The sequence below is a fragment of the Salmo trutta genome, chromosome 12 (assembly GCF_901001165.1).
Source record: "Salmo trutta chromosome 12, fSalTru1.1, whole genome shotgun sequence".
Taxonomy (NCBI): domain Eukaryota; kingdom Metazoa; phylum Chordata; class Actinopteri; order Salmoniformes; family Salmonidae; genus Salmo; species Salmo trutta.
In genome coordinates, this window is record NC_042968.1 from 61832439 (window position 1) to 61962066 (window position 129628).

Consider the following 129628-nt stretch of genomic DNA (forward strand, 5'->3'; position numbering starts at 1 on the left):
ATGCTCATCTTCTTATTTATTAAAGAAACAAAACAAAACACTAGAACAAAACAACGACGAAAAACCAGTCCCGTAAGGACAAATGGCTATACGGAGAAACAACTACCCACAAATCCCAATGAACAAACACCCCTATTAAATAGGACCTTCAATTAGAGGCAACGAGGAACAGCTGCCTCCAATTGAAGGCCAACCCAATAAACTAAGTATAGAAATATAGTAACTAGACACAGACATAGAAATAGACTAACATAGAACATTGCCCAACAAACCCCGAAACACACTAAACAAACACCCCCTGCCACACACGTAGGGCTGGGCGATATGGCCAAAATATCATATCAAATTTTTGACAGTATGACGGTATTTGACGGTATTTCATGTTTTTGATTAATAAAAGTTCTAAATTTGCTTTATGAGTAGTGCGTGACCCTAGGGTGGCAACACATATATTCTAAATTATTTCAATGCGTCTTTCTCCATTCTGATTGTTTTATACTGTTCAATTCAACATCAACGTACATTTTTTTCCTGCATTTCCATCAATTTCTGCATTTCCTGCACTCATTTCAGATCATTTCCACACTGCCACGATATGGACAAAAATACTAGGCCTTATTTTTAACCAAATGTTGCAATTGCGGTTTAGATCAAAACACTTGAGTGAACCTTTGGAATCATGGAAATAGAATATTTATTATAATTCTATAATTAGAATATAAATAATAGTGGGCACTTTGAATACAGTGTTTGACATGACAACATATGAAAATGCCACGGACGAGTTATTGTGACAGGGTAGAAACCAAAGTGATGTTCAGTGTTTCCTAGGGGACCCATTAATCTTTGGCTCCATTAAATCTTTATTCATATAGCTATAAGAATATTTTGAAGATAAATACACAACGCAGAGGATGAGAGGACGAGAGTACTAAACTAAATAAAGTACTAATGGTCAATAGGGAATTGTCAATGTAAATAGGAGTTGGTTTTCAGTTCAACAGCTGTTTAGAATCTGTGGAATGTCAGTCCTGAACTCAGAGCTACGTGTGCTACGTTCTGTACAATGAGTCTGGAGCAGGATACTTGTTATTTGGCCAAGGACTTCTGATTGGTCAACCCCAGGCTAGGGTGGGGGGTTATAAATGACATCCTGTTGCTTTGTTCTGTGGAGAAAAGCTGAGGACAGGGGAAACTGAACATCTACCTCCCAGCATAACATCTATGATTTGTCCTTTTCAAATAAATATATTTTTCTCCACCTGATTTGCTTTGGGGTTTGGGTTATTGAAGAATAACATCAACTGCTAGCATAGCCAACATATTCATGCTTCGCCTATTCCTCTTTGATTTAGAAGATACTGTTGCACAAACAACATGCTGATTTAAGCTTCCACCAGTACTGGTATCAGGTTGTATTAGCTAACTACGTTTGCTTTGACTCAGTACTTTTATTAGCTAGTTAGCAATTAGCATTAGTGGCTAACACGATTTTGCTTAACTTGCTAAGAAAATAGAAACTAGCTGTTTGCAGATGTAAGAAACACAAACTAATAGTGTAATTATAGAACGCTTGTGGATTTATACACTGCTCAAAAAAATTAAGGGAACACGAAAATAACACATCCTAGATCTGAATGAATGAAATAATCTTATTAAATACTTTTTTCTTTACATAGTTGAATGTGCTGACAACAAAATCACACAAAAATAATCAATGGAAATCCAATTTATCAACCCATGGAGGTCTGGATTTGGAGTCACACTCAAAATTAAAGTGGAAAACCACACTACAGGCTGATCCAACTTAGATGTAATGTCCTTAAAACAAGTCAAAATGAGGCTCAGTAGTGTGTGTGGCCTCCACGTGCCTGTATGACCTCCCTACAATGCCTGGGAATGCTCCTGATGAGGTGATGGATGGTCTCCTGAGGGATCTCCTCCCAAACCTGGACTAAAGCATCCGCCAACTCCTGGACAGTCTGTGGTGCAACGTGGCGTTGGTGGATGGAGCGAGACATGATGTCCCAGATGTGCTCAATTGGATTCAGGTCTGGAGAACGGGCGGGCCAGTCCATAGCATCAATGCCTTCCTCTTGCAGGAACTGCTGACACACTCCAGCCACATGAGGTCTAGCATTGTCTTGCATTAGGAGGAACCCAGGGCCAACCGCACCAGCATATGGTCTCACAAGGGGTCTGAGGATCTCATCTCGGTACCTAATGGCAGTCAGGCTACCTCTGGCGAGCACATGGAGGGCTGTGCGGCCCCCCAAAGAAATGCCACCCCACACCATGACTGACCCACCGCCAAACCGGTCATGCTGGAGGATGTTGCAGGCAGCAGAACGTTCTCCACGGCATCTCCAGACTGTCACGTCTGTCACATGTGCTCAGTGTGAACCTGCTTTCATCTGTGAAGAGCACAGGGCGCCAGTGGCGAATTTGCCAATCTTGGTGTTCTCTGGCAAATGCCAAACGTCCTGCACGGTGTTGGGCTGTAAGCACAACCCCCACCTGTGGACGTCGGGCCCTCATACCACCCTCATGGAGTCTGTTTCTGACCATTTGAGCAGACACATGCACATTTGTGGCCTGCTGGAGGTCATTTTGCAGGGCTCTGGCAGTGCTCCTCCTGCTCCTCCTTGCACAAAGGCGGAGGTAGCGGTCCTGCTGCTGGGTTGTTGCCCTCCTACGGCCTCCTCCACGTCTCCTGATGTACTGGCCTGTCTCCTGGTAGCGCCTCCATGCTCTGGACACTACGCTGACAGACACAGCAAACCTTCTTGCCACAGCTCGCATTGATGTGCCATCCTGGATGAGCTGCACTACCTGAGCCACTTGTGTGAGTTGTAGACTCCGTCTCATGCTACCACTAGAGTGAAAGCACCGCCAGCATTCAAAAGTGACCAAAACATCAGCCAGGAAGCATAGGAACTGAGACATGGTCTGTGGTCACAACCTGCAGAACCACTCCTTTATTGGGGGTGTCTTGCTAATTGCCTATAATTTCCACCTGTTGTCTATTCCAATTGCACAACAGCATGTGAAATTTATTGTCAATCAGTGTTGCTTCCTAAGTGGACAGTTTGATTTCACAGAAGTGTGATTGACTTGGAGTTACATTGTGTTGTTTAAGTGTTCCCTTTATTTTTTTGAGCAGTATATTAAGATCAAAGTGTCATTGTCATCAACATTGTTGCATATGCTGCATTGACCATGCAGACTGAACGAAAGTGTCTCGTGGTCAAGCAACAACAAATGCGCTCCTTGAGTGACGGGGTGGGACTAGGTCTGTGTGGAAAGCAGCATGGAGAGAGAGCGGAGAGGGATGACTCAAGTAGCGGAGTAAACTATAAAAATGGATGTTACACACGGCGTATCACATTTAACAAACCAAACATTCAAATACCGTTATAGAAGGTAAAGTAAAAACCCAAACCGGTCCGTGCATAAATAACGTTATATAGTAAAATACGGTATACCGCCCAGCCCTACAGACACGTCGCCGAGACCGATGTCTTGCTTCCGGACAGGCTAAAAACTTTCTTTCACACGCTTCGAGGATAACATAGTGCCACCAACATGGCCCTCTAACACGCCAGTAAAACATTAACACTTGATAACCCTGGCAAGGCTGCCGGCCCAGATGGTGTCCCTACTGTAGCCGCGACCTCAGAGCATACGCAGACCAGCTGGCTGGTGTGTTTACGGGCATATTCATTCTCTTCCTATCCCAGTCTGCTGTCCCCACATGCTTCAAGATGGCCACCATTGTTCCTGTACACAAGAAGGCAAAGGTAACTGAACTTAATGACTATCACCCCGTAGCACTCACCTCTGTCATCATGAAGTGCTTTGAGAGAATAGTCAAGGATCATATCACCTCTACCTTACCTGTCACCCTAGATCCACTTCAATTTGCTTACCGCCCCAATAGATCCACAGACGATGCAATCGCCATCACTCTGCACACTGCCCTATCCCATCTGGACAAGAAGAATACCTATGTAAGAATGCTGTTTATTGACTATAGCTCAGCCTTCAACACCATAGTACCCTCCAAGCTCAGGGTCTGAACCCCGCTCTGTGCAACTGGGTCCTGGACTTCCTGACGGGCCGCCCCCAAGTGGTGAAGGTATGAAACATCACCTCCACTCCGGTGATCCTCAACACTGGGGCCCCACAAGGGTGCGTGCTCAGCCCCCTCCTGTACTCCCTGTTCACCCATGACTACATGGCCAAGCACGCCTCCAACTCAATCATCAAGTTTGTAGAAGACACAACAGTAGGAGGCTTGATTACCAACGATGACGAGACAGCCTACAGGGAGGAGGTGAGGACTCTGGGATTGTGGTGCCTGGAAAACAACCTCTCACTCAACGTCACCAAAACAAAGGAGATGATCGTGGAGATGATTGAAACAGCAGAGGGTGCACCCCCCCTATCTACATCGACGGGACCTCAGTGGAGAAGGTGGAAAGCTTCAAGTTCCTTGGCGTACACATCATTGACAAACTGAAATGGTCCACCCACACAGACAGTGTGGTGAAGAAGGCGCAGCAGAGCATCTTCAATCTCAGGAGGCTAAAGAAATTTGGCTTGTCACCTATAACCCTCACAAACTTTTACAGATGCACAATTGAAAGCATCCTGTTGGGCTGTATCACCGCCTGGTACGGCAACTGCACCGCCTGCAAACGCAAGGCTCTCCAGAGGGTAGTGTGGACTGCCCAATGCATTACCGGGGACAAACTACCTGCCCTCCAGGACACCTACAGCACCCGATGTCACAGGAAGGCCAAAAAGATCATCAAGGACATCAACCACCCGAGCCACTGCCTGTTCACCCCATGGTCATTCAGAAGGCGAGGTCAGTACAGGTGCATCAAAGCTGGGACCGAGAGACTGAAAAACAGCTTCTATCTCAAGGCCATCAGACTGTTAAACAGCCATCACTAGCACGTTAGAGGCTGCTGCCTATAGGCATAGACTAGAAATCACTGGCCACTTTAAGGAATGGAACACTAGTCACTTTAATAATGTTTACATATCTGGCATTACTCATCTCATATGTATATACTGTATTATATACTATTCTACTGTATCTTAGTCCGTTTCGCTCTGACATCGCTCGTCCATGTGTATATAGTCTTAATTCATTCCTACTTAGATTTGTGTCTATTGGGTATATGTTGTGTAATTTGTTAGATATTACGGCACTGTCGGAGCTAGAAGCACAAGCATTTGATTTGATTTGAGTCAGTGTTGTACAGGAGTCAGTGTAGTTCAGGAGTCAGTGTAGTTCAGGTTAGTCAGTGTAGTTCAGGTGAGTCAGTGCAGTACAGGAGTCAGTGTAGTTCAGGTTAGTCAGTGTAGTTCAGGTGAGTCAGTGCAGTACAGGAGTCAGTGTAGTTCAGGTTAGTCAGTGTAGTTCAGGTGAGTCAGTGTAGTTCAGGTGAGTCAGTGCAGTACAGGAGTCAGTGTAGTTCAGGTGAGTCAGTGCAGTACAGGTGAGTCAGTGCAGTACCGGAGTCAGTGTAGTTCAGGTTAGTCAGTGTAGTTCAGGTGAGTCAGTGCAGTACAGGTTAGTCAGTGTAGTTCAGGTGAGTCAGTGTAGTTCAGGTGAGTCAGTGTAGTTCAGGTGAGTCAGTGTAGTTCAGGTGAGTCAGTGCAGTACAGGTGAGTCAGTGCAGTACAGGTGAGTCAGTGCAGTACCGGAGTCAGTGTAGTTCAGGTGAGTCAGTGCAGTACAGGTTAGTCAGTGTAGTTCAGGTGAGTCAGTGTAGTTCAGGTGAGTCAATGCAGTACAGGAGTCAGTGTAGTTCAGGTGAGTCAGTGCAGTACAGGTGAGTCAGTGCAGTACCGGAGTCAGTGTAGTTCAGGTTAGTCAGTGTAGTTCAGGTGAGTCAGTGCAGTACAGGTTAGTCAGTGTAGTTCAGGTGAGTCAGTGTAGTTCAGGTGAGTCAGTGTAGTTCAGGTGAGTCAATGCAGTACAGGAGTCAGTGTAGTTCAGGTGAGTCAGTGCAGTACAGGTGAGTCAGTGCAGTACAGGTGAGTCAGTGCAGTACCGGAGTCAGTGTAGTTCAGGTGAGTCAGTGCAGTACAGGTTAGTCAGTGTAGTTCAGGTGAGTCAGTGTAGTTCAGGTGAGTCAGTGTAGTTCAGGTGAGTCAATGCAGTACAGGAGTCAGTGTAGTTCAGGTGAGTCAGTGCCGTACAGGTGAGTCAGTGCAGTACAGGAGTCAGTGCAGTTCAGGTTAGTCAGTGTAGTTCAGATGAGTCAGTGTAGTTCAGGTGAGTCAGAGCAGTACAGGAGTCAGTGTATATCAGTGGAGTGGTGTGATCAGAGGGGGTCTTGGTGAGACAGATTACAGCAGTGACGTCGCTAGGCTTCTACTAATGCTACACAGCTGTTTCCTGGCTTTGAAGGGGATTGAAACGCTCCTCTGAGCCAGGGCTGTAGATTCTCTCACTCTCGCTCTCTTTCTCTTGCTCTCTTTATTTCTCTCTGCCGCTCTTTCTCATTCTTTTCATCCATCACCTCACCACAGCTCAGAGTCCGTCATTGTGACGCCTCCTTCTTGAAGCGCTCTCATCAGTCAACACACACACACACACACACACACACACACACACACACACACACACACACACACACACACACACACACACACACACACACACACACACACACACACACACACACACACACACACACACACACACACACACACACACACATTCAAACAATCAGCCAAATCACATTTCCTGAGTTGGCTTTTCTTTTTGCAATTCCACTATAATTTAGGGGAGAGTGGGGTAAGTTGAGCCATTGTTTACATTCAGCATCACTCCGTCAAGGGAAATATAGTATTCTTTCTAACAAAGATATCTACATATATTTCAGGATTGTTGTATCCCTGGAAGTAATCAGAATTCATGTAAACATTACAGTTTTGAAAACATATCTTGTCCCCTCAAAAAGTGGTCTCTTGGCACAATTTACCCTGGTTATGGGGTAGTTGAGCCACAGGACAGGTACGTTAAGCTGCCTACAAATTTCTGTACTGAATTAAATATTACCTTTTTAAAACCATGTCTGTCTTTATTTCCCAAACAGAATTCAACACAATCACAATAACTTTTTTTGTCTTTTAATAATTTTACACATCTTTTAAGACAGGCTAGACACCTAACAAACACATTTAACATAGGCCAGGCCCCGTTGTTACCTCATATCCCAGCGATAATGTCTTGCATTGTGCCAGGGAAGAAAGCACTTCAATTTGCTCAACTTACCATTGGCTCAACTTACCCCAAGGCAAACATTTAGACTTTATTAGCACAGACAGCTACAAGGATGCATTTTCATGCTAGATCTAGGACCTTATTGAAGTTTATAGAGACCCCAACTGATGTATGGAACAATCTTAAAATGATCTACTTTGGTTTAGATACAAGAACCATGAAACGTCTAACACAATAAGTTCATTTCACTTGGTGAACATCCGTCTTTTGGACCTAACTTGCTTACCACTTTTTTTCATGTGGGCTCTCCCTTCACAGACTCCATAAAATGATGACCTCTTCCTAGAAACAAGGGTGGCTCAATTTACCCCACTCCTTTTGCCTTTTTCATTATCTGTATTACGATAAATGCCGTGCAGGTATGATGTCCATAATGTCATGAAACAGGTGTTAACGTTTTAAAGAGGGGTGGATTGTGTTCTTTTGTTGTTGGTTTCTAGAGGATCATCCTTTCACTGTCTGAGGTAAATGGATGTGTAATGCCTGTTTGATCAGTCTAGTGAATGTGTGATGGGACTGATATTTCTTATACATGTTTGTTGGTTCAGTGATTTTACAACTGAAATGATGCGCATTCAGTTGTCCTTGAAGCAGTTATCAAGACTGCTTCAAGGACAGCTTTTTTCCATCTACGTAACATTGCAAAAATCAGAAACTTTCTGTCCAAAAATGACGCAGAAAAATTAATCCATGCTTTTGTTACTTCTAGGCTCGACTACTGCAATGCTCTACTTTCCGGCTACCCGGATAAAGCACTAAACAAACTTCAGTTAGTGCTAAATACGGCTGCTAGAATCCTGACTAGAACCAAAAAATTTGATCATATTACTCCAGTGCTAGCTTCCCTACACTGGCTTCCTGTTAAGGCAAGGGCTGATTTCAAGGTTTTACTGCTAACCTACAAAGCATTACATGGGCTTGCTCCTACCTATCTTTCCGATTTGGTCCTGCCGTACATACCTACACGTACGCTACGGTCACAAGACGCAGGCCTCCTAATTGTCCCTAGAATTTCTAAGCAAACGGCTGGAGGTAGGGCTTTCTCCTATAGAGCTCCATTTTTATGGAATGGTCTGCCTACCCATGTGAGAGACGCAGACTCAGTCTCAACCTTTAAGTCTTTACTGAAGACTTATCTCTTCAGTAGGTCCTATGATTAAGTATAGTCTGGCCCAGGAGTGTGAAGGTGAACGGAAAGGCTGGAGCAACGAACCGCCCTTGCTGTCTCTGCCTTGTCGGTTCCCCTCTTCCCACTGGGATTCTCTGCCTCTAACCCTTTTACAGGGGCTGAGTCACTGACTTACTGGTGTTCTTCCATGCCGTCCATGGGAGGGGTGCGTCACTTGAGTAGGTTGAGCCACTGACGTGGTCTTCCTGTCTGGGTTGGCGCCCCCCCCTTGGGTTGTGCCGTGGCAGACATCTTTGTGGGCTATACTCGGCCTTGTCTTCGGACGGTAAGTTGGTGGTTGTAGATATCCCTCTAGTGGTGTGGGGGCTGTGCTTTGGCAAAGTGGGTGGGGTTATATCCTGCCTGTTTGGCCCTGTCCGGGGGTATCATCGGATGGGGCCACAGTGTCTTCTGATCCCTCCTGTCTCAGCCTCCAGTATTTATGCTGCAGTAGTTTATGTGTCGGGGGGCTAGGGTCAGTCTGTTACATCTGGAGTATTCTCCTGTCTTATCCAGTGTCCTGTGTGAATGTAAATATGCTCTCTCTAATTCTCTCTTTCTTTCTCTCTTTCTCTCGGAGGACCTGAGCCCTAGGACTACCTGGCATGATGACTCCTTGCTGTCCCCAGTCCACCTGGCCATGCTGCTGCTCCAGTTTCAACTGTTCTGCCTGCGGCTACGGAACCCTGACCTGTTCACCGGACGTGCTTGTTGCACCCTCGACAATTACTATGATTATTATTATTTGACCATGCTGGTCATTTACGAACATTTTAACATCTTGACCATGTTCTGTTATAATATCCACCCGGCACAGCCAGAAGAGGACTGGCCACCCCTCATAGCCTGGTTCCTCTCTAGGTTTCTTCCTAGGTTTTTGGCCTTTCTCAGGAGTTTTTCCTAGGGAGTTTTTCCCAGCCACCGTGCTTCTTTCACATGCATTGCTTGCTGTTTGGGGTTTTAGGCTGGGTTTCTGTACAGCACTTTGAGATTTCAGCTGATGTACGAAGGGCTATATAAATAAATTTGATTTGATTTGATTCCAGGTCTCCAATTTTAATCTGATGTCTTTATTTAATCGGATGTCCTCAAATCCTGCATTGTCTTCAAGTTGGTCACATTTATTTGCCAAATGTCTGTATGCTTATTTTAACAATTTGGCTTGTTTTTTTAAAGCCTCAAATGAATGTCACAAATGAAAGATACAACTGTATTTTTTAAAATACTTTTATTGTTTCTCACATATACATTTTAAAATAAGTGTCGACAATGAACAACAAAATAAGACATCCTCGGACACAGGCCAGAAAACTATATCCACCTAACTCCTTCTAGGATCCAAACAGAATATCTTCCCATTGGGCACAGATGTCATTTCAACATCTAGTTTGTATTTACACTTGATTGCGATGTCAAATATAGTGAACTCAACGTGAAATCCCCCCCCCAAATGTCACCATGTCATTGAATTTAGGTTAAAATTTGTTAAATAAAATACGAATATAATTCCCTTTACGTTGATGACTTTTTGCAAATCCAATCAGTTTTCCACGTTGATTCAACATCATATCTTTTTCAAAATCTATCTGATGACGTAGACGCAAACAGTTTCTACCCGGTGGGTTGATACACAACTAAAGCATCAAACCATCAAGTCCTTCAAAAATACATAAAACATTTCTACAATATTTTACGTTTGCCTTTTCACAGCCAATAACCACAAAAAAATAAAGCTTATATACATTAATGCTTGCAGAATATCTGTTGGTTGTTCCGCTTGGAAACAGCAGAAAACAAAGGGATTGGCACGTTCTCCATACCCACAGTCTCTGACCAAAACTCACTTGACAACAAACAAGAACATAACTCATTGAAAATAGATTAGGCTCAATAGAAAACAGTCCACGGGAGACTAGATAGTGGGTTGTTTAAGTCAGCAGAAGCTAGGTAGTTTACAGTGTCCTATAGCAGTGAAACTAGCGTTGCCTTGACTGAGTTGAGTTAAGGCATTTGTCTTACCGTGTTCTGAAACTAGCACACAGTCATTATCAAATACAAGTTTCTCTCCATAATATTTGGTAGTATTCACCAGTATCAAATGACACCATATTCCCACATAGCACACTTATTTGTCACTACATAGGGAATATGGTGCCATTTGGAACAATAAAATACAGGTTAAAATAGTAAGGTTAAGTACTCTATGACTTAGTCCGGTGTCTTTGTTCAGCTGCTCGCGAACACAAACGAACCACATAGCGCAAACAAACCATTTGAAGCCTGAACTCTGAACCCTGTTTTAGAGGAGAGGGTCAAAGTAAGGCACCTTAAAGAAGATCACTGTGCCTTTGGTTAAATACGTACACCAGTTTTGATTTTGTCGGTTCAATTTACACACATGCACGCACACGCAAACACATACTTTAAACTCAAAGCGTGCCACCCATTCACAACACCTCCGACTAAGCCTGTCTTGTATGGCCGCTGCTGTTGCACAAGGGAACGACCTGAAACTGCATTCCCCACTTACCAACCACTGGAGGGAGACAACTACACGGTAATGTGATTCTAGACGACAAGAGAAAGAAAAGGATGGACATCATGTTTTATGATAGTGACATTTGAAATAATATTTTAATAGCAGTCTAGCCAGAGTTGAAAACCGAGCCAAACCGAACCAGGTAGCAGTAGAGTGTGCTGGGAGCTGAAAGTGCTCTTTTCCCAGAGAGGATCCAAAGACGGGGTCAATCTAAAATAACCCCATATACCCTTGATAGTGCACTACTTTTGATAAGAGTTGTCAAACGTAGTGCACTATATAGGGTATATGGGGTGCATTTAAGATGCAACTGTTTAAGCCCCAAGAGCTAAGTGTGCCAGTCTATCAGCACATAAATATCTGGCCCAAAAGTAGGGCCCTACGTAGGGAATAGGGTGTAATTCGAGCCAGGGCCAGCCGAGTATTTCATGCTGTCTGTCCCATGGTGGTTTCATCAGGCTCTTGTGAGGCGGCCCTCTGCTCAGACCACACTGCCATGCTACTTCACAACGGACCAGCAACACATTACGGGGAGGCAGGAGGGACAAAAAGCAGTTGGAAAATGAAATGCACTCCTACTATTGCACCGCACACCACAGCACAACTGAAATGTTAGAAATCACAGAGTTGTGCTTTGGAATAGTATTTTAGTTAGCCAATGCTAATTAGTTTCCTTCATATTTGGAGATTGCAATTATCTACAGTATGTGTCCACTTCAATGTGCCTTCGATGTTTAAATGAATGTACTGTTTCACTGGAACTTTATGACCCATTTAAAGTAATGAATTAGGGCCAGCTTCAATGCAAGCTGTCATAAAACAGTACACTAGCCTACTGTCGCTCAGATAATTCAGTGCTGTGGCTTCTAAGTTGTAAAGATCAACAGTACTTAATATATACTGCTGTTTTTCCCCCACTTGTTGCTAATAGAGTTAGAATACTGTTCTAATGCTGTTCCGACTAAGCCCCAGTGTTCTCTTTTAAGAGCCATGTCTGGAGCTGAGTTCCAGAGGGGGCAGAGTGAGGGCTGGTTCTAGCCCCAGGGGGGAGCATGGTGGTGGGCGAGCTGCCCGTGAGGCCTGGCTCTCTGAGCAAAGCTCTGGTTTTCCCCCGTAGAGAGAGATATTACAGCAGTCAGTTCAGCTGGGCTCTGCTCTGTAAACCTCCCAGGTATGGAGCGAACACAGACCGCTGACTGCTCTGGGTCTGCTGCCAAATACACACACACACGCACATCGCTGTTTTACTCCGCCTAACTGGGCTTATCAGAGCTCAATATTACCTAATACTTCCATCTGGAGACAGAACAAGGAGAGCTAAGTTCCAGTTTTATAAGTTGGCTGTGTGTGTGTGTGTGTGTGTGATTCAGGGAACAGGTTTCTCTCTTCATTAGTTCTGTGCTCTCTTCTCTTTTATTCCTGGTACAGTAGAAGTAGTTTGTTTGTCAGCAAACCTTTGGTCCCCACATCACCACACACTACCGGTAGGGACTAAGCAAGGACGGACAGAAATCAGAGGTACGACAAACAACAGCAGACACTTGCCTGAGATAAAAGAAACAGATATAGAGCACAGACAACGTCACAGGAAAAAAAGGAAAAGATGTGAGAAAGTGACACGTTTTTTTTGTTGAGCTGCTAAAGTGCGGTTGGTTGGGACAGATTGTCAGGAGGGCTGTAGAGTCACATTAGGGGCCCAAGAGGAACCACAGAGGGGTCTGAAGAGGCTGGAGAGTCTCAGTGGGTAATACTCAAATGTCCACCTATTCGCTATGTAGTGCACTACTTATGACAATCAGTTTGAAGTAACATCCAATAACTATGGATGGGAAAGATGTCTGGACAGAAGGAGAGCACTATAGGGGGAATTGGGGTGTCATTTGTCAGCCAGTATGTCAGTCCCCTGGTCTCTTCTCAGGGCTCCAAGCTGCAGACTCTGAGGTCTACAGACTCTTGAGGTCTACAATGGTCTACAGTCCATTGTGTGTGGAGCTGGGTAGAATCACCGTGGGAGGGGCTAATACCAGCGCCGGGCTACATTCGCTGTCTCCCCCAGCCCAGTGAGAGGGAGGGATGGAGGGATAAAGGGAGAGAGAGGGAGGGATGGAGGGGGTCACGGAGGAGGGGCCGGCCGCAGGCTCTTGCACTTCATGTCGTCCAGACCCTTCCAGTATTTGTAGTTCTCTGACAGGTGCTCCATGAGGCCAGGTAGACTGGCAAAGGCTGGGGGGGAGACAGAGGAGAGTGTGAGGTTAACACACACAAACACATGAGCCAGCAGAAATGACAGCCGGGGCAACTGGGTCTCAGGCAGCGTGTGTGTCTGTTGTTTACTTCCTAGTTTCCGACTCATTTGACCAATCACGTCAGATCTTTTTACAACAGATCTTTTCACAGCTGATCTGATTGGCCAAAGATCCGAATTGGGCTGCCTGTCTAAACGCGGCCTTTGTGCTTCTGCGTGTGCGTGCGATTTTGTGTGTGCTTTTGTATGCACTTTTTGTGTACTTTTGTGTGTGTGTATCTGTGCTAGTGAGCGTGCGTACAGTAGGTCTTGCTTCACTGCGTCTTGACTTAACCCCTCCGGCCCCCGGATACCCCCCCCCGCCTCTCCACCCTGTCCCAGTGGCCTCTAGGAACTTTTCCGTGACATCAGCAGTTTTATTGACTTTAAACATGTGTTCTCTTCTCTGATGGAGGGGGGTAACCTCCAGCAACACCCCAATGTCAGAGGGAACGGTGAAATGGGGAATAAGTGTATACTATCCTCTTTTGACCCAGCCCCTTCTCCCTCCCTCTCTCCTTCCTCTGGGCTACTGTGCTCCACTGTGACGTGAGAAGGAAGACTCTACCTCTTTTACAGGGATGGAGGGAATAGAAGAGAGGAGAAGAGAGGAGGGAAGGCATGGGAAAGTTCTATTCCTTATTTCCTCCCCCCTCCCTGTGGGTCCTCTGTTTGTGTGTGTGTGTGTGTGTGTGTGTGTGTGTGTGTGTTCTTACCATCCCAAGCGTCAAACATGTCTGTGATGAAGTAGTCTATGAAGGAGATCTGAGACTTGGGGATACTGCAGGTGGTCCTATCAAAGACAGGCATGACCACCGGTAGACCCTGTCTCTTCTCCTCATCAGTCTGAAATATAAGGATAGATTCACACACAGGTTAACACACACACATACTGTAGTATACAAGAGATACATGTACACAGTCGTACCACATATGGATGTAATGCCTGACAATGTTCCAGAAATGCATGGCTATGACATCTAGTCTACAGCGTGGCCAATGTGTTCCCCAATTTGGCTTCTTAAATGAATAAACTTTACATATTGATTAATGGAGATTGTTTTTTTTGGGGCCACCAAGCCAAAACTGTGATATAATGAGTGAGTAAAAAATGTCAACAAAGGATTTCACAAAAATGTTACATTCTGTCATAAAGAGCAGATGTTCAACTTCTTAAAAAAAAAAAAAGGTTTCCCATCTCAAAAAAGTAAGTGCCTCTCTTCAGCTTATTTACATAATGAAAAAGATCTAGGTCGGGCACTGAGCTGATTTCATTACTATTGTTATTGTTTAAACAAAAACTATACATCCTACAACGCTCCGCAATATGTCAAAGTGTAGGTCTAGGACTTGTGCTTCTAATGAGTGGTATTATATGGCTCTAGAGTGGATGGTTAGCGGTGTTATGTTGTGTAAATAACCAAGTGAATTTACCACATCTGGGAAAAATCCACTTGAACGGCCCTCCAACTGGTAATTACTAGTTAAATCAGCCATGAATCCCCTTGTGACAGGGAATGGGAGCTTGTTGTGTGCAACAGTGAGGGGAAATTTAATGTAAGATTCACACACATTTTTTCGGTTGGTAAAGCATTCCTAGCTTGTCTATCTATGGGTGACAGGGTTGACGTGTTATGCCCACCTTTCTTTACACAATGATTTGACTGTTAGATGCTCAATGTTTCTTTAGAGATAAATAGAGTTCAGTTCACGTAACAGGGTGCACCTTAAAATGAGGGACAGACATAAATGAATCGCTAATCACATGAACTAAATAATCATCCTCAGAAATAACTTTGTCAAAGCAACAAAATAACTAGGTCTTTACCATGATGGCGAACACTTGGCAGTCTTTTTGGGGATTAGTGGGTTAAAATCTTCCTCGAAGTCACAAAGTCAAGTCTTTTTTCATATTGAAAATGAGAGTTAATGAATTCTCCATGTGGTCTATATTAAAGGGCACTTCATTTCATATAACAGGCTTTTACAATTCTATATTCTGCTCAATTTCTACTTAACACTCATTTTGTGGAAATGGAACACTCTCCTAAAGTTTGTTTGTTGATTTGTCATATGTACAATGAAAGACGTGGAGTCACTACATGACTGATAATGTATCACGTTTGTTGTCATTTCTGTAGTCATTTAAATGCATGTTAGTGTTTTTAATATGCTTTTGGTATGTGTTAAGTACAATAAAAATGCATTTTGACAAAATATATTGTAGCGGCCGCAGCCTGTTAGAACAGGGCTTGATAAACTATAGTTTGGGACCCAAAGTGGGCCCTGAGCATGTGAACAGTAGATCGCGAGTTATGAGTAAACATTTATAATGACACACTATTTCTTCTTAATGTGGGTCATTTGAGGACAGTACATTTCACATTTGGGTCTTGAGCTATTTTCCACACATTTTCATTAAAAAAATATATCTCTTACAAATACATTTAAATGCATGTTGGAATATATTTAACAAAACATTTCCAATTACATTGAAAAATATATCAATAAATACTTTAAATACATTCAATAGATTTTCCAAAGCATTTAACATATATTGTGATATACATTTTATAGATGATTATATATACATTTTAAATACATTCTGTAATACATGTTGAATGTATTTTTAAAAAGATATATAAAATATTTTTTATCGAAAATATATTACAAAAAATATATATATGTATGGGACAACACAAATGCATTTCCCACACAGTGTACCACCAGACAGACAGACAGTGATAGAGGCAGAAAGAGAGAGGGAGAAAAGGTAGGGAACAGATCTATTGGTGCACACAGATAGCTAAGTAGACAGTTGTTCAGGTCAGGATTGCCAGCTGCAGACACTGTCCTATAGCAGGAGAAAAGTCAAAGCTGCTATGACATACTATGACATACTCTCCCGCCTTTCTTAGAGTGTTGAGCCGGGTTAAAACCACTGAACACAGCTGATTTTAGCTGAAGCTTTGGTTAGGAGTACCACAACCTGCCTCCAAAACCATTTTCAATAGAAATCTTTTTATACACACTGCCCTTTATACACACTGCCCCCTCACCTGTGCGAAGTACTCCTCTGAGATGCGTCCAGCCCATTCTATGCAGAGGTCCAGGGGTCTGCAGGGGTTGGCCACGTCAGCACACTTTATCATCATCCTCTTGATCAGCAGACGGTTCTCTGGGCTGTTCCTGATACTGGCTGGGCCCTCGCTGTCACTGCCTTCACTCTGTTACAGAGAAACACACACAGACAAGGTCAGAAACGCACACAGACAAGGTCAGAGACACAAACACACACACAGACACACACATATAGACGCTTAGCTTTCATTTGACACTAAATCTGACATGCTCCTATGAACTTCACATGTTGGTGCTCATGGGTCCATTTACATGGAACTGACCGTGTGTGTGAATATACACTGACGTACAAAACATTAGGAACACCTGCTCTTTCCATGACATAGACTGACCAGGTGAATCCAGGTGAAAGCTATGATCCCCAATCGATGTCACCTGTTAAATCCACATCAATCAGTGTAGATGAAGGGGCGGAGTCAGGTTAAAGAAGGATTTTTAAGCCTTTAGACAGTGAGACATGGATGGTGTATGTGTGCCATTCAGAGGGTAAATGGGCAAGACAAAAGATTGAAGTGCCTTTGAACAGGGTATGGTAGTAGGCGCCAGGCACACTGGTTTGAGTGTGTCAAGAACTGCAAAGCTGCTGGGTTTTTCACGCTCAACAGTTTGCCGTGTGCGTCAAGAATAGTCCACCACCCAAAGGACATCCAGCCAACTTGACATAACTGAGGGAAGCATTGGAGTCAACACAGGCCAGCATCCCCGTGGAACGCTTTCGACACCTGTAGAGTCCATGCCCCAACGAATTGAGGCTGTTCTGAGGATAAAAGGGAGGAGGGGGGTCATCTTAATGTTTTGTACACTTAGCGTATATAGTTATACATAACAATGGCCTGAGCCTTAAAGTTGCTCCACTCACAAATGATTTAGTTGCTTTGTGATATTATCTTAAGTAAGTGGTAGAGCTGAGATAGAATCAGGCTAGACACGCTGCTGCCCACAAGGGCCATGGTTACTCATATCAGATAGGGCTTCAAACTGGACTCACATGCTCTGAATACAACTATCTTCCACTAGAACAGTTCATTGATAAATGTCAAAATACTTAGCCTGTTATTCCCATTCTCTCATTAATGCTTATGATATATACACTACCATTCAAAAGTTTGGGGTCACTTAGAAATGTCCTTGTTTTTGAAAGAAAAGCACGTTTTTTTGTCTAGTAAAATAACATAAAATTGATCAGAAATACAGTGTAGACATTGTTAATGTTGTAAATGACGATTGTAGCTGGAAATGGCATATTTTCTATGGAATATCTACATAGGCCCATTATCAGCAACCATCACTCCTGTGTTCCAATGGCACGTTGTGTTAGCTTATCCAAGTTTATCATTTTAAAAGGCTAATTGATCACTAGAAAACCCTTTTGCAATTATGTTAGCACAGCTGAAAACTGTTGTCCCGATTAAAGAAGCAAAAAACTGGCCTTTAGACTAGTTGAGTATCTGGAGCATCAGCATTTGTGGGTTCGATTACAGGCTCAAACTGGCCAGAAACAAAGAACTTTCTTCTGAAACTTGTCAGTCTATTCTTCTTCTGAGAAATGAAGACTATTCCATGCGAGAAATTGCCAAGAAACTGAAGATCTCGTACAACGCTGTGTACTACTCCCTTCACAGAACAGCACAAACTGGCTCTAATAGAAATAGAAAGAGGAGTGGGAGGCCCCGGTGCACAACTCAGCAAAAGGACAAGTACATTAGAGTGTCTAGTTTGAGAAAAAGGTGCCTCACAAGTCCTCAACTGGCAGCTTCATTAAATAGTACCCGCAAAACACCAGTCTCAACATCAACAGTGAATAGGCGACTCCGGGAAGGCTATCACTCCATTTTGCAACGCCATGCCATACCCTGCGGACGGCGCTTAATTGGAGCCAATTTCCTCCTACAACAGGACAATGACCCAAAGCACAGCTCCAAGCTATGCAATAACTATTTAGGGAAGAAGCAGTCAGCTGGTATTCTGTCTATAATGGAGTGGCCAGCACAGTCACCGTATCTCAACCCTACTGAGCTGTTGTGGGAGCAGCTTGACCGTATGGTACGTAAGAAGTGCCCATCAAGCCAATCCAATTTGTGGGAGGTGCTTCAGGAAGCATGGGGTGAAATCTCTTCAGATTACCAAATAAACAACTAGAATGCCAAAGGTCTGCAAGGCTGTAATTGATGCATATGGAGGATTCTTTGACGAAAGCAAAGTTTGAAGGACACAATTATTATTTCAATTAAAAATCATTATTTATAACCTTGTCAACTTCTTCACTATATTTCTTATTCATTTTGCAACTGTTTTCATGTATGTTTTCATGGAAAACAAGGACATTTATAAGTGACCCCAAACTCCTAATATATATATATATACACATACACACACAATTTCCTAATATATATATATAAACTCAGCAAAAAAAGAAACGCCCCTTTTTCAGTACCTTGTCTTTCATAGATAATTCGTAAAAATCCAAATAACTTCACAGATCTTCATTGTAAGGGTTTAAACACTGTTTACCATGCTTGTTCAATGAACCATAAACAATTAATGAACATGCACCTGTGGAACGGTCGTTAAGACACTAACAGCTTACAGACGGTAGGCAATTAAGGTCACATTTATGGCCTTTCTACTGACTCTGAAAAACACCAAAAGAAAGATGCCCAGGGTCCCTGCTTATCTGCGTGAACGTGCCTTAGGCATGCTGCAAGCAGGCATGAGGACTGCAGATGTGGCCAGGGCAATAAATTGCAATGTCCGTACTGTGAGACGCCTAAGACAGTGCTACAGGGAGACAGGACGGACAGCTGATCATCCTCGCAGTGACAGACCACGTGTAACAACACCTGCACAGGATCGGTACATCCGAACATCACACCTGCGGGACAGGTACAGGATGGTAACAACAACTGCCTGAGTTACACCAGGAACGCACAATCCCTCCATCAGTGCTCAGACTGTTCGCAATAGGCTGAGAGAGGCTGGACTGAGGGCTTGTAGGCCTGTTGTAAGGCAGGTCCTCCCCAGACATCACCGGCAACAAACCCACCATCGCTGGACCAGACAGGACTGGCAAAAAGTGCTCTTTACTGATGAGTCGCGGTTTTGTCTCACCAGGGGTGATGGTCGGATTCGCATTTATCATCGAAGGAATGAGTGTTACACCGAGGCCTGTACTCTGGAGCGGGATCGATTTGGAGGTGGAGGGTCTGTCATGGTCTGGAGTGGTGTGTCACAGCATCATCGGACTGAGCTTGTTGTCATTGCAGGCAATCTCAACGCTGTGCGTTACAGGGAAGACATCCTCCTCCCTCATGTGGTACCCTTCCTGCAGGCTCATCCTGACATTACCCTCCACCAGCCATACTGCTCGTTCTGTGCGTGATTTCCTGCAAGACAGGAATGTCAGTGTTCTGCCATGGCCAGCGAAGATTCCGGATCTCAATGCCATTGAGCACGTCTGGGACCTGTTGGAACGGCGGGTGAGGGCTAGGGCCATTCCCCCCAGAAATGTCCGGGAACTTGCAGTTGCCTTGGTGGAAGAGTGGGGTAACATCTCACAGCAAGAACTGGCAAATCTGGTGCAGTCCATGAGGAGGAGATGCACTGCAGTACTTAATGCAGCTAGTGGCCACACCAGATACTGCCTGTTACTTTTGATTTTAACCCCCCTTTGTTCAGGGACACATTATTCAATTTCTGTTAGTCACATGTCTGTGGAACTTGTTCAGTTTATGTCTCAGTTGTTGAATCTTGTTATTTTCATACAAATATTTACATGTTAAGTTTGCTGAAAATAAATGTAGTTGACAACGAGAGGACGCTTTTTTTGCTGAGTTTTAACGCATATATATTAGTATTTTCCATTCACACACCACAATGAGCAGATGTTAATGAGTTTATTATGTAATAATAAACTGCACACGGACGCTAGCGCGCGCGCACACACACACACACACACACACCACACACACACAGAAGGGTGTGTGTCTTACGTTTGAGCTGGACTCCTCGATAGCGGCCATTGGTTTGTTGATGCTGTTGGCAAACTTGTTGACATGTTCAAAATGGCGGGTCATCTCTGTAGCCAGCACCATGTCAATGATGGCCTGCCTCAATGTCCGGAACTGAGTCCTAATATAAACACACACACAGAGAGGGGGGTTACAGGACCAGGAAAATCAACTGTCCTCAATGTTTTCCAAGAAGTTCTAGGTTCATACAAATCTAGAAGTGAATCACATCACATGATATGTTCCAGGGTAATAACCCAACATGCTCCATATCTGTCGCCAGTGGTCACGTGATCCCTCTTATGGCGTAGAGGAAGAGGCATGTCAATTCATTCTTCTGACAAGGACATGGCCTCTGGTTTGGAATTCTACTGTAGAAACACTTTCAGCTTCAGGTGGGAACCACCTTTTACTTTCCTAATCTCTATGTGACTCTAGCCTGGTCCCAGAATATGTTTGTGCTGTCTTGCCAACCAACTCTTATGGTCATTGTCATGCCGGTGACATTGACCATAGGAGTTGGCAAGACAGCACAAACATATAGAAGACAGCACAAACAGGTACGGGACTAGGCTATCGATGTTCTTGAAGATGTTGCTCTAAGCTCTGTGTGACTGTACCTGTCGATGTTCTTGAAGATGTTGCTCTTGCTGTCCCTGACGGTGAGTTGGAAGGCGAGGGCGGCGTGGTGACTCTCTAACACAGCCGTGTCATTGTACAGGATGGCCAGCTCACTTCCTGCGTTGCACAGGAAGCTGTTGGTCCTCCCCGGGTGGTCCACGTCATGGACCGTCGCAGCGATCAATGCAGCCACCTCGTCCAGTTGGTCTAGACTGCCCTGAGAAAAGGATACAACCAGGAAGTAATGTTACTTAACTACAAGGAATAGAAATTTGACATTTTTAGAAATGTTTTGATAGATTTCTTTTGGAGTACTTGAGTACTTGGAAAACAAGAAGCAATTACAGCCTCAAGTCTTCTTGGGTATGACGCTACAAGCTTGGCACAGTATTTGGGGAGTTTCTCCCATTCTTCTCGGCAGATCCTCTCAAGCTCTGTCAGGTTGGATGGGGAGCGTCGCTGCACAGCTATTTTCAGGTCTCTTCAGAGATGTTCGATCGGGTTCAAATCCGGGCTCTGGCTGGGCCACTCAAGGACATTCAGAGACCACTCCTGCGTTGTCTTGGCTGTGTGCTTAGGGTTGTTGTCCTGTTGGAAGTTGAAACTTCGCCCCAGTCTGAGGTCCTGAGCGCTCTGGAGCAGGTTTTCATCAAGGTTCTCTCTGTACTTTGCTCCGTTTATCTTTCCCCACAGCATGATGCTGCTACCACCATGCTTCACCGTAGGAATGGTGCCAGGTTTCCTCCAGACATGACGCTTGGCATTCATGCCAAAGAGTTCGATCTTGGTTTCATCAGACCAGAGAATCTTGTTTCTCATGGTCTGAGAGTCTTTAGGTGCCTTTTGGCAAACTCCAAGTGGGCTGTCACGTGCCTTTTACTGAGAAGTGGCTTCCTTCTGGCCACTTTACCATAAAGGCCTGATTGGTGGAGAACTGCAGAGATGGTTGTCCTTCTGGAAGATTGTACCATCTTCACAGAGGAACACTGGAGCTCTGTCAGAGTGACCATTGGGTTCTTGGTCACTTCCCTGACCAAGGCCCTTCTCCCCCGATTGCTCAGTTTGGCCGGGCGTCCAACTCTAGGAAGAGTCTTGGTGGTTCCAAACTTTTCCATTTAAGAATGATGGAAACCCCTGGAAACCACAGAAATGTTTTGGTGTCCTTCCCCAGATCTGTGGCTGGACACAATCCTGTCTCGGAGATCTACGGACAATTTCTTTGACCTCATGGCTTGGTTTTTGCTCTGACATGCACTGTCAACTGTGGGACCTTATATAGACAGGTGTGTGCCTTTCCAAATCATGTCCAATCAATTGAATTTACCACATCTCAAGGATCATCTCAAGGATGATCAATGGAAACAGGATGGACCTGAGCTCAATTTCAAGTCTCATAAGCAAAGGTTCTGAATAATTACGTAAATAAGTTATTTCTATTTGCAAACATTTCTAAAAACCTGTAGAATGGGGTATTGTGTGTAGATTGATGAGGAAAATGTTTTATTTAATTAATTTTAGAGTAAGACTGTAATGTAATGTAACAGAATGTGGAAAAAGTCAAGGGGTCTGAATACTTTCTCAAGGCACTGTATATGCCAACAGTGCGCAACAATGCATAATTTATCATAACCATTACAGATAACAAATACTAATTGCAAAATGTCCCCGTATATATTCAGTCAATAAAAAAACAAGTGCCATTTAAGATTAATTTATTGAAACCGGCAGGTAGCCTAGTGGTAAGAGCGTTAGGCCAGTAACCGAAAGGTTGCTAGATCGAATCCCTGAGCTGAACAAGGCCATCATTGAAAATAAGAACTTGTTCTTAACTGACTTGCCTGGTTAAATAAAAAAAGCAACATAAACTGATTATATTGTGGAACACAATCTTCAAAAAGGCAGCAACGCTTGCTTGTAAAAGGCTGTGCAATGGCATAGATTTTTTTTTATAGCCAGGGATGGCAAAAATGACAAAATACAATTACAAAATACCATAAAGATCAATGTATTTAATCAAAATACAGAACTGCAACAACCTTCTCAATAACGGTTATAAAAAAAGTTGTTATCGCTATGACTATGATATGTTGTTTATCTACCTTAGTTGGGTAAGTCACTCTGGATAAAAATGTAAATGTATATGTGAAAATGAACATATCAAAATTAACTGCAAAGCACACTGGGTATTATTGGCCTTGTTTTGGGGTGGAGCTCATTAGAATATACTCAGCATGCTTTGCAATTGTTCATTGTTCATACAAAACAGAAAATACATTGAAGTGTAGTTCAGCCCAGTGAAATTCAAAATACTCAGAACAAATGAAAAATACGTATTTCAAATACATGTAACAGAAATACTGCAATCTCTGTTTATAGCCTAAGCTAACCAATTCGAAATGGCACAAGCAGTTCGCAAAGTAGCCTAAACCGGAAAATAGACGGGAAGCAATTATTCCAAAACGGCAGCGTTCGTTGTTAGAACACATATTTCCCTATTTCAGTCAACCAGTCCATTTTGAATTTGTGATAAAACCGTCATCATTTGGAAAGGAGTGTAGCTTGTGTATCCCATCACTTTTCTAGGCATTTACATCTGTAGGCCTAATGAAAGCTTGTATGCGCACTCAGCACGCGTGTGTAGAGGCAGCGGTCGGAACGCAACTGACTGATTGAGACAGGGAGGGGAAAGGGAATTTAGTGAGAAGAACTGTGTGACGCTTTGGCTTGGTTTCTTTTTGTTGTTGTTGTGCACCGCAAATTCACACGTATAAATGGAACACTAGAGTCAAAGCAAACGAACGTCGTCTTCAATAAAACATTTCGATCGCTGGTTAAAGATCAAGTTTTGACGTCCGTTTTGAGTGCTCGATTACTCATGCCCAATTGTCTGAGATCGTGCATAAACTATAAATACTGTCTAAGTCTCTCTCAGCATAACCTCATACTCAACAAAGGAATAATACCTAAAAAATGCACGCAATGCGAGCACAACTAATAATAATAATCACTAGCAAATGTTCACTTTATGACAAGAAGAGGATATATTTATTGGAGGGGATAAGCGGGGAGAAAAGAAAGGCAATGTATTTGGATCTCAATGCCCTCAAGGCAAAACACGTATTGACTGAGTCCAATATGAAAACAATAAAAACATCCCTACTCCAACTCTCACTGGTCACTGACATACATTCATCTCCTGCCAAGCAAAGCAAACGGATACTCTACACGCTGCTGAAAACACATGGCAGGGAATTACATAGATCAACTTATCCGTCAACACTCTGAGATGTCAGGCGCGATCATGTTGCGGTGATACATTCAAGCTAGCTGGTGTCAGTAGTCATTTCACGTGTGAAAGTAGTTTACGTGTGCACATCCAACCAATCTCTAGGTACAGTGCACTGTCGTATGCATCCATAGCATATTGCAGGTGTGACCGAAAGGTCTTCACCAGGCCTGTGAGGAGAGTCTTTAGCTCTGTGTGTGTTTGGCCTACCTTGACCTTCTCCTTGCGTAGGAAGTAGGCGGTGGCGTGGAGGACGTCGGCGGCGTGGGTGGAGTTGTGGTAGGAGTTGGAGGCGTGGTAATTAGCCTCTATGACCTGGAGCCAGCAGCGTAGCGTAGCCTCACTGCAGCTCAGGAACTCACACACCCCGAACCGGGCAAAGATCTTCAAGCCCAGGTAGGTCAGAGGTCTGCGTGGATGACAGAGGGAGGACAGGGGAGATAGATGAGTGGCTGAGAGACGTGGTCCTTCAACTCCCTTCTGTATTGGTATATAATAACCTCTATCTTCACTTCTCCCTTAACCCTTTTATTCTGTCTGTCTGTCTGTCTGTCTGTCTGTCTGTCTGTCTGTCTGTCTATCTTTCTCTCTTTCTCTATCTATCTATCTATTCCCTCTACCTCCGTACCTCTTACAGGTGGCAGCTTCCAGCTCCAGGATGTTAAACTCCCATTGGTCTTCGTCATCCAGCATCTCAGCGATGGCCGGAGGGATGTCATTCAGCGTTACTGGGATGGCCAGCTGACTTTGGCTCAAATCTGTAGATACACACGCACGCACCCATTCATTCACGCGCACGCACACACACAGATCAATTGATTGCATTTGGGACATTTGAGAGCAATACGCAACAACAACAATTTCCAATGTAGTCCTCAGCCGTGTCCCTAAGTTACTTAGAAACACTGCCTCATGGTAAAGGGTCAAATACAGGTCTACTAAGAAGTCAACTAAGGTCTATTAAGAAATGCAAGGGGCAAAAAGCACATGCTGCTTCCTAAAGATTAGCAGGAGAGGACTTTTCTGGACTTCTCAGCAGTGCCCTTCCATTTCTCAGAAAGAAGACGTACGTAATTATCTCTCCCATCATGACTTAAACAAATAGAAGTGGATTACGAAATGACTGCCAGCGTCTGCCGATGGACCAGACTCCAACTGATGAAATAAATGATCTGAGACAGAGGTCCATACACTAAATGTCCCCCATCATGTGTAGTACTGTGAATGTTTCCAGTGTAATTACATTTCATGATATATATAAAAAAAATACATTATGCAACACAAATATACCACTAAAACTACACCTTATTAGACTCAGTTTGTGTGACTAGAGTAAACTCTAGGGTCCTAGATGTAAGTAGCATTCTGGTAGGATAATGAATAAATCTCATATTTATGTGATGTTTTATGATGAAACAGACGGGTGCTTACTTGGAAAAGTACTTTTGGAGAAGACATACTCGTTGCCAGACAGTCTCCGTAAACCGTCCTGCAGACGGAAAAAGACGACAAATCACTCTCTTTTGGTGCAGTTGAAGTGGGAAGTTTACATACACTTAGGTTGGAGTCATTAAAACTCGTTTTTCAACCACTCCACAAATGTATTGTTAACAAACTATAGTTTTGGCAAGTTGGTTAGGACATTTACTTTGTGCATGACACAAGTAATTTTTCCAACAATTGTTTACAGACAGATTATTTCACTTATAATTCACTGTATCACAATTCCAGTGGGTCAGAAGTTTACATACACTAAGTTGACTGTGCCTTTAAACAGCTTGGAAAATTCCAGAAAATGATGTCATGGCTTTAGAAGCTTCTGATAGGCTAATTGACATAATTTGAGTCAATAGTAGGTGTACCTGTAGATGTATTTCAAGGGCTACCTTCAAACTCAGTGCCTCTTTGCTTGAAATCATGGGAAAATCAAAAGAAATCAGCCAAGACCTCATAAAAAAAGTCTGGTTCATCCTTTGGGGCAATTTCCAAATGCCTGAAGGTACCACGTTCATCTGCACAAACAATGGTACGCAAGTATAAACACCATGGGACCACATAGCCGTCATACCACTCAGGAAGGAGACGTGTTCTGTCTCCTAGAGATAAACGTACTTTTGTGCGAAAAGTGCAAATCAATCCCAGAACAACAGCAAAGGACCTTGTGAAGATGCTGGAGGAAACAGGTACAAAAGTATCTATATCCACAGTAAAACAAGTCCTATATCGACATAACCTGAAAGGCCGCTCAGCAAGGAAGAAGCCACTGCTCCAAAACCGCCATAAAAAAGCCAGACTTCGGTTTGCAACTGCACATGAGGACAAAGATCGTACTTTTTGGAGAAATGTCCTTTGGTCTGGTGAAACAAAAATGGTACTGTTTGACCATAATTACCATCGTTATGTTTGGAGGAAAAAGGGGGAGGCTTGCAAGCCGAAGAACATCATCCCAACCGTGAAGCACGGGGGTGGCAGCATCATGTTGTGGGGTTGCTTTGCTGCAGGAGGGACTGGTGCACTTCACAAAATAGATGGCATCATGAGGATGGAAAATTATGTGGATATATTGAAGCAACATCAAGACATCAATCAGGAAGTTAAAGCTTGGTTGCAAATGGGTCTTCCAAATGGACAATGACCCCAAGCATACTTTCAAAGTTGTGGCAAAATGGCTTAAGGACAACAAAGTCAAGGTATTGGAGTGGCCATCACAAAGCCCTGACCTCAATCCTATAGAAAATGTGTGGGCAGAACTGAAAAGGCGTGTGCGAGCAAGGAGGCCTACAAACCTGACTCAGTTACACCAGCTCTGTCAGTAGGAATGGGCCAAAATTCACCCAACTTATTGTGGGAAGCTTGTGGAAGGCTACCCGAAACGTTTGACCCAAATTAAACAATTTAAAGGCAATGCTACCAAATACTAACTGAGTGTATGCAAACTTCTGACCCACTGGAATTGTGATGAAAGAAATAAAAGCTGAAATAAATATTTTTCTCTACTATTATTCTGACATTCACATTCTTAAAATAAAGTGGTGATCCTAACTAACCTAAGACAGGGATTTTTTACTAGGATTAAATGTCAGGAATTGTGAAAAACTGAGTTTAAATGTATTTGGCTAAGGTGTATGTAAACTTCTGACTTCAACTGTATATCTCAAATCTGGCTAATAACAACATATTTGACATTATACAATGACTTCAGCATTCTAATTCACCCAACGAGACATATCCCCCATAACTCAGGAACTCTTGTGTTTGAGTATTGTGTTTGTGAGAATAGTAGGGGAGGGGAGTTGAGGAGAGTTGAGGTGAGATGAAGAGAGGAGAGTGGAGGAGAGTTGAAGACAGGAGAGGTGAGGAGAAGAGAGGAGAGGGGGAAAGGAGAGGTGAAGAGAGGAGAGTGGGGAAAGGAGAGGTGAAGAGAGGAGAGGTGAAGAGAGGAGAGGTGAAGAGAGGAGAGGTGAGGAGATATGAGGAGAGGAGAGGTGAGGTGAGAATAGGAGGGGAGGGGAGTTGAGGAGAGTTGAGGTGAGGGGAGATGAAGAGAGGAGAGTGGAGGAGAGTTGAAGACAGGAGAGGTGAGGAGAAGAGAGGAGAGGGGGAAAGGAGAGATGAAGAGAGGAGAGTGGGGAAAGGAGAGGTGAAGAGAGGAGAGGTGAAGAGAGGAGAGATGAGGAGAGGAGAGGTGAGGAGAGGTGAGGAGAGATTATGAGGAAAGGTGAGGAGAGATACATTTCCTGTACGACAAACAGTCTATAACTCTCTGTTTCAGGACGTTGATCACTGTGAATGATCCTTAACTTGGTTTAATGGATCTCAGTGTGTGTGTGTGTGTGTGTGTGTGTGTGTGTGTGTGTGTGTGTGTGTGTGTGTGTGTGTGTGTGTGTCATAGTGGGTCTCTGTCTGTCTGCCTGTGTGAGACTGGACGAATGGCTCCCAACCACTACAAATGTTGTGACCAACCTAAAATAATTTACATTTTCTTATAACCCTTTTAAATGATATTGAATTGTGTGAATCCTGTTGTAAATAAAGCTATGTTTGGAGCCATTGTCCAGTCTGAAGCCTTGACCCAGGAGGAATCACATTCCTAACTCCAACTTAACCCGAGCCCTATTCCCGGAGTTGTCCCGGAGTTTCCGGGACAAACCCCTCCCCCCCCCCCCGACCCCCCAAGAATGCACATTTTGATTAATGTGCTCAATAAAAAATAGTGTTTACAAAACAATTTTCACAAAATTAAACATGCTTTTACATGGTGTGGGAATTTTCTATTTTTCATGTATCCTAAAAACTGGTTCCAGACTTCGATTAAATTAGGCCTGTGAAGGAATGTGTGTGTGTACGTGTGTGTGTGTAAGTATGTTTGTGTGTGTGTGTGCATGCGTGTGTGTGTGTGAGAGCGTGTGTGTAGCCCCTAACTCACGCTCATGAGCCCGCCTACAAGGTCGTTGGTGTGTGGGTCGTCCTCCTTGGAGTCCAGCTGAGGAGAGTAGAGCTCTGCGGTCCTCAGAATCTCCAGGACTCGGTCCAGTGCCTCCGCTACAGACACCGGACTGGACTCCTGGGCCGCGTTGATGATGTTGATCACCTGGAGGAGGGAGAGAGGGAGGGAGATGTAGGACGCAGTTACATTTTATTTAACACACACACACAGCCCTAAGAGAAACTTCACTCTTCAGACAGAAAGTGCCTTTCTTTGAGCCTGTTTCAGGGAGCTCTGCATGTGATGCCATAGAAAACATGTCGGGAGTCAAATAGACAAATCAAGCAGCTAGTCAGAGAAGGTAGGAACATCATAAAGCCTAGAGTTAGACTCTGATCTCTGGAGAGGCTTTCAGTCATAGGCTGATCCCAGATCTGTGCAATTAAATAAGGCCTTCACCTATCCCATCAAATCACCATCCATTCCTGTTGAACTCTCATCAGTGAATTCGATTTTTTTTTAAACTCAAGACTGGCACTAGAGTCAGATTAGACTGACAGATATTTCAACTCTGTTGTCACAATCATTAGAATCTTCAGGTCAAACCTGACGTTGTAATCAAGGCTGTTGCTCGCCAAACAGGTTTATTGGACACTGTTCAGTCAGATGGACAGACTTCGAGTTTCACTGGCCACAGAACTGCAAACAGCTTGAAATTGCATAACATTCCAAGAATGTTTGCAAATGTTCAGAGAACACCGTTTGGAGAATTTTCCTTCGGATTCTCAGAGCACTATTCCGGGAACATTCCTGTGACATTCTGAGAACCATCAATTGTCAGTTGGGTCGGCTAGAAGTTATGTCCCAACAATATGGGAACTTCAAACCACACTTGTTGTGTCCCAGATATTCGCCCTGTGATGTGGTCTTTCTGTGGTTGAGAGGACTCTGAGAAGATCTGTGGAGCTTTCTACTGCCTCTGATAGGTCTTCATCCTCACGCGAGCTTCAGAGAGTGTCAGGTATGGTTCTAGGAACATCCTCTATTGGTTTGGAAGGAGCACAGAGTGGGAAAGGAGAGGGGAATGTGTGTGTGTGTGTGTGTGTGTGTGTGTGTGTGTGTGTGTGTGTGTGGGTTGGTTGGTTCTTCTATCCTTGTGGCGACCTAAAATCCCCCAAATTCCCCACAAGGATAGTAAAACAAGGAAAATTCTCCCTCGTGGGGACATTTCCCATGTCCCCATGAGGACAAAGGTTATTTTCAGATTAAGGGTTAGGTTTAGGGTTACAATTAGGGTTAAAATTACTGTTAAGGTAATGGTTTAGTGGTTAGGTTTAGAGTTAGGAGTTAAGTTTAGGGTTTGGATTAGGGTTAAGGTTAGGGTTACGTTAAGGGTAAGGGTTAGGGGCTAGGGAAAATAGGATTTTGAATGGAAATTCATTTTAGGTCTCCACGAGGATAACGTGTGTATGCGAGTGTGTGCGTGTGTGGTGTCTGTGTGCACTGTACCTTGGTGATGGGGGCCTCTATGGTCATAGAGTGGATTCTGGCTACAGATGAGTACCTGCGGTTTTGCAGACTGGGTGCTGGAGACAACAAGACATTAGTTATCAGGACTACAACATGCTCTTCTTCCAGTCAAACATTTCACTCTAGTTGATATTATATGAGCTTGTGAAGTGAATCATGTATGACGGACGTAGCACATCAGACCACTGGGCCTGTGGTGGCAGGCTGCTCTGTACAATGATGTATTATGTACAGTTGGGTCCAAAATTATTGGCACCCTTGATAAATACGAGCAAAAAAGACTGCATAAAATAAATTATACAAATAGTGAGCTATATTGTTCACTTCAAAAAATTGGGAAATTATAGTATTTTACACTAATACAATTGCTCAGAGATAGAGTTTAACAAGTAATTAAAACAATTGAAAAAAAGGATAGGAGTGCCAATAATTTTGAACCTGTTTTCAATACTCTAGCTCATTCCTCTTGCGAGGATAATGACACTGTCTTTTTCTGAAATGTTTTATGAGATTGGAGAACACGTTGGGAGGGATCTTCTACCATACAGAATCTTTCCAGATCCTTGATATCCTTTGTCTGCTGTTATTATGGACTTCCCTCGTCAATTCAGGCGAGAGAGAGAAAGAGAGAGAAAGAGAGAGTAAGAGAGAGAGAGAGAGGTTGGAGGACAAGAGAAGCACCACTTCAGCCCAGCTAATGAAAATAGCAGCAGCCGCGTCATAGTGAGGAGGATGTCATCAGAGGCCAACAGCTCAACTGCCTTCCATAATGCACTGTAATCTGACTCATATTGTTCTCTGATCCTCCCTCTCTCCTCATCCCCCTTTTTCTTTACCTCCTTCCTCTCTCTATCTTCCCCCTCTCTCTGTGTCCTTCTCCTTAGGTCCTGTGTGGCTTAGTTGGTGGCTCGCAACACCCGGGTTGTGGGCTCAATTCGCAGGGGAGGGGGGACCAGTAGAGGGCCTCTGCTAAATGACCCCAAAAAATGTAAATTCTTGTCTCTATATTTGTCTTCCCCTATCTCCATTGGGATCCCTCCCTCAGTGTTATCTTACCATTTCTCACAGACACACGCACACAGTACCCTGGTGTTCATACACACTCACCATCACTGCCACGTGAGCTGATTGACCTGGTATCAACCGACTCTTTCCTCCTGTCTCTGTGACGCAGGGAATGGCTCTCTGGGAAAAGAAAGAAGTCAGGATGACGGGCTATACGACCCAGATTAGGACTGAGCAACTTCTTAAAGATAGACAACTGCCTCACTTCTCGTCGTCTATGAGGCTTCAGTGTTCAACTTTGCAGTTTAGATAAATCGTCAAAAATCCTTACGTGACAGGGGGGGGGGGGGTTCAGGGATTTTGTCTCACGAAACAAGTCCCTGAAAGTTACATCAGTGGCCTTATGATGAATTGAAAGATTAAAGAGAGAGGGAGCGTAGCTCACCTGACTGGGAATGTTCTCCATCTTTGTTGATCTTATGGACCTGAGACAGACAATAACAGGAGAAATGCAGTTTGATATGGACCACATCACAGACAGAGAGAGAAAGGGAGAGAGAGAAAGAGAGCGCATGAGTGCATTAGTAGATCTGGCCGGCGTTTTGTAAGAAAGAGTTCCTCCTGCAGTTTTACTGTGCAATCTTTCGCCCCGACGGTCTGTCAGGCTGCTGTGAGTTTGCCTCTCTTGCAGTGAGCGCATATAACACACTAATAAGACAGACTCAACATGGACTCAACATTACCCAACGACTGCGCCCATAGATCTACACATGACCGCACACAGGAGGGTCAATTTATAGGCCTGATGCAAGTAGGGTTCAGCTGGGTTCATGTTTGGGAAGGTGTCAGTCAATATAGGTTCTTACTGTTTCCACAGCCATTGATTTCTATTGGCCAGCTGGCACAGGATGAGAAGTGAGGTGAGGTGAGGTGAGGACGGTTTGGTTGGGGAGCTGATGGACTATAAGGAGGATGAGGGGAGAGGTGTAAGGGGAGATGAGGTGAGGAGGAGGAGGAGGAAGGGTGAGGGTAGGTGGGGAGGGGTGACGTTTCTTTTTTTGTTGCTTAGTTTATGCGCAAGAAATGGAATTAAACGCTTGTCAAATGAATAGAAAAAGGGCACAACACAACACAAACAATTACGACTGGAAAATATTGTTTCCTTTTGTGAGCTCAAAGTCACTGGAAGGTCATATCAGATAATATGAGGTCGGTCTATCTGATTTGGTCGGGGTCCACTGTTAGCAACGTAGAATTCATGCCCGTGCAGGGCTCCAGTGTTCTGTAAAGGGTCGCACACGTCGCACCGAATGTGGATCTCCTATTTGTCTATCGTTCGTTCAGCAGTTCGTTCAGCACCCTCTGTGGAAAGGTTCTACATTGAACCCAAAAGGGTTCTACCTGGAACCCTTTAAGGTTCTACATAGCACCTTTTTTTCTAAGAGGGTACTCTCGGCAGGCAGATGCTACTGGTGTGTTCGAGCCCTTAGGATTGAGATGACTAGTGACCTCTGATCCATTTAGTGCATCCTCACACGGACTCAGGATGAACTCTGGCCATGACACACAACGTTACTCAGGACTCAAACGGGACCGTACATAGGTAAAGTCAGCACTGCCACTGCCTATGTTACACAGCAGATCTATAGGGGGCTAATGGCAGCAGGGAGTCGGCAGGGTTGGAGTTAATTCTAATTCAATTCCATCTCCCTGTTAATTCCATTTAATTCAATTAAAATTCCAGGTCAGTCTTTGAATTTAGAGATAATTAAATCCCTCCCATGTCCATGTTTGGTCAATTCCAATAATTACATTTCCAATTCAATATCATCCCCAACAATTCCACAAATTCCAATTAGAATTCAATTAAATTCAGGCTTTCAGGCTGATCATGTAGCTGTTCAGACAGCCTAGCTTAACTGGAAAAATACAAGTATAAATTATTTAGGGCTGCAGTCAATGTTTTATATTAAGTGCATTAATTCCATTAACTGGGAAATGTCGAAATATTGAACTCCAATTCAATTCCAAAGAGGACATGTTTTTACAATTTCAAATCAATCCCAATTCAAACAGTCCAAAGAGTCTAATTGCAATTAAAATCCAATTCCATAACTTGAAGACTGGTGAAATTCGAATTGAATTTAACGTACATTCTTTACTTCATGAGTTCATTGAAGAATTGAATTGGAATTTCAAATTCAATTGGAATTGACCCCAACCCTGGTAGCCAGGGCTACTAACAACAGCATGCAGACTGTCTGTTGGCTACAGTCAGTTCTGTTGCGCTGCTAGTGTCATTAGCTGTCAACACAGGTCTGATAATTTGATATGGGCTTGTCTACAGTGGTGTGCTGGATCAGAGCCAGCAGTGGTCTGATACCTGCTTGCCAGCTGGGCGGTGAGACACATTCTAATGTTCCTGCGCTGGTCTTTAAAAAGACAGCAGTAGACTTTTTCTCTCTCTATCTACAACTTAACTTGCTCTAGGTCTAATACAATCTGCTCCTGTCATCAGGCCCAACAGGATGCGTCAGGGCACAAGACAACTGCTTCCAGTTCACTCTCAACAATCTCGCCCTCCTCTCCCCCTCCTTCTCTATCTCTCCGTCTTTCGTTTTCTCCAGCGCGCACCAAGTAGGGGAAATAGGAATAAACACGGCTGATGACAGAGGAGGTTGCCAGATTTAGCTGGCTTGCATCTTAATGGCCTCCTTGGGCTGGAATGCACAAATATATATGAAGTAAAACACAGCACATTACACTGGCTGGGGCTGCATGGGAAACACTCAGGAATATGGATGATTACTGTGAGTGGAGAGAGAGGAAGAGCGGGGAAAGAGAAAGAGAGAGAGATGGAAGAGGGAGAGAGAGAGAAAGACAAAGAACGAGAGAGAGAGAGAGAGAGAGAGAGAGAGAGATGGGAGAGAGAGAAAGACAAAGAACGGAGAGATAGAAAGAGAGAATAACTACCGTGGGATATGCGTCAACAGCAACCTTGGGGAAATCCTCTGCATTATCATTAACAGCAGACTTGTACATTTCCTCAGTGAAAACAATGTACTGAGCAAATGTCAAATTGGCTTTTTACCAAATTAACATACAACAGACCACTTATTCACCCTGCACACACTGATTGACAAACAAACAAACCAAAAGAAAAGCAAAGTCTTCTCATGCTTTGTTGATTTCAAAAAAGCCTTTGACTCAATTTGGCATGAGGGTCTGCTATACAAATTGATGGAAAGTGGTGTTGGGGGAAAAACATACAACATTATAAAATCCATGTACACAAACAACAAGTGTGCGGTTAATATAGGCAAAAAACACACACATTTCTTCCCACAGGGCCATGGGGTGAGAAAGGGATGCAGCTTAAGCCCCACCCTCTTTAACATATATATCAACGAATTGGTGAGGGCACTAGAACAGGCTGCAGCACCCAGACTCACCCAACTAGAATCTGAAGTCAAATGTCTACTGATGATCTGGTGATTCTGTCACCAACCAAGGAGCACCTACAGCAGCACCTAGATCTTCTGCACAGATTCTGTCAGATCTGGGCCCTGACAGTTAATCTCAGTAAGTAACACCAAAATAATGGTGTTGCAAAAAAGGTCCAGTCGCCAGGACCAGAAATACAAATGCCAGACACCGTTCTAGACACCGTTGCCCTAGAGCACACAAAAAACTATACATACCTTGGCCTAAACATCAGCGCCACAGGCAATTTCCACAAAGCTGTGAACAATGTGAGAGACAAGGCAAGAAGGGCATTCTATGCCATCAAAAGGAACATAAAATTCGACATACCAATTAGGATCCGGCAAAAAATACTTGAATCAGTTATAGAACCCATTGCCCTTTATGGTTGTGAGGTCTGGAGTCCGCTCACCAACCAAGAATTCACAAAATGGGACAAACACCAAATTGAGACTGTATGCAGAATTCTGAAAAAATATCCTCCGTGTACAACGTAAAACACCAAATAATGCATGCAGAGCAGAATTAGGCCGATACCCACTAATTAATTAATCAAAATCCAGAAAAGAGAAGTTAAATTCTACAACCACCTAAAAGGAAGCGATCCCCAAACCTTCCATAACAAAGCCATCACCTACAGAGAGATGAACCTGGACAAGAGTCCCCTAAGCAAACTGGTCCTGGGGCTCTGTTCACAAACACAAACAGACCCCACAGAGCCACAGGACAGCAACACAATTAGACCCAACCAAATCATGAGAAAACAAAAAGATAATTACTTGACACATTGGAAAGAATGAACAAAAACGAATTAACACAAACTAAAATGCTATTTGGCCCTAAACAGAGAGTACACAGTGGCAGAATACCTTACCACTGTGACTGACCCAAACGTAAGGAAAGCTTTGACTATGTACAGACTCCGTGAGTCTGTGAAATGTGATGTGAAATGGCTAGCTAGTTAGCGGTGGTGCACGCTAATAGAGTTTCAATCGGTGACGTCACTCGCTCTGAGACCTTGAAGTAGTTGTTCCCCTTGCTCTGCAAGGGCCGCGGCTTTTGTGGAGCGATGGGTAACGATGCTTCGAGGGTGGCTGTTGTCAATGTGTGCAGAGGGTCCCTGGTTCGAGCCCAGGTGGGGCGAGGAGAGGGACGGAAGCTATACTGTTACATGAGCATAGCCTTGCTATTGAGAAAGGCCGCCGTAGGCAGACCTGGCTCTCAAGAGAAGACAGGCTATGTGCACACTGCCCACAGATGAGGTGGAAACTGAGCTGCACTTCCTGACCTCCTGCCAAATGTATGACCATATTAGAGACACATATTTCCCTCAGATTACACAGATCCACAAGAATTAAAAAACAAACCCGATTTTGATAAACTCCCATATCTACTTGGTAAAATACCAGTGTGCCATCACAGCAGCAAGATTTGTCACCTGTTACCACAAGAAAAGGTCAACCAGTGAAGAACAAATACAACCCATATTTATGTTAATTTTCCCTTTTGTACTTTAACCATTTGCACATCTTTACAACACCGTATATATACATAATATGACATGTGTAATGTCTTTAATCTTTTGTAACTTGTGTAACGTTACCTGTTCATTTTTATTGTTTATTTCACTTTTGTATATTATCTACTTAACTTGCTTTGGCAATGTTAACATTGCTTTCCCATGCCAATAAAGCCCCTTGAATTGAATTGAGAGAGGGGGGAGGGGGGGGGGGGCAGTGTATGTGAAGAGAATGAAAGACAGAGAGAGCAGAGGGGGGACAGTTAAATAGAAATAGGTCAGAGTCCTACATGGTGAAGGTCTAGTTACAGACCCTGCTGTCTACTCAACAACTAGACTATAACATGCAAACTAGACTAGGGACACCGGCCAAGTGTCCCGCTGGGAAAGACCAGAAAGAGGAATTATTCTATTTAGTGCTCAAAGCAACTCTGCCTGGCTACCCATCCACATCGCTCTGGCCAAAAGCCACGCCCACTAACAATTCTTCTCCATTCAGGATGAGTCGTCAGTAAATCTATCAGGTCTACGCAGAAACAGACTGCTCCTTTTTCTTTATTTTCCTGGATAATCTCCCGTTGAAGTGTCCTGAGGTAAGGAATGTTTTTGGAAGTACAACACTGCTGTCTTGACAACAGTTGGCCGCAAGAATTCCAAATCAGAAAAGTACTGTAAGGGCTGATAGGGCAATGTCATAAATCACACTGCAATGAAGAGGAGATGGGTGGGCTACTTTCAGTTCTTTCCCAGAGTTGACTTTTCCCTTAGTCAGCAGTTCTCAGCACATCACTTGATTTCTACTTCTATGTATCCTTTACTTATAGAGGAGAGTGGGGTAAGTTGAGCCAAAGGGGTGAATTGAGCCACACGTGTTTCTAGGAAACCATACACAAAATTCATAATTTGACCAAATATTTATAATTTCATGGAGTCTGTGAAGGTAGAAACCACATGGAAAAAGTTAGGTCCAAAAAAAACGGATTTTCACAAAGTCAAATGAAATGATTGTGTTATAGGTTTCATGATGGTTTCAAATATATATAGGTACAGTGGCTTGCGAAAGTATTCACCCCCTTGGCATTTTTCCTATTTTGTTGCCTTACAACCTGCAATTAAAATAGATTTTTTGGGGGTTTGCATCATTCGATTTCCACAACATGCCTACCACTTTGAAGATGCTAAATATTTGTTATTGTGAAACAAACAAGAAATAAGACAAAAAAATAGAACACTTGAGAGGGCATAACTATTCACCCCCCAAAAGTCAATACTTTGCAGAGCCACCTTTTGCAGCAATTACAGCTGCAAGTCTCTTGGGGCATGTCTCTATAAGCTTGGCACATCTGGCCACTGGGATTTTTGCCCATTCATCTAGGCAAAACTGCTCCAGCTCCTTCAAGATGGATGGGTTCCGCTGGTGTACAGCAATCTTTAAGTCATACCACAGATTCTCAATTGGATTGAGGTCTGGGCTTTGACTAGGCCATGACAAGACATTCAAATGTTTCCCCTTAAACCACCCGAGTGTTGCTTTAGCAGTATGCTTAGGGTCATTGTCCTGCTGGAAGGTGAACCTCCATCCCAGTCTCAAATCTCTGGAAGACTGAAACAGGTTTCCCTCAAAAATGTCCCTGTATTTAGCTCCATCCATCATTCCTTCAATTCTGACCAATTTCCCAGTCCCTGCCGATGAAAAACATCCCCACAGCATGATGCTGCCACCACCATGCTTCACTGTAGGAATGGTGTTCTTGGGGTGATGAGAGGTGTTGGGTTTGCGCCAGACATAGCGTTTTCCTTGATGGCCAAAAAGCTCAATTTAGTCTCATCTGACCAGAGTACCTTCCATATGTTTGGGGAGTCTCCCACATGTCTTTTGGCGAACAACAAACGTGTTTGCTTATTTTTTCTTCAAGTAATGGCTTTTTTCTGGCCACTCTTCCGTAAAGTCCAGCTCTGTGGAGTGTATGGCTTAAAGTGGTCCTATGGACAGATACCCCAATCTCCGCTGTGGAGCTTTGCAGCTCCTTCAGGGTTATCTTTGGTCTCTTTGTTGCCTCTCTGATTAATGCCCTCCTTGGCAGGTTTGTTGTGGTGCCATATTCTTTCCAATTTTTAATAATGGATATAATGGTGCTCCGTGGGATGTTCAAAGTTTCTGATATTTTTTATAACCCAAACCCTGACCTGTACTTCTCCACAACTTTGTCCCTGACCTGTTTGGAGAGCTCCTTGGTCTTCATGGTGTCGCTTGTTTGGTGGTGCCCCTTGCTTAGTGGTGCTGCAGACTCTGGGGCTTTTCAGAACAGGTGTATATATACTGAGATCATGTGACAGATCATGTGACACTTAGATTGCACACAGGTGGACTTTATTTAACTAATTATGTGACTTCTGAAGGTCATTGGTTGCACCAGATCTTATTTAGGGGCTTCATAGCAAAGGGGGAGAATACACATGCATGTACCACTTTTCCATTTTTTATTTTGTTGAATTTTTTGAAACATGTTTTTTTTCCATTTCACTTCACCAATTTGGACTATTTTGTGTATGTCCATTACATGAAATCCAAATAAAAATCCATTTAAATTACAGGTTGTAATGCAATAAAATAGGGAACACGCCAAGGGGGATGAATAATTTTGCAAGGCTCTGTATCAAAACCAAAGTAGATAGTACAGGCTAATAAAGTCAAAATGTTTGCCTTGGGGTAAGTTGAGCCAATTGTTGAGCAAATATAAAGTTGAGCCAATTGAAGTGTTTTCTTCCCAGGCGTAATGCAAGCCATTATCGCTGGGATATGAGGTAACAACAGGACCTGGCCTATGTTAAAAGCATTTTAAAAAGTACAAAGTGTTTCTAAGGTGTTAAAAGATTATATATAAAAAAAAGCGAATGTGATGAATTGTGTTTGGGAAAGAGATAGACATGGTTTTAAAAAGGTAGCGGTAATATTTACTTCAGTACAGAAATTTGTAGGCATCTTAACTTACCCTGCGCCGCGTCTAAATTTACCCCATACCCAGGGTAAATTGTGCCAAGAGACCACTTTTTTGGACAAGCTATGTTTTCAAAACGGTAATGTTTACATGAATTCTGATTATTTCCAGCAATATACAACATCCTGAAATATATGTATACTGAAACAAAATATAAACACAACATGTAAAGTGTGATGAGATGAAATAAAAAATCCCAGAAATGTTCCATATGCACAAAAAGCTTATTCCTCTCAAATTTTGTACACAAATTTGTTTACATCCCTGTTAGTGAGCATTTCTCATTTGCCCCGATAATCCATCCACCTGACAGGTGTGGCATATCAAAAAGCTGATTAAACAGCATGATCATTACACAGATGCAAGTTGGGGACAATAAAAGGTCACTCTAAAATGTGTAGTTTTGACACACAACACAATGCCACAAACAGTGCATTCGGGAAAGTATTCAGACCCCTTGACTTTTTCCACATTTTGTTACATTACATCTTGATTATAATAAATGGATTAAATAAAATTTGAAGTTTTAGCAAATTTATTACAAACAAAAACCAGAAATGATTACCTTATTTACGTAAGTATTCAGACCCATTGCTATGAGACTCAAAATTGAGCTCAGTCACATCCTGTTTCCGTTGATCATCCTTGAGACGTTTCTACAAGTTGATTGGAATCCACTTGTGGTAAATTCAATTGATTGGACATGATTTGGAAAGGCACACACCTGTCGGGGAAGAAGAGCCTTGGTCAGGGAGGTGAACAAGAACCCAATGGTCACTCTGACAGAGCTCCAGAGTTCCGTTGTGGAGATGGGAGAACCTTCCAGAAGGACAACCATCTCTGCAGCACTCCACTAACCAGGCCTTTATAGTAGAGTGGCCAGACGGAAGCCACTCCTCAGTAAAAGGCACTTGACAGCCCATTTGGAGTTTGCCAAATGGCACCTAAAGGACACTCAGACCATGAAAAACAAGATTCTCTGGTCTGATGAAATCAAGATTGAACTCATTGGCCTGAATGCCAAGCGTCACGTGTAGAAGAAACCGGGCAGCATCCCTATGGTGAAGCACGGTGGTGGCAACATCATGCTGTGGGAATGTTTTTCAGCGGCAGGGACTGGGAGACTAGTCAGGATCGAGGGAAAGATGAACGGAGTGGTCCTTGATGAAAACCTGCTCCAGAGCGCTCAGGACCTCAGACTGAAACGAAGGTTCACCTTCCAACAGGACAACGACCCTAAGCACACAGCCAGGATAACGCAGGAGTGGCTTCGGGACAAGTCTCTGAATGTCCTTGAGTGGCCCAGCCAGAGCCCGGACTTGAACCCAATCGAACATCTCTGGAGAGACCTGAAAATAGCTGTGCAGCGACGCTCCGCATCCAACCTGACAGAGCTTGAGAGGATCTGCAGAGAAGAATGGGAGAGACTCCCCAAATAAAGGTGTGCCAAGCTTGTAGTGTCATACCCAAGAAGACTCTAGGCTGTAATTGCTGCCAAAGGTGTTTCAACAAAGTACTGAGAAAAGGTCTGAATACTTATGCAAATGTGATATCAGTTTTTTTTATATACATTTGCAATAATGTCTAAAATCAGTTTTTGCTTTGGCATTATGAGGTATTGTGTATAGATTGATGACGTAATTAATAAAAATCTATTTTAGAATAAGGCTGTAACGTAACAAAATGTGGAAAAATCAAGGGGTCTGAATACTTTCCGAATGCACTGTATGTCTCAAGTTTTGAGGGTGCAATTAGCATGCTGACTGCAGGAATGTCCACCAGAGCTGTTGCCAGATAATTGAATGTTAATTTCTCTACGTCATTTTACAGAATTTGGCATTAAGTCCAACCTGCCTCAAAAACCGCAGACCACGTGTAACCACACCAGCCCAGGACATCCACATCCGGCTTCTTCACCTGCAGGATCATCTGAGACCAGCCCCCCGGACAGCTGATGAAACTGAGGGTTTGCACAACCAAAGAATTCCTGCACAAACTGTCAAAAACCGTCTCAGGGATGCTCATCTGCATGCTCGTCATCCTCACCAAAGTCTTAACCTGACTGCAATTTGGCGTCGTAACCGACTTCAGTGGGCAAATGCTCACATTCGATGGCTACTGGAGAAGTGTGCTCTTCACGGATGAATCCCCGGGCAGTATGGTGTCGTGTGGGTGAAAGGTTTGCTGATGTCAACATTGTGAACAGAGTGTCCCATGGTGGTGGTGGGTTTATGGTAAGGGCAGGAATAATGAATGAACACAATTGCATTTTATCGATGGCAATTTGAATGCACAGAGATACCGTGACGAGATCCCGAGGTCCATTGTCGTGCCATCCTCTGCCATCACCTCAAGTTTCAGCATGATAATGCATGGCCCATGTTGCAAGGATCTGTACACAATTCCTGGAAGCTGAAAATGTCCCAGATCTTCCATGGCCTGCATACTCTCCAGACATGTCACTCATTGAGCTTGTTTGGGATGCTCTGGATCGACGTGTACGACAGTGTGTTCTAGTTCCCGCCAACATCCAGCAACTTCACACAGCCATTGAAGAGGAGTCGGACAACATTCCACAAGCCACAATCAGCAGCCTGATCAACTCTATGTGAAGGAGATGCATGAGGCAAATCATGGTCACACCAGACACTGACTGGTTTTCTGACCCACGCCCCTATCTTTAAGGTATCTGTGACCAACAGATGCATATCTGTATTCCCAGTGATGTGAAAACCATGAATTTATTTCCTTATATGAACTGTATCTCAGTAAAATCTTTAAAATCGTTGCATATTGCGTTCATATTTATTTTCAGTGTAGATATCTTTGTTAGAAAGAATACTATATTTCCCTTGACAGAGTGATGATGAATGTAAATAATTGCTAAACTTAACCCACTGTCCCCCATTGAGATGCAAAACAAATCTCTTTTAAACGTTATAATGCTAAACAAATAGGATGAGGAGATCTGTCACATGTAGGACCAGAGACAACCTAGTGTTTCCCAAGGATAAGAGTCAGGAGAGAGAAGAGAACAGCGCTCGGCTTTGGCACGCAGATCCAAACATCGGACTCACCGCCAGTCAGAGACAGCAGATGAAAGGCAGCGGCTAGCTAGCCTAGCGTAGCGCAGGTTAGAGAGCAGCTAACTTGGCCTGAAGGTATTAATAGCTCTGGCGGTGTCTGGCTGCTAGCCCTCTCGGGCCTTAGCAGGGGATGCTTATTGTAGCTTAGCGCTAGCTTAGCTTAGCATGAACACTAGCTCTTAGCCTACAACCCTACTGAGCACCACGTGCTCGGGAGCAAGCCAAAACAATACAGGCCACTATAGACTACAGATGCCATAAATGCCATAACAATGCTAGCATGCCAAAGCAACTTACAGTAGGTCCACAGACATTAGACAACATCTCTTACTCACATGGTACTGTACACACACAGTAGAGTGGACAAACAATGACTACCACATAGCATAGTGCTGTCTGTCAGACTGGTACAGAACAGGCCAACATATTCACATGAAATTACATTTGTAACATACAAGTGTAGACTTTACCGTGAAATGCTTACTTACGAGCCCATTCCCAACAATGCAGTTAAAAAGTAAGAAAAGTAACAAACAGATCAAAAGAAACTAGTAACAATAAAATAACAATAACAAGTCTATATACGGGTTATATACAAGGAGCACTGGTACTGAGTCAGTGCAGGAGGTATGAGGTAGTTGGGGTGATTGATTGAGGTAATATGTACATGTCGTTTCGGTGATTGATGGAAGTACTATGCACATTTAGCTAGGGGGTGAAAAGCAGAAAGTCCGGGTGGCCATTTAATGAACTGTTCAGCAGTCTTATGGCTTTGGGGTAGAAGCTGTTCAGGAGCCTTTTAGTCGCAGACTTGTTGCTACGGTACCGCTTGCCGTGCGGTAGCAGAGAGAACAGACTGTGACTTGGGTGGCTGGAGTCTTTCACAATTTTTAGGTGACACCGCCTGGTATAGAGGTCCTGGATGGCAGGGAGCCTTGCGGTCAGATGCAGAGCAGTTGCCATACACATTGTACTGCAATGAAAGGCATCATACAGTAGTAGAAAAATGGTCTTCACATGGCTGCCATAGGGCTGTCCTTGAACCACTTGAGGTTGCATGTGTACCATATAGCTACAATGCTAGCATATAAGGGAAAAGCACAGGAAACACCACCTGCCTTCCATACAGCATAGAGCTGCCATTGATCGACAAGACCTTGAGGCCATATGAGTTACATCACACTGAAGTTATGTGATACTTGACAGAAAAAAAGGGGAGATCAATAAATGTTTTTTTTCTTTTCTTGATGGGGTATATATTTCTCTTATGTACACACAGTTGAAGAATAGATAATGTAGCTAACTATCAATGATTAAGACCACCTTGACTGCTCTGGTTACATGAAACATAAAAATAACTTTCATGCCTGTTTATCTAACTAGTGGCTGCATGGCTCACCTGTTTGTTGTTGTCACTGTGGGGCCTCTTGATGGACACAAAATGGCGGATCTTTCTGTAAAGAGATTGAAAGAAAACCATATTAGATTGGGAACCATATGTAACCAGTTACCAGTTAACAACCTGTCAACCACCAGTTAACCATTTAAACAACCAGTTAACAACCAATTAACTGTAAACGGTCCTCCTAGAAGGAAGACCAGTGGCGTGAATTCATGGATGCCAAGGGAAGCCAGGCTTCCACAAATATTTGACCCCCCCTCCCCCCCAAAAAAGATTTGGTCTCTCTGTGTTTTCATAATTTTCTGTCAATTCGCAAGTGGCTGAATCTCACCGGAGAAATCATCCGAGCGAGGGAAACAGCGCCCCTCTGTCTGTATGTGTAGCCCATGTATCTGATGCTGTCTGGAACAAAAGAGTATGACATGTTGCCGCCGTAGCATTTGATTGATTGATGCCAATAAGCATTTGGCCTCCCTTGAAAAAACAATGAAAAAATAATTAGCCAATCAGCGTTGAGCTCAACTGTGGGTTGTCCTGGCGCAGAAAAACACCCCCCATGGGAGACCAGTTTGGATTTGGCTTCGCACCAATCAAATCACATCAAATCACAAGCAAAATGTCATCATTCTTGTCTGCTTGAGTTGATGTCCTGCAGTAGCTAGCTTGCAAAAGCGGCACGTTCCAAAGTCATGGACGGAGATGTGGATTTGGACTTGTGGTTTTGACTTAATTCTCTTTATACGCCAATGATTAAGACAGCGGTTCTGATCTTATCATAAATGAATATGTTGTGACACTGGCCTGAGACGATTGAAGTTCAATGTGTAGCCTAGATGTAGCAAGTACCATCATGTTAACTAGCTAGCTAACTTAGCTGCTTCATTGTTGCCCAAGAGAGGAAGTTAGGCTCGCAAGCATTTCAGCTAAGTAGCCAATGAAAACAAAACTAAAAGCATACTGTATGACAGAGCCATAGACCGTCTTGCCAACATGAAAGAGAAGAGGATGGCATTGGCATTCAACTAGTCTACAAAAGCCTTTCATTTTTTCAATTGCATGCAAACACACACACAGACAGAAATCAGTACCATGGACAGACACATGATATTTAGAAACATTGATCGGACTAAATTGTTTTTGGTATCTTAAACTTTGTTTCCAGTGTATTAAACTAAGCATATAGAGTGCATTCGGAAAGTATTCAGACCCCTTGACTATTTCCACATTTTGTTACATTACAGCCATATTCTAAAATTGATTAAATAAAAAATAAAAAATACTCATCAATCTACACACAATACCCCATAATTTCGAAAACAGTGTTTTCTAAATTTTTGCAAGTGTATTAAAATTAAAAAACAGAAATACCTTATTTACATAAGAGGCGACTCCGGGATGCTGGCCTTCTAGGCAGAGTTCATCTGTCCAGTGTTTGTGTTCTTTTGCCCATCTTAATCTTTTCTTTTTATTGGCCAGTCTGAGATATGGCTTTTTCTTTGCAACTCTGCCTAGAAGGCCATAATCCAGGAGTCGCCTATTCACTGTTGATGTTGAGACTGGTGTTTTGCGGGTACTATTTAATGAAGCTGCCAGTTGAGGACTTGTGAGGCGTCTGTTTCTCAAATTAGACACTCTAATGTACTTGTCCTCTTGCTCAGTTGTGCACCGGGGCCTCTCACTCCTCTTTCTACTCTGGGTAGAGCCAGTTTGCGCTGTTCTGTGAAGGGAGTAGTACACAGCGTTGTATGAAATCTTCAGTTTCTAGTTAAATCCCGCATGGAATAGCCTTCAATTCTCAGAACAAGAATAGACTGATGAGTTTCAGAAGAAAGTTCTTTGTTTCTGGCCATTTTGAGCCTGTAATCGAACCCACAAATGCTGATGCTCCAAATACTCAACTAGTCCAATGAAGGCCAGTTTTTTGCTTCTTTAATCAGGACAACAGTTTTCAGCTGTGCTAACATAATTGCAAAAGAGTTTTCTAATGATCAATTAGCCTTTTAAAATGATAAACTTGGATTAGCTAACACAATGTGCCATTGGAACACAGGAGTGATGGTTGCTGATAATGGGCCTCTGTACGCCTATGTAGATACTCCATTAACAATCAGCTGTTTCCAGCAACAAAAGTAATTTACAACATTAACAATGTCTACACTGTATTTCTGATCAATTTGATGTTATTTTAATGGACAAAAAATGTGCTTTTCTTTAAAAAACAAGGACATTTCTAAGTGACCCCAAACTTTTGAACGAATGGTAGTGCATCTTTTTTTTTTTATAGATTTGCAAACATTTCTAAAAACCTGTTTTTGCTTTGTCATTATGGGGTATTGTGTGTAGATTGATGAGGGGGAAAAAAAACAATTTAATCAATTTTAGAATAACTCTGTAACGTAACAAAATGTGCAATATTTGCTTTGTGGAATTCACTGGACAGATGTTGCTCTCCGGTTTTGTGATGAAACAAACGTATGTGCAGTTGAATTCATTCCGCCACTGTGTGACTGTTTGCTGTCATGGCCTTATTGTATATCACGGTGGAGTCTGAACGAAAGCATTATAGAGGAAACAATTTGGCTTTTTGGCTTTTTTATTGACTAGGCTTCCCCAGTGATTTTACCCACGCACATCTACTGAGGAAGACCGCGGCTTGCCAGAGTAGATAAACATGTTATTTAAGTGGAAGGGATGAAGGCAGTGACTTACCCTCCCTGGCCAATCACAGGCGTGATCTTGACGTGCTGCTGTATGCTGTCACCCGACTTCCTCCTGGCGTAGTAAATCCCCTGCCACTCCTAGACATAGAGAAAACTATAGTCAGACGACACCATAACACTCCTAGAGAATTACAATCGGACAACTGAATAGAAAACACCGGAGGGGAAAAAAAAATCGAGATTAATAGATGGATGTTCTTCAATGAGGTCCTGAGGTTTTTCATTGTCTGATGCTCTCTCACCTTTCCTTTCTTGATGCAGGTGTTGATGGTGTCTAGAAGATCTGCTCGGTTCTTGTCACTCTTTGGGAGTTCCGTCAGCTCTTTCCCTATCAACTCTCCCTTGTGGTAACCCATCATACACTCAAATGCCGGGTTCACATACTGGGGGAGGAGGGAGAGAGATGGATTGGTTTTTCCATTTTTACTTTATTTCACCATCATTTCACTGAATACCTAAACGACCCAGCAAGGTCAAGACCGACGGCGTTTTGTGCGTGCGTGTGTGTGCGCATCACTGGCGTAGCGTAGTTTCTCGACCTACCGCAAAGTCGGAGTTTGGGCCCTCCCTCCCTACCTTTTGTAATTTTAAACGCTGTCCATGGTTCTGAAATTGCGACGTCTACGCGGCTGCCTATCGATATGCTATCAGATGATGTGGTTGTCATTTTCTCATGTTAAGCCTAATGTTGATGTTTCATGAAGCTATAGGCCTACAGGGTCGCAATGCTGCTATTTAGAATGCTGGCTGGTGGCAACAACGTATTTACTTGTTCAGTCATTCAAGTAGGAAATTCAAACATTGCAGATTGTAAAAGGAATGTTTGATGCAACAGCATACTAATCAGTAACCAATTTATGTATTTTTTCATGTACAACTGTCCTGTAGGCCTATAGCCTACCTTAGTTGTCCTCGCGCTCTCTAGCAGCTTGGATAGGACGTTTGTGCTGCGTATAACCAATCTATTAATGCCAAATAATACAATCAGTCCACCGTCAAAACAATCGCTTGCAAGCGATTGTTTCCTTATGCAGACAATGCAGCCTATCTATAGCTAGTGTTTAGCTGGTAGCCTATTTATATTACACGGACTCCACGCTGTCGGGGCTATCCGTCTTATCACTCGTAGGCTTACCAGTGTTCACAGAAAGGGGGTTGCTCTCATGAGCTGCCGCTGGGTCTCCGACAGTCATCAGCTTAGTTTTCTGGGAGAGGAGGAGGAGGAGATGGAGGGCCGGTAGTCTCACTAGAGGAATTGCCACTGTTCTCAAGGGGAGGACAAAGAGGAGGAGGAAGGCCACTGTCATGGCCGGGACGGGGGACAGTGGTCGGGACTGGTAGGCTGCTAGTGCCAGCTGCTACATAACTCGGCCTACTAGCATCCGCCTGCGATGGTGTTTCGTCGGTTGAGGACGAGGTGATAATTCGGTAATTTGGCACGACCTTGATCAGGTAAAGCTTTCTTGCGTTGTTTTTGTGCACCACTTGGTCTGGCCTTGTCTTTATCCATCTTGAAGAACATACTCACTCTCCATCCATATCAAGAGTCTCACCTGATTCACCTTAACTTTTTTGAACTAGATGCACGATGCATGAAAACTATTGTCTGCCTGGCTCACCTATACCAATGTAGATTGGTCAACACAAACACTTGGCTTGCTACATGTGCAAATTAAAAAGGAGGGTTACTGTCAAAATTATTTATATATTTTTTTTATATACACAGTTGAAGTGGGAAGTTGACATATACTTAGGTTGGAGTCATTAAAACTCGTCTTTCAACCACTCCACAAATTTCTTGTTAACAAACTATAGTTTTGGCAAGTCAGTTAGGACATCTACTTTGTGCATGACACAAGTAATTTTTCCAACAATTGTTTACAGACAGATTAGTTCACTTATAATTCACTGTATCACAATTCCAGTGGGTCAGAAGTTTACATACACTAAATTGATTGTGCTTGGAAAATTCCAGAAAATTATGTCATGGCTTTAGAAGCTTCTGATAGGCTAATTGACATAATTGTAGACCTCCACAAGTCTGGTACATCCTTGGGAGCAATTTCCAAACGCTTGAAGGTACCACGTTCATCTGTACAAACAATAGTACGCAAGTACAAACACCATGGGACCACGCAGCCATCATACCGCTCAGGAAGGAGACGCGTTCTGTCTCCTAGAGGTGAACAAACTTTGGTGCGAAAAGTGCAAATCAAATGTCCTCTGGTCTGATGAAACAAAAATAGAACTGTTTGGCCATAATGACCATCGTTATGTTTGGAGGAAAAAGGGGGAGGCTTGCAAGCCGAAGAACACCATCCCAACCGTGAAGCACGGGGGTGGCAGCATCATGTTGTGGGGGTGCTTTGCTGCAGGAGGGACTGGTGCACTTCACAAACTAGATGGAATCATGAGGGAGGAAAATGATGTGGATATATTGAAGCAACATCTCAAGACACCAGTCAGGAAGTTAAAGCTTGGTCGCAAATGGGTCTTCCAAATGGACAATGACCCCAAGCATACTTCCAAAGTTGTGGCAAAATGGCTTAAGGATGACAAAGTCAGTGTGTTGGAGTGGCCATCACAAAGTCCTGACCTCAATCCTATAGAAACTTTGTGGGCAGAACTGAAAAAGAGTGTGTGAGCAAGGAGGCCTATAAACCTGACTCAGTTACACCAGCTCTGTCAGTAGGAATGGGCCAAAATTCCCCCAACTTATTGTGGGAAGCTTGTGGAAGGCTACCTGAAACGTTTGACCCAAGTTAAACAATTTAAAGGCAATGCTACCAAATACTAATTGAGTGCATGTAAACTTCTGACCCACTGGGAATGTGATGAAAGAAATAAAAGCTGAAATAAATCCTTCTTTCTACTATTATTCTGACATTTCACATTCTTAAAATAAAGTGGTGATCCTAACTGACCTAAGACAGGGAATTTTTACTAGGATTAATTGTCAGGAATTGTGAAAAACTGAGTTTAAATGTATTTGGCTAAGGTGTATGTAAACTTCCGACTTCAACTGTAAATGTGAGATCACCAGTGCATGGGCCCCCAGAGCTTGTGGGCCCCCTCCGTGCGGGGGCTGCAGGGTTTACGCTACGCCAATGGTATATGTGTATACCTGTATCACATGGTCTTCACTGGTGATCTCCACAGCCTCCTGACAGTGGTCCAGAGCAGTGAACACTGAGTTACACGCCCTGACGGAGACAAGAGAGAGCGATCTGTTTAGTCATACATAGTGTGTGTGTGTGTGTGTGTGTGTGTGTGTGTGTGTGTGTGTGTGTGTGTGTGTGTGTGAGGCCCAATGTACCTGAGTTTGAACTGGCAGCGCACCTCTCCATGTTCAATCTGGAGCAACTCATTATAGCAGGCAGAGATACTGCTGTTCTCCACATACCTCTGACAGAGAGAGAGAGAGAGAGAGAGAGAGAGAGAGAGAGAGAGAGAGAGAAGGAGGCATGAAGTGAAATATGACAAACATGGTCAGCTATGAGCTGCGGACCTTTCAGCCTGGAGGTAGGGCATGTGATGAGAGCTGTGACCTGCTGACATGTTAAATAGACTGCTCGCATACAATAAAGTACAGATCAGTACAGTACAGTTGGTAACCACTGTGATGTGTTTATAAGATGAGCTAGCTGACTGGCTGACTGACTGACTCAGCAGATGGATGATAGGATAGCATGAGTGTTTTGAGTTGTCTCGCTCAGTACACTTTACAGAGTCCCAGAGGAGTTGGTGGGGGCAGATGTCATGCCATATAAAGTTATATACCTTCTTCCCCCTACAGTACATAGAGAACATAGGAGAAGAGTACATACTCTGCTGAATCCAGCGCAGAGGAGAGGAAGAACAGACGGCTCCTCCTGACCTGAAGGCCTATAGAGTAGAGAGAGCAGCACAGAGAGCACACACTATGACATCATCAGCTCACATAAGATATACATACAGTGCCTTCGTTAAGTATTCATACCTCTTGACTTATTTCACATTTTGTTGTGTTACAGCCTGAATTCAAAATGGATGAAATATATTTTGTTTCTCACCCATCTACACACAATACCCCATATTTACAAAGCGAAAACATGTTTTTAGAAATTGTTGCAAATGTATTGAAAATTAAATACATAAATATCTAATTTACACAAGTATTCACACCCCTGAGTCAATACTTGTAAAAGCGCCTTTGGAGGCGATTACAGCTGTGAGTGTTTTGGGTTCAGTCTCTAAGAGCTTTGCACACCTGGATTGTACAATATTTGCCCATAATTCTTTTAAAAATCATTGCTAGTGTCACGACTTCCCCCGAAGGCGGCTCCTCTCCCTGTTCGGGCGGTGCTCGGCGGTTGTCGTCGCCGCCCTACTAGCTGCCACCGATCCATTTTTCCTTTTCGTTTATGTCTGTCTGTTTTATTTTAATCCTGTGTCCTATTAGTTAATTTCGGTGGGTTTATTAACCTCCGCTGCCTGCTATTCTTTGTGAGGGATTATTTGCTGTTGATGCTACGTTAGGGGTGCGTGTTTGCGCCACAGGGTTTTTTTCCCCCACGGTCATGTTGTACCATTTGTAGTGTATTTAGGAGTAGAGGTTTCTCCTCCGTGTGTTACGTTTATTTCCCTGTGTGTGGCGACTTCGTTGGGTGTGTTTCCCCACCTGTTGTTGTCGTGTTTGGGACGTTCTAATAAACGTTTGTGCTTCTGGAAATCCTTGCTCTCCTGCTCCTGACTCTTGCACCTACTACCTCTCTTAGGAGGCACGTAACAGAATCCCGCACCACTTCATGGAGTCAGCAGGAGCTGACGCGCTCTCCACTTCCGAGGAGGAGCGCGTGCAACACCACACCACAGTTCTAACAAAGGGGTTGAATACTTATTGACTTAAGATATTTCAGCTGTTCATTTTTTATTTATAAAAAAATATGTTCTATAAACAAAATTCCACTTTGACATTTATATTTCAGTCATTTAGCAGACACGCTTATCCAGAGCGACAAACAGGAGAAATTAGGGTTGAGTGCCTTGCTCAAGGGCATCTCGACAGATTTTTCACCTAGTCAGCTCGGGGATTCAAACCAGCAACCTTTCAGTTACCGGCCCAACGCTCTTAATCACTAGGTTACATTATGTGGTGTTGTGTGTAGATCAGTGACACAAAATCTAAACGTAATCAATTTTAAATACAGGCTGTACAACAACAAAATGTGGAAAAAGTCATGGGGTATGAATACTTTCCGAAGTCACTGTATCATTATAGAATACACATAAATGTACTGCATGTCATTATCACCATCAACGTGAAAACATTTATCATTATATTTGGTGTGTGTGTGTGTGTGTGTGTGTGTGTATGTATGTAACTTGTGTTGTGAGAAAAATAATTATCTTGAATGGTGGCAATAAACGCCATCAATCAATTATGATTTGATAGACGTGTATACTTACGTCTGTGGCACGACGGCCAGAATGACTGTGTGTTCTGAGCGCTTTGTGGCACGAATCAACCTGGATCAACAACACAAGAGATTGATCATCTAAGAGACTGATAAAACAGAAGCGCTCGAAATCCCGCAGATGGCCAAGAAAAATATATATTTTCACAACCACAACATTATCAAATATATGTTTTGGACCACATACGAGGACTTGTAGTGCTTTTGTGCTTTACCTTAAAAAATTCCCTAGCTAACTCACGAGGCAGGTTTGAGAGCAATAAGTGTGATTGAGTTGATCGCTTCATTTGACAGACACACAACATGAGAGGAGGCTTTAGAATGAGTGCCAGTATAAACATGTGGGCAGTGGAGGAGTGATGTCATTGGCATATGAGAGAACATTTCTCTACTTTACACAGGCTCACCATGGACACAATGTACTGGAGGGATGGGAGGGAGGAAGGGAGGGAGAGGGAAGGAGTTTGAGAGATGGAGAGAGAGAGAGAGAGAGAGAGAGAGAAAGAGAGAGAGAAAGAGAGAAAGAAAGAAACTTGTGATAGATCGGTCTTTATTGAGAAGAGAGAAAGCCACTCTCTGCTTCTGGGAAAATATTACCATGCGTGACTAATAACTCTAATCTCTAGATACTGAATAAAGAAGCATATCATGGTCTGACCACATGATAAATACTGGGTGGGATTATTAGGACAGTTTGAGTTTTTAGTGTATCTACACTGAACAAAAATATAAACACAACATGTTTCATGAGCTACAAAACAATTATCCCAGAAATGTTCCATATGCACAAAAATCTTATTTCTCTCATATTTTGTGCACAAATTTGTTTACATCCCTGTTAGTGAGCATTTCTCCTTTGCCAAGATAATCCATCCACCTGACAGGTGTGGCATATCAAGAAGCAGATTAAATAGCATGATCATTAATTACACAGGTGCACCTTGTGCGGGGGACAATAAAAGGCCACTCTAAAATGTACAGTTTTGCCACACAACCCAATGCCACAGACGTCTCAAGTTTTGAGGTAGCGTGCAATTGGCATGCTGACTGCAGGAATGTCTACCAGAACTGTTGCCAGAGACTTGAATGTTAGATAATATTGAACTATTCCAACCGGCCTCACAACCACAGACTACGCATATGGCGTTATGTGGGTGAGTGGTTTGCTGATGATAATGTTGTGAACAGAGTGTCCCATGGTGCGGTGGTAATTGAATGGGCAGGCATAAGCTACGGACAATGAACACAATTGCATTTTATCAATGGCAATTTGAACATACAGAGACATTGTGACGAGATCCTGAGGCCCATTGTCCTACCATTAATCCGCCGCCGTCACCTCACGTTTCAGCATGATAATGTACGGCCCCATGTCGCAAGGATCTGTACACAAGCTGAAAATGTCCCAGTTCTTCCATAGCCTGCACACTCACCAGACATGTCACCCATTAAGCATGTTTGGGATGCTCTGGATCAACGTGTGCGACAGTGTGTTCCAGTTGCCGCCAATATCTAGCAACTTCGCACAGCCATTGAAAAGCAGTGGGACAACATTCCACAGGCCACAATTAACAGCCGGATCAACTCTATGCGAAAGGAGATGTGTGGCGATGCATGAGGCAAATGGTGGTCACACCAGATACTGACTGGTTTTATGATGCACGCCCTTAAATGCTTTTTAAGGTATCTGTAATGCATATCTGTATTCCAAGTCATGTGAAATCCATAGATCAGCTAAACATTTTTAAATTGCTAAATTAGTTTAGAAGCCAGCTATCTAAACTTCTTATCAAGGTGGAATTACCGGCTGTGTGGGGGGGGGGGCATTGATTTGGTTAGTCAGTGTCACCCAGATATCATATTAAAAATTGCAAACATTTCTCTCCAACCTATGGCAAAATGTGTAGAATTACATCAAATGATTTTTAAAACTGTAAAATCTTCTCTCTGCCCCATGGCGAAATGTGTACAATTGCAGCAAACATGCTTTGAAACTGCATAATTCTTTCTACACCCCATGGCAAAATGTTTAGACTTGCACAAAAGTAACTTAAAAAAATATTTTTTTCATCTCCACTGTTAAAATGGGGGCCACTAAAATGATTTGCTCACAATGCAATGTGTGTGTGAGAGGGTATGGATGCGGGTACACAGACCTGTGAGCAAGATTTTTTGTGGCCCCCAGCCCCATCAAAGTTGCCCATCACTGACCGACAGACAGACATACAGACAGACAGACAGACAGACAGACAGACAGACAGACAGTTTGAGTTTACCGACAGACAGCTTCTGCCTCAAAGTATCGTGAGTGGCGTCCATCGATGACTACAATCTCGTGGCTCTTGTCCAGGAAACACTCGATGGCGGACTCAGGCGTTCGGGCGATGTTACACCTGAAACCCGCCCGGTCACACGCCCACCAGAAGGCATCGCTTTGACCATCCTCCTTCGCAAACACCAGCAGGACCTGGGACAGAGAGAGAGAGAGAGAGAGAGAGAGAGAGAGAGAGAGAGAGAGAGAGCGCGCAGATGGTCTGAAGTACCTCTTACCTGACAGAGGCAGCTTGCTGCCAAAACATTGGTTACTTTAATAAATCATTTGTTAATAAATCATTTGTTTGCTTGTCGGAGCAATAGTGTGTGGTTATAATCTTTCTGAAGTTGTTTTATACAAACATGAAGCTAGGACCGGTAGACTAATAAGCTTATCAGTGCTTTTAAGTGCTGATATACAGTACAGTATCCCAAAAAATGATAAATTAAATAGTAAAACATACATCACTTAAAGTTGCAATATGCATAAATCGCTCCACCACTTCCTGGTGGCTAAAATTAGAATAGTTTGCCTAATTTCAGTTTATGTCACAAAACAAGCAATGTAGTACTGTAGATAATCATTGCACCATAAAAACTGCTGTGAAATATCTTTCCTATAATCAAAAATATTGAATTTTCAGCTGTTTGATGCTAGTCTACAAAACCGAAAGTAAAAGATGCAAAAACGAAACAGAAGAACGGGAAGCATAGAAATAGCTCACATAGAACAGATCTATCGCTTCGTAGACTTGATTTTAATGCGAATGACAGATCTGTAAATCACATTTCTATGTGAATTTGGACGAGCCGCCCAAAACGTTACATATTGCAGCATTAACCGTTCAAACACACAACTTCACACCACTTTCATCTCCTATTCCAATGAAAGCCTGCTATTGTTCCTTAATCTATACAGAACAAAAATATAAATACAACATGTAAAATGTTTGTTCCATGTTTCATGAGCTGAAATTAAAGATCCCAGAAATGTTTCATACACACAAAAAGCTTATTTCTCTAAAATGTTGTGCACAAATTTGTTTACATCCCTGTTAGTGAGCATTTTTCTCCTTTGCCAAGGTAATCCATCCACCTGACAGGTGTGGCATATCAAGAAGATGATTAAACAGCATGATCATTACAGAGGTGCACCTTGTGCTGGGGACAATAAAAGGCCACTCTAAAATGTGCCGTTTTGTCACATAACACAATGCCACAGATGTCTCAAGTTATGAGGGAGCGTGCAACTGACATGCTGACTGCAGGAATGTCCACCAGAGCTGTTACCAGAGAATTGAATGTTCATTTCTCTACCATAAGCCGCATCCAACATCATTTTAGAGAATTTGGCAGTATGATTAACTGGCCTCACAACCGCACACCACGTGTAACCACGCCAGCCTAGGACCTCCACATCCGGCTTCTTCACCTGCAGGATAGTCTGAGACTGGCCACCCGGACAACTGATGAAACTGAGGAGTATTTCGGTCTGTAATTAGCCCTTTTGTGGGGAAAAACTAATTCTGATTGGCTGGGCCTGGCTCCCCAGTGGGAGCGTCTAGCTCCCAAGTGGGTGGGCTCACAGTGCATTCGGAAAGTATTCAGACCCCTTGACATCTCACACATTTTGTTACGTTACAAAATGTGGAAAAAAGTCAAGGGGTCTGAATAGTTTACGAATGCACAGTATGCCCTCCCAGGCCCACCCATGGCTGTGCCCCTGCCCATTCATGTGAAATCCATAGATTAGGGCCTAATGAATTGATTTAAATTGCCTGATTTCCTCATATGAACTGTAATAGAAAAAATAGAAAAATCTTTATTTTCTTTTGTATTATTGACTGCACGTTTGTTTATGTGTAACTCCGTGTTGTTGTTTTTGTCGCACTGCTTTGCTTTATCTTGGCCAGGTCGCTGTTGTAAATGAGAACTTGTTCTCAACTGGCCTACCTGGTTAAATAAAGGTGAACTATCATATCTTTTTTTAAATCAGTAAAAGCATTGAAATTGTTGCGTGTTGCGTTCATATTTTTGTTCAGTATAAGAGTAACCAGGAGCTAGGTGGATGATAGTTAATGATGGCTGATGAGAGCTGTATTTCACACCAACAGTTGTCTGGCCTGTACTGTACACCGACAGTTCTTCATACTGTATGGTAACTTTACCAATACTCTTACTGCTCGACTCCTATAGTAGAGCAGTAAGAGACAAGAGGCAAGAATAGAGGGACTTGTGTGTACACACACACACACACACACGCACACACACGCACACGCACACACACACACACACACACACACACACACACACACACACACACACACACACACACACACACACACACACACACACACACACACACACACACACACACACACACCAATGGACAACTAACACAGGGAGAAAGGAAGTAGGGATAGAGATTTATAAAGATTTCTTAATTACGTTTCACTTTTTAGATTTGTGTGTATTGCTTGGTATTACTGCACTGTTGGTGCTAGGAACACAAGCATTTCGCTACGCCCGCAAAAAACATCTGCTAAATATGTGTAGGCCGACCAATAGAATTTGATTTGATTGAAAGAGAAACAGCCCGAGGGAGACCAAGAAGAGAGGAGAAGGGAGACGAGAGAGAGCGAGCCGTCTCGCCAGTCATGCCGGACAGACTGACAGGATCATGAGGGAAAGAAGGGAGCAGAGGATGGATGAGAAGAAGAGGAGAAAAGAGAAGGGGGGGGGGAGCTGGCATTGGTAGGAGGCTGTGAAAGGTCTACACCCTTTGATCCCGAGCTGGGCTGTGTAACCATGGAGCTGCCGTGTGAAATTCCACACACACACACACACACACACACACACACCTCAGGCGACACCGTCCCAAAATCCTACTATCTGCCGACCTGCCCTGCACCCGCACACGGGCCAGACAGGGGGCGCCACACGTACACAGTTCTGTATGTGTTGCCGCTTGAGTCCGTGTACATACACATAATCAAATTAAATCACATTTTATTTGTCACATTACTTACAAGCCCTTAACCAACAACAGCTTCATGGCACGACTCCAACACCGTCATTAAGTTTGCCGATGACGCAACAGCGTTAAGCCTGATCACCGACAACAACGAGACAGCCTACAAGGAGGAGGTCAGAGACCTGGCAGTGTGGTGCCAGGATAAAAAACCTCTCCCTCAACGTGGAAAAGGAGCACGCCTCCATTCTCATCGACGGGGCTGTAGTGGAGCAGGTTGAGAGCTTCAAGTTCCTTGGTGTCCACATCACCAACAAACTAACATGGTCCAAGCACACCAAGACAGTCGTGAAGAGGGCACGACAAATCCTTTCCCCCTCAGGAGACTGAAAAGATTTGGCATGGGTCCTCAGATCCTCAAAAGGTTCTACAGCTGCACCACCGAAAGCATCCTGACGGGTTGCATCACTGCCTGGTATTGCAACTGCTCGGCCTCCGACCGCAAGGCACTACAGAGGGTAGTACATCACTGCGGCCAAGCTTCCTGCCATCCAGGATCTCTATACTAGGCGGTGTCAGAGGAAGGCCCTAAAAATTGTCAGACTCCAGCCACCCAGTCATAGACAGTTCTCTCTGCTGCCGCAGAGCAAGCAGTACCGGAGCCCCAAGTCTAGGTCCAAGAGGCTTCTAAACAGCTTCTACCCCCAAGCCATAAGACTCCTGAACATCTAATCAAATGGCTACCCTGACTATTTGCACTGCCCCCCCCCTTTATGATGCTGCTACTCTCTGTTGTTATCATCTATGCATAGTCACTTTAATAACTCTACCTACATGTACATATTACCTCGACTAACCGGTGCCCCCTCACATTGACTCTGTATATAGCCTCACTATTGTTATTTTAATACTGCTCTTTAATTATTTCTAACTTTTATTCCTTATTTTTTAGGTATTTTTCTTAAAACTGCATTGTTGGTTAAGGGCTTGTAAGTATGCATTTCACTGTAAGGTCTACACGTACTCGGCGCATGTGACAAATAAAATTAGATTTGAACATTAGATTTGATTTGATTTAAGAAGATTTTAGAAAAAAAAGTGTTAAGTAAAAAGTAGATAAGTAAAACATAGAAAATAAAAGAAACAAATAATTAAAGAGCAGCAGTAAAGTAACAATAGTGAGGCTATATACTGGGGGTACCGGTACAGAGTCAATGTGCGGGGCACCGGTTAGTCGAGGTAATTGAGGTAATACGTACATGTAGGTAGAGTTAAAGTGACTGATCATACTGCCTCCAAGTGGATTTCTTTCACGAGTATCTTTATCACCCAAGTGCTAAATAGTTGGAGTGTGTTTGAACACACAATCACTTAATAGTGATTAATTCCAGTGGTTTCCCTAAGTGGTTTACACACTGTGTTGCCCTCAAGGCAGGACTGACATAGAGAAGGGCCTCTACCCCTGACTGCTGTGCCACGCTGACTCAGCCAGTCACAGTTCAGAGGTTAAAGCTAGAATCCTTTAAGCCTCCATCTCTGCACACCCTTGACCAGACAGACAGATAGACAGACAGACAGTTAGAGGGACGAAGGTATGGAACAGACAGACGGACAGATGGACAGACAGACAGTTAGACTGATAGTTAGACAGATATTTTCTCAGAGCGATAGCGAGAGACGTCTAGCTGACTGGCTTTACACAAGTCTTGTCAGTGGGACTCCTCTTGGTGTAGAGGAGTACGGTGAGGAGGAGACATACTAACAGTCATCAATCTGATGGATCCTTCCTAATAAGCGTGGTTTACTCCTCACACTCAGAACAACATGTAATTGCTTTTCCCGTGTTTTGAAGTGGGGGCCACAACGTTTCGCCATATGGTTTCTTAAGTTAAGTGACCATCCTAAGTTCCCTGTCCAAAGTAAGAGCAGAGCACCCTGTATACTGTCTTCTGCAGCCTACAGTCAACAACACTTCACCCTCTGAGCCCTCTGGAAAAGAATCCCTCTGATTGAGGAGGAGTCCTGTGACAGGGTGCAGAAACGAAGGAGCGGAGAGAAGTAGATTTGGAGTTACCGAGTCTTTCCAGGGCTCAGAGGGAATGATAAATGTCAGGAGGAAACTTTCAGCATGCAACGCTCTCCTCCGAAGCATTTTATCTTTTCTTCTCTCTTTTCTCTCTCTCGTTCTCCCTGTTCAAGTGGGAGGGAGGTAAAGAGGGAGTGGGGAGTTAGGTCATGGTACAGTGGAGTTTGCGTGTGCATGACTCTGTGTGCATACGAGACTGTGTGTGTGCGGATGTGTGTGTGCTTCCGCTGTCTGTTTGTGCGTGTGCATGACTCTGTGTGTGTCTACGCAACTGTATGTGTGAGTGTGCGTCTGTTTCCGTGTGTGTGCACCCTTGTGTGTCTGTTTGTGTGTATGACTTTGTGTGCGTGTTTGCGTGACTCTTCGTGTGTGTGTGTGTGTGTGTGTGTGTGCGCGCTCCACATCTTGAGGAGAGTAGTTATTTTAATGGAGCGTGTGTTGAGGGCTGTATGGGGAGGAGGGGTTGTAATAAAGTCTCTAGTCTTTCCACCTGGTTCAGCCAGCCGCTGCCAGACACTACCTCCTGCAGAGGCTTTTACACAGCCTGATAAAGAAGAATGGATGAGTTCTGGATATGAGGTTTGGATGAGGTTTTATTCAGCACAATAAAGATGGGTGGATGAAGGGTAGAGCCTTTCAGTATGTATTTTCTTTCAAACACTTTGAGCATTTGATTAAGCCCGCCAGATGGCGGGGGAGGTTTGCACTTTTGGGACTATTCCATTACTCCATCAAGCGCAATGAGAGAGATGTAAAAAGACAGAGACCTAGATGTCCTAGATGTCTAGATGTCTAGATGCACAAGAAACATAAAACACCTATGATCTTGTGTAACTAACACTCCCTTTCCTAAATTACACAACAGCGTTAAGGCCTGGGAGCTAATCTGGACTTCTCAAAGGCTCACACTGCCTTAATCCCAATCCACAGGACACAACCTCAACCTCAGACTAGCAGCTGTTCACAGCTGGTCACCGGAAACTTAACTACCACCAGCCCACACACCATCGGGTGTAAAGCAGGGATGGAACCAGTTCAGGGAACACAAACCCGAAAACCGAGGAAACAGAAACAGAACTGCGAACGAAAGTGATCTCCGTTATTTTAAAATCTTGAGAACCGGATAATAATGTTTTTTTTTTGTTCCTGCACATATCTGACCAATCAAACATGTTAACATCTAGCTTACCCGTTCCATACCAACATGCTCTATCTGCACTAACTGGTGGAGTAAATTCACAAGCTAAATGTAATTACTATGTTCATTTCACGGGTTAAAATATAAACGAAATGGAACTTTTATGAACCGTACATTTCTTGGGGGGTTTGAACAGATTCAGAACTTTATTATGCTGGTCAGAACAAAAAAAATAGGGGTTCTGTTCAGAACGGAACAATTGGAAAATGATTTTGGTTCCAACCCCTAGTGAAAATAGTTATATAGTGTACATGTATGTACATTTGTCACGACTTCCATCGAAGTCGGTCCTTCTCCTTGTTCGTTCGGCGGTCGACGTCACCGGCCTTCTAGCCACCGCCGATCCACTTTTCATTTTCCATTTGTTCTGTCTTTGTCTTACACACCTGGCTTCACTCAACCAATTACTTGATTATTATTTAACCCTCTGTTCCCCATGTTTTGTTTGTGAGTGATTGTTCATTGTACATCGGTCCGTTTTTTTTGTGGGCCTCGCTATGTGGCCTTGTATTTTTGAGTGAAGTACGTTGATTACTCATATCTGCTGTCCTGCGCCTGACTCTCTACACCAGCTACACACAGGATCCTTTACACTATGCCATGTTGTGTCATGTGGTGTCTCATTGTTACGCCATGTTGAAACCATTCTATCATGCAATGATAGCTCCAGTGTTTCCCCTATATTCATTTAAACCAAAGAATTGGATGCAATTAAAAATATATACAGTACCAGTCAAAAATTTGGACACACCTACTCATTCCAGGGTTTTTCTTTATTCAAACTATTTTCTACATTGTAGAATAATAGTGAAGACATAACAATTATGAAATAAGACATAAGGAATCATGTAGTAACCCCAAAAAAGTGTTAAACGAATCCAAATATATGTTATATTTGAGATTCTTCAAAGTAGCCACCCTTTGTCTTGATGACAGCTTTGCACACTCTTGGCATTCTCTCAACCAGCTTCATGAGGTAGTCAATTAACAGGTGTGCCTAGTTAAACGTACATTTGTGGAATTTCTTTCCTTCTTAATGCGTTTGAGCCAATCAGTTGTGCTGTGACAAGGTAGGGGTGGTATACAGAAGATAGCCAGCCCTATTTGGTAGAAAACCAAGTCCATATTATGACAAGAACAGCTCAAATAAGAAAAGAGAAATGACAGTCCATCATTACTTTTAAGACATGAAGGTCAAGGTCAAGAACTTTGAAATTTCTTCAAGTGCAGTCGCAAAAACCATCAAGCGCTATGATGAAACTGGCTCTCATGAGGACCGCCACAGGAAAGGAAGACCCAGAGTTACCTATTCTGCAAAGGATAAGTTCATTAGAGTTACCAGCCTCAGAAATTGCAGCACAAATAAATGCTTCACAGAGTTCAAGTAACAGACATATCTCAACATCAACTGTTCAGAGGAGACTGTGTGAATCAGGCCTTCATGGTCAAATTGCTGCAAAGAAACCACTACTAAAGGACACCAATAATAAGAAGAGACTTGCTTAGGCCAAGAAACACGAGCAATGGACATTAGACCGGTGGAAATCTGTACTTTGGTCTGATTAGCACAACTTTGAGATATTTGGTTCCAACCGACGTGTCTTTGTGAGACGCAGAGAAGGTGAACAGATGATCTCTGCATGTGTGGTTCCCACCGTGAAGCATGGAGGAAGAGGTGTGATTCAAGCCACACTTAACCTGAATGTCTACCATAGCATTCTGCAGAGATACGCCATCACATCAGGTTTGTGCTAGTGGGACTATTATTTGTTTTTCAACAGGACAATGACCCAACACACCTCCAGGCTGTGTAAGGGATATTTGACCAAGAAGGAGAGTGATGGAGTGCTGCATCAGATGACCTGGCCTCCACAATCACCTGACCTCAACCCAATTGAGATGGTTTGGAATGAGTTGGACCGCAAAGTGAAGGAAAAGCAGCCAACAAGAACTCAGCATATGTGGGAACTCCTCCAAGACTGTTGGAAAAGCATTCCAGGTGAAGCTGGTTGAGAGAATGCCAAGAGTGTGCAAAGCTGTCATCAAGGCAAAGGGTGGGTACTTTGAAGAATCTAAAATCTAAATTATTTTTTTAACACTTTTTTGGTTACTACATGATTCCATATGTGTTATTTCATAGTTTTGTTGTCTTCACTATTATTCTACAATGTAGAACATTTTTAAAATAAAGAAATAACCCTTGAATGAGTATATTTCTGCTGAGACACGCTTTTAAATGGATAGTCGTTGGCTCAATGACTGGAAGTCTATGGGAACATCTAGCAATGCACCCCCCTACCCTTGCCACCACTACTAAGGGAAAAACTGAGATCACATCCCATAGTGAATACAGACACAGTCACAATCTACATATTGTAGATAGACATACAGCGCATTCGGAAAGTATTCAGACCCCTTGACTTTGTCCACATTTTGTTATGTTGCAGCCTTATACTAAAATGTATATAATAGTTTTTTCCCCCCTCATCAGTCTACACACATATTCAGTATTCAGATCCTTTACTGAGTACTTTGTTGAAGCACATTTGGCAGCGATTACAGCCTCGAGTCTTCTTGGCACAGCTGTATTTGGGGAGGTTCTCTGTCAGGTTGGATGGGGAGCGTCACTGCACAGCTATTTTTAGGTCTCTCCAGAGATTGGTTTCAAGTCCGGGCTCTGGCTGGACCACTCAAGGACATTCAGAGACTTGTCCCGAAGCCACTCCTGCGTTGTCTTGGCTGTGTGCTTAGGGTCGTTGTCGTGTTAGAAGGTGAACCTTTGGCCCAGTTTGAGGTCCTAAGTGCTCTGGAGCAGGTTTTCATCAAATATCTCTCTTTACTTTGCGCCGTTCATCTTTCCCTCGATCCTGACTAGTCTCCTAGTCCCTGCCGCTGAAAAACATCCACACAACATGATGCTGCCACCACCATGCTTCAACATAGGGATGGTGCCAGGTTTCCTCCAGACGTGACGCTTGGCGTTCAGGCCAAAGAGTTCAATCTTCGTTTCATCAGACCAGAGAATCTTGTTTCTCATGGTCAGAGTCCTTTTCGTGCCTTTTGGCAAACTCCAAGCTGGCTGTCATGTGCCTTTTACTGAGGAGTGGCTTCCGTCTGGCCACTCTACCATAAAAGGCCTGATTGGTGGAGTGCTGCAGAGATGGTTGTCCTTCTAAAAGGTTTTCCCATCTCCCGCACATTGACTAGTACCGGTACCCCCTGTATGTAGCCTCATTAATGTTATTTTATTGTGTTACTTTTTATTACATTTTTTACTTCAGATTATTTAATAAATATTTTATTAACTTTATTTCTTGAACTGCATTGTTGGTTAAGGGCTTGTAAGTAAGCATTTCACGGTAAGGTCTACACCTGTTGTATTCGGCGCACGTGAGAAGTAAAATTGGATTTGATATGATTTGATTCCGCCGATGTGTTTCTATGCTGTTGTTCAGCCTGCTTATTTGAATGCACTGGTTTTACACAGCTCTGGCTAAATAACTGAAACGCAAACAAAATGTACAGGCCCCAAAAGTAATTTTCGCAAATCTCTCTGATTACGCTTTCTAATCATGTCCTAAAATCCTATTCTGTGCCAATCAAAATGGCCACCACTCCAAAGCCTCTAGTAGCGTGAAGAAGAGACAAACTGCCCATGATGTGCTCTACCACAACATGTAACATCACTGAATTGCATAACAAAATACAGCAGAGTCCTGATAATTGACGGCCGGTGGGCACCAAACTGGAGCATGCTGTTATCAGGAGAAATACAGAAGAATGTAAAGTGCAGTTTTACCTGAATAGGTTCCTGGGTCAGTCTCATAGGTCCTATGCATTCTTCTGTGGCTGATACCTGGAACACAACCAGAGAGGGAGAGAGATGGAATGAGTTCAAGCTCCGACAAAAACAACAAAACAATGAATAGCAAGAGTAAAAACAGACGAGAGAGCAGGAGTAAAAAAATGAAACGTAGAAAAGATGGGAAACAGAGTACTGCTTACCATTTTACCCTCTTCTTCAGGTACCATACATGCCCTGAACCACTCTCTCACTATCACTTTTTCCCCTCTCTCTATCTCTTTCTTTCTCCCTCTCTCTGTCTCAACCAGCTAATACTCCATAAGCAGGTATTCCTCAGTAGAAAAACAGAAGCTCTACACTCCTGAACAAACCTTGGTTAGCTTACTGAACAATGTTACTCAACTATAGCAGGAAGGATTTCTGGCTACTGGACTATCGACTAACGGCTTAGGATGTTCCACGCACACACTCACACTATTAGTGACGCAGCAAGACCAGGTCCGTTACAAGCCTCTTTAAAGAGTATTAAGGGATACAGACAGACAGGTGTATGTGAGTAATGCCTTGTGGACGAGCAGTACCGACACTGTTGATAGACCGTAGCTAACGCAGCTTAAAAAATGACATGCACATGGGTCCTTCCACCAATTCGGTGCCTTTTGAGAATTGTGACTTGGTGAAAAAAAACATGTTTGATTTCAATACAATTTTAACATTCTGTCATAAAGAACACATGTTCCACTTCAACCTCTCTTGAGGTTAAAAAAAAAGCCTATAAAAAGTGCCTATTAAGCGGCAAATAAAGTAACAGGTTTGACCGTAACAGGGTTGACCATTTCACCTTAAATCAGCCATAAATCCTCTTGTGACAGGGGGAATGGAAGATAGTTGTGTGCAACAGAGAGGGGCAATTGAATGCAAGCTTATTTTTTATTTTTTATTTTTTTTTTTTAAACATTCCTAGCCTGTCTGTCTATGGGTAAGAGGGTTGACGTGTTATGCTTCAAAATGGCCGAAAAGAACCAGCTCACCTGCTTCTACACTATGATTTGACTATTTGATGTTCAGTGTTTTTTTTTTAAATAAATATTTTAAAAGGAATAGTTTCATCATATTAAAATGAAAATTCAGTTCACGTAACAGGGTTGACATTAAACATGAGGGACAGACGTGAATGAATCACCATGAAATAAATAATCATCTTCAGAAATTACTTTGTCAAAACAACAAAATAACTAGGGCTTTACAATGCTGGTGAACACTTGGAGAAATGTTGGAGTTGTGGTTTAAAACGTTTCTAGGAGTCACAGAGGGTGCACCGAGGGACATGTTAAAATACTGAATTTTGCCACTTTAGCAAGTCTTTATTCATATTGAAAATCAGATTTATTGAATTCTCCATGTGACCTATATTAAAGGGCACTTCATTTAATATAACAGGCTTTTAAAATTCAATATTGGTGTCCTTAAAATGCCAAAGGGAAGCAAATGGCACTAATTTCGTTGAACGACCCACATTGGTGGGTGGCAATGACATCTCAGACCAATACCCAAGTCTCCACATATGCAGTACTTCACGTTGACCCATATCTGTCTCTGTGCCTCTCTGGACACCTGTCATTATCTGTTTATCACAGCTCATCACGGCTCATTGACTCAGTACTGTGTTAATTGTCCCTCTTGGCCTCCCTTACAGAGTTGAATGAGGCCAGCTCTGCAGTCACATTCAATGGATAAGGGACTGTTTGTGTTTGTTTGTGGGGACATCAGTTAGGATCTGATGTATGGCCAACAATGTATGGCGATTAGTGCCAACAATGAGCTCATCAGATCTCTTGTGCCCTGCCCCTGTGTCTCCTATGGTTCCTGAACCATGCCGGTGTAGGACGACAGAGAGGGGCATAGAGGGATGTATAGAGAGTGTATAGAGAGTGTATAGAGTGTATATAGTGTTTAGAGAGTGTATAGAGAGTGTATAGAGAGTGTATAGAGTGTATATAGTGTTTAGAGAGTGTATAGAGAGTGTATAAAAGGGTGACTAGAGAGTGTATAGAGTGTATAGAGTGTATATAGTGTTTAGAGAGTGTATAGAGTGTATAGAGAGTGTATAGAAGGGTGTATAGAGAGTGTCTAGAGTGTGTATAGAGAGTGTCTAGAGAGTGTATAGAAGGGTGTATAGAGAGTGTCTAGAGTGTGTATAGAGAGTGTCTAGAGAGTGTATAGAAGGGTGTATAGAGAGTGTCTAGAGTGTGTATAGAGAGTGTCTAGAGAGTGTATAGAAGGGTGTATAGAGAGTGTCTAGAGTGTGTATAGAGAGTGTCTAGAGAGTGTATAGAGAGTGTCTAGAGAGTGTATAGAAGGGTGTATAGAGAGTGTCTAGAGTGTGTATAGAGAGTGTCTAGAGAGTGTATAAAAGGGTGACTAGAGAGTGTATAGAGTGTATAGAGTGTATATAGTGTATAGAGAGTGTATAGAGAGTGTATAGAGAGTGTATAGAGAGTGTATAGAGAGTGTCTAGAGAGTGTCTAGAGTGTGCATAGAGAGTGTCTAGAGAGTGTATAGAAGGGTGTATAGAGAGTGTATAAAAGGGTGACTAGAGAGTGTATAGAGTGTATATAGTGTTTAGAGAGTGTATAGAGTGTATAGAGAGTGTATAGAGAGTGTATAGAGAGTGTATAGAGTGTCTAGAGTGTGCATAGAGAGTGTCTAGAGAGTGTATAGAAGGGTGTATAGAGAGTGTCTAGAGTGTGTATAGAGAGTGTCTAGAGAGTGTATAGAAGGGTGTATAGAGAGTGTATAGAGAGTGTATAGAGAGTGTCTAGAGTGTATAGAGAGTGTCTAGAGTGTGTATAGAGTGTATAGAAGGGTGTATAGAGTGTATAGAAGGGTGTATAGTGTATAGAGTGTCTAGAGAGTGTCTAGAGAGTGTATAGAAGGGTGTATAGAAGGGTGTTTAAGAGAGTGTATAGCGTGTATAGAAGGGTGTATAGAGTGTATAGAGAGTATAGAGTGTATAGAGAGTGTATAGAGAGTGTAGAGAGTGTATAGAAGGGTGTATAGTGTGTATAGAAGGGTGTATAGAGTGTATAGTGTCTAGAGAGTGTATAGAGAGTATAGAGTGTATAGAGAGTGTATAGAGAGTGTATAGAGAGTATAGAAGGGTGTATGGAGTGTATAGAGAGTGTCTAGAGTGTCTAGAAAGTGTATAGAGTGTATAGAAGGGTGTATAGAGTGTATAGAGTGTATATCGTGTTTAGAGAGTGTCTAGAGTGTATAGAGAGTGTATAGAGTGTCTAGAGAGTGTATAGAGAGTGTATAGAGAGTGTATAGAAGGGTGTATAGAAGGGTGTATAGAGAGTGTATTGATGGGTGTATAGAAGGGTCTATAGAGTGTATAGAGAGTGTATTGAAGGGTATAGATGAGAGGGGGTGTGGACAAAACCACAGGCAGCAGTCTCTCATCTAACCACTGTTAGAGAGTGACTGGACTCTAGAACCTTAAGAGTTAGTGCTGAGCGATTAACCAAAATGATTATTTTGTATTTTTTATTAAACAACTAATTGACCGATGTCGGTTCAGTTATTTGAATTCCATTTACATTTGGTGTGTGAGAAATCAATTAATTCATGAGAGAAATCAAGTCAAGAACTATGTGGGATGCTGGACTGAAGGAAGTTTAATCAAATATTCAACCTAGTTCAGTGCAGAAACGTGCCTGTTTTTTTCCGGCTCGGGCAGAGACGGATGAGAGTGGAAGAGGTGAAGCAAGAGGTTTTACTCTCGCCAAAATCTGTACAAAATAAGCCCAATGAGTTTCTCTAGGTTTATTTTGGACGTAAGCTTGTCGCCTCGCCTGCCTTCCTGCCTTTGAGTAAACGACTCCCATTGTAAGAGCGGAAACCTGAGCATCTTGTCATTATATATAGATCTCTGGACGGATACACCGCATAGACCACATGAGAGAGGAATGTACAAAACACAATGACGAGGGACAGAGACAGTTTGTGAAAGTATGCCTTATCTACTTTATTTATTTTTATTTAACTAGGCAAGTCAGTTAAAACTTCTTCAGGATTGGTGGATCACCTGCGTGACGGTTGAGCTAACATAGGCTAATGCGATTAGCATTAGGTTGTAAGTAACAAGAACATTTCCCAGGACATAGACATATCTGATATTGGCAGAAAGCTTACATTTTTGTTACTCTAACTGCACTGTCCAATTTACAGAAGCTATTACAGTGAAAGAATACCATGCTATTGTTTGAGGAGAGTGCACAGTTTTGAACATGAACAGTTATAAATAAACAAATTAGGCACATTTGGGCACTCTTGATACAACATTTTGAACAGAAATGCAATGGTTCATTGGATCAGTGTGAAACTTTGCACATACACTGCTGCCATCTAGTGGCCAAAATCTAAATTGCACCTGGGCTGGAATAATACATTATAGCCTTTCTCTTGCATTTCAAAGATGATGGTACAAAAAAACTGTTGTTTTTTTCTTTGTATTATTTTTTACCAGATCTAATGTGTTATATTCTCCTATATTCCTTTCACATTTCCATAAACTTCAAAGTGTTTCCTTTCAAATGGTATCAAGAATATATCCTTGCTAGTAGATTTGGGTATGTCATTTTAGGCGGAAATTGAAAAAAAGTGGCCGATCCTTGAGAACAAATTCTTATTTACAATGACGGCTACCCCAGCCTAACCCTAACCCGGACAATGCTAGGCCAATTGTGCGCCACCCTATGGGACTCCCAATCATAGCCGGGTGTGACACAGCCTGGAATCAAACCAGGGTCTGTAGTGACGCCTCTAGCATTGAGATGCAGTGCCTTAGACCGCTGCGCCACTTGGGAGCCCTTTGAGCAGAGATGAGATGATGACTTTAAGGAATTAAAAAGAATAAAGTCATCAAATAAAATGAAATAATATACACAACTTAAATATTTTATTATTTCATAGTCATTTCCTATTTTTCAATTGATGTCTACCCAATGTGGACCTGACAGAGACAATGGAATATTTTCAATGTTTTGGCAATTGAATGTTCACAATTTTTCGTTTTGAAATGTCAATTAAAAAACTCTAAAATCATTGTAATGTCATTATATCATGATGCATTTAACGTAAAAAAAGATCAAAACCGAAATCGAAAAAACTTTATTATTTTGTAATAATCTAACTGAAACCGAACCAACCTAAAAAAACCACTAATAGCTCAGCACTATTAAGCAGAGACAGGTTAGAGCATAATTATCTCTCTCTCTGTTTTTCTCTCTCTTTCTCTCTCTCAGTTTCTCTCTCTTTTCATGTAGTGTCCATTTATTCTGGCCTATATGAGTCCGCAGTGCTGTGTATGTGTTGTAGCGCTGGCCCAGATAAAAAAAAGCCCACTATGGTTCCCTGAAAGCTCTCAGATACATTAGCACAGATGCATCCTCTCCACTCTAAAATCTCTTCTAGCCTTTCATCAGACCACCTGGTAGCTGACACCTGCCTGCCTGCCTGCCTGCCTGCCTGCCTGCCTGCCTCCCTGCCTCCCTCCCTCCCTCCCGTCCTCCCTCCCTCCCTCCCTCCCTCCCTCCCTCCCTCCCTCCCTCCCTCCCTCCCTCCCTCCCTCCCTCCCTCCCTGTCTGTCTGTCTGTCTGTCTGTCTGTCTGTCCTGAATATAGAACAGGCTGTGTTATACTGTAACAGAGAACACAGAGTACCATCTACCTGTGTGTGTTTGTGTGTTCATGACAGGAAATATGAAGCCATAAGCAACCATCAAGGTCACATTACTGCATCATAACGACAGGTACACATCTCTCACTGCATTCACAATGACATTCACTTACAGTTACAGTGAGTAACCTACATACAGTGGGATCCCGAAAATTATTGACACCCTTGATCAATTATCAATAATGACAGTATAAAATAAATCATTCAAATACTGATCTATATTGTATGATCAAAAAATTGGGAAATTATAGTATTTTACAATTGCTCAGAGAAAGAGGTTTTGTTTAAAAAGTTTTTTTTAAAGGCAGGGGTCAAAATTATTGACACCCCTAAAGAGTCTAATAAAAAAAGTCAACAAAAGTTTCGTTTTTGGTCCCATATTACTATCACGCAATGACTACATCAAGCTTGTGACTCTACAAACTTGTTGGATGCATTCGTTGTTTGTTTTGGTGTGTTTCAAATTATTTTGGGGCCCAATAGAAATGAATGGGAAATAATGTATTATGTCATTTTTGAGTGTCTTTTATTGTAAATAAGAATATAATATGTTTCCAAGCACTTCTACATTAATGTGGATTCTACCATGATTACGGATAATCCTGAATGATTTGTGAATAATAATGAGTGACAAAGCTACAAGTGGTCAAAGATCATAATCCCAAGACATGCTAACCTCTCACCATTACCAATAACAGGGGATGATCTTTGACCCTCTGACATTCTCACTCATCATTATTCATGAATAATTCAGGATTATCCGTAGTCATGGTATTTGAATTATACAATGTCTTCTCACCATGCAGTGTGATCTAACATGGTGAAGTTATAGATACGATATGGTCTGCATGAAACAACACACTCATCAACAGTGTTGGGGAACATTACGCTTAAAGGTAACTCGTTAAGTTACATCGTTACTTGCATTAAAAGTAACTGTCAGGAGATACCTTGCGTGTGTCGGGCATTCATTCTTATGCTCTATAGAGGGCGAACACTACCTTTGAATGGCTTGCATAGCCTACCGTCTGTAGCCTAATTTATAATTCTGGGCTATACCAACTCAAGTAATAATGACAGATGCAATATCTCCTTTACATACTTAAAATTAATGCTTTTGTTTAATTATGTACACATAAGTATAAACATATTGAAGTATGAACACATGTTTACCCAAACAAGAAAATGCTCATCCAGAGGCGGCGCTCCTAGTGGCCGGGGACTTTAATGCAGGGAAACTTAAATCTCTTTTACATAATTTCTACGAGCATGTTAAATGGGCAACCAGAGGGGAAAAAAACTCTGGACCACCTTTACTCCACACACAGAGACACGAACAAAGCTCTCCCTCGTCCTCCATTTATCAAATCTGACTCTATCCACCTGATTCCTTCTTACAAGTGAAATTAAAGCAGGAAGTACTAGTTACTCGCTCAATAAGGAAGTGGACAGATGACGCAGATGCTAAGCTACAGGACTGTTTTGCTAGCACAGACTGGAATATGTTCCGGGATTCTTTCGATGGCGTTGAGGAGTATACCACATCATTCACAAGCTTCATCTATAAGTGCATAGTGACCGTACGTACATACCCCAACCAGAAGCTTTAAAATCTTGCACAAAATGTACCCTTGCAATAACTTGTTGTCAATATTCATGGATTTAGAGGACATATGCCTTTTCTGTGATAAAGAAGGAGAAACTATTATACACATTTTTTATGAGTGTGACTCTGTGAAGTTATTTTGGAGCGAGTTAAGTATTTACATTTTTTATTTTATCAATAAAACCCATGTATTTACAATGAAAGATGTAATATGTTATTATTAAAATGAAAACGAAAGCACTGATTGAGTCATTCATTTCTTCATTCTCTCCGGTAACTTTTATAAACACAAAAACAAATATTGGAAATCTGTCCCTAAATGCACTATATTTTTACTTGAAATCCAATATCTAATAAAATCTCTAGAACTAGTCAATAACAAAAAAAAACTATATTCTTAGAACTCTATCATAAGTTTACACAACTGTTTACACAACTGTAACCCCGGGCTTTTTATCTTTTTTATTTATTTTATTTTATGAAAATTGACTTTTGAAAGTAAATCCTTGTGATTTTAATTTTTTTTTACTTTTAATGAAAAAATATACATGTAGTGATGTCTTATGTAATCTGACGAACCATCAAACAGGCAAAGCATCAACACAGGACTAAGATTGAATCGTACTACACCGGTTCCGACACTCATCGGATCGTGACAGGGCTTGCAAACAATTACAGACTACAAGGGGAAGCACAGCCGCAAGCTGCCAAGTGACACGAGCCTACCAGACGAGCTAAATAACTTCTATGCTCGATTCGAGGCAAGCAACACTGAAGCATGCATGAGAGCATCAGCTGTTCTGGACGACTGTGTGATCACGCTCTCCGTAGCCAATGTGAGTAAGACCTTTAAAAAGGTCAACATTCACAACATACAGCGCATGTACTCTGAGCATGTGCTGACCAACTGGCAAGTGTCTTCACTGACATTTTAAACCTGTCCCTGACCGAGTCTGTAATACCAACATCTTTCAAGCAGACCACCATAGTCCCTGTACCCAAGAACACCAAGGTAACCTGCCTAAATGACTACTGACCCATAGCACTCACATCTGTAGCCATGAAGTGCTTTGAAAGGCTGGTCATGGCTCACATCAACACCATTATCCCAGAAAATCTAGACCCACTCCAATTTGCATACCGCCCCAACAGATCCACAGATGATGCAAACTCTATTGCACTTCACACTCCACAAAAGGAACACCTATGTGAGAATGCTATTCATTGACTACAGCTCAGCGTTCAACACCACAGTGCCCTCAAAGCTCATCACTAAGCTAAGGACCCTGGGACTAAACACCTCCCTCTGCAACTGGATCCTGGACTTCCTAACGGGCCGCCCCCAGGTGGTAAGGGTAGGAAACAACACATCTGCCACGCTGATCCTCAACACTTGGGCCCCTCAGGGGTGCATGCTCAGTCCGCTCCTGTGCTCCCTGTTCACCCATAACTGCATGGCCAAGCACATCTCCAACACCATCATTAAGTTTGCCGACAACACAACAGCGGTAGGCCTGATCACCGACAATGATGAGACAGCCTATAGGGAGGAGGTCAGAGACCTGGCAGTGTGGTGCCAGGATAACAACCTCTCTCTCAACATGATCAAGACAAAGGAGATGATTGTGGACTACAGGAAAGGAGGACCGAGCACACCCCCATTCTCATCAACGGGGCTCTAGTGGAGCAGGTTGAGGGCTTCAAGTTCCTTGATGTCCACATCACCAACAAACTATCATGGTCCAAACACACTAAAACAGTTGAATTTGAATATTGAAACAATGTTGCAAATGTCAGAGAGACAGACATCAAGGTTTATACAAATCTCTGCTGTTGAAAACAAAATGTTAGTCTAAAAGAAATGTGAGATAATGGCTAGATGCCTTTTAGATTGGAGATCAAGTTCATAAAGTGCCTGGCTGGGCTGATGAGACAGTGGATTGTGCAGTAGTGCACAGTGGATTGTGGAATAGACACCGGCATTCAGGATTAGACTCTAACATGTTTCTTTGTAATGCTTTAGCCCCAACACTGCTTATCAACATGTAGTAAAACCACGGTATGAATTAAACATTAGACATTATGTGGATATATTGAAGCAACATCTCAAGACATCAGTCAGGAAGTTAAAGCTTGGTCGCAAATGGGTCTTCAAAATGGACAATGACCCCGAGCATACTTCCAAAGTTGTGGCAAAATGGCTTCAGAACAACAAAGTCAAGGTGTTGGAGTGGCCATCACAAAGCCCTGACCTCAATCCTATAGAAAATTTGTGGGCAGAACTGAAAAAGTGTGTGCGAGCAAGGAGGCCTACAAACCTGACTCAGTTACACCAGCTCTGTCAGGAGGAATGGGCCTAAAATTTACCCAACTTATTGTGGGAAGCTTGTGGAAGGCTACCAGAAATGTTTGACCCTAGTTAAACAATTTAAAGGCAATGCTACCAAATACTAATTGAATGTATGTAAACATCTGACCCACTGGGAATGTGATGAAAGAAATAAAAGCTGAAATAAATCATTCTCTCTACAATTATTCTGACATTTCACATTCTTAAAATAAAGTGGTGATCCTAACTGACCTAAGACAGGGACATTTTATTAGGATTAAATGTCAGGAATTGTGAAAAACTGAGTTTAAATGTATTTCGCTAAAGTGTATGTAAACTTCCGACTTCAACTGTATTTACATTTCTGTCATATGAAATACTGGCATGTGTGGTGACCATTAGACCTTTTTCCCCCACTACTTTCCCACTAACCAAAATATCACTGGTTCGAATCCCGAGCCGTCAAGGTGGGAAAAAATATGACAATGTGCCCTTGAGCAAGGCACTTAACCCCAAGCTCTGGATAAGAGCGTCTGATAAAACGACTAAAATGTAAGAATTCAGTTTGAGTCGTCAGGCAACGATTGCAGAGCCTCTTGAAGTAGATATAAATAATGATTTAAGTCATTTAGAAAAACAACAACAACGACATCATTCATGAGATAGAAAGTCATGAGAGGTTCAGGAAAGTGATGGGCAGTTAGCTAACTTGTATGGAGGGTTTGTGTGAGTGATGAGTTGTAAGCTTGTGACAGAGGTTACATATGAGGTAGAAATTAGGTCAACACTCAGACTCCTGAAGACCATGGACCTGCAAGACCCATTACTTACACAGATATTAAGAAAACAAAACAAAAATGTGTTACACACAGTGCACACGCTGTTGGGTCGGAAACAACCGGATGCTTCTGGATTTCAGGGGAAATGGAAAGAGAGTCTATGATGCGACTTCCGCTTTTCTTAGGGATAGGAGCCGCTAGCGGGACAACTTCCGGTGAAACTGGAGGGCCCACAATTCAAATAAATAATCATAAATATTATGGATTTTAAATATATATGTACATATAAGTGTCTTATATCAGCTGAAAGCGATTGTTTGATGACGGCACCCCCCCATCAAAATATTTTTCCACCGGCACAGGTTTCATACATTCACAAATAACAATTAAATATTCACTTACTTTTTGAAAGTCTTACTCTGATTTGTCATTCAGACGGTCCCAGCTATAATATGTAGTGTCATTTTGTTAGATAAAATCCTTCTTTATATCCCAAAAAGTCTGTTTAATTGGCGCCATCGATTTGAGTAATCCACTCATTCAACATGCAGAGAAAGGAATCCGAAAATCTACCCCTAAACTTTGTTTCAGCAAGTCAAAATACAATTCTATTTACTCCTCAGATACCCTAAAATGTAATTAAACTATAATATTTCTTACGGAAAGAAGTATGTTCAATAGGAAACCGATTTTATCAGGTGTGTAATGTCTTCATGTCGCGCGCAAACACGAATTTACAAGACTGTGTCCTTCTGCTATAACTGATATTTCTTATTTGTTTTTTAAGTTACAAGCCTGAAACCTTGAACATAGACTGCTGACACCCTGTGGAAGCCATAGGAAATGCATCCAGGGAGCTAATGTTCAATATGACCGTACTCTTACATTTCTAAGAGGATGGTTTCTCCCCCAAAAAAATTCTGGTTGGTTTTTCTTTGGATTTTCTCCTACCATATTTAATGTGTTATTTTCTCCTTCATTATTTTAACATTTCTACAAACTTCAAAGTGTTTTCAGTGCCTGAGCTACAGGCAGTTTACTTTGGGCACGTCATTTAGACAGGAAGTGGAGAAAAAAGGGGCCTAGCACTAAGAAGTTTTAACAAAGCGACACTCCAGTTGAACTCCTCCTCCACATTTACTTGATTGGTTCAACAGTGTAGAAGAGGGCTTGTGGTATGGCGCAGAGCTGATCAGTCACATCTTTAATCTTGAAATCCTTTATGAAGGATTTAAACTTAATAGAGATTTGGAGAGAAATGAAACCAGATGATGTGGAATACTCCTGTTACTCTAGCACTCACCAGACCTATTACCAAATCGACTATTGTTTGATCTCTGCAGCATTACGCTCTAAAATTGAAGATTGCTTCTATGATAGCATTGTCATCTCTAACCACTCTCTAGCATCTCTTATATATTCCGATTCTAATTTAGTTGGTGTTCCACCTAAATGGCACTTCCAACCTAAATGGCTGCAAGATACAAGTTTTACAGAACACATTGGACAGCAAATTGACCTATACTTTTCAATTAATACAACACAGACTTCAGCTTGTACTAGATGGGAAGCCTATAAAGCTTTCATAAGGGGTCAAATTATATATTGAATCAGCTCCAAGTCAACAAATACTCATCAAAATATTTAATTACTTGAAAACAAAATTAAAACTCTGCAGAGAGAAATTTTCCTCACTAATTCCACAAGGAATTGCTCTTGCTCAGGGTTCGATATAACAGAATTTCTGCGGGTAGTGCTCCATTGGCCTAATATCCAGTGGTACTACTGGGCAGCTCAGCTTCGCACTGCTATGTACTATTTTACCTCCGAGTCTCTCCCTTCGTGGATGGAGATTGAGATGTCTTCAGTTGTACCCAATTCACCCCTTAACCTCTACATTTACTCAGCTGATATCAAGACACACCTTTGTTTTTAATACGATCAACGTTTGGTATGAGGTGCGGAAGTTCCTTGGTGAAACGCATTCTTTGCCATGTTTTAGTTCTATCTGGGGAAACCACCGAATCCTCTGCGCACAAACTGAACTCTTGGAAGGAAGTTATTTGGGAGGACATAGTCTTGGATGAATGGAGTAGTATATGTACTAAGGCTCAGACACAGACTGAATACTCGGCTAAAACTATTGCAATACAATTGGTTGATGCGAACATCTGTAACCCCTGCTAAGTTAAATACATTTAATAGTACAATTCCACATATATGCTACAAGTGCAATCACGCTAAAGGAACTCTGGTTCATTGTCTGTGGGACTGTGAGAACATTCTAGATTTTTGGAAGGAGGTATCACATATGATATCCCAAATAGTATCAGTAAAATTGCCTCTCCATCCCAAAGTGTTTATCCTGGGGTTCTACCCAATCAATCCTCATCTAAAGAACCAAGTACAAACACTTGTGCTTGTTGCAAGCAAAACGCTTGATAGCTCTTGCCTGGAAAAGTGTGAACAGGCCTAGTATTGCCCAATGGCTTAGGGGAATGTCGTCTTGCCTAACAATGGAAAATATAACATATATGGTTAAGTGTAAACAAGACACTTTTGAAAAGGTTTGGGAACCATTTTGGGATTTTGTTGAGCAGAGTGATGTGGGTGAAATATTGGCTAACGAAGGGAACTCTGGGTAGTGTACTATGCTTTGTGTGCATGTGGGGTGGTGGTGGTGAGAGATATCCAATTGGCTTGTGGCGCTGTGTTTCATCTGAAATTTGTCCCAAATATGTTCTATCCTATTGGATCAGACCACCGTAAAATGTCATTTCGGTGGTTTTATGCGTCTGTAACACTTTTGTTTTGTCTTAGATGTTTCATCATTTATTTATTTTTCATTTTTTGTTGCTGTGAACTTTTGATGTGGTTTTGCTGTTATTTTTTTTCTTCATGTGATATTTCTGCTTATATATGTCTTGTTAAAGAAGAAAAATCAATAAACATGTTGTTTAAAGAAAAAGAATGAAACAGTGCAGAAGAGAAGCTCCCCCAACAGTTTTCTTTTATAGTCGGGACCAGAAATATCTCTATTTATTTTACGTCTGCTACGTTAGGTTACACACAGTTTACTCAAGGAGCTACAGTACTACATCACACCTGTTATAAAAAAAATAGACTAATCTTCCATTGATTATTTGAATCAAGTTAGTGCTGGGCTGTAACAAAACCCTGCAACCACAGAGTGGAGGTTCCCTACTGGACAGGCTGTGTGAGAAGCCCTGGAGTCTACAGAGTAAAGCCCAACATCATCAGCCCTCTCACGTGTGACTATTCACTTCACAACCCTGCACTGTTGCTCTGTCCACAGGGGTAAACAACAACTGCTCTTACACAGACACACACACACACACACACATGCACGCACACACACACACACACACCAGTGTTTGGGTGGCTTATCAACAACATGACTGAGGTCCTGTAGGGAATAGAGTGAGCTCATCACCAGGGCTTCAACACTCAATAGCATCAATGATACCTTCTCATATCATGAGAGAGAAAGCGAGAGAAAGAGTCTCCCTCTCTCTATCTCTCATCTGTCCTCAACTCATGATACAGATCTATAAAGGCCATTCAGTTATTAGGCCGTAACGACAATAAGCCATTGTGTATCATTACACTTCACAAGGCACGGCTTCACTGGCCTCCCTCCCACTGTGCTAGACAATTACGTAAACGTTGGTCCGAATCGGCCCCATTCAGGCCTGATGTCCATTGGAATGGACGTGAACGCAATGTGAACGCGAACGGTTACCTCAGGCTCATTGGAAGTGGCGAAAGGAGTTCAATAATGTGATGATGTTGCGTTGGTCTGCCCTCATGCTTTACTCACAAACACACAGACACACAGTGTGTGTTGACATGCTCCTCATGTTTACAACCCGTTTCTCAGATGTCCACATGTCATCCAGCCCAGCCAGCCCTGTCACGTCACATGTTACTTTGCCACTAGACTCTTGGTGACACCCTTTGCGAAGTCCGTTACCCCTCTGCGAAACGACCCACATAACGCAGTGTCATACTGGTGACATTACAGATGAGAGATGTCAGTCAGTCGGTCAGTTAATTAATCAGTCAGAATGTCTATCTGTCAATTAGTCATTCATGTTTTATTTGTATAACGCCGTTTGTACCCTGATACATTTGTCACATAATCCATAACAGCAACCCAGGCCTATGCCCTCAGAGAGCAGAAAGTACCCCTACCAAACAGTGTCAAACCTATGCCTGCTTTATTACGCATGATTGAGCCTCAGAGGGTTCAAAGTGTCACTTAACAGTTTTGAGCAATGAGTTCTAGGAACTGTCGTTTCACGAAATGAGTCCCTTTTTCGTCCTTTGGGTATTTTAAGTAGAAGTTGCAAACCAATATTGGTTTTTAAAAGCCTGGTATATTAAACGAAGTGCCTTTTAATATAGACCACATGGAGAATCCAATAAATCCGATTTTTTTATTTGAATAAAGACTTGCTAAAGTGCCAGAATTCTGCATTTTGATATGTCCCTCTATGCAACCTCTATGTGACTTCTCTGAAGATTTAAAACTACTTAACCGGGACATTTCAACAAGTTTTCACCTTCATTATAACGGCCCTAGTTATTTTGTTGCTTTGGCTAAGTTATTTCTGAAGATGATTATTTCATGTGATTAGTGATTCACGTTAAAGCTGGAATCCTTAAAGGGATAATTCCGGGATTTTGGCAACGAGGCCCTTAATCTACGTCCACAGAGTCAGATGAACTCGTGGATACCATTTTCGTCTCTGCTTGCAGTTTGAAGGAAGTTGCTATCTAACGTTTGTACAATTGCTAACTAGCGTTAGCGCAATCACTGGAGGTCATTGCACGAACGTTAGTTAGCATTGGCTTGCGAAACTACCTCTAACGTCTGTCATACTGGACGCAGATACATTAAAACGGTATCCACGAGTTCATCTGACTCTGTGGAAGTAGACAAAGGGCCTCATTGCCAAAGTCTCGAACTATCCCTTCAATGGTGAAACAGACAAAAAATAACAGGGGTGGGGGGCAGAAAAAAAGGCACAAAAAAACCTGTTCCTCATTTTAAGGTAAACCCTTTTGTGTGAATTCTCATTTTAATATTGTGAATCTATTCCTTTTAAAATGTTTTTTCAAAGGAAACATTATAAACATCTAATAGTCAAATTATAGTGAAGAAGCAGGTGAGCTGGTTCTACTCTTTTTTGGCAATTGTCTGGTGTTTTGTGGTAAAAAAAAACCTGCACCCCATAGATAGACTGGCTATGAATGTTTTAACAATTACATTATTTTTTTTGTGAAGCTTGCAGTAGCCCTTCCCTGCAGTCAAATGACTAGTGGCCTCATATGTGTATTGTTATTTTATATATATATTATATATATTATATATATATTATATATATATATATATATATATATATATATAATTTTATTTTACAGCCAAAAATATAGTGTTTCTATGTCCATTTAAATATACATATATTACAGTCTTCTGTGACGTATATAAAGTGTAACATTGGGATGCAAACTCAAAATGTAATACATTTCAACTCTATATCTGACATGGTACAGATGTCTTCTTTTTTAAGCCCATAACCATGTGTGTGAGATGAATATTTTGGTTTCAAAGTAGATTTGTTTAAGACTACCAAGAAACACTGTGTGACCCTGATTTAGCCCACTGCAGTAAAAGGTTAAATTGCCCCTCTGTTGCACACAACTATCTTCCATTCCCTCTGTCACAAGAGGATTTATGGCTGATTTAACATGAAATCATCAACCCTGTTACTTTATTTGGCAGTTAATAGGCACAGTGAGGGGAAAAAGTATTTCATCCCCTGCTGATTTTGTACGTTTGCCCACTGACAAAGAAATGATCAGTCTATAATTTTAATGGTAGGTTCATTTGAACAGTGAGAGACAGAATAAAAACAAAAACATCCAGAAAAACGCATGTCAAAAATGTTATAAAATGATTTGCATTTTAATGAGGGAAATAAGTATTTGACCCCTCTTCAAAACATGACTTAGTACTTGGTGGCAAAACCCTTGTTGGCAATCACAGAGGTCAGACGTTTCTTGTAGTTGGCCACCAGGTTTGCACACATCTCACATCTCCTCTGTGTAGATCTTCTCCAAGTCATTAAGGTTTCGAGGCTGACATTTGGCAACTCGAACCTTCAGCTCCCTCCATAGATTGTCTATGGGATTAAGGTCTGAAGACTGGCTAGGCCACTACAGGACCTTAATGTGCTTCTTCTTGAGCCACTCCTTTGTTGCCTTGGCCGTGTGTTTTGGGTCATTGTCATGCTGGAATACCCATCCACGACCCATTTTCAATGCCCTGGCTGAGGGAAGGAGGTTCTCACCCAAGATTTGACGGTACATGGCCCCGTCCATCGTCCCTTTGATGCGGTGAAGTTGTCCTGTCCCCTTAGCAGAAAAACACCCCCAAAGCATAATGTTTCCACCTCCATGTTTGACGTTGGGGATGGTGTTTTTGGGGTCATAGGCAGCATTCCTCCTCCTCCAAACACGGCGAGTTGAGTTGATGCCAAAGAGCTCCATTTTGGTCTTATCTGACCACAACACTTTCACCCAGTTGTCCTCTGAATCATTCAGATGTTCATTGGCAAACTTCAGACGGGCATGTATATGTGCTTTCTTGAGCAGGAGGACCTTGCGGGCGCTGCAGGATTTCAGTCCTTCACGGTGTAGTGTGTTACCAATTGTTTTCTTGGTGACTATGGTCCCAGCTGCCTTGAGATAATTGACAAGATCCTCCCGTGTAGTTCTGGGCTGATTCCTGACCGTTCTCATGATCATTGCAACTCCACGAGGTGAGATCTTGTATGGAGCCCCAGGCTGAGGGATATTGACAGTTCTTTTGTGTTTCTTCCATTTGTGAATAATCGCACCAACTGTTGTCACCTTCTCACCAAGCTGCTTGGCGATGGTCTTGTAGCCCATTCCCGCCTTGTGTAGGTCTACAATCTTGTCCCTGACATCTTTGGAGAGCTCTTTGGTCTTGGCCATGGTGGAGAGTTTGGAATCTGATTGATTGATTGCTTCTGTGGACAGGTGTCTTTTATACAGGTAACAAACTGAGATTAGGAGCACTCCCTTTAAGAGTGTGCTCCTAATCTCAGCTCGTTACCTGTATAAAAGACACCTGGGAGTCAGAAATCTTTGATTGAGATGGGGTCAAATACTTATTTCCCTCATTAAAATGAAAATCAATTTATAACATTTTTGACATGCGTTTTTCTGGATTTTTTTGTTGTTATTCTGTCTCTCACTGTTCAAATAAACCTACCATTAAAATGATAGACTGATCATTTCTTTGTCAGTGGGCAAACGTACAAAATCAGCAGGGGATGAAATACTTTTTTCCCTCACTGTACTATAGTCATTGATCTTATTTAACTTCTTCAGATTGAAAACATGTTTTTTATTAAGTTGAACATGTGCTCATCATGACATAATGCTAGAATGATGTTATGTTAAAAAACGTACACTGCCCAAAAGGGTCAGGGTTAATTATAATGTTCGTTATCGTGCATCGCCCTTTCACCATGGTGTCACTCACTCACTCACTCAATCACTCTCACTCTCTCACTCACCCTAACCTTTCAGAAATGAAAAGTTGTTGTCATGATGACACCAGCTGACAAATCTTACCAGACTAGAACTTCCATCTCCATATTTGATGTATGATTCGATTAATTACTCCAGGAATGCCCGAGCTACCTATAGGGTATGCCCCCAAAACAAAACGAAACCCGTTTGCTAATTCTACCTCAACACACTGACTGCACATAGACAGATAACAAACAATGATAAGACATTCCATGAACACAAAACGGTATTCATGAATGATATCGGTCTAGCTATCCCCAAATGCAAGACGGAATAAGCTTCATGGATAATTGGTTTTTAATTAGGAGCAGCTAATTGATACGATACTACAATGTCTGGCCTTCTGAATAGGTCGGGAATTCAGCTGAACAGAATACAGGCCTACGTGAACTGTTTGGTTCGTTCCCTGCGATTGTGAAAGAGCGACTCTATCTACCTTGACACTGGTGTGACTGGTCTGGGTCTCGGCCTCGATGCAGATGTGTCCCCGGCTGTTCTCTCTTCTCTCTCGTTGAGAGTTGGTTCCGGAGTGCCTGCTCTGGTAGGTGATGACGGATGAGATGGTGTCGGCCGCGTCCGTCTTGATGAACAGCCCATGTAGGGTGGCCGCGGTGCCCTGCGAGATGGTGGTGGTCTGGTGCGGAGAGTTGGACTCGTCCGAGTCTCGGCAGTAGATCACACCGCTCTGGGAGACGTGGATGCTGGGAGCGCAGCCCATGCCTCACCGCGGGTCCGGTGCCAGCTCTCAGATGACAGTAAACAGCGCTGAGTTATCACTCTCGCCGATGTCTGGCGCTGCGGCCGCTGTTCTCTCGGAGCATCGGCTGCTCCTGGTTGTCTCTCCCCAGTGGCGGGTTGAACACATCAAGGGGAGAACGAAAGGTCCTTCATCTCTCTAGTATCGCCGCTGAGCCCTCGGCTCTGATAATTCATGCATGCGCTCGGCTCCTTGATTCGTTATGTGGAGCTCAATGTGATTTCCTCTGTGATCTGTGCTGCTGCTGCTGCTGCGTTTTACATTCAGTCGTTCAGTGAGAAAATAGCATAATTTACGTTATTATAGACTGCAGCATATAGGCGTTATGTAATTCCATCATGTCTCGCAATAATGTCGATGAATGAAATGATTTTCTCTAGCCTATAGGCTATAGCCCAGCCTGCGAACGTAACCATCTGTACCACCAGGCTATCCTTATATTATGTCAACAAAGACGCTCCTCTTCTCATCCTATCCAAATCATATTTGATTGGAAGAAAACAAACGCGCATGAAATCGCTGGATCACACTCGCTCATGTCTTCACTATCTGGCCATCGCATTTCGTTGGCTGAGGTCTCGCTCTCTGTCTTCTCTCTTTCTCTTCTCTTCTCTTCTCTTCTCTTCTCTCTCTCTCTCTCTCTCTGTCCTCTCTCACTCTTCAATTCAATTCATTTCTAACGGCTTTCTTGGCATGGGAAACATGTTTACATTGGCAAAAGCAAGTGAAATAGATACTAAACAAAAGTGAAACAAACAAAAAATGTACAGTAAACATTACACTCACAAAAGTTCCAAAGGAATAGATACATTTCAAATGTCATAGTAGGCCTACATACAGTGTTGTAACGATGTGCAAATAGGTAAAGCACAAAAGGGAAAATAATGATTGTATAGGCCGCAGTGCGGTCTTCCTCTCCGGTGCGCACCATCACAGCCGGTCACCACTGGTCAGCAATTGGAAGACTGGAACAATATCCATAGGTGTCAAGGAGAGACGTCCGGCAAAACTTAGTGAGTAACACATGCACTTATGATCTGTAAATGTGTCTCTAGGCTATCAATTATTGTCTATTTCACCTGTCACTGCAATCATAAACATACACAAACACAGAAAATAACAAGAGACAAATCATTTGAATTTAAAAAATATGTGTGAGAGAGACAGAGAGAGAGAGAGAGAGAGAGAGAGAGAGAGAGTGCATGTGAGAGAGACTGTGTGTGTGTGTGTGTGTGTGTTTCATATGATAAATCCACAATAACTTCTCCAGGCAGCAGCTGACCTTTTACACAGATATTGGACCAGCTTACCTAAGTATCCTACCCTGAACCATTTACAGGAAAAATGAAATAAAAAAGAACCTTAGATTAGTGTCTAGGTAGGGCTAATACTTACGCAAATGACAAAAAAGCAATAAAACTGTCCTGCAATAAAACTGTCCTAACCCATTAAATCTGTGAAATGTTCTTGACGGACAGAGAACATGTATTCAACATCAAATGAATAACATGAAGAGAAAAAAAAGCACTTCAGAGTACTTAGAGTGTACATAGCACGCAAACATTCATGCACACAGCGGTGGAAAAAGTACCAAAACTGTCATTCGTGAGTAAAAGTAAAAATATCTTAACAGAAAATGACTCAAGTAAAAGTGAAAGTCACCCAGTAAAATACATACACGAGTAAAAGTTTAAAAGTATTTGGTTTTAAATATACTTAAGTATCAAAAGTAAATGTAATTGCTAAAATATACTTAAGTATTAAAAGTACAAGTATAAATCATTTTACATTCCATATATTAAGCAAACCAGACGGCACGACTTTCTTGTTTTTAAAATGTATGGAGAGCCAGGGGCACTCCAACACTCAGACATCCTTTACAAACAAAGCATTTGTGTTTAATGAGTCTACCAGATCAGAGGCAGTAGGAACGACCAGGGACGTTCTCTTGATAAGTGCGTGATTTGTAAAAAAATTCTGTCCTGCTAAGCATTCGAATTGATACCCTAAAAACGACTAAAGTAGTAATTTAAAGTATTTTTACTTAAGTACTTTACACCACTGCACGCACACATGCACACAAACACGTGTCACACGTCGCGTCGCACACATCTCACATGTAGGTGGATTATAGGAGCAAAACAGAGAAATTATGATGTGATACATAAATCAAGGTCCATAATGTAGTTGATCTGATATCTTGATTCTATTGGTGCAAACCAAGAATATAAACTGTTTTTCCATAACAACCAATAGACATCCAAGGCTAGTATGATTGACATTCTTTCTGTCCTATAGGTTGTGGCTTCCCTCAGTGTGGCTACCACAAACCATCATGCAGAGTAGACACTCTCTCACCATGGCAACAGGTGTTTACATTACATCTCCCATATAGTATCCCGCATCAGTGACATGTATGCAAGAGGAAAGTATGATGGTCTAATCAAATAAAGTCAAATCGTATTGGTCACATGCGCCGAATACAACAGGTGAATACAACACATTACCGTGAAATGCTTACTTACAAGCCCATTCCAAAACAATGCAGAGTTAAAAAGAGTTAAAAAGTAAGACAAATATTTGCTAAATAAAAAAGGAAAAATAGTAACACAATAAAATAATAACGAGACTATATACACCCTATATACAAAAGTATGTGGACACCCCTTCAAATGAATGGATTCAGCTATTTCAGCCACACCCGTTGCTGACAGGTGAATAAAATTGAGCACACCGCCATGCAATCTCCATAGACAAACATTGGAAGTAGAACGGCGTACCGGTACCTAGTCAATGTGCAGGGGTACAAGATAGTTGAGGTAATTGAGGTAATACAGTATGTACATGTAGGTAGTGGTAAAAGTGACTAGGCAATCAGGATAGATAATAAACAGAGTAGCAGCAGCGTATGTGAAGAGTGTGAAACTGTGTGTGTGAGTGCGTGTGGCGTTAATATGCATGTGTGTGTGAGCGTATGTAGTGTGTGTATCTGTGCGTGTGTGTTGGAGTGTCAGTGTAGTATGTGTGAGTGCGTGGGTAGTCTAGTGAGTGTGCATAGAGCCAGTGCAAGAGAGTCAGTACAAAAAATAAAGATACAAAAATGAACAATAAAGGGGGTCAATGTAAATTGTTTGGGTGGCCATTTTATGAACTGTTCAGCAGTCTTATAGCTTGTGGGTAGATGTTCAGGAGCCTTTTGGTCACAGACTTGGCGCTCCGGTATCACTTGCCGTGCGGTAGCAGAGAGAACAGTCTATGACTTGGGTGGCTGGAGTCTTTGACACCGCCTGGTATAGAGGTCCTGGATGGCAGGGAATTCGACCCCAGTACATGTACTGGGCTGTACACACTACTGTCTGTAGCGCCTTGCGGTCAGATGGCGAGCAGTTGCCGTACCAGGCGGTGACGCAACCAGTCAAGATGTTCTCAATGGTGCAGCTGTAGAACTTTTTGAGGATCTGAGGGACCCATGCCAAATCTTTACAGCCTCCTTAGTGGGAAGAGGTGTCGTCGCGCCCTCTTCACGACTGTGCTTTTGTGTTTGGACCATGATAGGTCCTTAGTGATGCGGACACTGAGGAACTTAAAGCTCTCGTCCTGCTTCACTACAGCCCCGTCGATGTAAATGAGAGCATGAACAGCAGTGGTACAGTTATACTTCCTACTGTACCGAAACTGTCACTTACTGATAAGTGATAAACGCAACAACTTGCGACTGTCTTATCAGTGTGTACTAAGCCGGATGCAATGTAATTCACTTCATATGTATATACTGTTTCTAGTGAAGTCTTACCCTATGTAACTACTGCTGTACACACCTTTTCTATTCATATACTGCCCATAATGTCTATACACACCATCATACACATTCATATTCCGGACTCTGACATTGCACATTTCGCTACACCCGCAATAACATCTGCGAAATATGTGTACGTGACCAATAAAATGTGATTCGAGTTAGGACTACTGGAAAGCTGTTGGCCACCTAAACAGAGTTTCCCCTGTGAGCTCCTGGAAACACTCCATAAATCCAATCATTCATTGATTGATGAGGAAGTGTTGGGTAATCTAAGCTATCTATAATGTGTGTAGGTGATACAGTATAGCCTGCACCTTTAAAGTCCAAAAGGTCACATTTGATATTTATTACTGACTTGACTTGTTTGGTTTTGTACACATGGTTAGTGTTCAGGGACTTGTGAGTCGCTGAAAGAGAGAAAGAGGGGGGCGGCTGTGGATGTTTTTGAGGCATGAAGTGCCTATTGCCTGGCAACTAGCTTAGACATAGTGTAAATCAAACAGTACCAAGGACAAAACAATCAAATTCTTGGCACAGTGGGGGAAACGCTGTACACTGCATGATTCCCTTAATCTGATTTGAACCAAATTGTGTCTTATGATCTGATTATAACCAGGTTATAAAGTGTAACAGTGGGGTTACATCCACACGTTAAGACCTTCAAATGTGTCCTTAAATTATAACACAGCCATGTATCCTGAGTGCATGTGCACAAAACAGGACGGAACATACAGTATCTATTGCTACAGACTCATTCACATTTCAGTAGGTTCACCTTACTTAACACCGAATGCTGCCCCCTGCCGGCAAGGTCGCCTCTCTGCACCAATAATTATAGTTCAGCACAGTCTGTTACAAAATACATCTCTCTCGATTGAGTAGGCCAAAATGTCTGTCACCAAATCAGTTCAAGGGGAACATTTATTTTCATTATAAAATATTACATCTATATGGAGCTTCCAGTAGCCTACGTAAATGATGCATATGGTGGCAGTTTACAGAGTCATTTAGCAGACGCTCTTATCCAGAACGACTAACCGGAGCAATCATGTTGAAGTGCCTTGCTCAAGGACACCAACAGATTGTTCACCTATTCGGCTCGGGGATTGGAACCAGCGCCCATACGGTTACTGGCCCAACGCTCTAAGCTACCTGCTGCTACCTATAGTAAAATAAATTACCGTTCATAATTAAAACAGTACACATTGAAATTCACCAAACGTATTTATAGGTCAATTCCGCAACGTTTCTTATCAAAAGCCATTCGTGGCAAACCTTTATAAAATTCCACAGCATAACTGATGGGTTGAATAAAAATAACATAATCAAGTTGGCCTGCACCTCTATCCATACACGTATTTTCCCTGTACGTTTTCTGGATTACAACTCAAGCGCAAGAGAGACCTTGTTTTCTATTCATCAGTATTAACGGTTTACAGTTGCCTACCTTTTGCGGTCCATTGAACAATTCACTTCCTTCTGTCGAAGTCCGACTCATGTCTTGAACCAGGGTTAGGTCCTTTACGAGTGGTAAAACGTTGGGATGAATAATTCCTGTCTAGAAACGCGCGAAGCTGCATCCGCGGTTCTCGGTCGTGCTGTCCATCGAGTTAACGGATGGATGGCGGAGGACCCGAGAAATTGGCCTTCATAAAGACGGTTATAACTTCTGAGAAACTTTTTCGGCTCTGCTTCAGGCGGGCAACAGGAGTCCATCCGTGCAGTCCTAATGCCAGCGGGTTTTACGTGGGTGCTTGTTATTGCCATGGAAAAGTACATGTACAGGTAACTAACTTATTTATTCAAGTAAAATACAGGCCTACAACAATGACATCTCTTGTACTGCAGGCAAAATCAAAGCAACATTTATTAGGCATGATTGTACAGTTGATAGATTCCACAGGCAGCCCACAAACAAACAGTTTCTTTACAAGGAGGTTCAATAGCATCTTAATTTTTTACAATTTAAAATACAATACCCAATTCTGCTTCAGCCCTTAGCCCATTCATGACACAGCACAGTTCTAAAGGGACTGGAAATATGGAGATATCCCACTTTAGTGCAAGTTGGAATAACATCTAAGTGAGTACCAGCACCATTCTCATTCCACTCCATCCTCATTCCAAGAAGTGGATTCAGTCAGTAAATATATTGGAACTAGGCCACCCTGTGTGTCTAGTCAACTACTCACTTCTCCATGGCCTTTCTGAGATACAGACTAGAACTGTTGAGAAACATTGGCCTAGGATGTCATTCAGTCACTTCTCCTTTAACCCAGGGTTTGGTCACCGGGCCCTGCTCCTTCTTGACGGTGGGTGTATCTGGCTGGCAGGTGTCATTAAACCTCTCTCTGGCCTTCTCCCAGTTCCTCTGGGTCTTGTTCTTGCTCAGAGACCCAGCCTCGTCCACCGACACAGCAGCTCCCGCCCCAAGACCTGACTGGGACTTCCGGATCTTCAGCTGGATCTATGGGAAAACCGGAATAGTGGGGAAAAATCTGATCAGATGTGTGAGCAAAGTGGGAAAGAACTGGGATGAAACCAGACAAATGAACTAGAGGATATTGGTCTGAGGTTTGGTCAATTTAAATATAGCAACTTATGAATTCCTAGTTAAAATAGGAAAAATCCCTTCTCTGAAAACAGGAAAATCCTAATAGAAAGGGAAAATGTTAAGATTACCGGGTCTTTCATTCCGGCTCCATCTTTGCCCAGGCCTTCTCCTTTCTTCCAGCCCATCTTCTCCAGCATCTTCCTTCCCTTGTTGACTTCACTGATCTCACTGGACCAGGAGGGAAACAGGGGCACATTGCAACGACTCAGAGTCAACCTCATAACTAGTAATTACCACATCCTGGTCTTTCTACTTGCGCGCGCACACACACACACACACACACACACACACACACACACACACACACACACACACACACACACACACACACACACACACACACACACACACACACACACACTCTTGCCATCAACTGAACCAATCAGATTACCACGTACACGTGAACGGAGGCGGGTGCGTCGTCACGTTGGAAGGCTCCCTCGCTGCCCACAGTCTGACGACGAGACTCGGCCCTGTCAACATACCTGGGGTTCCTCAGGGCTTTGGTCTCCTCATACTCAGTGCTCTGTTGGGACAGAGGGAGACACTTACTAAACACAGTTATATCATACTAACTGCTGTTAGTGACAAGGAAAGAAGGTTAATAAGCTATGGGACTGCTCAGTCTCTTGCAACGTACATGTCAACAAGATGTGAGACGAGCAAAAGCAGAACAGTTTAATTGGACGAAAACCTCTGTCAGATAACATCTTTGTACTGTATACGCAGAGAAGGCAGGGCAGGATCTGATTGGCAAGGACATTTTCAACAAAGGATTACCAATGGGAATTATTCATCACTGATTAACATAACAGCAGAAGGGGATAACAGAATGAAGTTGTAGTGGTGGTGGATGAACCAGTCACTTACCTTCAGGCCATATTTGACCTTCATCTGTTTCAGTTCTTTCTGTCTGAGCAGCTCCTTGTCCTCTTTGGTTGGAGCTGGACCTGAGGAACGACACACCGGAAAGTTATAAACTGGGCTTTAGCATTAGTTACGCTAATAATCATGCAGTGTGGGGCACGGATAGCTATGTATGTGAGCATCGCATCAGGCTTATACAGACAACATACAGAGATGGATGCAACACATTTATTTACGCAAATTCATCAGCTGTGTTCTGCACCTGTTTGTACTGGCTGGTTTCTCTGGTGTTTGCCGAGGTGAGCCATGACCTGTCCAGGTTCACAGCCGTCACAGGTGTCTGTCCCAGAGTGGATGTGGAAGGACAGAACAGTCTCTCCCATCTTCACTTCATCCCCATGGGTCAGAGGGCAAGGGTCACACTTAGCTTTGGGCTGAGGGCAGTGAAAACAATACTGTTACTACCTCACTTTCCAACCAAGGTGTGTGTGTGTGTGTCTGACCCACCTGTAGGATTCGGTTGCCATTGAGGACAGTTCCGTTCTGGCTTCCCTGGTCCACTAGCATGTAGCACTGTTGGTCGTGGTCAAAGTACACCTCTGCATGAAACTGGGATTGAAATTAAAAAAAAAGTTGACACCTACTCATTCCAGGATTTTTTACATTTTTTACTATTTTCCACATTGTAGAATAATAGTGAAGATATCAAAACAATGAAATAACACATCATCATGTAGTAACCAAAAAAGTGTAAAAAAAAAAAGAAAAAAGAAGATTATTCAAAGTGGCCACCTTTTGCCTTGACAGCTTTGCACACTCTTGGCATTCTCTCAACCCACTTCATGAGGTAGTCACCTGGAATGCATTTCAATTAACAGGTGTGCCTTGTTAAAAGTTATTTTGTGGAATTTATTTCCTTCTCAACACGTTTGAGCCAATCAGTTGTGTTGTGACAAGGTAGGGTTGGTATACAGAAGATAGCCCTATTTGGTAAAAGTCCAAGTCCATATTATGGCAAGAACAGCTCAAATAAGCAACGCGAAATGACAGTCCATCATTACTTTAAGACATGAAGGTCAGTCAATGCAGAACATTTGAAGAACTTTGAACGTTTCTTCAAGTGCAGTCGCAAAAACCATCAAGCGCTACGATGAAACTGGATCTCATCAGGACCGCCACAGGAAAGGAAGACCCAGAGTTACCTCTGCTGTAGTGGATAAGTTCATTAGAGTTACCAGCCTCAGATTGCAGCCCAAATAAATGCTTCAGAGTTCAAGTCAACATCAACTGTTCAGAGGAGACTGCGTGAATCAGGCCTGCATGGTCAAATTGCTGCAAAGAAACCACTACTAAAGGATACGACTTGCATGGGCAAAGAACCTCGAACAATGGACATTAGACCGGTGGAAATCTGTCCTTTGGTCTGATGAGTCCAAATTTTAGATTTTTGGTAGGTGAACGGTTGATAGGTAAACGGATGATCTCCGCATGTGTGGTTCCCACCGTGAAGCATGGAGGAGGAGGTTTGATGGTGCTTTGCTGGTGACACGGTTGGTGACTTATTCAGAATTCAAGGCACATTTAACCAGCATGGCTACCACAACATTCTGCAGCGATATGGCATCCCATCTGGTTTGCACTTAGTGGGACTACCATTTGTTTTTCAACAGGACAATGACCCAAAACATACCTCTAGGCTGTGTAAGCGCTATTTGACCAAGGAGAATGATGGAGTGCTGCATCAGATGATCTGGCCTCCACAATCGGGTGGCGCAGCGGTCTAAGGCACTGCATCTCAGTGCTAGAGGCGTCACTACAGACCCTGGTTCGAACCCAGGCTGTATAAACAACCTGCTGTGATCGGGAGTCCCCTAGGGCGGCGCACAATTGGCCCAGGGTCATCCGGGTTAGGGAAGGGTTTGGCCTGGTCATTGTAAAATAAGAATTTGTTCTTAACTGACATGGCTAGTTAAATAAAGGTTAATTGAAATACAATTTTTCTTTTATGATTATATATATATATTTTTTTAAATACTTCGACCTCAACCCAAATGACATGGTTTGGGTTGACATGGACTGCAGAGTGAAGGAAAAGCAGCCAACAAGTGCTCAGCATATGTGGGAACTCCTTCAAGATTGGTTTGAAAAGCATTCCTCATGAAGCTGGTTGAGAGAATGCCAAGAGTGTGCAAAGGGTGGCTACTTTGAAGAATCTCAAATATAAAATATATTTAGATTTGTTTAACACTTTTCTGGTTACTACATGATTCCATGTGTGTTATTTCATAGTTTTGATGTCTTCACTACTTTTATACAATGTAGAAAAAGCCTGAGTAGGTGTCCAAATGTTTGACTGGTACTGTATATAGAACTCATCAATACCATTCACATCTAATTTGAAGCCCTGCAGATTTCCTGTAATGCATGTAACAGAATCAAACAAATCAATGAAATATGTTGTCATACCTTACTGACTCCCATTTCAGATAATCTGATGGCATGGTTCATATCCTTTTCCCTGAAAATATAGAATTATGTTAAAACAGTACTTCAAAATGCCACAGGTAGTTCCAACTTCAATTTCAGAAGTGTTATTCTGAGCTCTCATCTCCCCCTTGTGATGAAATCGATGAACTGACCACTCATGGGCCTATTCAATAGAGGTCGACCGATTTATGATTTTTCAACGCCGATACCGATTATTGGAGGACCAAAAAAGCCGCTACCGATTAATCGGCCGATTATTATTATTATTCTTTTTTTGTTGTTGATATATATAGATAGATAGATAGATACACACACCTCTGAAGTGACAACGATACTGAAGAGTCTGCTTAGGAGACAAATACTCTCAACTGTTTGAATAATAAAAATAGAGTTTAAGTTACCTGTGATGAATGCTGAAAACAAAAACTGTAATTTCTATATGCAGGAAATCCTATTTTAATAATGGGCATGGTAAGAATTGACTACCAAAGTGCGAGTCATAATTCCCATGACACCTTCTAGCAAAACCTGAAAAGCGGTTCCTTCATTTATTCCATAGGATATTTTTAGATTAACTTAAATTAAGGTTTGTGTTTGGTTTAGGCTTACACCACCTTACCAATTTTATAACTGTGTAGATATCCATAGGATATAACTCTGATCAATATAAGCAAAGATACATTTTTTTGTAGAGTGGATTTATGAAAATATGTTGACAAACGTTACCTAGTGAGATTTACACGGGTATCAAAACGCCGAGGCGGTTTAAGCACAAAACACAGACCTTATTTGAAGTAGATCAAGACATTCTCTATGGAAGACATGAACGGTAAAATAACGAAGGAACCCCTTTCAAGTTCAGCCGCAAGTTATTACAGGAATTATGACGCGTTGACTATTTCTCTCTAAACCATATACCTTTGACTATTACGAGCCTACTGCTGCCTACCACCGCTCAGTCAGACTGCTCTATCAAATATCAAATCATAGACTTAACTATAATATAATAAACCTTAGGTCATTAATATGGTCAAATCCGGAAACTATCATCTCGAAAACATTATTCTTTCAGTGACATACGGAACCGTTCCGTATTGTATCTAACGGGTGGCATCCATAAGTCTAAATATTCCTGTTACATCGCACAACCTACAATGTTATTTCATAGTTCTGTAAAATTCTGGCAAATTAGTTCGCAACGAGCCAGATTCTGTATACCCTGATTCTGCGTGCAACGAATGCAAGAGAACTGACACAATTTCACCTGGTTAATATTGCCTGCTAACCTGGATTTCTTTTAGCTAAATATGCAGGTTTAAAAATATATACTTCTGTGTATTGATTTTAAGAAAGGCATTGATGTTTATGGTTAGGTACAGTCGTGCAACGATTGTGCTTTTTTTCCGCAAATGCGCTTTTGTTAAATCATCCCTGTTTGGCAAAGTCTGATGTCTTTGTTAGGAAGAAATTGTCTTCACAGTTCGCAACAAGCCAGGCGGCCCAAACTGCTGCATATACCCTGACTCTGTTTGCAAGAGAAGTGACACATTTTCCCTAGTTAAAATAAATTCATGTTAGCAGGCAATATTAATTGATTTTAAGAAAGACATTGACGTTTATGGTTAGGTACACGTCGGAGCAAAGACAGTCCTTTTTCGCGAATGCGCACCACATCGATTATATGCAAAGCAGGGCAGGCTAGATAAACTAGTAATATCATCAACCATGTGTAGTTAACTAGTGTTTATGATTGACTGATTGTTTTTTATAAGATAAGTTTAATGCTAGCTAGCAACTTACCATGGCAACGTAAAGCAGGTGGTTAGAGCGTTGGGCTAGTTAACGTAAGGTTGCATCCCCAAGCTGACAAGGTAAAAATCTGTCGTTCTGCCCCTAAACAAGGCAGTTAACCCATATATATATATATATATATATATATATATATATATATATATATATATATATATATATATATAATAAAAATCGGCGGGCAAAAATACCGATTGTTATGAAATCTTGAAATCGGCCCTAATTAATCGGCCATTCCGATTAATCGGTCGACCTCTACTATTCAATCAAAAGAATTGGGAGAATCCTAACTGGTTTTGTTTGCCTCCTCTTCTCCATCCTCGCCTCTTTTTAAAAAAGGTCAAAGGTAATCGAGGAACGTAGGAAACTCATTGGTAAAATGAGACTCCTTCTCCACTCGCGGGCCATCAGGCAACTTACGTTTACAGTGGTGGAATCTCAAACTAAGTGTAAAGTGATAAAAACTTTTAGATTAAAGGATAAGTGGCATATCGTTTTTAAAATGTGTGCATGCTTTTCTCCCTCGAGAAAACAGCCGATTCAAAGTGGGTGTGTCGTATTTTAAAACACTATCCCCTGTCAAAGTAGGTCATCGAGGAGCGGATCAGACTCCTTCGTGCGCCTACTAACGAATTGACACTCTCCTCGACCACTTAACAGTTTCTGTGTCACGGAGGAGTTGAGGAGAGGACAGACTTTTTCCCAATTGAGAATCTCCCAGAGACTGTAGTGCTGTACTGACCTGCCAATGGTGGCTGGAGCGTCAGCTGTGATGATGAAGAGTGTTCCTGTCTGTAACACAGGAGATCTGACCACTGTCACCCTCACACAGGGCGGCCACACCTCATCAGCTACTAGGGACAGAACGTGCACACAATATCACATACCCATGACAATTATACTGAGCAAGATTTTAACTGCAGGAAACATTGAGGAAGACCGATGAACAAATATCAGGTGGTGTTAGACTTTTAACACAAAGTGAAAGCTATACAGTGAGAAAAGTTGACAGACTGAATAACGCTAAACGGTGTCCCTCCTCTCCTCACCTTCCTGACTCTCCATCTCTGACTCTGAGCTGTCTCTGGTGGGAGGAGGGGGGGAAGAGGAGGAGGAAGAGGTAGACTTCCATTCTCCCTCCGACTCGGTGATCTCCCCCTCCTCAGGCTCGCTGTTCCCACGCAAGCCATCACTCCGCGACGCAGCTGCCTCCTCGCTTCCCCGTCTGTCCGACTTAGCCTTCTTCCTCCTCAAGCTGCTCGCATCATCAGAGCGCGACCAGACGCTCCTCGTCTTCCTCTTCAGCGAGCGTTCGGCACTCTTCGCCCGGCGAGTCTTTGAAGAGCTTTTCTTCTGTGGAGGAGTGTCTGGAGTGACAGACCGCCCCCTCTGCCTGCGCGAGGCCACTCCCCTCTTGGGGATTCGCCGCTCGATCCACTCCTCAAACTCGAGCTCCTTTACAAGGCCCTGTGAGCAGACATGCAACCAATCAGAAGGGAGGATTCACCAGAAGCATCTCCAGAGAACTAAATTGGTGGACACAAGAGGCTTTCTAAGAAATTGGACAGTGGGCTCCGCATCGGAACCTCCCTGCATTGTTTAGAGATCATTTTTGGATATATGGTTCTCCGTTTTCAAAGACAGTGGGCCTATACTGCATTCACAGTCAATTCATTGACTCAAGCTGCAACACAATGAAAGTGATCCTCAAAAACATCCTCTTGACCAGACCAAGCAGCCACATCCCTGAGCTCTGAAACAAAACCCTTTTGTTGCACTAGAGCGGTGTAGCTATACATCATGTTTGCATGGGGTCTTTCTGCTATTAAAGAACAGTTTGATGTGAGGAGTGTAAATAGTGTATCTCTACGAGAAACTGAGTTCCAGAAATAGGAAATCTTCCATGTTAGTCAGTGAGTTAGTCACGTCTTCTACCTACGACCAGAGGAATAGCATTCAGTCAACTAAATGGCAGCGAGCAATAGCTAAAACTCTGTACCTGACGAAAATGTAGTAGACTCTGCAGGATAAATAACCAAGGCTATAGCTGCAGAAATTCTAAAACCACTCCTGCAAATTTTTGAAAACAGACCACATAGATCAGAGTTGAAATTAATCTGAAAGAAGTCCATTACAATCACTAAACTTCTGAAAGTGAGATGCCTCAGGAGCCTCATGTCTCAGGTCAGCCAATGAGCACAAATCAAAAACAGTAGGGATAACAGTTTTACACAACAATGAGAAATATGTAGCTAGTTAAAACAATTACCCCTTCTTAATTATTACTTAAAAATAACATAAATCCAGAACTTGCTGTAATTCTCCTGTAGCGCTTCTGCTTTATCTCTAGTATAGTCACCTACCTTATCATCCTGACGAGAGGCTTTCTCTGGAACTTTCTTCCACTTCCTGCCTTTCTTGTCCAGGCTCCTTTTCTCCTGGCTGGTCTCTGAGACAGGGTGTACAGTAGGGACCTCTATCCTGGAGTGGAACTGGTACTTGCCACTCTCTGCATCGTAGTAGTAGTACATCCCTGTGTTGTTATCATAGTACAACTGACTGGCCTAGGTGAGGGAGAAAGTGACGCAATTAAAAAGACTGTTACATAATGGCAAAGTAATGGCGTGTGTGGTTTAGTACCGAGTCGTAGTAGAAGCCAGTGCTGTGGTCGTAGTACATCCCGGTGGTCTCATCAAACACAAAGCCAGTCTGTGTCATGGCCTGCTCAGCAGTGGCTCTCAGCATGTCAGCTATAGAGCCTGCATCCACCTCTTGCTGGAACAAACAAGTAAAGAAAGTTAAGTTCCCAACCCGTTTTTGCACTGTCATCAACCTAAAACCTTTATTTCTTGTGCTCCAACAAATAGATTGTGGTCCTTTATTAGGGAAATGAGCGCATTAAATAAAGATTATTTTGGAAGACAAGAGACCTTACTGTAGTCAGTCAGAACAGAATGAGTGGAGGGACGGTATTCAAACGCACCTCTGGTTGACCAGCAGCTATACCACCATCTACAGACACCTCTGTAACCGTTGCCGTCTCTGTAATCATATATGTAGCCGTGTCATTGGTTGATTCTGCAGCTGTCATCTCTGAGGCATCAGTGGCTTCCTGCCCCTCTGCTATCACAATCCCCTCGCTGTCTGTTGCCACACCATCACCGTGGTAGTAGCCTCCTCCATAGTAGTAGTTGTAATAATCTGGAAATCACACAGACAAGGGTCAACGTATCTGTATATGTGAGCGGAGCAACATAAAAACCAACTAAATCAATCACAAACTGTTGGTCCTGGGAAATAATAATGTGTTCATTTTACAACCATCCAAACACAATATGATTGCTCACCAGTTTCTGACCAGGTATATTCTGCTGTCTGTGTCTCAGCTTCAGCTTTCTCTTTCGCCTTCGTCTTTCGTTCATGAATCTCTATACTCAGCCTGTCGACCTATTGTATCAAATCCCGGCAAAGAAAAAAAACGATAAGCGTCACTTGTAAATTCGCTCATTTGTGCATTTCAGAGACTTGTTCAATGATGGCTAGATTGTTCTTGGCAGCTAGCCTACCTGTTTCCTCAAGTCTTCGTTGTAGCCTTCTGTGTTCTTCTGAAGCCTCTCAGACTTGCTCAGTTGTTTCTGTAATGTGGTCAGTTGTTTCTGTAATGTAGTCAGTTCTTTTCTGCAGCTTTTCAGTTGTTTCTGTAGCGACTCTACTTTCTGGCGAAGCTCAGCCACCTCGGACTCCGACGACCCATCCTCTCCTCCACTCGCCTCCTCTCCATTTGTCGCCATACTCCCAGCTGGAATTGACACACAGGGCCCCAACATGTAAAGTGAATGTTGATTTTTTTATTTTTATCATTTGAATTGACCTGACCATGCGCAAAACCATGTACGCATGCTTTAGGTGTGAGCGCCACACACTGACCTGGGGTGTAGGGTAAGTATACCTATAAGCCCAACAAAATCTAAGTTTAGACATTTCTATAATATAGTGCCCTAATTTTTGTAAGAAAGGTGGAGATAAAATGAAAGATTAATCTCTCGTGATTTTTTTATGACTTTACCTCCAAAATGTTTTAATAAGATATTTAAAAACTTGATAAAACAAGTGAAAAGTCCAGACTGGGCTTAATGGGTACCGAGTGTATCTTTTAAGCCCAGCGGGGATCCCAAATAAGCCCACCTCTAAAATAATCCATTTGAATTATATCAATCACCCCAAAAGGTATTACAAATAAACTGATCCATACTATTCATCATGAAAGTAGCATTCATAACAGGGGTGTGTCCAATAGTATCCACAGACATCAAATATGGACTTAGGCTTTTGTTCTTGCCAACCATACACACCTAATTCAACTTATCATAGACTTCAATCAAGACATGATTAGTTGAATCAGGTGTGTTATTGCTTGGTTAGAACACAACCCTGCACCCACACTGGCCCTCTGTCGATAAGATGCAATGCTCAGAAGACCATAACACACACAACGTTCAATAAATTATCTGAAAGCTGAATTACATTTTCTGTACTGCTATTCTTGTTAAGGAGTCCCAACTTGTCTTCCTTCATTCCATGAAGACAGTTTCAGATCTTCCTCTCTACTGTGTATTACAAAAGGTACAGGTGGTGGACCAAAAAATTGAAATCACCTGGATGAATGAAGGACAACAATATGACAATGCCCCCCACCCAAAACTGCATGAGTGGTCGCCCAATAGTCATCTTCTTGTTCGTCATTTGATTGCATTTTTTGTCGACCACTTGTAGGTCTTCTATCCCTGATATCCCTCAACCCTGGTCTTCTTCTTCTCTCTCTGCATCAATGACTACCTGTCCACTCAAAACGTCTTGAAGAGTGTAGAGAAGTTTCTAATCTTGGTAAAGGCACCATGGCTAGCTGCATAACTGTAGTTTTAAATCAACCAATCTGAACAAAAAACATTTATACTGAACAAAAATATAAACGCAACATGTAAAGTGTTGATCCCATGTTTCATGAGCTGAATTGATCATTTCAAGCCCTGCATGTCTCATGGAATGTAGGTTTACATTGAATACAAGAGGGAGTGTGCAGTTGGCATGCTGACTGCAGGAATGTCCACCAGAGCTGTTGCCAGAGAATTTAATGTTAATTTATTTGGCAGTACAGCCAACTGGCCTCACAACCGCAGACCATGTGTAACCACGCCAGCCCAGGACCTCCACATCCGGCTTCTTCACCTGCGGGATCGTCTGAGACGATCCACCTGGACAGCTGATGAAGCTGAGGTGTATTTCTGTTTGTAACAAAGCCCTTTTGTGGGGAAAAACTCATTCTAATTGGTTGGGCCTGGCTCCCCAGTGGGTGGGCCTATACCCTCCCAGGCCCACCCATGTCTGTGCCCCTGCCCAGTCATGTGAAATCTATAGATTAAATTGACTGATTTCCTTATATGAACTGTACCTCAGTAAAACTGTTGAAAATGTTGCATGTTGTGTTTATATTTTTGTTCAGTATATTTATGCTCATGTTCATTGAATATTTGGCATATCAACACACTATCTCCATGTGTTTGGGGCTTAATGCCACGTGGGCTTTAATAGGAGCATACTGGGTTTAATTGGAACAGTGATTTATGGTGAAAAATAATGACTAGCAAAGCCTACCGTAATTTCCGGACTATAAGCCGCAACTTTTTTCCCACGCTTTGAACCTCGCGGCTTAAACAATGACGCGGCTAATATATGGATTTTTCCGGCTCTCAAAATTTTTTCCGCCAAAAACACACATTCTGTGACGTGCTCAGTTTTTTGGCGGCATGAAGCTTTCATTAGACCACTGAAATTGCCGAACGGGTTAAGGTCAAACAACTTTTTTGTTTACTGTTTAGATTAAATCGAGCGCTCTCAAACTTCCCATGATTCTGATTACGGTAGTCATTTTGTCACCCTCATCATGGCAAAGACACAGAGAAATGCATATGATGCAGCTTTCAAGTTGAAGGCGATTGATCTGGCTGTTGGAAAAGGAAATAGAGCTGCTGCACGGGAGCTTGGTCTTAATGAGTCGATGATAAGACGTTGGAAACAGCAGCGTGAGGAATTGACTCAGCGCAAAAAGACAACTAAAGCTTACTGCTAATTTTTTATTTTTTGTTACAAGCCGTGTTTCGTTAAAGCCTATTTATTTTTGTTACAAGCCGTGTTTCGTTAAAGCCTGTGTAAAGTTAATTTGTTTCAATGTACCAGTAGGCACCTGCGGCTTATAGACATGTGCGGCTTATTTATGTTCAAAATATATATATATTTTTTTAATTCAGTGGGTGCGGCTTATATTCAGGTGCGCTCAATAGTCCGGAAATTACGGTAGTCATTAAATATTTGGAAACCAATGGTTTGGGGTATAAATGTACACTATAGACTACAATATTATGCAATGTTAGTATTGATCATCTTGAACAATATTTATTTATTGTAATTTACATTCTGTATTTACAAAAATGGCATCTATGTATAACAATGTAAGGTTCATTTCACAGTAAAATGAGGCAAAATGCATTAAATTATGTGAACGGTGAATGGCCAAAATCTATTACCTTATAGTTCACCAAGTTAGGTTGCTACTGTGTGAATGTGACATGCAGGCACAACTGACAACATTCATTATTTGTATTTGTATATAGCTAATAATGCACATAAAATACGCTATCATGTGCATATATCAGCACATGAATCTCTTAATTTGACATAAAATAGTATTACTTATCTGAGAAAGTACAAAAAAATATCTGGAAAATGTGTTAATCCAATGGTCGCCTCAACGTTTTTTTGCAATTCTGAAATTGGCCACTAGTGGGAACTTACACATAACTGTCAATAACTTCATAATAAAACAGGAGATTGGTTTAGAATTTTAAAAAAACGTATGGATATTTTTATTTTTATTTAAATGGAAGTGGGTTTACTATAATATGTATGTTTACCATAATCATTACGCCGATTCTGTTACAACATGTTTTGAAACTGTTTACTCCGAACGGAAACGCAAACAAGTGTTTCTATTCTATTTGACAAACTCAGGTAGGTAGGTCCCTCCCCGTTTCGTTCACAACGTTTGCTTCCGTTTGGTTAACGGGTTCCGTAATGAATATACGTATGCATTTCGAAAAGCCTGTTTAATCAATTGTTTCATGTATATATTTCGTCTCAAATGTCCAAGGACGAACCAAGTGGATAACCAGTAGAGTACAGTATAAATGAGTGTTTGAGCCTTCATTCATTGATATGGTTAAACTGCCTAGTTAGCTAGCTAGCTGTATGGTCTTACCGATTCGTTTGTATTCCTCGCTTGGACGCTCGCCCTCGTTTCTCTCCGCCGAGAATATCAACCTGAAAGTTGAACATAAACATCTTGTAACCACCCTGCATTGCTGACACATCCGACCACATGTTTTGTTGATAATAAAGAGAGTTACAATTGGTACAGTTGATGTTTTTACAATCCACTTCGACCATGGCCTCTATTTTTTTCTACGTATTACGTCACTCTTTCTTCTTCTACGGTACAACATCACACCGTTGGCTGAGGGCGCCACCTGTGGTTTGGAATTAGAATAGGCTAAATATTTGGAAATAACTGATCATATCTGGTTGAATAAAAAAACACAGGTATCTCAGAGCTGGCGGTGATACAGCTCAGGGCTGTATCACCGCCTGGTATGGCAACTGCTCCGCCCACAACCGTAAGGCTCTCCAGAGGGTAGTGAGGTCTGCACAACGCATCACCGGGGGCAAACTACCTGCCCTACAGGACACCTACACCACCCGATGTCACAGGAAGGCCAAAAAGATCATCAAGGACAACAACCACCCGAGCCACTGCCTGTTCACGCCGCTATCATCCAGAAGGCGAGGTCAGTACAGGTGCATCAAAGCTGGGACCAAGAGACTGAAAAACAGCTTCTATATCAAGGCCATCAGACTGTTAAACAGCCATCACTAACAATGAATGGCTGCTGGCAACATACTGACTCATCTCTAGCCACTTTAATAATTAAAAATTGGATGTAATAAATGTATCACTAGCCACTTTAAACAATGCCACTTTATATAATGTTTACATACCCTACATTGCTCATCTCATATGTATGTACTGTACTCTATACCATCTACTGCGTCTTGCCTATGCCACACGGCCATCGCTCATCCATATATTTTTATGTACATATTTTTATTCATTCCTTTACACTTGTGTGTATAAGGTAGTTGTTGTGAAATTGTTAGATTACTTGTTAGATATTACTGCATGGTTGGAACTAGAAGCACAAGTATTTCGCTACACTCGCATTAACATCTGCTAACCATGTGTATGTGACAATTTGATTTGATTTTGTTTAATTTGATTTAGACAGTAGAAATGTAAATACTCACCCGACTCAATGTACTTTTAATAAATACTTCCACATACAAACCAGCAGGGGTCATCACAAGTATTGATGTTGAGGTTATGATCGAATTTTGTGCAAGACTCTGCCAAGCTTTGTTTTCCAGCTTTTGACTGTTCCAAAATCCAAACATTAAGAAATACAACTGTTAAATGTTGTCTCCGGAGTGAAATCGAACCACTTCAACAAATCACACAAATGAAAAACAGGTGAGAAACTCCATTAACAGTGACACTCTTTCCTCTCTTTCTCAACACCTGTGTAGAACACGTTCCCTCTTTATTACTAGACCAAGTAGTGGCAGCAGCAGCATACTGCCTGGGCCCTAATGAAGAGTCACAGAGTCTTACACACACACACGCAGTGGCGGATTTAGGCATAGGCGACATGGGCAGCCGCCCAGGGCGGCATCTTGCCGGGGGCGGCATGGGGGCGCCCACACAAAATAATAAATAAATAATAATACTATATTCCGAATGGTGACATTTGCACGATCAGTTTTCTATCGCTGATTTGCACGTCACGTCAATTATATCATGTCACCGTGTGGGACTGTGGGTCAGTTAACCTTGTCGGAGTGGGCATCCCTGATTCTAGTTTGAGCTAGACAGGCTACTGCCTGAGAAGGTCTCCCACTCAGAAGTACGAGATGGGGAGGGGGGGCGGGGGTAGGTTGACCTCAGGTCTCCCCACTGGAAGTCAGAGGTAGGTGGAGCGGGGGAATCTATCAAACAGCGCACCTCTAACTTTGTACCGTACTAATGGAATTAGTAATGCAATTATTTGTGCAATTTAGTTTGTGTGTTTCTTGTTTGAAGTGCAATAGTGTAATAATCAGGTTCTCGTCTTTATATGGTAATAATGTAATAATTCCATTCTCTTTTTTATTTGTATTTATATATTACAATTTATTTCTATTTGTCTTTGTTACTTCTTTTTTTATATTTATGACTCTTAATTTTTGTATTTATATTTATATAGTTTTAAATGTTATTATTATTTATTTGTGTTGTTCTAATTGTCTGAATAAAAATGACAGTTTGTGCGGAATGGTGCTTTTTTTGTTTGTTGGGGGGGGGGGGGTCGCCAAGAGTGCCATACAAACTAGAACCGCCACTGCACACATGCAAATTAATAAAGAGATTGTAATGTAAAAGGGAGTTACAGGGGAGAGCTGAAGAGGGATGTGACTTCCTGTTACTCACTGAGAGGAGGATGTCAGCCGTCTACTAATTGGATGGAAATACAAGATTAATTAGTTGACTCATTTTACAGGCGTAGATAATGGAGGAAGCATAGAGGGCCCGGGAGCCCAGTGCAGGTACGTGTGCACATACACACACACAGGAAGTGTGATGAGTGATTTATGTAATGCACGATCCGTTAAGATTTAATGCACTCCAACTCCCTTAATTGAGGCTCCCGAGTGGCGCAGCAGTCTAAGGCACTGCATCTCAGTGCAAGAGGCATCACTACAGTCCCTGGTTCAAATCCAGGCTGTATCACATTCGGCTGTGATTGGGAGTTCCATAGGGCGGCACACAATTGGCCCAGCGGTGTCCTGGTTTGGCCGAGGTAAGACGTCATTGTAAATAAGAATTTGTTCTTAACTGACTTGCCTAGTTAAATCACGGTTAAATAAAAAATTAAGAAAATAGGTATGCGTTCCGTGCGTATCCGTGACCTCACTGTGCTGCTGCTGAACATTCAAGGGGATTCAAGATACAGACAGGTACAGTCCCTACCACATGGACCTCTCTCTACCTCCCTCTTCAATTTAAGGGCTTTATTGGCATGGGGAAACATATGTTAACATTGCCAAAGCAAGTGAACTAGATAATAAACAAAAGTGGAATAAACAATAAAAAATTAACAGTAAACATTACACTCACAAAAGTTCCAAAAGAATAAAGACACTGCAAATGTCATATTATGTGCAAATAGTTAAAGTACAAAAGGGAAAATAAATAAACCTAAATATGGGTTGTATTTACAATGGTGTTTGTTCTTCACTGGTTGCTCTTTTCTTGTGGCAACAGGTCGCAAATCTCTCTCTCTCTCTCGCTCTCTCAATTTAAATTTAAATTCAAGGGTTTTATTGGCATGGGTAAACGTATGTTCACATTGCCAAAGCAAGTGAAATAGATAATAAACAAAAGTGAAATAAACAATAAGAAATTAACAGTAAACATTACACTCCAAAAGAATAAAGACATTTCAAATGTCATATTATGTATATATACCGTGTTGCAATGATGTGAAAATAGTTAAAGTTCGAAAGGGAAAATAAATAAACATAAATATAGGTTGTATTTATAATGGTGTTTGTTCTTCACTTTTCTTGTGGCAAAAGGTCACAAATCTTGCTGCTGTGATTGTACACTGTGGTATTTCACCCAATAGATATGGGAGTTTATCAAAATTGGATTTGTTTTCGATATTCTTTGTGGGTCTGTGTAATCTGAGGGAAATATGTGTCTCTAATATGGTCATACATTTGGCAGGAGGTCAGGAAGTGCAGCTCAGTTTCCACCTCATTTTGTGGGCAGTGTGCACATAGCCTGTCCTCTCTTGAGAGCCAGGTCTGCCTACGGCGGCCTTTCTCAATAGCAAGGCTATGCTCACTTAGTCTGTACACAGTCAAAGCTTTCCTTAAGTTTGTGTCAGTCACAGTGGTCAGGTATTCTGCCACTGTGTACTCTCTGTTTAGGGCCAAATACCATTCTAGTTTGCTCTGTTGTTTTGTTAATTCTTTCCAATGTGTCAAGTAACTTTCTTTTTGTTTTCTCATGATTTGGTTGGGTCTAATTGTGTTGCTGTCCTGGGGCTCTGTGGGGTCTGTTTGTGTTTCTGAACAGAGCCCCAGGGCCAGCTTGCTTAGGGGTCTCTTCTCCAGGTTTATTTCTCTGTAGGTGATGGCTTTGTTGGCTCTGTAGGTGATGGAAGGTTTGGGAATTGCTTTCTTTTAGGTGGTTGTAGTATTTAACCACTCTTTCTCTCTCTCACACACACAGACATGAGCGCACACTCCTCCATCCCTCCCTCCTTCCATCCCTGTGTCTCTTGGCTTTTTCCCTCCTTCCAGACTCCTGTCCCTCCCTTCCTGTCATCCACACTATGAGATGTTAATCCCTCAGTTATTTTGCCGAGACAGCTGAAGTGTGTAGACCTGCAAACAGTTTTCAGTTTCCCCAAGGCAGCCTGGGTGGAAAAATCTGTTGTTCTGCCCTTGAGCAAGGCAGTTAACTCCCTACAACAACAGCTCCCTGGGTGCTGATGATGTGGAAGTTGATTGAGGCAGCCCCCCCCCATTCTCCATGCATAGGACAACTCCTCCTAATGAGAAATGGTAATCCACAATATGAAAATGCTGGTTGGTATCATAACATTTGCATTTCAAAATATCCCCAATGGGATCTGTGTAAAATTGGAAATAGTCTCCTTTGAAATTTTTGTGAGGTAAAAGAGATATACTGTACATCATTGCACTGTAACAAATTGCTGTACAAATTGCATCAGAGTAGGCTCAATGGCATTCCACTACTCTGATGCAAAATTACAGCAATTTTGTGGCATATTTTACAGCAGCAAACTGGGAATTATGGTGCATTGTGGAAAAAGGTTGTGGGCTGAGAAAGACTCTCTGTCTCATTAATACATTTTGAGGTGTGCCTTGTAAGAGGCTATATTTGTTGCACCCGTTAGTGAGAATGCAGTACTCCACAGAATACAGTTCCATGCCGTATTGTTGGAATCTAATTTACTGGCTACTACACTGCCAGTAATGAACTGTAATTCAATAACACCCCACAGACTACAGTACCATACTGTATTTTTTGGCTCATTATAACATTTTGGGGCTTGTCTTGTAAGAGGCTATATTTGCTGCACCTGTTAGTGAGAGTGCTGTACCAATTTAACTGAAATGTGGTAGTAGTTCCCTATCAATGTAATGTGTATAGGGTACAAATCAGAGTTGAAGCAATCTCAAACCAGGTTTAGCCATGTCCTTTTGATCTGTTTTGCCCTGTAATCACTGCCAGCTTAGAAGCCTTTCATAAGGGCTCTACAAATGCACGTGATAGAAAACCCCTAATATTCATTGGTATGCTGTAATATATAATGACATATTCACTGTTAGCAAAATTGCTGTAATTTTAGTACAAAAAAAATACTATGTTGCTGTTTTGCTGCATATTCACTGCTGCATTCTGTAAATTATGGTGAATTGTGGAAAAATGTTGTGGGAGGGAAAGAATCGTTGGCTTATTAACGTATTTTGAGGCGTGCCTTGTACGTGGCCATATTTGTTGCACCCGTTAGTGAGAATGATGTACCAATTTAAACGATATGTGGTTCCAAATGATATGTCTTAAAATGAACAAAATCTATAAGGGTAGTTTTGAGATATTAATATTCATATTTTTTACGTTGAATAAATGAATGGGAAAAATTGTATTTAAAAATCAACAGTTATTCTATATGATTGAGCACACTATAAGGAGGATAATGACGTCACGATGTTGTCTGTATCATGAACGGTTCACAGATCATAGGGTCTTACAGAAGACATCTATAGGTCTGAAAAGGGCCTAAATTCACCACTTTAATCATGATTTCCCCCACAAAATTAGTGTAAAAAAAAAGCTATGAAGTTTCTATGTGAGAATTGCCAAAACAATCTGATATACCAAAAATACAAAAGTATGTGGACATCTGCTTGTCGAACGTCTCATAGAGAAATCATGGGCATTAATATGAAGTTGGTCCCCCCTTTGCTGCTATAACATCCTCCACTCTTCTGGGAAAGCTATCCACTAGATGTTGAAACATTGCTGCGGGGACTTGCTTCCATTCAGCCACAAGAGCATTAGTGAGGTCAGGCACTGATGTTGGGCGATTAGGCATAGCTCACAGTCGGCGTTCCAATTCCTCCCAAAGGTGTGCGTTGGGGTTGAGGTCAGGGCTCTGTGCAGGCCAGTCAAGTTCTTCCACACTGATCTCGATAAACCATTTCTGTACGGACCTCGTTTTGTGCACGGGGGCATTGTCATGCTGAAACAGGAAAGGGCCTTCCCCAAACTGTTGCCACAAATCATCTAGAATGTCATTGTATGCTGTAGCGTTAAGATTTAACTGCACTGGAACTAAGGGGACTAGCCCTAACCATGAAAAACAGCCCCAGACCATTATTCCACCTCCACCAAACTTTACAGTTGGCACTATGCATTGGGGCAGGTAGCATTCTCCTGGCATCCGCCAAACCCAGATTCGTGATTCATCACTCCAGAGAATGCGTTTACACTGCTCCAGAGTCCAATGGCGGCAAGCTTTTCACCACTCCAGCCGACGCTTTGCATTGCGCATGGTGATTTTAGGCTTGTATGCGGCTGCTTGGCCATGGAAATCCTTTTCATGAAGCTCCCGATGAACAGTTCTTGTGCTGACGTTGCTTCCAGAGGCAGTTTGGATCTCGGTAGAGAGTGTTGCTACCGAGGACAGACAATTTTTTTTGTGCTATGCGCTTCAGCACTCGACGGTCCTGTTCTGTGAGATTGTGTGCCCTACCACTTTGCGGCTGAGCTGTTGTTGCTCCTAGAAGTTTCCACTTCACAACAACAACACTTACAGTTGACTGGGGCAGCTCTAGCAGGGCATAAATTGTACAAACTGACTTGTTGGAAAGGTGGCATCCTGTCACGGTGCCACGTTGAAAGTCACTGAGCACTAAGGCCATTCTACTGACAATGCTGTGTGCCTGATTTTTTTTTACACCTGTCAGCAACGGGTGTGGCTGAAATTGCCAAATCCACTAATTTGAAGGGGTGTCCACATACCTTTGGCCATGTAGCATATTTTCCGGTCCTTCCGGTGTGAAGCGATAGGGAATGTCACTGGGGATCCACATGATGGGGATCATATTGAACTGGTTTTCTGCTCTTTGGTTTATGTCTGATAATCCAGGCTGTTGGCGTGTCATTACAGATCAAGTGTTTGGGATGCATGCTGGCCTCGGAAGTCATTACATCTGATTTTATTCCATGAAACCCCCAGGTGGTGGAATTGGACACCACCGATGTAAAAAAAGATGATTGTCCCATATTTACACCCACACACACACACACACGTCACCAAAAACGATGTTGATTTCCACTTGGCTGTCTGGTTTACCCAATCTCTCCAATTCTGTTGTGCTGATCGTTTAAAAGTATTACATTGGTTCTACAATGTTAAAAGTAGCCTAGAGGAATTACTGAAATGAGAACAGAGACACTTGGATAAAACTGTCAGACAGAGGTTTTAATACAAGTCCTTCACAGTTCACACACACACACACACACACACACACACACACACAAACAACAGCAGCTCCCTGATGGGAATGCCGTGTTACCAACCAGCCTGGGAAGGGTATCCAGTGGGCTGGACTGTACTCTGATGAAGGGCACTGAGCTGGAGTCAAATCAATCTGCTCTGTCTGTCAGGAGACTTTCACACGAGGCTGACGTCTGCATTGAAACTGGGCTGTGGGAGGGTGGAGTCTGAGGTGTGTGTGTGTGCGTGCGTGCGTGTGTCGGTGAGACTTGAATTCCTGTCTGGCCCTATGCTCTCCAGACGCCTGAGGCAGTTCATCTTGGTGAGGTGTCATCCTCCCTGAATAAGCTGTCAGTCAGCTATATAATGAATATCAACATAATGGATGGGATTGCCTTTTAATCCCAGACACCACGTGGAACGATGACATCACAGCTGGATGAATGATGGCAGCTTCATCAGAGGATCCTCGCTATCCCTATCCTATACAACATCGCCATCCTAGAATCCACCCGAATAACGCTCCCTTTCACTACTTCTGTTTCACATATCTGAGGCAGAGAAAAACGTGGCATAGATATTTGTCCCATAGAACTGTAAAGTACTGTAGTTCTAATATCATTTTTAATTTATTTTATTTATTTCACCTTTATTTAACCAGGTAGGCAAATTGAGAACAAGTTCTCATTTACAATTGCGACCTGGCCAAGATAAAGCAAAGCAGTTCGACAACATACAAAAACACAGAGTTACACATGGAGTAAAACAACATACAATCAATGATGCAGTAGAAAAAAATAAGACTATATACAATGTGAGCAAATGATGTGAGATAAGGGAGGTAAAGGCAAAAAAGGCCATGGTGGCAAAGTAAATAAAGTATAGCAAGTAAAACACTGGAATGGTAGATTTGTAGTTTGAAGAAAGTTCAAAGTTAAAATAGAAATAATATGGTGCAAAGGAGCAAAATAAATAAAATAAATAAATACAGTAGGGGAAGAGGTAGTAGTTTGGGCTAAATTATAGATGGGCTATGTACAGGTGCAGTGATCTGGGAGCTGCTCATAATCATAATAGCTGTACGAGTACAGATACAGTATACGTAGATGTGTTGGATTTCCACCACTTTTAAATTCAAGCTACCTACCTTATTCCCGAAAATAGGTGTTTGCATCCAGGACAAAACAATGTTGAACCCTATGTTGAACCCTATGTTGAACCCCATGTTGAACCCCATGTTGAACCCCATGTTGAACCCTATGTTGAACCCCATGTTGAACCCCATGTTGAACCCTATGTTGAACCCTATGTTGAACCGTGTGTCGTTTTATTCTCTGTGTTATGCTCTAATTTAAAAAATGACTAGAAACTCCTGCACACAGGAGGAGTTCACAAAGCATCACTTATTTATTATGCTAATGTTCTGACGAAGGTGGGAAAGGTCAAAACATCAGCACAATAAATAAGTTATGTTTTGCGTGCATAGTGAATAGGAGGGACTTTCTTGTAGTTTAAACTGTTTTCTTTCAGCACATCTGCAGAGCACCTACAGTACCAGATGTGAATTTTACAATGCTGTAATAATGTGACCTTCTCCTACAGTAACCTAGAAGGACTCATCCAGAGCCACAGGGACCTGAGGGTATTTGCACCAGATTGCTTATGATCAATTACTAGACCTGTCCATCAGAGCTGGGAGCCCTACACACACACACACACACAGCCGTGCACACACACACACACGCTCAAGCCATCCCCCCTTGTTAGAGACATCTTCCAGGCAACGTCTCCCTGTTTTCACACTTCTTTTAGTATATTAACACATAGGTAGGACCGATGGCCACCCACTAACACAGCTTACATCTTATATAAGAGTTTACATTGTGTGTGATGGGCTATGTCTAAATTAGTTTTAGCACATTGGTGTTGATATTCCCATCTTAATAAAAGACAGCTATGATCACAGTTTATCAGTGCATGACGTGAGTGGACCTTGTGTGAATCTGTGTGTATGTGTGTGTGTGTGTGTGTGAGTCCATTGTCCCCTGTGGTGTTCCACATCACTACGACGTCAGAGTATCAGCTGGGTTAGGGAAGATTAGGGGCAAGGTGTGACGTTTGAGTGGCCCACCGTGGGTGTGTGGGTGTGTATGTGTGTGTCAGTAGTGGCGAGGTGTGAAGTTTTACTTTGCGAGGGTAAATGTGATGTGTCAGATTACAGTGAATCGGTAAACAACTATAGGAGTTGATTAAAGGAGAGATGTGGATGGGTAACGAACCTGTCAGTCGACTACACCGTCAGCTGGAAGCAGCTTTGTATCTGGCCTGCAGGATAAGGCACAAACATTGGCTGGGCCTTCTAACCCTACGTTTAGGAGTTATCTGTTATAATTAATTTACCCTAACCTTAACCCTTATCCTAACTCCTGCACATGATTCAGTGCTGATACTCCTTGTATATAGCCACGTTATTGTTATTTTAAAAAAAAGTGTACTTTTTAACTCTGCGTTGTTGGGAAAGGGTTCGTAAGTACCAAAGCATTTCACAGTAAAGTCTACACATGTAACTAATAAAATGTGATTGATTTTGATTTAAACCCTTATTTTAAACCTAACCCTAACCTTAGCAAACAGTTGCTTATCAACAGATAGTATGACCACCTATCCACTATCCAAATGTAGTGTGACCTTGAATTGAGCTCTGGGGCTGTCATTTCCAGAGACAATGAGTGGCAGCTTGGTGATGTTAAAACAGTTAAAAATATGCAGAAATGTAGGGGGAAAATGGCAGAATTTGTTTGTGTTGAGAAAATTAGAATTGAGGGGGTGAATGATTACATATCAAACATAATATGATCATTTTTACCAGAATGTGTCACTGTAAAGAGAGTACTAAATGTTACATATTACTGAATGAACTACTGTACAGCCATTTGTCCTGATTGCTCCTCAACACACTTTCAGCATGAAATCTATGTTGTTTGTCTACCTTGAGAGTGAACAAATCAGTTCGAGTCATTATAAATTCTAGCTATCCTGACTTGAGCTTTGTTCAATGTCAGAACGCTGTTGTATGCTCCATCCAAACTGTCACAATACTTTTCTCTCAGGTCTCTATGCCCTGAGGAGATCTGCTATTTTTACGCAAACACACACACACTCTGTGTGTGTGTCTCTCTCCATTGAAGAGACTGAGCAGCTCTCTGCCCCCAGCTCTTGTTGAAACCCTGTTGTTTCAGTGAGGTGGACAACAGAAAGAAACACTGTGCATATGAAATCCCTGAATGGTGCTTTTAGCCTCCAGGCTTTCCTCCTATTCCTTCATCGTATGAGACAGGACTCAGACACAATACCATCAGATAGATAAAGTATATTATAGTAGAGAGAGTAGAGAGTGAAGGAGAAGACAGTCTTCTGAGGGATTGAGGTGTCTGGAATCGTTGTGGATGCTTTTTATTGTTTTGGTAGATTTCGCAAGACTTGATTTTTGCATTTATTTTCCAATCGCCTTGGTTTGAAGAGAACTGTAGTGTTGTTTTTGAGCCAGAAAGCAAGGTCTCTGTGAACACCAGGGGGGATTTAGGGTCAAACAGAAATGCCAGGTAAATGAGTAATATTCTGTAGGTGTGGAGAGCAAATCAACCAGATGCTGCCTGCGTGACCAAAGTGCAGACCACCAAACTCTATTCATAGAGCTGCTATTGTCATTTCATTTCCTGATGGTGACAGTATTACAGCTGCACATCCAGATTACAGTTTTGCTCTAACTTCATAAAGTGCCCATGCTGGAACCTGGTCTCACATTTGACAGAATTATTTGACGTTTGAACGTAGCCTTGCAATTTGACGCTTGCGACAGTTGGACAAACGTCAAGAATTAAAGTGAGTTTGTGATATCAGAACTCATCCCATTGCTAACTGTACCTTCTCCTATATGTAAAGGAAAGATGAATAGGGAGACAAAAGAGACTCGTCCTCTCTGGAGAAAACATCTCCCTGGGCACAGATCTATTCCACGTTGGTTCAACGTAATTGAATTGAAATGTGGAAACAAAGTTGATTTAGCCAGTGTATGCCCAGTGGGATGTGCATCTCTCCCGTAATAAACCAGTGACATCATAATCACTAAGTTAATGACAGCCATTATCAGTGGCGTCATAAGGCCTGGGCTTCTGGGGCTTCAGCCCGGGATGTTTTTGGTCCAGGCCCAAACCTTTTAATGCTCATATTAAAAAAAAGGTCTTTAACCCTGTGACAAAAACTTCAACAATATAATATACTGCACTAGGCAGTAGCAGGCACTGCAAGAAGCCCCAGGAGTAACACGGTGACTGCAGTGTGTGATTGGTCGAGATTTTTCAACTCAGTGGACCGCTCACATCCCTTCACCCCTCTCCCACCCCTACAGCACCGGTTAGATGTTAATGTCATCACTCAGCCTGTCACTCAGTCAGAGTCTGCAGCATAGCAGAGTAAATATGGATATTCTGAACTTCTTCCGAAAGAGAGGGAAAAAAAGAGTGCAGGTTGAGCAGGTTGAGCATCAGCAGGCAGCAGTGAATGAGGTGTAGGGGGCAGAACGGCCAGAAAATCAAAGTGCAGCAGCAGAAGCAGAGTTAGCCACAGGTTTGTGCAGGGTTGGTGCTAGCTAACTAGCTAGTTAGTCTCTCTCAGCATAAGGGTCGGCTAATGCCAATAAGCTAGCGTTAGCGCTCAGCATCCTTAAGCTATTGGGTGTCAGTTATTTAACAGTATATTTAGTGAATGGGCAAGCTAAGGATGTTGATATAAGTCATGCTATTATAATTTGTTTTATTTCCAGCGAGTGTATTTGATGGGTTTCATTTCTGTAGCTAGCTTGGCTGGCTAGCCACTTTGGTAGCTACTGTCTGGCTAGCTAGCTGAGACCAAAGAGATGAGAGAACGTTTTTCTGACTGAAGCACATATCTTCTGACAGTGACTCAGTGCCCCCCTGGGAACTGAAGCTGAACTTTACTCCAACTAGATATTTAACCCTGTTTAAAATGGGCAATGTTGAGGTGGTAGAACTGACTAAATGAAATGAAACATAGGTCTTATAACCTATTCCATTCAACAGGAAAACATGCTAGGCTCATGTCTGTTATTTCAATATAGGCTACGTAAGAAACTGGCCATTACTAAATTGGTGAAGTTATTTAATTGAGCTTATATTTTTCTTACTTTTTTTTATTCACTTAGCCACATATTTTTCTATTATTGTTGTGTTGGTGAGAGGTTAACCTGCAAGTACCCATTTCATTGCCTTGTGTACTCCATGAACAGTGCTGTCAGAATGTATTCACACCCCTTGGCTTGGTTGTTACAAAGTGGGATTAAAATAATTGTCAATTTTGTTAATGATCTACACAAAATACTCAAAGTGAAATAAAAATATGAACATTTGTTTTTAATTAATGGAAAATAAAACACTAATATATTTTGATTAGAAAAGTATTCAACCCCCTCAGTCAATACATGTTAGAATCACCTTTGTCAGCGACTATAGCTGTGAGTCTTTCTAGGTAAGTCTCTAAGAGCTTTGCAAACCTGGATTGTACAATATTTTTTTACTTTTTAAAAATCTTCAAGCTCTGTCAAGTTGATTGTTGATCATTGCCAGACAGCCATTTTCAAGTCTTCAGGTCTTGCCATAGATTTTCAAGCTGATTTACACGACCGTTCAACAGTTTGGGGTCACTTAGAAATGTCCTTGTTGCTGAAAGAAAGGCACATTTTTTTGTCCATTAAAATAACATCAAATCGATCAGAAATACAGTGTAGACATTGTTAATGTTGTAAATGACTATTGTAGCTGGAAACGCCAGATTTGTTATGAAATATCTACAGTTGAAGTCGGAAGTTTACATACACCTTAGCCAAATACATTTAAACCCAGTTTCACAATTCCTGACATTTAATCCTAGTAAAAATTCCCTGTCTTAGGTCAGTTAGGATCACAACTTTATATTAAGAATGTGAAATGTCAGAATAATAGTAGAGAATGATTTATTTCAGCTTTTATTTCTTTCATCACATTCCCAGTGGGTGAGAAGTTTACATACACTCAATTAGTATTTGGTAGCATTGCCTTTAAATTGTTTTAGCTTGGGTCAAACGTTTCAGGTAGCCTTCCACAAGCTTCCCACAATAAGTTACGTGAATTTTGGCTCATTCCTACTGACAGAGCTGGTGTAACTGAGTCAGGTTTGTAGGCCTGCTTGCTCGCACAAGCTTTTTCAGTTCCGCCCACACATTGAGGTCAGGGCTTTGTGATGGCCACTCCTTTACCGTGACTTTGTTGTCCTTAAGCCATTTTGCCACAACTTTGGAAATATGCTTGGGGTCATTGTCCATTTGGAAGACCCATTTGCAACCAAGCTTTAACTTCCGGACTGATGTCTTGAGACGTTACTTCAATATATCCACATAATTTTCCATCCTCATGATACCATCTAGTTTGTGAAGTGCACCAGTTCCTCCTGTAGCAAATCACCCCCACAACATGATGCTGCCACCCCCGTGCTTCACGGTTGGGATGGTGTTCTTCGGCTTGCAAGCTTCCCCCTTTTTCCTCCAAACATAACGATGGTAATTATGGCCAAACAGTTCTATTTTTGTTTCATCAGACCAGAGGACATTTCTCCAAAAAGTATGATCTTTGTCCCCATGTGCAGTTGCAAACCGTAGTCTGGCTTTTTTATGGCGGTTTTGGAGCAGTGGTTTCTTCCTTGCTGAGCGGCCTTTCAGGTTATGTCGATATAGGACTCGTTTTACTGTGGATATAGATACTTTTGTACCTGTTTCCTTCAGCATCTTCACAAGGTCCTTTGCTGTTGTTCTGGGATTGATTTGCACCTTTCCCACCAAAGTACGTTCATCTCTAGGAGACAGAATGCGTCTCCTTCCTGAGTGGTATGACGGCTGTGTGGTCCCATGGTGTTTGTACTTGCATACTATTGTTTGTACAGATGAACGTGGTACCTTCAGGCATTTGGAAATTGCTCCCAAGGATGAACCAGACTTGTGGAGGTCCTTTTGTATTTCCCATGATGTCAATCAAAGAGGCACTGAGTTTGAAGGTAGGCCTTGAAATACATCCACAGGTACACCTCCAATTGACTCAAATAATGTCAATTAGCCTATCAGAAGCTTCTAAAGCCATGACATCATTTTCTGGAATTTTCCAAGCTGTTTAAAGGCATAGTCAACTTAGTGTATGTAAACGTCCGACCCACTGGAATTGTGATACAGTGAAGTTTAAACCTGTGCTTATAAAAAGCATGAGCTGGTGCACACACAGAGAAAATAATTTAGAGGTGCTGACTAACAGTGAATAAACTGTGAGCTTTAAAAACAAAGTGACTCCTTGTTTTTATAGTTAAACCTGTGCTTGAAATTCACTGCTCATCTGAGGGACCTTACAGATGTGTGGGGTACAGATATGGTTAGTCATTCAAACACCATTATTGCACACTGAGTCCATGCAACTTATTATCTGACTTTTTAAGCAGATTTTTACTCCTGAAGTTATTTATGCATGACATAACAAATACTTATTGACTGAAGACATTTAAAAAACAAATCCCAAAACACAATTCTACTTTGACATTATGTGGTGTTGTGTGTCGATCAGTGACACAAAATCTAAATGTAATCAATTTTAAATGCAGGCTGCAACACAACAAAATGTGGAAAAAGTTTGACTACTTTCTGAAGGCACTGTACATCATGTGTACAGTATATGACAAATAAACAAACTTGAACTTTGAATGGAAGAGGGACGGTAGCCAGAAAGAGAGGGGAAAAGATGGCCAGCTTTGTGGTTCGATTATAGGAGAACAAAACACTGAAAAGACATAGGCCCTTAAGTTGTGTCCTCAAATGTTATGTCATCTAAAAATCTCACATTAGCTTGTAGAACTGACAAAATTAAATACATTATTGAGGTCTTTTAACTTATTCCATTCTAGAGTTAATTTTTGTTTTGGCTCATTTCAGAGTGTCTTTATATTCATACTTGTCACGTCCTGACCAGTAGAGGGAGTATTTGTATTGTAGTTTGGTCAGGACGTGGCAGAAGGGTATTTGTTTCATATGGTTCGGGTTGTGTGTGTAGTATTTAAGGGGTGTTTGGTTCATGTATTCCGGGGTTTTAGTGTATGTTCTGGTTTTCTATGGTTTTCTGGTTTGTCTATTTCTTTGTTGTCTGTGTGGCTCCCGATCAGGAACAGCTGTACGTCGTTGTTCCTGATTGGGAGTCATATATTAGGAGCTTGTTTTCACCTGGGGTTTTTGTGGGTAGTTGTCTTTTGCACTGCTAGTTATTTAGCCAGCGAAACTGTCTCCTGTCGTGTTTTCTGCATTTCTTGTTTTTCTGTGTTCAACGTATTTAATAAATATGATGTAGAGCACGCAACCCGCTGCGTGTTGGTCCACTTTCTCCGACAGTGATTTCTCATTATCAGACGATGAAGATCGTGACAATACTATGCATGTAGCTTTGTTATGTATGGAGTTGTGTTTCTTTGTTTTGCGGACACTTGCATTTCTCTTTACAGTTGATTTTCCCTGTTCATGTCAGTATGCAGTAACTTTAAAACTAACTATTGACATGTTGCACCTTCACCTTGTTACCTTGCAATGAGCCAAGGAGGACGACTTTTTCAGAGGTGAAAAAGCCTGTGAAATTACTATTAAAACAATTGTCTACTTTGACACTTTTTACAACCAGGACAGGAGCGAGAGAGGAAGGTAGACAAGAGACGGCAACATAGAAGACTAAGAGACAGCAACAGAAGAGAGTAGACAAGAGAGACAGCAACAGAAGAGGGTAGACAAGAGAGACAGCAACAGACGAAACAGAGAAAGCGATGGAGAGAGGCAGAGGTGGGGTGAGCACACAGTAGACTGTATCACTTAAAGCTGCTCTATGGATTCTAATTACTGCACAGTGTGTGTGTGTGTGTGTGTGTGTGTGTGTGTGTGTGTGTGTGTGTGTGTGTGTGTGTGTGTGTGTGTGTGTGTGTGTGTGTGTGTGTGTGTGTGAGCGAGCGAGAGAGACGGCGTTTGGGTACTGTGGGAGTTTTTAATCAGTTTGGCTCATTGGACATGTCAGTGTCTATGTTTGAAGTTGTTGAGTGGTATGGAGATTTTTGGCAATACACTGTACAGTAGATGTATGTGTTCCAGAGTAGAGAGACCCACAGTAGCTACTGTAATTGAGTACTGGCAGTGTCTGCTGTGGCAGGTGTGAAGGTACCTGAGGAAGATTTCAATCCTCAATGCTCATCTCAAAGTGCACCAAATTCATGCATTTAGCTATTTAAATGACTTTTTTGATGGATGGGGGAGGATGCACCCGGAGGCCACTACTGGCTTTGGGTTAAGCCCCCCAATGTCTTCAAATCCTAGAAACGCCCCTGTCCATTATACCAGAGGCCAATTCAGGACCCCACTGGACATTATGAAGCCTATCACCTAAGTGCCAATGCCACGCCTACCCCCACTTCACTTCCACTGCACCAAATACCCTTGTTTCAGACTTCTAATTATCCTTACACCTCTGAAGACTCTAGCCACTTCCATGCCAGTCGGAAGAGCGTAGGTGTTTTATCTCTGAACACTTAAAAGCTTGTTTCCCCACCGACTGTTGGATAAGGGAAACCATGGAGTGTTAAATAGTTAAAGACGCTAACCATCCAAGCAATAGATGATTCTCTCTGCTTCCGCACGGCAAGTGGTCCCGGTGCATCAAGTCTGGCGCCAACAGGCTCTTGAACAGCTTCTATCCCCCAGCAATAAGACTGTTAAATAGCTAACAAAATAGCTGCACTCACTCACACATAACATGCACACACATCCGTGGCGGCCGGTGCTGTTTAAGATGAGGGAGGACAATCATATTAGACGACTGTCATTCATATTCCATTCACCCAGTTCAATGTAACATCGATAGATTTAGGCTTCTACGTACATGATACTTACATTTTCTCTATATTCGTCATGAGGATGCTGCAACCTATGAAGGAAAGTTTATTTGAGGTGACAGACAGTGACACGTTCAATACTGCCTTGCACACGCTTACCTGCATCTAGCTGATCTAGAGTGGAATCATTAGTCCAACAGTTGCAAATTCAGCCATGTTATATTCCTTCTTGCATCTACGCTCTCTCCTCCTCTCACATTTCCCCTTCGCTTGTGGGCTTCAATGCACAACACATCAACTGTATGTTACCAGGCGAAAAAAAACCTTTCCAAGACAAAACATATCATAACCTCTAGCAGCTACACACAACCAACATCGTTGTCACCATCTTAGATAAACTGATGTCCTAGTCAACATAGCTAATAGATCTAACAAGTTAGCAAACATGCTACAATTATGCAGTCAGTAAGCAGCTTAGCAGTTACACCGGCGGGCCCCGGTGTCAATAAATTAGTAAAACCAAATGCTTACCTTGACTTGGAAGAATTCCAGTGTTGGATAGTCATAGTCAGCTAGCCTATATTGCATCCCTCTATTTGAGCCTAGTGTTCGAGTAGTCTAAACTAGCTTACTGTATTTTCTGGCTAAGTCAGTGAAAGTTAAAAAAATGCTGAAATAACTATTTTGCTCTCTCTCTCTCTCTCTCACTCTTGATTCTCCTTACTTTTTGAATAAATTAATTTGTTCAAAACTGTTCAACTATTGTCTTTCGCTCTCTTTGAGTCTACTACTCACTACATTTTATGCACTGCAGTGCTAGCTAGCTGTAGCTTATGTTTTCAGTACTAGGTTCATTCTCTGATCCTTTGATTGGGTGGACTACATGTCAGTTCTATCAAGGCACAAGGCGAGACCCAGATGCAGACACAGGAGGCAAATGGTCGGAGTCTTAGATGTTTATTGATCCAAAAAGGAGTAGGCAAGAGAATGGTTGTGGACAGGCAAAAGGTCGAAACCAGTTCACAGTCCAGGAGGTACAGAGTAGCAGGCAGGCTCGAGGTCAAGGCAGGCAGAATGGTCAGGCAGGCGGGTACAGAGTCCAGAAACAGGAAAGGGTCAAAACCGGGAGGACTAGCAAAAAGAGAATAGAAAAAGGCAGGAGCACGGGAAAAACACGCTGGTTGACTTGGACATACAAGACGAACTGGCACAGAAAGACAGGAAACACAGGGATAAATACACTGGGGAAAACATGCGACACATGGAGGAGGTGGGGACAATCACAAGGACAGGTGAAACAGATCAGGGTGTGACAAGTTCATGCTGCAAGAGCTCTGATAGGTTGGAGGACGTCCGCCAGATGTTGTCATAATTACTGTGTAAGTCTATGGAAGGGGGTGAGAATCATGAGCCTCCTAGGTGTTGTATTGAAGTCAATGTACCCAGAGGAGGACAGAAGCTGTCCTCTGGCTACGCCATGGTGCTACCCTACAGAGTGCCGTTGATGCTACTGTAGACCTTCATTGCAAAATAGTGTGTTTTAATCAATTATTTGGTGACGTGAATATATTTAGTATAGTTTTATCTAAAAAGGATAACTTTTTAAATGTTACAATATTTTTGAGGAGGATGGTCCTCCCCTTCCTCCTCTGAGGAGCCTCCACTGACATACATTTATACTGACTCGACACACACGCACACCGACTCATATACAAGCTGCTGCTACGCTTTAAAAAAAATCTTATGTCCTTTTGCCTAGTCACCTTACCCCTATACATATCTACCTCCATCACTCCTGTATCCCTGCACATTGTACATATGGTACTGGAACTGATCCTGTATCTAGTATGCTTACTTACTCACTTATTGTGTTCTTCATATTGCTTCTTACTTCTTGTGTTTTTCCCCCTAGTATTACATTGTTATTGATTTATTGCATTGTTGGGTTTTGAGTTTGCAAATGAGGCATTTCACCTTATTTGTGCATGTGACATTAAAACTTGAAACTTAAAAAAACTTGGTGGAGTTGTAAAATCGCCTTCGTTTGCTTTGATTATTTACCTTTCAATCACTACACCCTCCCTTCTATTCCCATGCATTTGATTGGCTGATTAGTTTCTGCCAGTGTTTCATGAAGCTACATTTCCTGTCCTATCAAAATAACTCAGTGATATGTGTGTGTTGCTCCCAATGACTGTGTGTATGGCCTGCTCCAGCAGAGATGGAAAAGGAAGCAAGACATCTCACTGGCAAAATGTTTATGGTTCGTATAAATGTAGACCAGACCCAGCTGCTATTGCATTGGTGTCTATGGGACCGGAACTGTGACCTTTTGAAAGGTAAATGGCCTGAGTAAGACATCTTCATTTATCCACCATCATTGGCTTTAGGTGCACAGATCCACTAGACTTCTCTCAAAGTCTGTATCAGTAATTTTGGTAACACTTTACTTAACACCCGGTGTTATAACACGTCATAACCATGTCATCATTATATGTCGTAACAGCTGACATAACTTGCCATAACCTGTCGTAAGATGGTCATAACACTGTCATGACCCATATATTTACACCTGTTGTGACACATATTGCATTATTTTATGCCTGGTTATAACACCTACATAAGAGAGTCAAAACCCATATTCATTCAAATTAGTTTTTTCCCTGTCAAAAAGTTTCCTTTCATTTGAAAGTTTGTTTCTTATATCCTTTGTTGTTGTTGTTGTTGTAATGAATCCTTTACAGTCATGTTTTCTTCATCATATTTTAAATAACTTGTAGAAAATACAAATGTATGACACCGTCATGAGGCATTATGACCAGCATTATGACCAGCCTGTGTCACACAGTTGGACAAAGAAAATACACTTTATGACACTGTCAATACGCATTATGACCATCATAATCAGATAAGCCAGATAGGCCTATCACGTACATGCCCTTATGTCAGTCATCAGACATAAATAGGGTGTCTTGCTCCTGAAATCAGCCCCTACATTCATCCCAGTCATCAGCAACAGAGCTTTGGTGTAGGTGCATGTCTGACATCAATGTGTGGGCAATTACAATGATAATTTAATATGGCAAGTAAAAATAAAAATATATATAACATAAACATACTGTTGCCATGTAGGCTGTGGTGTAATGGAATGTTTTGCCTTGTGTGGTAGGTTTTGACACTCTTATGTAGGTATCATTAAATATAATAACTACCGTGGTAGGTTTTGTGGGTTTTGACACTCTTATGTAGGTATCATTAAATATAATAACTACCGTGGTAGGTTTTGTGGGTTTTGACACTCTTATGTAGGTATCATTAAATATAATAACTACCGTGGTAGGTTTTGTGGGATTTGACACTCTTATGTAGGTGTTATTAAATATAATAACTACCGTGGTAGGTTTTGTGGGATTTGACACTCTTATGTAGATGTTATTAAATATAATAACTACCGTGGTAGGTTTTGTGGGTTTTGACAATCTTATGTAGGTGTCATAACCAGCCATAAAATAACTCAATATATGTCACAACAGGTCTTAATATATGTGTCATGACAGTGTTATGACCATATAACACATTATGACAGGTTATGTCAGCCATTATGACATATTATGACATGGTTATGACCATGTCATAACGTGTTCTGACGCTCGGTGTCAAGTAAAGTGCTACCGTAATTTGACATACATTTGACAATATTTATTGACGATTGGCTGTAAAAATAGATTTAGTGTCACTATCACGTCAAAGCACAAGGCGGCTTATCTCAAACCCAGGACTTGGCCCATGTATCCACTCCCGCAGATTTCTGGGAAAGACAGCATACTCTGTCATAAAGCTAAGTTCTAGGATAAATTCACTCATCAGTGGACAGTTGAACAGCAAGACCCAGCCACCTTTCCATGGAAATGAGGTGAATAAGCAGATTACTCCATCATGGGCTGGACGGACAACCATGTACTGCAACGTCAGAATGAAGTTCACAAAATGCAAAGGAGTAGGCCTATGTGGACACAGGCAAAGACCATGGCAGAGAGGAAAACAATGGAGACCAAAACTGGGGCCAGATTCTCTGAGCTATTTAAATTGACATATTTCATGCCCATAGACATGGATGTAGTGGACCCTATGCATAATATTTGACTGGGGACAGCAAAGCACGTTTTTACCATCTGAAATCATATTGGTGTGCTGGATGATGGAGTACTAAGAAATATTCAGCTTAAAGTTGATGTGCTGAAAACACCTGCAGATATCCCGCTGGGCACACACTGGTTGAATCAACGTTGTTTCCACGTCACTACAATGAAATTGCGTTGAACTGACTTGGAATAGACGTTGAATTGATATCTGTGCCCAGTGTGATAGGCCAACTACATGCTAAAATCTCAAGACATTTGCCTGCCCTGTAAACAGCTGTTTGTCATAACAAGTGAAAAAAGGAATGATCAGAATAGTGTCTTCAGATGAATGTATCCAGACTGGATCTCACCATCGTACAGCTGACAGAACAACATGATGAGGTAGACATGCTGGGAGAGGTTCTAAGCACTGATCAAAGTCAAAGTTTTCATTCATCGTGTGTACTTGCAAAGTGGTTCGCCACTGACAGACAGTTGGGCTACCACACATTCAACTAGATGCAGATCTAACACCAGGCGTAGTAATACAGTTGTTCTCTTTGTGATGTGCTTCTTGGTCCAGCACATGAAAAAACATGCATTTCTCATATCATAGCTCGTGTAAATTGGTTCCAGAAACATCCGAATCAATATAATTTCAAGCCCCCTGTTGAGGTTTGGGGCAAGGCATTGAAATCTGTTTCAGAGGCACATGTTATTCCAGTTCAGTGAACCGTTGTGCGTATTATGAACCGTTGTGCGTATTGCCAGTATAAAGTGCAGTTTGCCAGTATAAAGTGTAGTTTGCCAGTACAAAGTGTAGTTTGCCAGGATACAGTGCAGTTTGCCAGGATAAAGTGCAGTTTGCCAGTATAAAGTGCAGTTTGCCAGTATAAAGTGTAGTTTGCCAGTATAAAGTGCAGTTTGCCAGTATAAAGTGCAGTTTGCCAGTATAAAGTGTAGTTTGCCAGTATAAAGTGCAGTTTGCCAGGACTACAGAGAGTAACTGTGGTAGTAACCCTTTTAAGCAGGGCTGTATTTTAGGCATTAGGCTGCTCGGAGAAAAAACTATGAGAAATCAAGAGGCCTAGCATTGGGAATTTGACAGCAAAGCTACTGTTCATTTCTTAAATTGTGGAGGTAAAAAAACATTTCATTATTAATCATTCTGTTTATTTTATAAAGTGTATCATACTTTTTAAAACGTTTTATTATCCATTTTTTATATGCAACTTTGCATTGTACTGTGAAACTGCTTGAGGTGTTCAAAGCCAATTTTTAGCTTGACCTTTAATCAATCACTCCTTTGTGTTTGGTGTTCTTTGATAACATTTGACCTCTTTTACTGTGGGCTCGTTTTTTCATTTGATTGTTTTAAGTGCGTTGTTATTTTAAATGCACTTCAAATAAATGTTGAATTGAAGTTTGATTTGATAGCGCATCTTTAATGGATGATTGCATGAATATAGACTCCATTAACTTTACAGTCTATCATTTTTATTAAGATCAATCAATCAAATGTATTTATAAAGCCCTTTTTACATCAGCCGATGTCAGAAAGTGCTATACAGAAAGCCAGCCTAAAACCCCAAACAGCAAGCAATGCAGATGTAGAAGCACGGTGGCTAGGAAAAACTATCTAGAAAGGCAAGAACCTAGGAAAAAACCTAGAGAGGAACCAGGCTCTGAGGGGTGGCCAGTCCTCTTCTGGCTGTGCCGGATGGAGATTTTAACAGAACATGGCCAAGATGTTCAAATGTTCATAGATGACCAGCAGGGTCAGATAATAATAGTAATCACAGTGGTTGTAGAGGGTGCAACAGGTCAGCACCTCAGGAGTAAATGTCAGTTGGCTTTTCATAGCCAAGCATTCAGAGTTTGAGACAGTAGGTGCGGTAACGAGAGAGAGTCGAAAACAGCAGGTCTGGGACAAGGTAGCATGTCCGGTGAACAGGTCAGGGTTCCATAGGCAGAACAGTTGAAACTGGAGCAGCAGCAAGACAAGGTGGACTGGGGACAGCCAGGAGTCACCAGGCCAGGTAGTGCTGAGGCATGGTTCCAGAGCTCAGGTCCTCCGGGAGGGAGAGGGAGAGGGAGAGGGAGAGAGAGAATTAGAGGGAGCGTTTTTCAAATGTATGAACTAGGTTATAGGACTACTAAATAAATGTTTGGAGTAGATTGCCTGCTGAGCTGAACTAGGGTGTGATATGAGGACAATAGACAAGGTGTTAGGGTTATTAACATTTGTAAAGGTCCATGACATTCCAGAGCCGACTAGTCAAGACTGGTCAAGTTCTGTTTTTATTCTGACTCAATACTGAGTTTCTACTTCTCATCATTAAACATATTCTGACTTACAGTGCATTCGGAAAGTATCAGACCCCTTCCCTTTTTCCAAAATGTGTTACTTTACAGCCTTATTCTACAATTTACTAAATGATCAATCTACACACAATACCCCAAAATGACAAAGTGAAAACACGTTTTTAAAAATGTTTGCAACTTTATTAAAAATAAAAAACAGAAATACATTATTTACATAAGTATTCTGACCATTTGCTATTAGACTCGAAATTGAGCTCAGGTGCATCCTGTTTCCATTGATCATCCCTGAGATATTTCTACAACTTACGTGGGTAACTTTTACTATGGTAAATTCAATTAATTGGACATGATTTGGAAAGGCACACACCTGTCTATATAAGGTCCCACAGTTGACAGTGTATGTCCCACAATTGACAGTGCAAAAACCAAGCCATGAGGTAGAAGGAATTGTCAAACACAAATCCCCCGAGACAGGATTGTGTCGAGGCACAGATCTGGGGAAGGGTACCAAAACATTTCTGCAGCATTGTAGGTCCCCAAGAACACAGTGGACTCTGTCAATCTTAAATGGAAGAAGTTTGGAACCACCAAGACTCTTCCTAGAGCTGGCTGCCCATCCAAACTGAGAAGGGCCTTGGTCAGGGAGGTGACCGAGAACCTGATGGTCACTCTGACAGAGCTCCAGAGTTCCTCTGTGGAGAAGGGAGAACCTTCCAGAAGGACAACCATCTCTGCAGAACTCCACCAGTCAGGCCTTTATGGTGTCCAGACAGAAGCCACTCCTCAGTAAAAAGCACATGACAGTCTGCTTGGAGTTTGCCAATAGGCACCTAAAGGACTATCAGACCATGAGAAACAAGATTCTCTGGTCTGATGAAACAAAGATTGAACTCTTTGGCCTGAATGCCAAGCATCATGTCTGGAGGAAACCAGGCACCGTCCCTACGGTGAAGCATGGTGGTGGCAGCATCATGCTGTGGGGATGTTTTTCAGCAGCAGGGACTGGGAGACTAGTCAGGATCGTGGGAAAGATAAACGGAGCAAAGTACAGCGAGATCATTGATGAAAACCTGCTCCAGAGCGCTCAGGACCTCAGACTGGGGCAAAGGTTCACCTTCCAACTGGACAACGACCCTAAGGACACAGCCAAGACAATGCATGAGTGTTGTCTGTGAATGTCCTTGAGTGGCCCAGCCAGAGCCCGGATTTCAAAACGATCAAACCGCTCTGGAGAGACCTGAAAATAGCTGTGCAGCAACGCTCCCCATCCAACCTGACAGAGCTTGAGAGGATATGCAGAGAAGAATTGGAGAAACTCCCCAAATACAGGTGTGCCACGCTTGTAGCGTCATACCCTAGAAGACTCAAGGCTGTAATCGCTGCCGAAGGTGTTTCAACAAAGTACTGAGTAAAGGGTCTGAATACTTATGTGAATGTGTAATTTTCATTTTTTATTGTTAATCAATTTGCTAACATTTCTAAAAAACTGTTTTTGCTTTGTAATTATGGGGTATTGTGTGTAGATTGATGAGGGAAAAAAGCAATTTAATCAATTTTAGAATAAGGCTATAACGTCACAAAATGTGGAAAAAGTCAAGGGGTCTGAATACTTTCTGAATGCACTGTACATGTACACACTTGGTGACAGGCCAATTAACAATTAACACAGTCTTCCTGTCTTTAGCATTTCACTGTGATTACTGCTGTAAATAAATGGGACAAATTACTGTCAAAGAAGAGTGATTTACTCCAAATGCTCCAAAGAGGTTCATTACCTTTTCAGTTGAAAAGGCCTAATATTCAATGGAAATGGACCTTGGTCCCTTTGACCCTTAATGTTTCAAATTCATAAATGTTATATATAGAATGCAGATTATTCAAAGTCCCATATTTATTTTACGGAGCTGTGAATGTACAGAACAAGAAGGCCAGCACACTGTTAAAGCTCCCAATTCATAGCTTTATTGACGACGTTTCCGAAAAGGATCTTCGTCAGGTCAAACACGCGGAGTGTTCACATCCCAAAATATACAAGGAGTTGTGTAAGTCCACCGTCGAACACATGACCTCATAAGCAATTACAGTATTTTACCTCTCTGTGGACATGCTAGGCAGACAGAGAGGAAACAATTATGGCTAATAGATCCTAACAACATCATTTACCTTGAAATGGCCATTCAGTGACTATGGAGAGCAATTGTTTACTCTACCATCAACTCCCCTGAGGCCCCACTTGACATTTCTCAATGAAAGGCCACCAAGGACCATGCCTGTTATGTCGTGTTGGCCAGTGCCAGAGCACCATATTTTTAGAGATAGAGAGAGGCGGTGGGTGCAGTGTTTACATGGGACTAGATGTAATCAGCTCGATTGCATTTTGGCAGGGGTGGCGGGTTTAAAGAGCACTCGTGTGAGCGCACACACACGGACACACGCATTTGTGCACCTTTTTAAAAAGAAATTCCATTTCAACATCGGGAAACCAACTCCACTTGGGATTAATCCTTTTGTTTTCCCAAGTGTGTCCACTTACGCTCAGCAAACACCAAATCAAAGCCAACCAAACCAAACCAAACTGAGCCTGTGTTGCAATTAAACGACAAACCCAACAAGACATAGCACTCTTTCCATTTTCAAAGCTCCATAAGGAATACATTTACATTTGGACCGAGGCCAGTCTTTGTTTACAGAGCATCCCAATCCAATACTCTGCCTGACACTCCCGCTGTATGGCAGAGAGACAGGAGACCACAGGGAGTGGAGTGATTTATGCTAAGACAACACCCAGGACCCGCAAAGTGCGTCAGTGCTCCAAGGAATCTGCTTAAACAACAATAGAGGGAAGAATTAAACCAGCCAGACATCAGCTAGAATGATTTACCACGGCAACGGTGTGTTGGAACCCGGTGAGGTTCAAGCTTCTCGAAAATCAGTCACTATGAGTCACAGAGGTCAACTCATGGTGCAAGGCTAAGCTAGCTGATGTAGGCTAAGGCCTCCAGCCATTGTTAATCCCCTGGCACTGTTTTGATGGAGAGTGACAAAGGACAGGAGGACAGGAGGGACAGGTACAGAAAGGTCTAAATGCCATGCTGGGATTGAGCTGACCTTTCTTAACGTCTGGAGGACCTGGTGGCTTGGGGGTCGGGAAGGAAGGAGGGAGGTGATAAGAGGGAGAATTGTGAAGGAGGTGAATGGTATGGCAAAATATACATCTGTGGAGGTTTCCAGTAAAAGTGGAAAGGCTAAGTTGCAAAATTTGACTCAATCGTTCACTTTGTGAAAAGATTTTGATGTGGAGACACCCTAGACATGGGCCTTAGGGGCCGTAGCGGCCATCTTACAAAATGACTGCCAACTGTAACACTATTTTACAGTTCAGAAGGACTATTTTTAGATAAACACTGGTATTGAACTGGTATTGTTCTGTACCTTACACCTTGTGATGACAGCTTAAAACACAGGACAGTTGAGCTAAAGGATGGGCAAAGTGCTCTCTTTCTTTCTCTCTGAATTCAATTTAATTTAAAGGGATTTATTGGCATGGAACCCTATGTTTACATTGCCAAAGCAAGTGAAATAAACAATCAGAAATTGTAAGCACTACACACACCATTTTTTAAATAATAGAGACATTTCAAAAGTACAGTGTTGTAACAATGTGCAAATTGTGTAGTACAAAAGGGAAAATAAATAAAAC

The 129628-nt window shown here is 42.2% G+C and overlaps 2 protein-coding genes across 5 annotated transcripts; both read right to left on the minus strand.

Moving 5' to 3' along the window:
* Positions 1-9690: 9690 nt before the first annotated feature.
* pde8b (phosphodiesterase 8B) lies at positions 9691-88623 on the minus strand. Of its 2 annotated transcripts, none has more exons than XM_029769039.1 (22): positions 88461-88623; positions 64349-64405; positions 54258-54448; positions 51974-52033; positions 50353-50410; positions 49842-49930; positions 49650-49728; positions 46768-46908; positions 46515-46603; positions 43803-43857; positions 31762-31801; positions 31419-31496; positions 30291-30367; positions 28782-28946; positions 25787-25844; positions 24984-25113; positions 24566-24764; positions 21069-21286; positions 20431-20569; positions 16360-16527; positions 14017-14146; positions 9691-13239 (listed from the first exon to the last, which is right to left on the minus strand). In XM_029769039.1, exons 1-22 carry the CDS (start codon positions 88509-88511, stop codon positions 13130-13132), a joined length of 2382 nt encoding a protein of 793 aa, XP_029624899.1. In that variant the 5' UTR covers positions 88512-88623; the 3' UTR covers positions 9691-13129. The 2 variants fall into 2 exon arrangements, with proteins under 2 accessions (XP_029624899.1, XP_029624898.1); XM_029769038.1 differs by lacking the exon at positions 88461-88623 and adding an exon at positions 82891-83845.
* A 223-nt stretch (positions 88624-88846) lies between these two features.
* LOC115203939 (angiogenic factor with G patch and FHA domains 1) lies at positions 88847-102358 on the minus strand. Of its 3 annotated transcripts, XM_029769042.1 has the most exons (16): positions 102251-102357; positions 102103-102164; positions 98357-98589; positions 98138-98237; positions 97774-97991; positions 97431-97565; positions 97154-97354; positions 95840-96257; positions 95533-95644; positions 92961-93012; positions 91002-91103; positions 90757-90928; positions 90498-90577; positions 90026-90153; positions 89696-89795; positions 88847-89480 (listed from the first exon to the last, which is right to left on the minus strand). In XM_029769042.1, exons 3-16 carry the CDS (start codon positions 98579-98581, stop codon positions 89265-89267), a joined length of 2259 nt encoding a protein of 752 aa, XP_029624902.1. In that variant the 5' UTR covers positions 98582-98589; positions 102103-102164; positions 102251-102357; the 3' UTR covers positions 88847-89264. The 3 variants fall into 3 exon arrangements, with proteins under 3 accessions (XP_029624902.1, XP_029624901.1, XP_029624900.1); XM_029769041.1 differs by having other exon boundaries at positions 95533-95641; positions 102103-102358; XM_029769040.1 differs by having other exon boundaries at positions 102103-102358.
* Positions 102359-129628: the final 27270 nt, after the last annotated feature.

Bases quoted from the DNA above. Each gene is read 5' to 3' on its own strand.
- pde8b (XM_029769038.1), bottom strand. From the start codon at position 83,172: ATGGGCTGCGCTCCCAGCATCCACGTCTCCCAGAGCGGTGTGATCTAC. The intron at 28,947-30,290 runs GTACAGTGCACA...TCCCTCCTCCAG, and splicing joins TAGAGGCCCCCATCACCAAG to GTGATCAACATCATCAACGC. The intron at 21,287-24,565 runs GTAGGCCAAACA...TCCTTTTCTCAG, and splicing joins TACGCAAGGAGAAGGTCAAG to GGCAGTCTAGACCAACTGGA.
- LOC115203939 (XM_029769040.1), bottom strand. From the start codon at position 102,214: ATGTGTCAGCAATGCAGGGTGGTTACAAGATGTTTATGTTCAACTTTC. The intron at 98,590-102,102 runs GTAAGACCATAC...TGTCAATTCCAG, and splicing joins CGAGGAATACAAACGAATCG to CTGGGAGTATGGCGACAAAT. The intron at 97,992-98,137 runs GTGAGCAATCAT...TGTGATTTCCAG, and splicing joins ATATACCTGGTCAGAAACTG to ATTATTACAACTACTACTAT.